This window comes from Rousettus aegyptiacus, unplaced genomic scaffold (genome assembly GCF_014176215.1).
Source record: "Rousettus aegyptiacus isolate mRouAeg1 unplaced genomic scaffold, mRouAeg1.p scaffold_m13_p_13, whole genome shotgun sequence".
NCBI lineage: Eukaryota > Metazoa > Chordata > Mammalia > Chiroptera > Pteropodidae > Rousettus > Rousettus aegyptiacus.
In genome coordinates this window covers 40,499,167-40,628,073 of record NW_023416288.1, presented here as the reverse complement: position 1 = coordinate 40,628,073, position 128,907 = coordinate 40,499,167, and the positions used below count along the sequence as shown (strand labels likewise).

Below are 128,907 nucleotides of genomic sequence, written 5' to 3'. Positions count from 1 at the left end.
TTTTCAGAGCAAGTAGCTTCTAAGTGTGGCCAGTTAAAATGATGTGTGGAGGGGGTGGGAAGCTGGACTGCCTTGCTCCTGGGACCTCCTTAGCCAGGTGCCAGGGGTCTGTGTCGGGAGGCGTTGCTGAGCAGGTGGCCCAGTGGACACTGCGTTGCTTGCCGAGATGCCCTCAGCCCCTCACACCCCTTCTGTGAGCCCCCTCTGCCCCCGAGCTTGGCTCCTGGGGCTCGTCCCTCTGATGCTGTTCAGAGAACTGGCCCTGGGCTCTCACTGTTGGCTGGGCAGCAGGTGCAGAGGCTGGGAGTACCTGAGTGTGGGAGTGTGGATGCTCAGCTCCCTTGCTTTAAGGACAATTCTAAGAGGCAACTCATGTTCTAGAGTGTCTTGTGGAGTCAGGATCAAGTTGGGGATGGGCCTTTGCCTGCTGTCCAGCCCCCACTGGCTTCCCCATCCTGTCTGCTCTCACCCCGCCCCCCCCCAACGTCTTCCTCATTGACACTCCCTTGACAAATAGGGATCTGCTTCTGGAGGGGCCTTTCTGTGCCTCAGATTCCTAATTTGTAAAATAGAAATTAGGAGAGCACTATTTTTATTGTGAGGATTAAATCAAACAATCCTTATTGCAGCATTACTACTAATAGCCAAGATACGGAAGCAACCTAGATGTCCGCCGATAGATGAATGGATAAAGAAGGTGCGGTATAAAGACACACACACAAACACACAATGGATATACAGCAATAAAAAAGGAATGAAATCTTGCCATATGCAACGACATGGATGGACCTAGAGGGTATTAAGCTAAGTGAAATAAGTCAGATAGAAAAAGACAAATACTGGATGATTTTGCTTATATGTGGACTATAAAAGGAAAAAATAGAAATAAACATATAGATATAGAGAACGAGCCGATGGCCGCCAAAGGGGAGGAGGATGGGGAAATGGGAATAAAAAAAATGATGGAGGGACCAAAAAATAAAAAATATTCAACGGAAAAAAATAAAACAGGCAAATTTAAAGTGTTTAAAAAAATCACAGAGGTGCACAAAACAAGGCGAAATCAAGTGTCTGTATAAAACCCAGCACAGAGCACAGCACAGGGCGAGTATTGAGACTCTCACACTGACCTCGGCCTCCTAGAATAAAGGCTGCATTTTCTGGTCCCCAACCCTGCAGCTCCGTGTAGCCAGGAGACTACGTTCTGACCAATCGGATTTGAGCGGAAGTGACGTGAGCAGCTTGCAGGTAACGTCCCGTAAAGGCGAGGGGAAGGTTGGAATCCCGCCAGCTGGAATGCGGGTGTAACAGCGGAGAACGATGCCGCCAGCCTTGACTCTGAGGTCGAAGCTGCTGGCGAAGCCAAGGGGCCGGGCCTCGGACACCACTCAGCCGACCCACCAGCCTGACAGCGCCTACCCGGGCGGTTATGCAAGAGAGAAACTTCCAGGCCACTCAAGGCAATGTGTAGGGGGTGCGGATCTCTTTATAACAGCAGCCAGAACTGTATCTTAACTTCTACAGTCTCCAAGTGGCCTGATTACTTTAGACGAGAACCCCCAAAATATCTCCCGCAGCAGCCAGCTCCAGCTCTGATGGAAAAGGAACCCTGCCCTTGGAGCTGGATTACTTTCCCGTCTTTCCCTTGCTGGTCTCTGTCTCTTATTTTGCATGGAAATGAGAGAAAAATAGGAAAAGTACATTACAGGAGAGAAAACTAAGAAATGACAGCTCTCATGACGGTAACTCGAAGTTCATCACTTGAAGCCCGGTGGAAATAAAGCGGGAGTGGACGTGTGTGAGCGGACCTTGAGCCAGATCAGATGGTTGACAGGCCTTAGTTTTAGCACGCTTCCACACTGCCCTTTCGCTCACTTCCAGAGCGGACCGGCAGACGTGGAATGCCTCGGTCACAGTCCCCCCACAGAGCCAGTCTCTGAAGCAATGGCAACTCCAGACGCTCTCGCCGATGCTGCAATGCTTCGCAATTTTGTACAAAAGTCATGCCCCGATTGCTGCAATTTTTCCAAAGGTGAAAACAGACTCAGAGATGGGTTTATTTAGTCAGTGAATCGACAGTTACTTCGGCCTTCTCGGGTGACGTTTACCTGGTCACTGTTACCGCTTAGGGGCAAGTTACGGTCCTTGGAGGGAGGCGTCGAGCATGGACATTCTTCTTATTTTTAGGGGTCTGGGGCAAAAGCAAGACAGCATTAAGAAAAGGAGGACTTTCTAGCCTGGTCCTATCCGCTGGGGCCAAGTTTCTCAACCATGGCGCTGTGACATTTTGTTCTGGATATTTCTTGGTTGCGGATGGGGGGCTGTCCTGTAGGATGTTTAGCAACAGCCCTGGCCTCTGCCCATGAGGTGCCAGTAGCACTGCCATCTCCCCGGCTGTGACAACCAAACATGTCTGCAGACATTTCAGAACGTCCACTGGGGTGTTTGTGCGGCATTCCTCCTGGTTTAAGGACCGCTGCTCTTGGGTCTGGCTCTAGGGAGAGAGAGCGGAAGCGGCACCTTAAGATGGTTTTCTGTTTCTGTTTTTCCCTAAAAATATCAGCAAACAGTAGCACTAGGGAACACACGATCTGTTTGGGGCCCGACTGATAGAGTGATGCTCTTTACCAGAAACCCAAAGACTAGAGTGTCGTCAAGAGACCACCCTGCAAACAAGGGCAGTGGTCACGCCGAGCAAGGACAAGAGCAGAGGAAGAAGAAAAGAGCAGACGCCCAGAAGCCCCCGATTTAAGTCAGTCACGGCTGTCCTCATCTGTTTCTGTCAGTGCTCGGGCTGTGGGTGGCATACGATCCTGGGAAAGGAGTTCTTTCCTGACAATACCGAGGTAGCTGGAAAGAAGGATCCCTTTTGGCTTTCTTCTTCCCTTCTCTTCCTATGCCAGGATGAAATGTTTGGAGCGGCAGCAGCCGTTTTGCACCCATGAAGCAAACACCAGAAGTCAAAGTCTATAGAAACGAACGGAAGGAGTCTGGGTTCCTGACGATGCGACTGAGCCAACAAGCAAACGTTCGGGCCTTTAGACTTCCTGTTAAGAGAATAGTTCGTATCGCTATGACTGAAGCCAGGGTTGGCTGCACTTTCTGCCATTTACAACCAAAGACATTAGTAATCAATAGGAAGTCCTGTAGCAGGTATTTCCAAGGTCAGTTTGATGGCTGTGCAGTGTCAGAGCTCTGGGCTGACTTGTGTGTGATTCTCCTGGACTTTCCCTCATGGTCACATTCCTGTTTCCAGAGTACCAAATGCCTCGTCCACACTTACACTGCGTTTAAGACAAGAAAGAAAGAGGCACGTTTTCCTTGCCTACGCCTCTCTTTCTGTCAAGAGAAAAACAATTTCCCCTCAAGTTCCTAGTAAACGATCTCGTGGTCTCATTCCCAAAACTGGGCCCCATGCCAACACACTGAGAGAGCGAGGACTCGGAATTTTAAGTCTGTCATGGAAGTTGATTCTTCCAGAAAGGGCTCTTCCAAAGGGCTTGTGGGGTTGGCAGAGAGCTATTTCTGCCACACACACAAAAGAATTGCTCATACCATATACCCTATTATCGGAAAATCAGTATTTCCTTATTAAAGAATTTCTTCCATCCCTAATTGTCCTTATCTCGCCCAAAGCGTCCTTCCACACACCAATGGGAGAGCCAATCAGTTTAGTGCTGGTGGTCTTTCTCCTTGACACACGGTGCCGCTGCTGGATACAGGTCCCCGGACAGCGACAATGTACACCGCACGCTGAGAAGACGCCCTGCTCAAAGGCAGCCTGCCCGGGATGCAGTGGTTCTTGCAGGGAAGATGCTCACGCACCGTCAGCACTAAGCCAATCAAGGGTACTCCAGTCTCTGCTCCCGACATGTCTGCTCCAAGCACTTGACCTCTTGCCAGGGCTCCAGCCGGTCCCAAGGGATTGGGACCCAGAGCCACTGGTCCCCTTTCTCTAGGTGAGCTCTCCTTTCATCCAGGATAGCCTGACTGCTACAGGAGGCCATATGTGTGGCTTCCGGGGCCTCCCGAACAGCCTTCCCAGAGGCCACTCTCATCCCCCCAAGATTACTCTCAGCGTTCACTGCACTGTGACATGGCCCATAATGTATTTTTCTGAAGAAGAGAAAATAATAAAACAAATTCAGTCTCTAGCAGGACTTCCTCCTCTAATGTAACCCACTCACACATAAACACATAAGGCCTCAAAACTTGATCCTAGGGAGAGACGCCCCCGGGGCCACACACAGCCCTTGCTACATCAGATCGCAAGCCCTGGAAGATTTTCTGGAAGTCTGCCCACACCCCCAGTGTGGTTCTCTCCTCTGCGCTGCCCTGGAGGCCAGCACAGCGTTCAGACCTATCGGAGACTGGCCCTTAGGAAAGCCGAGGCCCAGCGCCCTCGCTCCCTGCTGGGACCCTTGCAAGCTGTGTTTGTTTTCAGAAACTGCTGCCTGATGGCTTTTTCATTGACAATAGAGAACAATTTGGCATCTGCCATAATCCTGGATTACTGACTTGGTTAATATTTCATCAGGTCTATTAGTCATTTGTATTTATAGAAACATGGGTCATGAAAAATTAAAGCTTTAATTGCTTTGGGTTTCCTTTTCTTTATGTTAATTTTTTATGGTTGGGACATTTTCTCTCAGCTGAGCTGTCTTCTAAGTCTTGGGAGCAAAGTTACTCAAAAGAATCAGGGAATTTGGAGAAGGAGTTCGAGGACAGACTGACAGCTGCAGAGACAAAGAGGTGTGCGCAACCGTGAGGCTCTGCAGAAAAGGAATGACCCAGCAGATTGCTTTTTCAACTCAGCAAGAACCACCTTTCACCAGGAATCAAAGCTGCAATCGATAATTGCAGAATTTCAGGCGTGAGGACAGCTCAACAAAAGAGATCACCAGGAACAATACTTGGGTAGCCTGGCCAGGCGCACTGGTTTCTGTGGCAATGGCACTTTGGGTTCCTTTGCATTCATTAGGCATTTTAGTGTAGGCCACAGGCGTCGCATGGACAGGATGCGGAAGTAGCTGCATAGTAGCCATACAGGTTGACCGGGCTCCTGAGAGTCGCATGGGAGCTAACCTTTGCAGCTGGGCTTCCCAGGCCAGCAAACCCAGGGCTTGCTTAATGCTGCTGCTGTTCTAAGAAATAATGTCTTGTCTTTGCTCTTCTGTCCGTCCATCATGTAACTGCTCCTCTTTATTTAGGGGTCGGGTACGTCTGTTCGACTTGGCCATTTCTAACAAATGTTTGTCTTAAGTCTCTTGGCTCAGGCTCCCTGGGGGTGGACTGTCATGTGGGACCGGCACTTGTGAGGATTCACGAAGTGGAGCCTTCGATTTCATTTTCTCAAGACATGGACTTGGGGGTAGGGGTGGGGGATGAGGTGCTGGTGTTCAGGGAAGAGGAAGCCCCTCTGCCCTGGTGGAAAGGCCTGGAAATCTGCCTCTAAGAGTCAGGGACACAGGAAGCAAAGGTGTGGGAGGCGGAAGACGTGCGTTTGGATCTGCGTACATAGCAGACAGACACGTGAAAAGTGACCTTCTACCCTGAATATTAGAACAAATTGCCCAGGGAAATCATTAAATCTCTAAAGTAATTGCTAACTAGACAAAAGCATAGCACTTTCTAGAGCTTCCTTGAATTACAGCTGTAATGTAATACACATTTAGATGAAAATAATTGTTTTATGTTGCTTCAATTTCGACCATTTCACTATGGAAATCACTTAATTGGAAAGTGAACATGGCTTTTTGACCTCTAAATTAAGCAAAGCTTTAGCAAACCCAATTGACAGCAATGAAATCATGTTAACCGTGTAATGTATAAGACTCGTCGCGGGTTGTCACAGGTTTATGACGCCAGCTACCCAGTGTCGTGAGAGTTTCTGTGAGGATAGTACAGTACACACAGACATTTGTCTCAAGGATTAATTTCTTTTTATGTCCCATCAAATTTATACAAATATGTTCAAATTAAACTGATTTTTTGTGATATTAGTTTTCAGTATTCCAGAATGTAAGCGATACCTATTACGGGCATCTTATTTTAGCACGTCACCATAAGAAATGCTATTATTTACTTTAATTTTTTCTTGACTATATTTTCATAATATCGTGCTGTGTTTAAACAAGAGGGGAAAGCAGACCCTCAGACCATGAGCATTTTATTTCTTGATTAGTTCAAATTATTTCGTCGGTTGCATTCCTTGAGATATGTAAAGCAAGTTAATCCTTTCAGTGGGCTCTGGGCAGGAACTTGCTGGAATTGTGGTGAAATGAACATGACAAAGAAATTCATTGTGAACATCAAGACAAGTATATAGTAAACACATTTTAGATTTTTAAAGAACTGAATTTCGTTACTATTAGGCAGATGAGGCTCTGAAACATTTTTCTATGGAACATTGCCAGACGGCCTCTTTGCCATACAATGGCGAATTACAGCTGCTAGTCGCTCTGTCCTCCTCAAAGACCCCATGTGTGTGAATGATGCACTCGTTATTCACTTCAATTCTGCGTTCTGCCAATAAAGGCAAACAGTCTTATACAACCCCTGGGTCCCAGTCATTGTGGCACAGGAGAGTTACCAGAAAAAATGAAGAAACACAAGACAGCACTTGCAAAACAGAACCAAGACGACTGTCCTCCAGACATACACTCGGATGCGGCTGTGAACACAGCCCTGTGAGGGGCTGGGTGGATGTGGCCCCTCAGCCATGAGGAGGGCTGTCCCATGCCACCGTAACTCATGAATGCCAACAGACAAACATAGTGCTTTGTCAGAAAATGCAAAGCCCTCAAATCCAGGATAAAACAGTACAAAATAAATAAATAAATAAAGTTAAAAAAATAATAATAATAACAATGGCGACAACAACAAAAACAGGCCATAGCATCAAGTTTCAGCACATCCACACAAGCAAAGGACCTTGATATGACCAGGTTACTTCCTGTCTGCTTTTCTCTCGATGCTCACAGTGTGTGAGCGCGAACCGACAAGAGGGCCCCTGGGCCCTAACGCACCTCGTCTGGTGAATCTTCTGCCCCGATAGGGTTCCTAGGACATCTCTAGTGCTTAAAATGCGAGCAAGCAGGTCAGAAGAGCAACTCCATCTCCAGTGTATTTTGAAAACATTATGACAAGGATTAAGGCGAAAAACACACAAACACATGCTCACACCCAAGTCCGCACAGGGGAGACAAAAGCGAACTAGAACTAGTCCGTCTAAAAGCGCCCGTTAGCAGACTGCCAAGAACCATACAATGGAAAAAAGATGTTATTACGTGAGATGGAGCAGCGTCCTTATGGTTTTAGTGGCCAACACACAGGCTCATGAAAGCGGTCGTTTTTCCATACCATTACCGAAACGTACAGGAGACGTCTCGTGAGTTCTTTTCTTCAGTATCAGTGTTTGTACTGTCAGGTTATTCACTTGCCAGATCATGAAATATCACAGGAACCCGCAGAGGTTCACTCGGAAAGACATTTATGGTGTCTCCATAGTGCAAACAGCAAAGTAACCTCAGTGTCTGCCAAACACAAAACAGCAGCTTGCTTCGCACGAATCCTCTTGGACACGGCGTTCCATGGCATTCAAAGAGTAAAGCCCGAAGCACAAACACCATTTCTGCAAAGGAGCTGAAGAAAGGGGCTGGTTCGTGTGACTGAGCGAAGCCATAGGAAGGGCTGAGGAGCCCACCCACCACTCCGATGAGCGGAAACCACGCTGTGAGGGCCCTTCAGCTGTGCTGACTGAAAATATCACCCTATGTAGCCATACGCAGCTGGCCCAAGGCCACAGCAAGATGAAGACCCCCTTAAAAACATTGACTGTGGTGGGGTAGAAGAATCAGGGCTCAGCTCAACAGCGGCACCTGAGGTCCTGACTATTCAAGCCTGTTCCCCAGGCCAAGCACGTCAGGTCCACCCAAGCTGACCTCGACTCGCATCCACTTCCATATCTTGAAAAATGGTAAATTGGAGGTTCCAGTCAAGATGGCGGAGTGGTTAATGCTATGCTTGCCTCCTTCCAAGACCACGTTAAAATTACAATGAAATTATACAACAATCAACCTGGAGAACCATTTGAAGACTAGCTGAACAGAAGTCCTATAGCTAAGGATCTAAAGAAGAAGCCACATCAAGACTGGTAGGAGGGGTGGAGACTCAAAACAGGCTGGTCTCACACCCAAAGTGGGAGGGGTATCTCCACTGTGAAAGTCTCCCCTGAAGAATAAGGGCCCCCAGCCTCACACTAGGCTTCCCAGCCCAGGGCTCCAGCACCAGGAAGAGGAGCCCCTATTACATTTGGCTGTGAAAATCAATGGGGATTCTGTCCCCGTGAGACAGAGGGCTGCTGTAGACCCAGGCGTCCCCTTAAAGGGGCCATGCATATACTCACTCACTCACAAACACTCACCCTGGGCTCCAGCGAAGGGACAGCATCTCAAAAGGTGCCAGAGACGTCCAGGGAGAAACTGAGTTGTGTGGCTTCAGAACTAGGGCTGGAGGGACGGCTGCTGTCTTTCCTGGGTTGAGCCCTTTCCCCACGCAGCCTCAGGTAGGCGCCGTTTTGCCTGTGTTGAGCCCTCCCCCACACAGCCTGCAGGTGCAGGCCCTCCACCCTTGTTGCAGACTTTCTTAAAAACTTTCCACAGTCTGCAAGCCCCAGGCAGCGGTGGCTGGCCATGGCATGCCCTGAGCCCCTTGCTGAGCAGCGCCAGGCCCAGCGCTGGTGGTAGCCAGCCTCAGGTTATGACATGGCCAATCCCATGCACCTCTGGGCCTAGCACAGGAGCTACCAACCTCAGGTCGCTTTGTGTTCCTACCAGGTAGCCTCAGGCCGGGCACAGACAGCAGCTGACCTTGGCCTGCACCTGAGCCCCTCCTAAGAGCCTGAGAACTAGCACCCCTGGTGGCCAGCTTCAGACTACAACAGAGCATCCACCGATGAGCTCCACAAACTGCACATATAAAGGGAGGTGCTGGCGGGCACCAGAGCTGGTTGGGGAAAATCCTGCTCTGTGGGGTCAGCCCCCACACAGCAGCTAGTACACTGTGGGCATAGCCGACCTTCTCAGCCAGTCAGCCTAAGGGTCAACCCCACCCACTGATGTGTCAACAGCAATTAAGGCTCAACTACAACAGGAGGGCACACTCAACTCACACAAGGGATGCTCCCGAAGCACCTGGCTCGGGTGACCAGGAAGATGGTGCCACTGGGGCCAAAGGAGAGCTACTATGTAAGACCACCCTGCCCAGCCTGGGAGACACAGCAGATCTACCTAACACATAGAAACAAACACAGAGAGGGAGCCACAACGGGGAGACAAAGAAACATGCCCCAAATGAAAGACCAGGACGAAACTCCAGAAAATAACTAAACGAAATGGAGATAAGCGGTCTACCAGATAGAGCTCAAAACGCTGGTTATAAGGATGTTCAATGAACTTCGGGAAGGAATAGATGAACTCAGTGAGCACTTTGATGAAGAGATAGAAAACAGAAAAAAGGATGAAGAACCCATAAAAAAGAACCAGTCATAAATAAAAAGTACAATAACTGAAATGAAGAACACACCGGAAGGAATCGACAGCGGATTAGATGAAGCAGAGGATCGAATCAGTAATTTGAAAGACAAGATAGCAGAAAACGCCCAATTGGAACAGAAAAAAAAAATCGAGAAGCGTTTAAGGGACCTCTGGAACAATATCGGTGTACCAACATTTGCATCATAGGGGTACCAGAAGGAGAAGAGAGAGAGCGGGGAATTGAAAATCTATTTTAAGAAATAATGACTGAAAACATCCCTAGTCTGGTGAAGAAAACAGGCACATAAGCCCAGGAAGCAGAGAGAGTCCCAAACAAGATGAACCCAAAGAGGCCCACACAGGGACACATTACCATGAAAGTGCCAAAGGTTAAAGACAAAAAGAGAATCTTAAAAGCAGCAAGAGAAAAGCAATTAGTTACCTACAAAGGAACTCCTACAAGACTCTCCACTGAGTTCTCAACAGAAACACTGCAGAGCAGAAAGGGACTGGCATGAAATATTCAAACTTATGAAAAGCAAGGACCTACAACCAAGATTCCTCTACCCAGCAAAGCCCTCGTTTAGAATCAAAGGACAGATAAAGACCTTCCCAGACAAGAGAAAGCTAAAGGAGTTCAACATCACCAAACCAGTATTACAGGAAAAATGGTAAATAAAGGAAAGAATGAAGCACTTATCTTGCCTTCCTGTCTGAAGGAAACCAATGGGCAACCAAATTATAAGTGAGAGAAATACTTCCTAGAGTATTTCAACAATTAAATTTAAAAATTACAGCGTTACAATTTCACCGTTTTCCAGTCCCTAACGAATGAATAGAGTCTAGACGTGAACCGTCAATGTCGACAGTGGGCAACGTCATGAAAGAGAGGGAGGGAGGGAGACGTAAGAGAGAGGGAGAGGGAGAGAAGGGGAGGAGGGAGGGAAGGGAGAGGAGGGAGAAAGCCGGACATTATGTGTGCCCTGGAGAAACAGCATGCCACCGGCTACGGCCTTGCCAAAGGGATCGGAAATGAGACTGATGAGACCTCTGCTTTCAGCCGCCAACTTTCAGGAACCACGGAGCACAGAGGAACACGCCGATCTGCACCAGGAGCATGTAATCAACAGAATCCAGGCTGTGAGAAACCCTACGGGCCAAACGCCCTTCCTCGTAGTGGGGGGACCTGTAACTCGGAGACTCAAAACATGTAACATGTATTTTTAAATGGCAAGATTGAACTATGGAGACTATAGGAAGGTAGGACCAGGCGATAGAACTATAAAGAACCACCAGGAAATGATGGTTCTAGAAGTCGGGAGAGTGTTTACTTTTAGGGGAAGGAGCTGAGAAGATGTGGAGGGGCTTCTGAGGTGACTGGCGGAGCTCTTTCATGACGTGAGCCGTGATTAAGGGATGTTCACCTTCTAATTCATGAAGCCATCCATTTATTTCACATAATCCTCTTTGTGTCTTTTGTTTTAGAATTTTTTAAAGGGGAAGAGAGCATAGAGAAAGAACGAATAGCTTCCCCCGCACAGAACTTCCATTCACTGCAACAATGGTTGTAGGCGTTTAGGGTTCCCGAATGGCATCCAGAATCCTCTAAGAACGTTTTAACATTTCTGAGATATTGTCAACACGGGGTGCACTGTACCGCATTCCTGCTGGGTTAAAGACCGGTGATCCAGGCATGGCGAGTCACAGGGGAACCGGCAGCCGAGGTCTCCACTCCACCTCTACGTCGGGCATTGCCTGGTGGCGTGGGAGGAGCGTATGTTCTGAGAAGTCGACGCTTTTTCTCAGCTCTTTTCATCTTCCTCATGCCCGGATCTGAGGAACTGTCTCCTAACTGAATGAATTACAAATTTTCATAAGCAGAAAGGACCTCGGAGTCCAGCCCGGTGTTTATTAACACGCGCCCCTGCCCAGACCCACCTGCACCACCGTCTCCGGGGGCCTCGCTTAGAGGCCAGACCTGCAGAAGCTGGGCTCCACATTGCACCAGCTCCCTAAGCCTCTCTGACGCTTCCTGGGGTTTGACGCTGTGGTCTAATCGAGCCCCATCTTTTACCAGGTGAGGAAATCGCATCTCAGCGAGGAGGAGGAGGCGCTCACCAAATGGTCGTGCAGCCGATTGGCACAAAACCAGGACTAGGGCCCAGTTCTCCAGTTCTGCCCCTCCGGTTGCCCCGGCTTGCCCACTCGTCCCCTCCCTCCCTCCATCCCTCCCTCAGACACAGAAAGCCCGGGAGGTACCACTGGGAGTAAAACATACCTCGTCCTCACATTTACGATGCTTCCTATCTAACAAATGGGACCGACATGCGTTTTTAAAATGCGCACGATTTGTAATTGCAGACCGTGATGTGTTCTGAGAGGGGAGGGCAGGGGCATGTCACCCTGTCCAGGTGGGCCCGGTGGACAGGGCCGACTTCCACGAGGAGATGACATTTGAGCTGAGGCGCGAGGGAGAGCAGGGGGTCGGAGGAAGTCCCGCGAGCAGGCGAGAAAGCTCTGAGTTCAGAGGGAATTTGCCTTAGTGAAGGCACTGGGAGAGTTCCGAGGCTGCGGAGGTCACTTACGGCCCAGGGCAGAAGAATGCGGAAGTGGCATTTCCTGGAATCACCCTGTCCTCATCTATATCTGGCCAGCAGTTCTCAAACTGAGCTGTGTATCCAAATCATCTTGGGGACTTAAAAAAATATATATTTCGGCCCCTGCCCAACCACCGTGATTCAGCAGGACTGGGATAAATCCCAAGAATGTGCATTTTTTAAAAAAACGTCTTCATTTATTCTGATGCGCAGGAAAGTTTGCGACCTTCTGGCCTAGGAAATTTGAGGAAAATGGAAATTATGGAGGTCGAATGACGTGTAGGCTTTGAATTCCTTCCCAGATCTTCGATGTGCTCACTCGTCAAGTGAGAAATATCTCCTTCGAGGGGCCAGATCAGGGTTATAGCAGATACCATCAGCAAAGCACCGGCGTGGGCCTTGGTACCTTGGTGCACGCTCAATACCGTGTGTCTGTAATTAAACCCAGGCCTCTGGCTTCTAGGAGGGCTATTTTTAGAAGGAAAGATTATTTATATCGCTCTGCAAAATACCCGGTGGTTTTTGGAAAACTGCATCGCACCCCTCTCATACCCAAACGATTCCTGTCCCTTCTGCCTCCCGTCCCCCACTGAGAGCAGGAGGTTTAGGGTCAAGGCTGTTTTAAATGTCTACCCCACCCCCGCCCACCCCCAGCGGTGCTCTATTCCCAGCTGGCCATATGGGTGAATAATCTTTTCCCTAAAAATAGGCAGCGTGCACGGGCTCCATCCAGGCTGGATTTCACCTCTTGTTTGTAAGGCTGTCAGTTTGGCAACCAGTCCGGAGGCTAAATTATCTTCTTGACAATCTTCGATGGTGAAAAGAAGGCCTCAGGGATATGAATTCTTGCCATTAGAACAGTTATGTGGCAAAATGTCCAGCTATGAAAAATCGAACACGAGACTTATTTGAACCACAACTATTTATGCTTGCAAAACCGGCATGCACTCTTGGCCTGCTGCAGCAGGGAGGCGGCCCCGAGCGAATACCGGAGAGGACACGGGGCCCCGAGTCCGCTCCTAGGATATCGTCAAAGCGACTTTCGGGTCTAACGTCCAGCGTCGTTGTTCCGAAAGGAGAGAACAGAACAGAATGTAAATTAGAAGGGAGACATGGGGACCGTAAGTGACAGCGAGAGGGTGTGAAAAGCCGACGGGGAAAATGGGAATGACCGAGGTCGCCGTTCGAGTGCCGCCTCTCTGTCTCTGTCTCTCTGTCTCTGTCTCTCTGTGTCTCTCTGTCTCTGTCTCTGTCTCTCTCTGTCTCTGTCTCTCTGTCTCTGTCTCTCTGTCTCTGTCTCTCTGTGTCTCTCTGTCTCTGTCTCTGTCTCTCTCTGTCTCTGTCTCTCTGTCTCTGTCTCTCTGTCTCTGTCTCTCTGTGTCTCTCTGTCTCTGTCTCTGTCTCTGTCTCTCTGTCTCTCTCTCTCTCCTATTGCTCCAGGTTCCCCCTGACTCGTCAGGCTCCTCCGTTGAGGATTCAGGTGTTTCTGTGCTGCACCCCTCTTCCAGGTCAGCGTCACCCCAAAGTGCGGGCCGAAGCCCCTTCCTTCATTCTCTCGAATGCAGCTGACACGAGACAGTTGTGTTCAGCAGACCCTACTGAAGCTTTAGAGTGACATAAGAAGATTCCGGTGCGGAACAGAAGTTAAAAACTCGGCTGTCAGATCCCACCGCGTGTCCCTCGAGACGGGCAGTCTTGTCCACCCCGCTCGCTGTTCCTCTTCTCGGCCGCCACAGTGCGTTGCTTCCGCCCCAGGAGCACGAGCCCCTCAAACGCCAACGTCTTCCATGTCCGGCCTCAGGAAGATGCTACCGATACTTAAATACGAGCTTGCCCTCCACCGTCATATGCTTGGGCTGGAGCCTTGCTTCGCTTTCTGCTCTTTGGAAATCGGCAGGATTTCCTTCCTTTCTGGGTCCGCAGAACTCCAGATGGTCACGTCTGGTCTGCAAAGGAATGTGCCTCCTCCCCGAGCCAACTCACCTCCGCCCCAGGTCCTGGGGCCCCGGTAGGTCTGACTTTCAAAGTAGGAAGCATTGACATTGGTCTCTGCGGTATAACTGGAGACCCCAGGTACCGTTAGAAACAGGTGTCAGACATGAGTCTCTCTTGTCAGCCACCCACGTCTTACATGCTGGAAGGATCTGGGGGAGCTGGAGAATGATCAAAAAAGAAGGCTCATGGTGGGGGCAGTGAAGCCAGCACAGGGATTTAAGACATGTCAGAAAAAAGAAGGAATAATCGATGTGTATGCATACTAAATAAATAACACTTCAGAAATACATACATATGTTTTTCTAAGCCATATGCCAGGCAGGACCAAGTAGGAAACAGGAAAGAGAAAACAGCTAAGTGCCGTCTGAGCACCAGAGTGAGGGGCAGTTTTCCTTCCAACTGTGTCACCGGAGCCTAATCTGACCTCTGACCGAATCGGCGGCCCTATATTTGAATGTCCTGTTCACGCTACGGGAACGACGCTGTGCGGTCTATGAGGAGACGGAGGAGGCCGGGCCCCTCCACCCAACGCTTTAGGCTTGCGGCTGCGGGTCCCCGTGTTTGCATCCGTCATCTCGCTATCAGTCAACAACCACTTCCGGCCGTCACCCCGAGCGGGCGTCTGCCCGCCGCTCGGCGCCCCCTCTTCACGCGCAGCCCCCCGCCTCCTCCCACGCGCCTTTTCATGACTTGCTTCTTCTGAACGGGGTGCCCCTTCTTCTTAGGGTTACAGAGGGCGATTCCGAGACCAGGGAGCTGACACATGTTCCTGAAGTTGGGGTGTGCTGAGCAGGGATTCATAAAAAAGTGGGGTTGGATGTGAGGTGAGCCCAGGGCCTCAGAGTTCCCCCAGCACAGGGAAGAAGAATGCAAACACCTGAGTAGGAGAAAATACCGCGCCGTGAGCAGCGTGTTAGGGAGATGTGAACGCGGTTACATACGGACAGTTCGGGGCAGTTACGAAGAAGAATCTTTCTGTGCAACAAATACTTTTATTTAGATAAACTTCTAAATAGTTTGGTTCATGCTCAATCGCCTTGTTGTATGAGTAGTAGGTTGCAATCAGCTAATTTAATTATGTAATGAGTTAGTCATGGTTTGAGATTCTTCAAACTTCCAAGAAACATCATTTCTTAAGGACACTGAACATTTCCACACTTTATCATGCTTATTTTATCAAGTACAGGTGGTAATGGGCATCGTTTTCATTTTCGGTTGAGAAAATTAGTATAGGTGCAAAGTGGTCAAGCAACTCGCCGAAACCCGTAAACAGCGAAGCGGCCGAGGTGGGGCTCCACCTCCTCGCTGTCGGTAACCGATGCGAGGTTGTGGGTAGCTGGCACGCGGAGGTGGGGTACGCCTTGTGTCGGGGTCATGGGAAGGCATGGCCAGCGAACGTTTGATGGGGTATTTGATGTCCTCAGAAGAAAGGTCATAGTATATACCTCACTGAATCAAATATTCCAGCTCCAGTCCAAACCCGCACAGCTCGGCTCAGGCTTTAAATGCTCTAGGAAGAGGAAGCATGACTCACAGCAGACAGGGCCCCGAGCAGCCCCGGGGCCTGGGGAAGTGCGAAGTCCCGTTTGATAATAGCGGGTGATAATCTTAAGGGCACCACAGCTGGTTCCGGGTGGCCTAACCAAGTTCGCTGCTGGAGGCGGGTGACGTTGGGAATCCCAGCTCCACTGGCCTGGCCTTCGCTGCTTCACACACGAAACCGGCTGTCAAACCCGGCTCCACCGCTCGAGACGGTACAATGCACGCAGAGGCCCGGGACGGCGAGGCCAGCCAGGTCCAGCTTTCAGGCCCCTGGTTCTCAGCGTAAATGAAACTGTTTCTCCTTACAAATCATTAAGGAACTGATGATAACAATCTGTTGTCAAGAGAGCTATTCTTGCAAGACAGTCAAACAGAAATTACCCGGATAGTCGATAGTGATGGAATTCTGAACCCGGAGGACACCTGGCGTCGAGTCAGGAAACACAGCCAAAAGCCCAGGCACATTTTTTTTTTTTTTCCTGTGTTGCGATTTTCCTAACAGCCAGGCCTGGGAAACTTGTCCGCAGCCCTGGCCCTCACAGCCAGAGGGAGCAGCGGTATTTGTCATCACGCCTGGGAAAGAGAAGAGGTCCTTTGTGGAACAAGTCGAGAAGGCTCCCGTGCCAAAGGCTGCCTCTTCCAGCTCTTGTCCTTGCAGAGGGGACCCCGGAGAACAGCCTGTCAGCTCTTTTCGGGTCTGAGAAAGTCAGGCTTTCTGCCGCCTTGGCTGGGCTGAGGGACGTGGGTCACCGGTCGCTGGCCCGGGGTTTACACAGAGAGGAGCAAAGAGGGATGGGAAATGTCAGACCTTTCCCCGATTGAGAACCGGGGCCTCAGAGCTGGAAGGAACCCTCACAGCCACCCCACGCCCTCCGGGGATGAGAAACGTCGCCCAGTGAGAGTCACACAGCTCTGCGCCCAGGCCTCCTGACTGCCCCGGGTCAGGGGTCTCCGCGAACCGGGCGTCCAGCGGGCGTCTCTGTCCGCTGGACCGTCAGCGTCACCAGCCCATCATCGTCGCCAGGCTCCTCGGGGCGGCACTGTGATGCTCCCGACTCTGCCGTCTGCCCTCCGGTAAAGGGTTCGTTTCCGAAAACGTGGCTTCGTTTCCCAGCTCCTCGTCCACCTCCCTCCTGCGGCCCGGGCGGCCACGCCAGCCAGGCCTTTCCGCTCCGGCGTTCGCCGGGCCCCAGGCTCCGGGAAGAGCAGCGCCGAGCTCATCAGGACGTTGTCGAAGAGCCTGTGATGGTGGGGACAGAACAGCCGGACGGGGGCTCAGAATCGGACTCGGCCACCTGCTCGCACCTGACGTGGGTCAAGTACTTAATGTTTCGGAGCTTCGGTGACCTCATTGGCAAAATGGAGACAATAATTCATACCAAAAAAGGTTTTAAGAATTCAGTGAGAATGTATGGTGCACGTGCGGCATCGCGTCTGGGACGAATCCCACCCAGTCACTGGCGGCCTCTTCTCTTTGGGTTCTTCCAAGTTCTCCAGGCGGCCCCTCTCCCGGTGGGTCCCTGCAGGACCCTTCCCTTTGGCCATTTACTGACTGCTTTCTTTGGTGATCTTGGCTGTAACTGCTTTCCTTCCAGGTAAATGCAGTTCCTCATGTACCCTGGACACCTGCTGCATGGGGTCAGGGCCTGAATCTTGCTCATCCCAGTCTCAGTGCTGAGCTGGGGTGGTGTCCAGAAATATCCCCTCGCAAAAGAGTAAATAAGTAAATGAACGCCCACCCCGTACATAAATATCGTCATCATGTCCTCTGGCCAGAAGGAGGGTCTGCTTCCGCTGACCTCATGCAGACCTGGGTTCCTCTATGACGATCTATGTGGCGGAGACTCGGCCTCACTCACATGCGCCCTTGAGGGTCAAGACCACACCTTCTCCTAGTTCAGATCCATCTTACATCACCGTGGAGTGTTTCTAGCTTTCAGTTTCGTAGATGCAGTATTTTAAAACCCCTAAAACCCAAATCCAAGAAGTGCGAGAAGAGCTGTGGAATGCGTTAGATTTCATCCATGGGTCAGGGGATGGATTTCCATCCAGGTCTGAGCACATGCCAACGTGCACAATAACCACATTTCTAACATAATAACCGAATCGATGGCCTAGGAGAAGAGAAGGGCACTATCTCTCCCTTCCCTCTGTCCGTTCTCCATCTCTGAGCAGGTTTCAGGAGGTGAATTTATTCAAGATTCAACAAATATTTACAGAGCACGTAGCGGCATCCCTGCCCCCGGGCAGCTGGCCCGTGTCCAGGCGGCGCGTTGGTGGGGAACCGGGCTCTGCTCTCATTCAGAGCTGGAGGCTGAGCAGTCTCCGCTGCGGCCCTGACAGGCGAGCTGCCAAGTGGTTAATCGGAAAACCTGAGAATCCAAAAGGATCATGAATAAACATGGGAATGGATGGATGGCCTTTTGACAGCTCCACCTCAAATGCGGTCTGCCTTACTTTTTCTCCGCTTACCGGAACACACTTCTCCCAGAAGCAGTCTGGAATCCTCAGCAGCTTGGTTCCGAGAAGGGCTCTCTCCCGCCAATAGCACAGGGTGAGTTCTGCAAACTGCCGCTGGGCAGAGCGGCTCCCGGGCAGCGAGACAGGGTCCTTCCCGTGAGGAGAGAGCTGGGCTTCCTGGTCAAGGCATTGTAAATCTCTTTCGAATTCCAGTTTAGTTCCTTACGAAAGACAGACAGACAGACAGACAGACAGCTCAGCTATCTTGTCATTTCCGGATGTGCGAGATGGAAAACAACAATGTACTGAATTTAGAGTCCAGCCATTTTCCACCATGATCGTTGCGAGGTCCAATAGGTTCTGTGATCTGAGACCCATGTGGACGTAGATGGTAAAATTTGGAGAAAGTGATTTTTCAGTTAAGAGCAGCAGTGCGGTTCAGTGGTTAAAAACGTGGTCTTTCAACTCAGACGGAGGATTCTAGAGTCGTCATAGTTGGGCCATGTAATGCAGTCTACCCCTCGTGAGACTCCTGTTCTTCTTGACATACCCTTCGAACACCTGTGTGGCTTCCCCTGATGCACCCCCCAGTCCCAAGAAAGGCCATACTGGCTTTCGATCTGTGTCCCTGTCAGGCTCTTTTGCCAAGCAGGGTAAAAGCCTGGTCCCATCCCTCTCTCCGTGATGGAGATATGTCGTCTCTCTTCTTCCACTCCCAACCTGCTCAAGATAATTTTGTCCTTACAATGGGCAAGATATGGAAACAACTTGAGTGCCCATCGACAGACGATTAGATAAAGAAAATGTACATATACACAATGGAATATTACTTGGCCATAAAAAAGGAATGAAATCTTACCATTTGTGATGACATGGATGGACCTAGAAGGTATCGTGCTAAGTGAAATAAGACAGGGAAAGAAAAATACCATATGATCTCACTTATATGTGCAATCTAAAGAACAAAATAAACAAACTAACAAAGCAGAAATATGCTCATTGATACAGAGAACAAACTGATGCTTGCCGTATGGGAGGGAGATTGGGGTAATGGATGAAAAAGGGGGAGGGATTAAAAGTGCAAATTGGCAGTTACGAAATAGTCATGGGGATGTGAAGTACAGCATGGGGAATGTAGTCAATTATACTGTAATGACTGTGTTTAGTGCCAGATGAGTACTAGATTTATCAGGGTGATGGCTTCATAAATTATGTAAATATCTAACCACTATGCTGTACACCTGAAACTAATAGAAAATAATATTGAGTGTCAACTGCAACTGAAAAACGATATAATTTTGTTTTTATCTATTCAAATTTTCCCTTTCACCACCCTCTAAAAAAGAGTTTAGGCTTTATCGGCCAAATTATAAAATGTTTGTGCCACTGGGAACATGGGCACGAGGAGCTGAGCGAGGCAACTGAGCACCGGGAAGCGTTCAGAGCAAATCTCTGGCAAGCGAGATGTTTTGAGACATCTACTATCTGCCGGAAAAGAGACAAAGAGAATCCGGAAGGGTTTGGGGAGTTAGGAATTTGTTCCCCACTAACATTCCTTAACTCTTTTTGCAAACAAAAATTATAATTGGGTTTTAACCAAGTCGACTTAATTTTGGACTGTGTCTTTTTAAATGTGTCTCAGTACATAAACTGAGCCTCCTGAGCCTCAAGTTGTCTATGGGCTGCACCCAAATCTTCAGTGCCTAGGGTGGCATCAGACACTTCTCAGGTATTTCGGCGGGTGATTGGAATGACCGCGGAGCCCTGGTGGCCAGTGGGGGGAATTCTTTTATTCTGTTTCTTGTTGTCTGAGCCGTTTCCATCGTGACAGCCACAGCGATGCCAGGACAAAGGGAGCTGTTGTAGAAAGGTGCAGAAATGTGGAGGGACATGCTCAGTTCGATGACAGATAACCTAAGGGTCTAGTTTCAGCCCTCAGTCATCCCCTGGGAGCTGTCTTTCTATTACATGACAGATGTTTTCATCATGATCGTATTCGTTGTGGTGATCAGTGACCTTCGATGATACTGTCGTAATTGTCCCTGTCCCCTGAGACGCAGCAACATTAAAAGCGGACGGATTAATAACCCTACAGTGGCCTCTAAGTGGTCAAGGGAAATGAGAAGTCGCATGCCTCTCACTGTACATTAGACTTGTAGCAACAGAACCCCTTTCGAGTTAAAATCTTAGACCAGCTCTACTATGTAACGACAGATACAGAGCACGCTGGATGAGATGTGGAGCCTCTGAGAAGCCTGAGCTGATGGAGATTATCATGCCGCTGAAATGCCCCGCAGAGGGAGAGGGAGTGGCATCATTGCCCAAAGCCCGCAGTGGAAACAGAAACGGTCTCCTGGGTCTCCGAGTGGACGGGAACGGACACGAGGCGGGGCGGGCGTGCCCGGGCCGCCACGGGTCACCGTCCACGAACTTCTGGCTTATGGACACCCCGAGGCCACACAAGAGAAGGGCATAAATAACTAGACAGAACCTCATCTTTTTCTTCTTTCAACAGTTTCATGGAATAATAATTGTAAAAATATACCTTGCATGACAATTTTTCCATCTTCTTTTAAGAACTTCGCATTTGGTCCTTCCATGAGTAGATAGATATATGTTAACTTGGTAGAAATTGTCTTTAAAAGTCAACGTCGTTTCAAAAACTGTGCGTAGAAAAAGTGACCGACCGTCTGGCATCGGAGTGGGGAACACCCTGAGCCAGGTGTCACCCGCGGGGCTCGGTCTGGAGCCGAAAAGGGAACGGGAGCAGCCGCAGAGAGAAAGCAGAGCTTTCCAGGAACGCAGAGCGTGGGGCTGCCAAGTGCTCGCAGGCTGTCCCCACGCGGGGCACGCAAAGGCCTTCGGGACTCGTGGCAGCGAGCGCGCCCCCTGCCTCAGCTGGGTCAGCCACCTCCCTGTCCTCCCTGCTGTCCCCCGAGAGCCAGGGGGCAGGGCAGGTCTTCCAGGCTCGGGTGGCCGGTTGCCAGTCACAGAACTGGACGCAGCAGAAACGTGGTCTGGCTGCCCGGCGCGAACAGGACCAGTGTGAGGGTGGGTGGTGGGTGGGGCGAGATGGCACTCTGTTTACTGGGGACGATGACATGCCGGGCTGAGTTTAAAAGCAATCAGGCTATGAGACAAGCTCGGTCGGCAAAGCACAGGTAGGTAATGTTTCTCTCCCCAACCTTCCGGAGGGGACAGGAAGCAGTGATACGACCTTGGTGAGGTCATTGGACCAAGGGGAAGCTTTGGCACTGCCGGCCAGTCCCCTGTGTCTAAATAAGCAGAGAGCAGAGAGGTTCGGTTTCCCCGCAGTCACCCAGAAACTCAGAGCAAGGGGTCTGGCAAAATGCAGCAGTTTCCGCTGGATTCCGTCTCATAGTGCTGTCGAGTCATTGTTTCCTTCACTTCACACATTCGTCCTTAAAACCAACGTTTATCGAGCACCTATTACGTATGAGATGAAAAGTACCCTCCTCGGGCAAGACGAGGAAGGGAGGGAGAGCGGCCGGGCCGTGGAGCTCTGGGAGAGGCGATGCTCTGAGCGGCGTGACGGCACGGAGCGCGCTTCGCCCGCGGCTTGGGGAGGGGCCGGGGCCGGGGCCAACCGGCAGCGTCACGGGTGACGTGATGCGGCCTCGGACTTCCCGGGTTGGTCAGCGAGGAGGAGGGGGAGGAGGGGGAGGAGGGGGAGGAGGGGAAGGAGGAGGGGGAGGGGAGGAGGGGGAGAGGAGGGGGAGGGGGAGGAGGAGGAGGAGGAGGGGGTGGAGGGGGAGGAGGAGGGGGAGGAGGGGAGGAGGGGGAGGGGGAGGGGGAGGAGGGGGAGGGGGAGGGGGAGGGGGAGGAGGGGGAGGAGGAGGGGAAGGAGGAGGGGGAGGAGGAGGGGAGAGGGGGAGGAGGCGGGGGAGGAGGAGAAGAAGGAGGAGGAGGAGGAGGGGGAGGGGGAGGGGAGGAGAAGAAAAACTGTAGCACAAGAAGAGCTCTTTTCGGAGTCACAGGGGAAATTCGGGTGACCTCGCCGTCGTTTCGGGAGACTTCTCTAGTGGTGTGCAATCATGGCCGAAGGGCAACATCGAAGGAGAGAAGCTTGTGTGACTATAATGACGAGGACGTGTCCAAGAGGATCTCAGGCAAGCGGAGGGGCACTCCGGAGACCCGGCATGGTCTTCTCCCTTCCCAAAGCCCCAGTTTCCTCCTCCGCACATGGGGCCGCTGTAGGATCGAAGCGGAGGGTACCCACGACGCGCCCAGCGCCCGCCTGGCATGTGTGAGCGCTCGCAAACGCTAGGCGTCAGCTTAATGCGAAGCACTCACGTTCACATTGCTACGTTCTATCACATAAACTACACGTAACTTCACCAAACGAAAGTATGACCGTGTTCCAGGAGTGAAGGAATTCTCGCCTCATTAAAACTACGTAAGTTATTAAAACACTTCCTTGGATGTTTAAAAATTCTTACTCACTTAAGCAGTTGTGTGTGTGTTTACAGCCAGCTGACAAGCAGGATCAGCCACCAAAGGTGTATTAGAACTGGTTGGGGAAGAAGATGAACTTGAGTCCGTTCTATCCACGGACTCGCAATTCCCTGGTGACATGGGACAGGCCACTGGATTCTCACAGCCAGGGACTGGGGGATGGGGGCACCGTCCTCCTTTGCCAGACTTCACTGGCTTCCTTCAGGCCCCGGTAGACATATGCTGCAAAGGAATGCATTTGGAGACAGAAGTCGCCTGATCACCATGGTGATGAAGATGTGCTACTTGCACAGTACAGGACGTCCTATATATTTAGTGATAGCAATCGGAAAGGCAGAAGTCGCGTTCAGCTGGGTGGTGTGAGCATCCTGAAGATGGCGAAGTTGGAATAATAATACCTAATAACAAAGATGTAAATAACCAGAGGTTACTAAGATCCTGCTACTGCCCCACGGGCACCTCCGTGCAATGCTGGGAGACTGGGCGTTCTCCCTTAAAGTAGAAAGAAGCTTTTGGGGATCATATCATTGTCAGTTCAGAATAGCAAACAATTATCAATTAAGACATTTAAAAAAATGCAATACTGCAAGCAATTATGTCATTTATTTTAAAACAATGAAACTAAATGTTCGAAACTGAGATTTTCCTCTGCTGAATTGTCTGGAACTCAACAAACAAACGTTCATTAACTGGGTTGTTCTTCAGCACTTAGTCAAGCTTTTCTTTCCGTCAGGCAAGTCCCACCTCCCAAACTGCAGTCAATCAGCTGGCTTGAAGCAAAGCGATGGTCAATCAAGGTCTGAGCCAGAACTTGAGATGCAGACATGACCATCTGCTGGGGTCCCAGACACTGAACAAGACACAGTGGGTATGACGGTCCAAAGAGGGGGTGCCAATCCGAGAGGCAAATATGCAAAGGGAACACCCAAACTCTGGCTCTCTGACCCTTAAACTCCTTATCAACATCAAGTGTAAAGGGCCAGCTGGGTGGCAATGGATGGGAAGGAGGTTTAGAGAGAACGGTCCGCAGATCTCTCAGCATGCTGCATCCCGCCCTCTGCTCCTGGGCGCCCAGAGTCCACCCCCATCTCCAGCTGCAGGAGCTGGGCTTTCACGGGGCAACTCAGAGCTCATTGTTTCCCCTGTGGTCAGCGGCACTCGGGAGACTGGTACCTGCTGCCCGCTGCAGCAGCAAAGGCAAGGTGGCTGCATGTGGATCGGCCACAACCGGCCTGAGTCTAACCACCGAACTGCAAGGGCTTCACTGTGGCCTGAGCTCAGGGCGCTGTGGGCGGTGGGAGAGGGCGGGCTGGGGCGGAGGCAGGGAGTGGGCCATGCTAGGAATTCAGACATCATCGTGTGGGGCGTGGAGCTCGTGAGGTATTTTAAATACATCCTTCCCTCCTTCCTTCCTTCCTTTCTTCCTTCCTTCCTTCCTTCCTTCCTTCCTTCCTTCCTTCCTTCCTTCTTTTCTTCCTTCCTTCCTTCCTTTTCCTTCTTTCCTTCCTTCCTGGACATTTTTTTTATATGTTATACTTATTTAATATTCCCTTATAAGAATCTTCAAAGACTTGAAAAACTCTTAAATATCAACTTATCCCCTGTAGCACAGGACAGCCACTACTGACAGGACCCACCCTAACAGAACAAGACAGAATGTGACCTGTTGAAATGTTCCGATTGCATTCATTCTTGAGTACCTGAAAGTCAGGAGAAGGCGACTTGCTAGACGGATGCTGTTTCTGTCCTCGTCTGTATCTCTTCCCCCGATGGTTTGGTATAAAACACCCCACGCCACTAGTAGGATCAGAGCTTGGCCTTCGGGCTTCCGAGTTCGTAGCGGGAGCTTAACTTAGCAGCACCTTGAACCTGCTTGGCATGTAGAACTGAACGTTTCCAAAATGGGAAAAACTCAGAGCTCACTATTTATTTCATTTCACGCTCTGGTCTGATCCTTGCATCATCCCTGTAAAGCAGGCGGATCTGGTACTATCATGCACCCTCTACAGAGGAGGTTACTAAGCTTATAAAAGTTATAGCCGTCAGTTCAAATTCACAGGCTAAAGTCAAAACCATGATTTAAATCCAAGTCCTGTAACTGCAAGGCCAATGTTATTCTCATGGTCCTTCTCCGTCATTTGCCATTGTCCCAAAGGGGAGCTTTACACGGCCCTCTGTCAGATACTGTCCCCATTTTTTGTTTCCTGCTGCCCTGACCCTTTTGCTAACTACGAATTCCTCTATGAGTCTTTTTTAAACTGTGTTTGATCTTCCCCGAGTTCGTGAGGATGGCTGGGCAGGCTGATCTTCCCCATTTTACAGAGACTAAGAATTCAGGTCACCTGACTCCTCTTAAGTGCAGAAAACATGATGTGGAGGGACTTGTCGTGGCTGCCTTAATCTGGGGCTCAGAATTTCATCTACTCTCTAAAATGTAATTCTGAATTTCTCAGTGCCCGCCCTGTGAGTGGGAAATGACAGATAGGTGTGCTCTATGTGAATATATAAAACAGTCCTGTGAAGTGGCATCTGCCAACAAGCCAGGATTAAAGAAGAGATTTAAAGTTAAATTTAAAGACAAATAAAAAATTTTGCTTCTTTTTCTAAAAATACAAACAAACAAGCAAAGCGCACTCAGGTCCTACAGACGGGACTAGAAGTCTCCCTGTTGGAAAGACGTGTCCTTTGACCCCTGTCATTTGGAACTAAAACTACATCTGTGCTGGGCCCTGTGGTCCAGAGCCGATGAGCTGATAAACAGGGATCGGGGATTACTTCCAGGTCTGAATGGCTTGCCCCCCACCTCGCTGCTCTGGACGGTCATGCAGACTATCGGATCCATTTCCTCTTTACAAAGACGCTGCTGTGCCGTGAGTCGATAGCGTCGGCCTCGCACGCCTGCCCTGTGGCTCACCTTTGCCTGCCTCCCTGTGCAAAAGTGCTCCATTCCTCGTTTACTTAGACTTGGCAACTCGAAGTCGAAGTCTCAGGGGAGGCTTCAGGGCCCGGGAGCGGCAGGAATGCTCAGGAAACCCTCAGGCCAGGTCCTTTGTCTGATGCCACTTGTCCCCAGGCTTGGGGTCTCGGCCCACCCTCTGTGGCCTGCTCGAGGCTCAGCAGCAAGGGACGGCGCTCCAAGAAAGTGGGTCCAGCTTGAGGAGCCACATTGAAAAGGTCACTAGAAATGATTTCTTTACACACACGGTGAGCCCTGGGGTTCTGTTCTTAGAGGATGTGACGTCTTCCTGGGGAGCTGGCATTCATGAAAGGGTGCCCACGACTACACCGTTTCTGTTCTGTTTTCATGTGTGAGAGTTGACTGAATTCAAGAACTGAGACCTTTCTCACAGGTGCTCTGGCTAGCAGATGGGTGCATGCAGTGCGTACACACCCCACGCTCACACCTTCGATGTGCGTGAGTTGAGCTATGTTTTAGAGTGCATCCAACGGGTTTGCTAGTTAAAGGAATTCTGCTGTGAATTACTTTTAAAGTACGGATCCATTTTAAAATAATTATCCCTTGAGATTTTTTTTTTTTGTAATGACTTTATCGAGATAACAATTCACATACCTTACAATTCACCCATTTAAATTAGAACTCAGTGGTTTTTAGAATAGCCACGAAGTTGTGCCACCATCACTACGATTAATTGTAGAACATTTTCTGCACTTCAGAAGGAAAGCTGCACCTGTTAGCTGTCACACCGTCCTCACCCGCCACCTCCTGTCCCCCTCCCTTGACCTCCCAGTCCTAGGTAACCACTGATCTATTTTCTGTCTCTGTAGAGTTGCCTCTTCTGGACATTATATGTGATACATTCCTACAATATGTGGTCTTTTTGTGACTGGCTTCTTCTGTTTAGTGTGTTTTTGTGGTTCATCCATGTTGTAGCATGTATCAGTACATCAATCCTTTTTATAACAAATAAAATATTCCATCGTACGGATACAGTATTTTCCTACCCGTCAATTGATGGACATTGGGTTCCTTCCTTTTGCCTTTGACTATTAAAAATAGTGCTGCTACGAACGACCGTGGACAAGTTTTCGTGTAGGTACATGCCGACAGTTCTCTTGGATTAATACCTCGGAGCGGAATCGCGGGGTCAAATGGTAACTCTGTGTTTAACTCTTGGAGGAACTGCCAGTCCGTTTTCCAAAGTGGGCGCATCGTTTTACATTCCTTCCAGCAGTGCGCGAGGTTTTTCTTTTTTGAAATCCTCACGGACGCTTGTTACGATCTGGCTCTCAGCAGCCATCCTGCTGGGTGTGAAACGGCACCTGACCGCGGTTTCGATTTGCACTTCCTGGTGTCCAGTGATGCTGAACGTCGTCCTCTCTTTTGCTTATATATTTGTACATCTTTTTTGGTCCGATGTCTGTTAAAGTCTTTTGCCCATTTTTAATTGAGTTATTTGTCTTTTTATTAAATCGTAAGAATTTTTTTTTTTACATACTCTAGATACAAATCCCTTCTCAGATACATGATTTGCAAATATTTTCTCCTGTTTTCTGGGTTGCCTTCTCGCTTTCTGGATAGTGTCCTTCAAAGCACAAAAGTGTTTCATTTTGATAAAGTCTCATTTGTTTTTTTCTTTTGTGGCCTTTGCTTTTGGTGTAACATCTGAGAAACCACTGCCAGATCCGACGGAGGTCACGAAGATTGATCCCTGTTGTCTTTTAAGCATTTTCTAATTTTAGCCCTCCTGCTTGGCTCTTTGATCCATTTTGAGTTAATTAGAGGTCCAAGTTCATTCTTTCACATGTGGATGTCCAGTTCTTCCAGCACCATTTGTTGAAAAGGCTATTCATTCCCCATTGTTTTGTCGCTCTCGCTGAAATTCAATCGACTGTAAATGTGAGGGTTTATTTCTGGGTTCTCAGTTCTGTCTCACTGATCTGGGCGGCCACCCTTAGGCCAGGATCTCCCCCTCTTTTCTCCTTTCATCACCAAGTTCCTTTATATTTCCAGAGGACACCTGGTGTCGGCAAAGACCCGAGAGAGATTCTTCCCTCCACTTACTCGGCGATGTCAACGGCAGCTCCTCCTTGGGGGCCCTGTAGCGATACCTCTGTCGCTGACATCTAACTGCGCTCAGAGAGCAGAGGCACCTGGAGGCTAAGGACGCCTATGGGGACCAGGCCCCTCGCTCTGCGCTTGCCCACACCTTTCCTCGGGGATGGAAGTGGGGGTTCCTGGAGCTGAGCTGCCTGGATTTCTTGGATTTCTTGAGCTCTTTCGAATATTAAATACTTCAAATACCCAGTTTTCCCGGCGCTCTCGAACGCACAGGTGAGCTTCCGGAGCCGGCTTCGGGCATGGGCTTAGGACTGGGGTGTGGGGCAGTGGGAAGGCACGACTCCCAGACAGCCCGCCAAAGATGGGGACCCCAGATCCCAGGGCCCGCGATCGCCAGCGGTTTGCGTGGGGGGTCGTGCCCTCCCACTGCCTCCAAAACACAACACGTTTATTCTGCCTCTTTGAGCCGTGATAGAGCACCAGCCTTAAAATCATGACGGAATTTCCAGATGTAAGGTGCTTGCAAGTATTAAAGTCTGGCTCTTTTCCTGGAAGGAGAAAGGCACCTTTTATTTTTCCCTCATCACTCTGCCCCTGCCCCACAAGGATGAACAGTTACTTAAGTTTATAAAACTAAACGACCAAAACTTCTCGACCTCTCGGCCAGCATCTGGCTATGCTGGTATTTATCGAGCACTCACTGTGTCCTAGATGCTCTGCTAGGCCCTGGACAGAAGCAGTCTTATTTTATCTTCACAAGGAGGCTGTGAGGTGGAGGTCATAGTCTCCATTCTCCTAATGAGGAAAGTGAGACCTAAAGAAAGTCAGGGAACGAGCTCAGGACCAAGGCACAGAGCCAGAATTGGCACCAACCTGATGCGTGTGGTCGAGACCCACGTAGATCCCCGAGGGTGAATAAACTTTTATAACCCGATGCCTTTTAGAAAACCGTGGGCCATCAACACCCTCCTCTGGCTAAAGCTAAGGACGAGTCAGTAAGTGAGCTTGGCCTTATTGCATTATTCTAGCACATTCTGCCTGCTCTTCCTAGGGGATGTGTTCAAAGCTTGGCTCTGTCAAGGCTCCCCAGATCCATTCTGTCATGTCTTATGCTGCACAGGCCGCCCTGGGGATGAGCAGGGCTGTGCTGTCAAAAAAAGGTCGACTGGGGAGTTCAGCTACGAGGAACCCGGTCGCCTAATCCTTCCCTCCCTTTGCTTTCAGGGGATCGTTTCCCTTTAGCATCGGAACTGGCACAGGGAAGGCCCCAAGCTGCCCCCCTCGCCGCACCCTAAAGAGATGCCCAGATGCGGCGAGGTCTCCCTCTGGCCAGATTCGACTTTGGCTCTGCGGGTTCTCGCTTCTCTTGAGGCCAAACCGGTTTGGTGCTCTGCTGGCCCAGCCTTGCAGAAGCAGGAATCATCATCACTCGCTTCCATCCACGGAAAATCAGCTCCGAAGCGGGGACGTAGGAGCCGATGGGCGGCGGCGCGGCGCTGGCCCACTTGTGCGCCCGGACAATGCCGAGGACGGCGGGGCGGCCGCGGGGAGCGCGCGGGGAACCGTCCGCACCCAGCTCTTGAAGCCGCGGGGGGCAGCGCGGTTGTTCCAGCCCGACAGGGGGAGAAGCTGAGCGACGAGGAGATGAGAACCCTGCTTGTCATCAGAGCTGGAGAGCACGACCCGGCCTCACGCCCCGTCCCCAGACCTGGCGCTTCCACCTGCTGCCGTAAGGGCCGGCGCCGAGTTCGTGGCCCTGCAAATGCCTTTCACGTCTTAAAGCCCAGAAAGGCCGATTCGGGCCCGGCAGCCCCTGAAGTCAGAAGGGGCCCCGGGCTGAGGGGCCCGGCGCCGGGGCCGTGCTGCCCCCTGGCGTCCACCGGGAGCCGCGTCCCGGGCTCCCCCCGGCGGGGGTGGGGGGGTCCTGGCCCACCCCCCCACCCCCCGCCGCTCCTCCTCACCCTCCTCAGAGCGGTGGGCGGGGCGCGAGCGGGGTGGGGGCGTCACGTGCCCACGCCCATATCCCGGCCCCCTGCCGGGCCCGCCGCCAGGTTTCCCCAGCGGCCCGAGTCACCCCACGAGAGCCTGGCGTGCGGGGTCGCAGCTCCGGAAGGGGCACGTCGGGGTCTGTCAAACCTGTTTCTCGAGGGAGGTCCCCCACGCACGGGGGACACAGCGAAGTCGCCGGGGACTCCTCGCCCCCGTGCCCCGCTTCCCCCCGGCCAGGCCGATGCCCCGAGGACAGGGTGCCGGCTCCACTAGGCCCTGACCGCTGCCCCTAGCGGGCACCGCCGGGCGCCTGTTGGACCGCGGCGAGGGCGGGCGCCCGAAGCCGCCCCAGCTTCTCCCCGCCCCAGGCTGTTCCCCCCGGAGCACGCGGGGCCCGCGGCTGCCCCGCGAACCCCCCTGCTGCGGCCGCGGGGCCCTCCGCCCGCGCCGGCCCCGCTGGACCCGAGCGCCACCTGCTGCCGGGATCGGGCCCCGCCGGCCCCGGGCGCCACCTGCTGCCGGGATCGGGCCCCGCCGGCCCCGCTGGACCCGAGCGCCACCTGCTGCCGGGATCGGCCCCGCCAGGGCGAGGGACAAGCGCCGGGCTGGCCGGACTGGCCGGACCCAAACGCCGCGGGGCCGTGACGCCTCCAAGCCGGGCGCCCCCACCGCGCGTCCGTCCACGTGGCCACGAAACAGGGGAACGAAATCCAGGATTCCAGCACAGTCCTGGGCTCCCATGATACGCCATATGATGTCTTTTTAAAAAAAACAAAAAATCTAAAATAAAAAGAAAACACAGCTCCCTCTCACTTTCCCAAAGTTCCTGTTATGTCACGTCGCTTTTATGAAACGACCTACGTAAGTACCTGATTTTGCTAAATGAAAATCAGATCCTAAAAAGAATTTCGCTTTTACCAAAAAAAAAAAAAGGTGACGCTCGCTTCGCGGCGGTTCCAGCGGGAACGGCGCGTCGCGGCCTCGGCCTGTCCGCAGCCCCGCGCGTCGCCTCCGTGGATTTTGGGCGCCCGCCCGCGGGGCGCGCCCTAAGGTGGTTGCTCTCATGAAAGGTTGCATAGGAATGCACTGCTTGTGGACAGCGGGGGAGCCTGTATCAAACTGCAGACTTTCCCCCTCCCCGGTTTTCGTTAAGGGAAGCAGAATCGTGATGGCCCCGTCGGGCGGTGCCCGCTCACGGGGCGGGGGAGGTGCGGGGCGAGGCAGAAAGGGGGAGCCCAGAGGCCCCGGGCCTCCACGGTGTCCGGGAGATGGAGATGGGTGGACAGAGGTTTCAGAGGGGCAAGGCGCAGAGGGGATGGGGGGGGAGACAGGTCCTGGAGCCCAGCTGGCCATGGTGGCCTCGCCATACCCCTGGGAAACCACTGGAGCCCCGCTCCCACTGTGCTGGCCGGGCTTTGAACTGGCCGCCCTGGGTTCTAGAACAGTCGCCTCACTCTGTCTTGCGGGAAGCTTGGGGCCAGCGTACCAAAGCCCTGACCAGGCTCAGGCCACGGCCAGCCAGATCCCACAGCAGAGCAAAGGGGGAAGACGGGAGAAGAGACGGCTTACCCGACGGGGCGCCCGGGGAGACGCCAGCGTGTGTGGGGGAGGCTCTTCGCTGTGGCTTCGGGCCGCCCGCGGCGATCCCGCATCGGTTCGCAGTCCCACGCAAATCCTACCGCGGCAGTGACACAACTCCACGCGCCAGGCAAGTCACTCGACTGCCCCTGGCCTCGGGGAGGTAGCGTGGTAGATAGAGATGTAAACGCAAAGTTGTTTCCCCTTTTCTCGCTATCTAAAAAAATGATGGTAATATGTGTAATACCATTGAATTTGCCATTTTAACCATTTTTAAGCATACAATTCGGTGATACTACGTTCACAAAGTTGTGCAGCCATCAACACTATTTTCCAAACAGAAACTGTACCCATCGAGCAGTAACCCCGCCCCTTCCCCTCCTCCAGGGTCTGGTAACCTCTGGTCTGCCTTCTGACCCTATGTGTTTGCCTGTTCTAGAGATTTCATGTAAGTGGAATCAGACAACATTTGTCCTTTCATGTCCCGTGTCTGGCTTTTTCCACTTAACCATAATGTCCTCAAATTTCTGCCGTGGCAGCACTGGTCAGAGTTTCCTTCCTTTTAAAGGCTGCGCAATATTCCACTGTGTGTATGGACCACATGTAGTTTATCCGCGTCTATGTCCTTGGACCTGGGGTGGCTTCCACCTTCTGGGGCTTGTGAAGAATGCTGCTGCGAACGGGGATGTGCAAACGTCCATGCTCTCAGGTCCCTGCTGTCACTCCTTTTGGGTAAATGCCCAGAAGTGGAATTACTGGGTCATATGGTAATTCTGTGTTCAACCTTTCGGGGAACAGTGGGACTGTTAATGTTTTCTGTATGTTTGATCGCAATTGTTCTGTTTCCAAAGAGACTGTTACTTTTGTAGCATTTTTAAAATTCTTCGCTGAATAAATGAAAATAATAGAAGGTCTTGAAGTTATTTCTGAAGCAAAATAAAATCCGACTTTTGAGCGGCGTGGAATCCGGGGGTGGCTGGCTCTCGGAAAGTCCCTAGGAAAGCCACCTCCCAGCGTGGTGGGGGCGCAGCCTGTGCGGCCGTAAGGTCACCTTCTGTCCCAACGGCCACCGCCAGCTGCTGACGCTCGAATGGCGGCCCGTGGGAATAAGGTAGGGGCAGTCTCCACAGATTACAGACCTCGCTGGACCCCAAGAGATGGGAGGCCCGAGGGAAGGGGCTTACGCGGGCCGCTCGCGCGTGGAGCCTGCTGCGCAGGCGGCCCTGGCCGCCAGGGGGCGCGAGGGAGCGCGCTTTCAGCAGCCCGCGGGGGCCGTCGCCGTTGGCTTCGTCATCGGAAAGTGGGACACGGCCGGCCGTCTCATCTGGCTGCAGAGAGAAGCCAAATCCTGCACCAGGGGGACACGGGGGAGTGGAGCCTGAGGGTCTCGGCCACTGGGACACTCCTAGGGGAACAAATGTTGACGCCACCGTTTTCTTGACTGTGGCCCTGCGCCGCCCTGCACTGAGCGTCCCCCCAGGGTGCTTCCTGCCCATTTTATTTTTCAGAGGCTCTGGGCTCCTGGAGGGCACGGGCATCAGGCACCAGTGTGTCTCACGTAGAGCGGACACATGTACCCAAGCCCGAGGCGATCCAGAGCTCAGAGCAGGTTGGATGGCCTGAACGAGTGAATGGTTGAATGAATGAGTGGAAGAAGGGGAGGGAGGGAGAGAGGAAGAGGGTGTCAGTCTGCTTCACCTCGTGTAGAGAGAAGTGAAAGGGAGGAAGCCTGGGCCCTAGACGCTGGTGTCAACCCCGTCACCGAGTCCCTCCCATCAACCCAGGGTTTATTGGCACCAAAAGGGGCCAGGCCCCCGGCGTGAGGCGACGATCTAAATTTACTTGGAGCGTGAAAGCACAACAGTGAGAATCGGGGGCTTTGAATCACAATGCAAAACACAACATGTATTCGGAGATAAAGTTGCAAAGAGGAGCTATAAATGGTGTTTTATTAAAAGCTCATTAAATTTCATTTTGATTATGGCATTGCTATTACGAGAATTTCCATTTCTATGAAATACACACCTAAATATTTAATATAAAGGGCATGGGGCTGCGAATGACTCAAAAATTGCTCAGAAAAACGTACTTTTGGTTGGCCAAAACTGAAAATTAGAAGAAAAATCTTTAGGACATCAACTGTAACTGGGCCAATCCCACCTGAATGGAGTAGTCGCAGGAGGTGAGCCTGCCTCAGTGGCCTCCACTCTACGCTTGAAGCCCCTTCGAGGGATGGAACCTAATCGCGCACAAATGACGTAGAGAGGAGACGCCAGCCGGAGTCCCGACAGCTGTGCTCGGCAACAAGAAGGTCTGAGGAGGATCTCATTTTGGTGTCTGACTGACAGAACTATGTTCCTGAAATGCTAATTACAAGATTTGTTTTTTTGTGTTTTTAAAGTAAATCACACTAAGCCACAGATTTGTATAATCTCATGAGATATATCCCTAGGGAAAAGAATCAACAGCTTTCCTGACTCCCAACCAAGATATATCTTCCCTGACTCCTGAGAAGGGGGCAAAGCTTGCATTAACGCCAGGGTCTGTGCCAGGGCACCCAGCACTTTACCCAACATTTGCCAAGTTGCTTAAATTACTGGCTTAACCAAGACACAGGGAACTGTTCTGCCCCTGCAGTCAAGTGGAGCATGTATTTAAATATGAAAGAGACCAGTGAAATTCGAAGACAGCAGAATAAACAGGATGGGAAAAGTCCCTGCTATACCAAGTCAGTTGGGGGGGGGGAGGGGGGCGGCGGGGGGGGGGGGGGAAGCCAAGGCCTCGCCCATGGAGATTCCGTGCTCTGCTGTTTCCTTGTAAACATCCAGGGGGAAACTGCTGCTTCTGCAACACACCTGGAAGCTAAGCAGGCCCTGCTCCCTCTCAAGAGGGAGAGAAGATGTTTTTGGCAGTGTCTCACCCACCCCTCCATCGGCCCCATCTTCACGGATCGCCGTTCTCAGGGTGGTCAGCCACCCCCTCCCACCACGAAGGATTTCCAAAAGCCTGAGTGGCATGAGGTTTCGGCAGGTCCACAAACACTGCATCTCAAACAGGGGCTCTGTGTGGCCAAAGGGCTTTCAGGCTACCCTCTGAGCGCCTGGCACAGAACAAGGTCTCTTTTCACTTGACCCTGCTTTGCTAATCAAGGCTGTTTGGCTGGGCCCAGCGCCCCATGGGGCAAATGTTCAGGCCAAGAATAGTCTTCATTCTTCTTGTGAAGCTTTAAAAGGCTTCTAAAGAACACAGGAAATCGTCGGCCCCTATTTTCTGCTGAAAACAGTCGAATTTTCTATTGAACATTCCATGGATTAATCCCAAATCATGGGAACTAAATTTGCTTGAAAAGCAGCAATGTCTTCATCAGAGAAGAAATACTCTGATAAACCATCTCAACATTATTTGCAAAGAATAACATAGTTTGTAACTCCCATTAATAGCACCATAAAAAACAAAACAAAACATCTGTTCTTCACCAAATTTACCTTATTTCCATGGTGTGCCCTAATGTTGAGACATACTTCATTTTGTAACTTCACCAGGCTCTCTGTGTACCAAGAAGCAGGGCTAGAGACCTATCACAGCACCGTGCCAACTTGCTGAAAATGAACCACTACCTAAAACTGGGGGAAAACAACTCTTGATATGTAATGGCCTCAGCGTCCCCGCTTCATAAACATTCAAGGATAATTTCGAGTCCAGACACTGTCCAGGATGTAGTCAGAAGGTAATCTTCATCTCCAACCAGCAACGGAGATGGGGCCTGAGGTTTACGGCTGAAGAAACAATGTTCAGAGGAAAAGTCCCACGCCCAATTCGCACACAGCTGGGATTCGAACCGACATGACCAGTGTTCAGTATCTTCTAGCACACACCAGGCGATCGCACAGCTAAGACTGAGGCACACATGCCCTGAACTAAGCCTGGTTCAAACTGCAGCTCTGCCAGTTACCACCTGCCTACTGGACAAGTCACTAAACATCTCCAAAACTGTTTCCACTTGGTCCACAGATGACACTGGCATCTACTGAGGATGAAATGAAGATAATGAACGTAAACTGGAACAGAGCAAGTGTCCGATACGTGGATAGTTACCATCGCTACAGAAGGAGCAGGGCAAGCATCCCGAATGAAGCGCACCAACTTTGGCATACTCTGCGAGCTTCATATTGGAAAGGATTTCTGTTTACTAGAGTGGCAGGCCATCATTTTTCCTTTCACGCCAAGCAGGATACCACAGCAGTCTTCACTAGGACCTCCTTAGGGATTCAACAATAATTGAATATTAACAAATCTACATGCCACTAGATCGATGGCTTCCCAAGTGGGACGTGCTAGATAATTCACTGAGGCTTGAGAAGAGGGGTAAAGCTTTTTTCTGCTCTTTAAAATGTTGTTTTCTGTTCAAATCAACCCAGTAGTACACATGCACATCACCGCACGGTCATCATCATGCACACAGGCGTAACATGTTTTAACAGGGAAACAGGTTCAGGTTTGGAGATGGCGATCGAGTCTAAATGACCCGCTAGGTCGGCACTATGCCCCTGCTGCATCCTCAGGCCCCCCTTACCCTTTCTGTTTTCTCACCCGCTTTAGATACCCTGACTGGCACATTCTAGGTCGGTTTCTCCAAGTGGATAAGGAATGAGAAGAGCAGGGAGTCACACAGTGAAGATCGTAATGTGACCCACGCTAATGAGTCCGAAGCAGGAGTCTCCTCAGCTTCCAAGATTACAGACCGAGCGACACAGAAACATGCCAAATGTCCAGTTCGTTACCAACTCCATGACTTGTGAATGTGATAAGGAAACAAGTAGATCTCACCCCACTAGGTGGCAGTAAAACTCTACCCCACAACGCCCAAATTGTTCACTGGGATTAGTGCTTTATTTGATCGATCTCGTTTAATTAGTAAGACAGTGGCTAACAAGTTAGTTCAATTATATAATGCCTAGCTAGACACTGCCCATTTTGCTGTTTACAAACTTATGTCTTCCTGAATGTTACACGTGTCATGAACAATTTTTTAGCAGTTCTCAGAAATCCAAAGGCCTCGGAGCAAAAACAGGCCTCGATATGCTTGAAAAAGGTCAATCGAATGACCCAGGGGAGCTGCATGGGTCCTATAACAGATTCGGGTAAAACCTCAGGCACGACATGGATGAAGACTTCATGAATTTTCCCTAAAGTGGCATAAGTGTCACAATACACAGCATTTTAAAATGGTTAACTATAGGAACCTGTATCTAGAAGCAGTAGTACGTCTCCAGTTAGGCCGGCGGTCTATATACACTTTTTCATTTTGCATTCTCCAAATTCAATAGGCTATTCTTAATTCCCTAAAACCAAATCTTTCCAGTTAGAGGTATTAACCCGATCTCTCCTAACACGAGAATGCAAACAAACAAAAAGCCCTGCGTGTTTAACTTAGTTATTCCTGAACATTTGACTCTTGTCTTAGAATAAGAGCCCACTTATTTTCAAAAAGCCATTTTGTACCATGTTATGCTGCCCAATGGGAGAAGACACTTTAGGATTAGCGACACTTTTCCAAGACAATTTTTAACTAGTGATGCCCATCAAGTAAGGATAAATGTTTACTACAGTATTCCTAAATCATGTTTTTCAATGCCTCATGAGATCTGCTTTAAAAATTGTACTCTGGGGGTGAGTTTACATGTAAGGTCAAGATTCTATAATGTGAATAACTTTCTTAATATATATTTCACACTTTAGATCTTTGAAAAGCAGTAAGGTTTTTTCAAGCACACTGATTTACTTAAATCATGCAGCCTCTGAAGTAAACAAAGATTATGGCAAAACAGAATAATCAGTTACTTCCATCTGCTTGGATCATTAATTCAAAAAGTAAAAACTTTTAATAGGGAAACAGGTTCCCTTTTAATAGGGAAATGGATAATAAACTAGGATGCAAAAATTATACTTAAAATACCACAAAGCATTGTTAAAATCTACATAATCTGACCTTAGTAAAAATTATACCACACTCTATCCAGTTAAAAAATTTCAGTTTCCAGGGACCTGAGTTTCCCTAATGTGAATGAGTTGGGATTTGTTCTCAGAGAAAAAACATTAAAGGGGTAATAATGAGTAGACAGACTCACTGTATCTCCTAAATTAGAAAATCAACACATACACATTCTAAATGAAACAAAATACAAGAGAAAAGATAAGAGAATGACGATCGTGGAGCTGGCAAATTTAAGATTCAAGTTTCTTTCCAAAGACAGTCTGGTCTTGTCGACCAGCTGTAGAATATTTAAGACCCACACTCTATTACATCACAACATTGTTTATTATGTGAATTTTTTACAATACAAACAAAAAAATACAGAAATGCAATATATGAATACAGCTAAATGCAGAATGGTGACTTTTTTTTTTCTTCTTTTCAGGAGGCCATGATTCTCATTTCTAATAAAATAAAGAGACTGGACATAGGTAGAAATAGGTTGGTTGGTCGTTAGCTTCACAATTTTGCCTAGAAATGATCTATAAATGCATTTTCCCCCCTGCTACTTACCATAAAGTGTAAAAAGGGAATTAAAGGAAAGTTTCCTTGTTGGTTCCTACCATATGAAAGATGCTATATTCTATTTTAGCAGGGCCAATATATGGAAAATATCTAAATTAAATGTTATTACAAAAATGAAGCAGTAATGAGATTCTGGCTAAAGAGGGCACTAAATGAGAATAATATATATTTAAAGAATCCAAAACAAACAAACAAACAAAAAAAGGCTGTTATAAAAAAGCTCTAGGTGCATTGTAAGCATATAGGTTTTTTTTCCATGTGTATTTTTAAACAATGGAAGTGTCAAAAATAGGGTCAACTGTGTTAGACTAAATTACATTATTGTATACGCTGCATTGAATGGAACCTTTGTATTATAATTATCATAGAGAAGCACAGTTTGCATCATATTATGGCAATTTATCCTCAATGAAAACCTTTCAGAGTCCTTTTATTTTGGAATATCCTGTAAACAATCAAACCACCAGAACATGATTGTACAACAGTAAAATGTTTTCTTGCATTAAATTGAAGACATCTTTAACAAAAAAAGAAAATGTAGGAAAGGTACTTAGAGCTGTTAGTTTCTAAGTACACAACACCCTAGACAATTCAAGGCATCTTAATCTCCACCGAGAACAAAATAATAATAATAATTTTTGTCATGCTGTTAAATCCATCATTAAGGATAAAACTGGTGCAAATTGGTCAAACGGATCCAACAAACACTGATGTCCAAGCTGGCATATTGGCAACTAATATGTAACTGGTGGTCAACAGAGGGTTTAAAAGATCTTCCCTTTCTTCTTGTTCTTTTCCAAGGTTCTAAATGATTAAAGGAAAATAATCAAAATGACTATATTATAAACATTATAATCAACATATGGTAGCAATAGCTACCCCAGCTACAACTGTGTTGGATTTTCAAACACAACTTTTTCATTTGAAAAATTAAAAATGTTTAGAAATGAACAATGAGGCGAGTGTTAGTCTGTAGTATTTTCACAATCAAGTACGTGATAAAATTCCAGGATAAACACAGTAAATTTATGACAAAAACCCATTTTTAAATATATGAGAACAATTCTTCTCAAATGAAATAGTGCAAATTTAAAAAGATCAACTGAAATCAAATTGGGTATTCTTTCTCCTACTGCCACTTGCATTCTGAAATGCATTTGTTTTTACAAATGTATTTTCCTCTTCCTTGGAGAAAAAGTTAATGAGAGGATAGTGTGAGAGAACAAATGTCTAATCTTGAAAACATATTGCAGTGAGGGTAAACTGTAGAATCACTTACAGTGATGCAACTTTTACAGTTTTAAATGGGACTGAGGAAAATTTTAAAAACCAAGGTACAAGTATTACTGAGTTTTGTATAAATTAAGAGTAACTTATGAACTGTGTTAGGAATGAGATATCCAAATTTTTATCTTAAGGATATTTTCCTAAAGAAATAGCACAAACATACCCCTACATACATAAAAGATCTTTGTAGCACTGTTCTCTATGATCACCAAAAATAAACACACCATCATGTCCAACGATTGAAGGGAGGAGGTAAGAAATTGATTATAATGAGGCAACTGGGGAGAATGTTACAAAGCTACCAAATTATAATTATGAAGATACTTAAGTCATGGAAAATATCTGTAGTGAAAAAAATACTGTTATAATAGAGAGATCATACCCATCTGTATAAAAATATTCATCGATGAAAATAATTGTGCTTAGGATGCATGATAATGGATGTGAAGTCTTTTAAAACGTTATCCTGATTTTGCAATAGGAAAATAATTCTTTAAAACAGTAATACAAACATTTTTGGGCATCAGATATTAGTTACCTTGAAGAGTTCTGTTGTTCTAAAATACGTTGTTGGGCTTCCCAGTTTGCTTTCTCATCTTCAAACTGACGACGTTTTTCCTCTAATTCTTTGTGCTGTGCTTCCAAATTCTTTTTCATTTGCTCATGGCGCCTCTGGAGCTAAATCACGGCACGATATACAAAATAAAACTGTTTAAGAACTCAGGAGCAGAAGTACATCTCATCCAGGCAGCCTAATGTTAAAATATGAACACTGAGTCCTGTACTATAAATTCAGAGTACCATCTGGAAAGTACTGTGTAAGATTCCTCCTCTTGTAGAACTTGCCACCCAAAAGGTCATTGACCCAAGAGAATAATTTTGAGGAAACAAGGGGAAAAAGTGCAACAAGCTTACAGTTGCACAGCAATTTATAATAGACACATCTCATCTCATTTTTCATCACAAATAAGCCCGTAGGAGGCTCAGCAGGGCAGACACCACTGCTCCCACAGTACAGATGAGCAAACAGGTACAGACTTTTAAGCCACTTGCCAAGATCATTAGCCAGAAAGTGGCAGAACTAGAACTTGAACCCGTCTCCTAATTCCAAGTTCAGAAAGCTGAGGCAAGTGGAAAGAAAGTAGGTAGAGAAGGACCTAAAAGGTCCAAAGTCACAGCAAGGTCTCGATTCTTATATAACAGTGGTTCTCAAATGTCAGTCTTCATACAAATCGCCTGGAGTGTTTGTTAAAAAACAGAGAATCCTGGACCTTACCTAGACTTATTGAATTAGACTGTCTGGATGCTAAGTCTAGAAATCTGTATTTTCAATAAGCCCCAGTGTTGTCATGCAGGTGGTCCTTTCTACATTGAGAATTAACGGTACAGAGAATACTGGCTGACGGGTGGGAAACACTTATGCAAAGGAACTGCAGAAACAAAGCTCATCTAATGGTTCATTAAATAATTTCATTTAGGCCCTAGTCAACCTACTTCTGAAGAAAACAGTCATACGAAAATAAATGAATAAATAAATGAAGATTAAATTTAGCTACAATGAATATGTAAGAATTATCAAAATCTTTGGATGTCCAGTAATTATGTTCTATTAAAGACTGTCTTATATCAGTGAGTTAATAGAGTTTGGATTATAATTTTGTGTACAATTTGTCTTCTTAATTATTTTGTAAACCCACAAAGTGACTTCATGTTCATTCCTATTGCAAATATTTCATGCGATTCCTATAAAACAAAACATTCTAAGATAAATCTGAACAAATGGGGGTAACTGCTTCCTGATGATATAGCAAACAAGTTACGCTAAGAAGACATCAGAAAACAGGAGCATAGGAAAATGTCTCTAGTTATCAAAAAAAATACAAGGAAATCACATACACACCATTCAAAGCAGTTACCTCTGAGAACGAGAGGTGGATACAACGGGGAGAGGCAGAATGAACTGACGATGTCTTATTTTAAGCTGGGCAGGAGGTTCACAGGCATGCGTCAGTCTTTACCTGTACATTTCAGTTACATAAAGTACCCTTTTCTGTTAACTGCATGTTTTAAAAAAGTGCAGGTCATAATCCCTCAATCACAAGAAACCCTTGGGGTTAGAGGTATTTCCAAGTTCAAAATTTTTCAGATTTTAGAAAGGCAACACTGCTGACACAGGTATGTACACCATCTTTATGAAACACTTCCTGGGCTGTCCAGCGCAGCACCTATAATCAAATAAATTACTATTTCTTTTTTTGCAGTAAAACATGTAAATATTTACATCGAGTGAAATAAAACTATTAGTTCCATGTCTGGCTTTATAGTGCTCAGAGCTTTTTAGGATTTGAAATGGTGGATACTTGACTGTGGACTTGTCTAGTGATTAAGAGCAAACAAAGAATTAACAAATATGCAGCACTGACCAAGGAAATTTACCCTTCATCTCGTGTAAAGAAAAGGGAGATGCACAGTAACATCTACCGCGCAGAGCTGTGGTGTGGATTACATGACTTAACATATGAAAGATGCCGAGTGCTTGATGCACTGTGCTGTGGGTATTAGCAGCTGTACTCCATGTATTTCTAGCACAGATAAACTTGAGAAAAAAAAACTGTATTAAACAAGGTTAAACAGGTTTTCTTCAACACCATATTTATAATCTTATATGGCTACAGTGTTAGGGCACACTTGGCCCAGATCTCTTTACAGGCCCTTTCAGTGTCAAGAAAGGTTCCATCCTTCAAAAAGTTAAGTTTCTCAAATCTCTTTTTCCCCATTTGCAGCAATAATAAAAACTCTTAAAAAGGATTCTTTGGCTACAGTTTCATAATTATTTGTTTACAATATTTACTCTTAGGAACAAGTCTGAAAATACGTCTATACCAAATATAAATTCAACTACTTTTAGATTTTCAATGGAATCTATGTGTGGAGATAATACAGATTCTTGATTACTGTTTTTATTCTTCTGATATAGATTAATTATTAATTAGTAAAGGGTAGAGTCAAATGGATAGATGTAATAACAGGCTGATAAGTAAATAAAAATGACTGAATTTAATTTCCTAAATTTCACCTTTGTAACAGGCGCCAGGATGCCAGCTAGTACTGCAGCCCTGCAAACCAGGAGGAATTATTCCACATCCCCACTGAATTAAGTATATGACAAATAAAACAATAGTGAAAGCTCCTTTTTTTAAAAAATGAGATTAACTTAAGACATTTAATGCAGAACAGAAATAATTCCTCAAAACCACTGAAGATCTGAATCTCCTTGTAATATATTTAGAAACAAATATCATTATGTTAGTGGAGCCATATACATATATAGTTTATCATTAAAGGTTATTTAAAAAATATTTCTTATTAATGTCACCTCATATATTTAAAAATACTTTTGAGTACAATGCTAACAAATCCATGCTGTAATTTACCCTGGCATGTCCTTAGTTCAATTAAGGTTCGTTCTTTCTCATGCATATGCAAATAAGCTCAGTCTATTATGATTATTAACATTTTTATTCTTGCATTGACTCAAAACTTTGATCTTCATTACTTTTCTGAATATATGGAATGGCTTATAATATCATTTCTCATAACTTGCTCAAGATAATAATTCATTATAAGTATACTGACTATTATATCTTCCAAGTATATTTGTGTCCACTTACCTAATATATATTTTATTATAAACACAGTATTTACTTTTATTTTTCCATTTTATTACACTAGGGTATTACATTAAATTTGAAAAAAAAAGTATAGAAAGGTTATATTACCTGTGAATTTTATTAAAAGATATTATTCTGAAAAGGCATATTGTATCCATAAAAAAAGAAGATATTAGCTGATTACCTCGGCTTCAGAGTCCTTTAGTTTTTGAACTTTTTCTTTGACCTTCATCTCAAACACCTGCTCCATCTCCATCTCCATCTTTTTCATCTTAGCTACATGCTCTCTTCTTTCTTCTTCCATTTGTGCCAGAGGGCTCCTGTATTGAACATTGAGAACCATTAAATGCCTAAAAAGTTAACACAAAACTCTTTGAGTAATGAGAACAAATGAAATGCTATATGATATTACTAAAATCTCTGCTTCGTTTCTTGAAAATGTTTCAAAATGCCCTTTCAATTATTCTGACACCAGCTTAACACAGAACACAGACTTGAAGATTTATGTATAAATGTGTTAAAAATTTATTTACTTTAAAATGTACGAATATTTATAATTTAGATGTCCTTCCATAAAATTTCATATCTAAAAATAGATCTCTAGTGAATTATCATGAAAATATATCTAAGTAACAAAGGCAACTTTTAGCGAGATGTTTCTCTAAACATAGTGCATATCAGATCTAAAGATGACCCATAATATAAAGTGTAGAAGGAAAACAAAAAGGAAATATTCCCCAAATACATTCACAGAATTGAAAACCAGAAGAAAATAATTTCATTTTGTACTTTCTTTAAATAAAATTTTGAATTGAAAAAAGGAGCGAGTTAATCAAGTTAATATATGCAGAATATTGTTAGTTCTACAAATATCCAAGTGTTAAAATCTCTTCTTCTAAAATGACTGACATCACATTAATTATACAGTTATTTAACAATAATTCAAACTTATTTTGGTAACTGAAACGATATTCTGGAAATGACTACCAAACTCAATACCGAGAACACTCTTCACTCTTCATTTAGGTTATGTAGAGTATTGCTAGACCACTTACGGTAAATCTGATGCTCTTGAAAACTGATTCCATCTAACTCAAATATTTCATTTCTTAATTTTTAAAGATGTTCAATGATAACATACACACACGCGCAGAATCAGAAACAAATAAATATAATTATTTTTGATATGTCCAAAAACAGACACAAGCTTAATTAAATAAAAGTAGTATACTACTCCATTGACATTAAAGTTCACAGTTTCAAATAAATCTCTTTGCACAATTTTGTGCAAAATTTTCATGTTGAAAAATGCAAATGAGCTTCATGTTCACTCTAGTATACTTACAGACCCAAGAGAATACCATCGGTAACCTATTCCTGCCCCAGGGAGGAGAAAAGGGGGCTCCTGTGGCTTTGAGGATCTCTGAAACACTATTCAAAACACAGGGACAACTTAAAAGCAGGCCCTGTTGACTGTTGATAAAACATGTTTATTCGGCCTACACAAAAACAGGCTTTGACCACTGAACTTCACATTTTAAATAGGTGGATTTTATCTCAATGAAGTGGTAAAACAATCAAATCATGGCTGAAAAACAAAATCAGGCCTTGGAGTCACTTTAATCCTGATTTGACACACTCTGAACATACTGACGTCTTTAAGAGGCTGAATCTTTCTGGCCCTCAAAGAGGAGGACAAGGGAGCTAGACAGAAAGTATTAAACAAGAGCACTGAGAATCTGGGTATCGTGGGAGGTGTTGGAACTAATCCCCTGCAGATACTGAGGGACGACTTAAGTTTTTGGAGAGTCGAGAGTTATACGTAGATTTTCGAGTCCAGGGAGGGTTGGCACCTCTAGCCTCTGTGTTGTTCAAGGGCCAACTGTATACCTATATACATTGTATAGGGCAATGAAAAAACAGAGATGATTCAGTAATTAGATATTGAAGAAGTTCCTCAAATAAGCACGTTACCAGGATAAGAAAAAATTCAAAGTTAAGACCCAGTTAGGGATTTATGACCCAAACATGATCAGAAAAATATGGAAGAAAATAAACATAGAGTTAGGTCTAAGATCAGTTTTAAACGAGAACTGCCTGTGACTTTGCCAATAACTGTTAATGCTTTGTGTGCTCTCTTCTGGTATGTAGGGCCACTGCGGAGACATAACTAAAAAAGAAAACAAGAACTTTTTTTTTTCCGTGGTAAGGGATGCGGTCACTGTAAAACACAGCACAGACGCTGCTACCAAGACTGCGCCAGCCAGCTCACCAGTCTCCTCCTCACATCTCTTTCCTATCTCATCGTAAAACCAGCGCAGCCTGAGATCCTAACTCGGTAAGGTGAAGGTACACACTCGGCAGTCACGCGCACCACTCCAAAACGCAACAGAAGAAATCCAAACACACTCCAGCTAATTTAGTCCCTGGAAATGCACAGTAGGAACAGAGATGATAACGAAAATTACACTCACCTACATATTCCTTTTGTTTAGTCCTGTCCTTTGTTTCTACATAATGTTAGTGAAAACTCTGCTATCAAAAAGGTTTATTTTAAAAAGACATAATAAAAGGTAGAAGCTCTATGTTTATTCACCTTAGAGAGACTATGGGATGTTTATCTTACAAGTAAAACGGGTTTAAGAGATCTTGGTAGTAACTTTTCTCCTCCCTTAAAAAAAAGTATGTGCCAAAGGAACTGTTTGATTTCTAAATGGGAATCTATTAAATGTGTGGTGTACAATAAAGATGGCGGCAAATGACCAGAAGAAAATACAAGGCTTTTTCACTTAAGGAACAAGGTAATAAAACAACACTTCTTCCAATAATTAAAATATATAACTGCCAAACAGAGCTTAACAATATAAACTTATACTATGGTGCACAAAAAGCACCATCCCAATTTTCTACTGAGTAAAAAAACGAAATCTGATGAAAATGAAACAATATGATTATTTAATACATAAATTATACCTTTTCTGGAGGAAACGATGTATACTCACTTTGTGAGCTGCCCTTTATTCTTGTTATTATCAACTCCATTGTAAGTCACGGCTGCCAGTTTCCTGCTCCGATAGTTCTCATAGTGTACGTTATTAGTGACATCTTTCAAGTCCTGCATGTGTGTTCTGTTGTGAATAAATAACAGGATCATGAGTTTGCTTCTATTAAAAAAGTTCTGATAGAAATTAGAAATTTTACCAAAACAAAAATTTCAGATTTAAAATAAGTAAGACTATCCTTAAGGACGATGGCATTCACCTGTTTTCATTAACATTCGAGGCAGAGCAAGATACATACAATGCACTAACTTAACATTAATGTTAATTTAGGTTCCGAATGAGAATTTAAGAGCCATAAAACCCCTCACAGCAGTTACTAAATATGATATTTCTACAAAAGAGTATTTGCCTTTATCAATCATTTAACATTGATAGGTTCTGCAACTTTAAGTGTAACAAAATATAACAAAACTATTTTTACCACAGGCTAGTGGATAAAAAAAGGGGGTTAAATTCCTATAGTATCTCAACATTATAACAAAGCAACACTGAGCAAAATGACATTATTTGAGAACCTGTTGTATATATGTTATTTTACTAGAGAAGGAGAAGTAGATTAGCTTCTATTGAAGCTTATATACCTAGAAGAAACTGCTTTACTTTTGGCAATATTATCAATATCTGAGTTTTCACTAAGGTAACGAACACACAGATCACAGATCAAGTTAGATCCAAACTGGAGAATTCTGATTTAGAGTAAACTTCTGTTTATTCAAACTGTCCAGTGAATGTGGCATCTTGGTTAAATGAATGTTTGCTCACAGCATTTCTACGATAATACAAAAACAACACATATGAGATAAACTGTACATGAGACAATTTCATAATCCCTTGAGGAACACAGGTTCTAGAGCGCGCGTGGTGTGGCAGGGCCCTGTCATCTGATCCTCCCTTTCCTCGCCATCCGTTCCTGCGTCTGCCATCCTCCATCCCTACCGCTTTTCCAGAACCTCCTTCTGAGGGGCAAATGTAAAAATGTGCTCTGTTTTCATTCTTCCTGATATTTATAAAACAGTTACTATTACTCTCCCTTTTGTGAACAGAATGTAATGTTCAATTACTCTGATTTCTCTCCTACTATCTGACACTTCCATGCAGTTCTCTGATAGTTTACTCTCCCTAGTTCTAAGTCTGAGTTTTCCACAAATCTCCTCTCCTTTAATTTACACTCTGTCCCCCAGCGAATGTATCCTCTCTATGGCCACTACAGCTACACCTACTGCTCGACCCCTCCCTCTCCACTTCAGTCAAGTCACACAGCTCCTTATTCCAGGCATACAGCCAGTGGTAGAAACTGAATAGTTCGTGCTAATTTGTCACCAACGCTCCAAAATTTTCCAGCCTTTGAGTCAAGCCACTTTAAACCTAGACAATTTTCTCCTTGGCTGTCACTCATTTTTTTGGTACAGGTATATGTTATAGGTGACACCATATAACCTCTTCAACTATATTATAGGCTTCCCTTTACAAGAAACATGTCATCCAAACCTAGCCTTCCCTTCCACTTTTCCCAAGCTTTTCACCTTAAAGAGCAAAAGCCTTTTCCGTTCTACTTTCCATACCTCTTTCAGTGTTAAAACCTCGACACCAAGTATACTGCTAAACAGACTTACTTTCCTATCTATCCCTAGCCACACAGCTTATTTTGTATTTTTACCATTGATTTTAAAACTCTGGAGAAATAATCCACATTTTCTCCATGTGCTCTTACTTTAGTGCTAGAATGAAGATACCAATTTAAATTAGCTAAATTTATAAAAGGCAAAAAACAAATCTGTCCAACTCTAACTTTATTTAGGAGAAAAAAACACTTGTCATGTTCATTATTGCTCTCACTTACCTTATCAACATATTTCTTAAAATTGTGAAATCACAATGTTCGCCATTCTCAACTGAAAAACAAACAAAAGACCACATACATTATTTCCACTAACCCTAATCTTTTCAAAGGAAATTTCACAAGAAAGTGGGGTAACAAAAGAGAATATGCAAAATAGCTTAATTTTTCATTAAGGTTAAACACTAACAGAGTACTTAAGAGTATGATAAAATACATAACCCTAACTGAGCTCTTCAGAGCAAACGATTTTGAGATTTTGAAAGAGGACACTGTATCTTTTTTTCTTTATTGGTAGAGAATACATTTAGTAGATAATAGAATGCATTTTAAAAATTTAGTGTTGGGGTAAGGGGGAATCACTTTAGACAAACCTTAAAGTAATGAAAATGTGAGCCAAGAACTTTAAGGTTCTTTATTTTTTTTAAAAAATGTATCAGTTATAAGAACACTCTTGGGGATGGGGTTCTAAAACTAGAGATACAAAACAATTTCTTCGGCTCATATCCCAAGGCTTATACACGTTCTAAAGCCTTGACTCAGCAACTGAAGGTTACCCGGGGTTGACAGAGCTGGGAATGAGCACAGTGTTATTGGTGAGAACAGTCACTGATAGGGACAATGATTTGGCAAAATATCCCCCAAATTACAGAATCTTTCAGAGCAATAACAACGAATAGATGAAATAATCATGACTCAATCTTGGTTCCAAGGTACTATATAATACAGAAGATTTTAACTTTTTTATTAGGTTACATCAATATAAAAACACAAACTTGGGGAAACAAGTCTATATTGCCAATGGACTTCTGAGATTTGATGCTATAGCTAAGATTTTACTGGTGTTTAAAACTCCTTACAATATCAGTAAAGGAGGTCTTAGTAAAGATTTCCTTTCTCTAAAGATACCAACAAAGCAATTTTTGTCCTGAGGAAAGGAAGTTATGAATGTTTTAATTAACTTATGAAAGTTGTTCTCAATCATTCCTGAGGGTTCCAGACTCATAGGGACTCTAGATAAAAGTAAGAGAAGTCTTTTCTCCCAGATTGTTTTCGATACAAGGTTTTTTAGGTCCCTTGGAAGCAAACTTTGGGTCCCAGGTAAAGTATGTTTTCAAATAAGAAAACAGAAATAGACTCCATGACGGAGCAGAGGTGGGAGGACGGGGGCGCTAAAAAGCGACTTCTAAAGCACTGCAGCGACAGGATTTAACACAAACTTGCCTGCCTTGGCAGGACATGAGATCTGAGAAACTGGAATGCACTTATGAGGAAGTGAGACTAAATGACACCGAATTCACAACTACCTTTGAAAATCTAGAACATATCAATGTAGTGGGTATATCATACTACTTACTATATAAAATATTTTATCGCATTTGTGAGCTCTTATAGAAAACATTCACCGAAGAAAACCTTACCTTCAGCAACACCCCAAGGATACTGCCTTCCTCTGACCCTTTTGCCATTAACTTCAATGATAGTATTACTACCTACCACAGCAAGAGGTAAACGGTCCTATAAAACAAAGAATTCTTGTTCAAATACATCTCTGTAGTCCTCACGAATTCAAGAACAAAAGTTACATTACTCAACGGATTAGCAAAAAATCACCTTCACAGTGTCTACATTCACACGTACAGGCCACTCAATTACTATTTGGTAAACTGCCATTACACAGTACTGTCACCAATGTAAACATAATATTTTCTCTGAAGATTTAAGAATGATCAAATTATTTCTTTAAAAAAAAAATCATTCTAAAAAGATGCTGTCCCATACTGGAAAAATTAAAGAGGGTAAAAAGTATATTGGCAGTTAGAGGGAAAAAATGAGTCTTGTGACTAACCCGCCTACTTGATCACAAAGCAACCCCAACAGGCCTGGAAGCAGACTATCCTACTTGCTACACTCTACCTTTGGAAGTCCAAATCTGGGAAACTGGATTTGTTTTCAACCAAACTCAAAGTACTGTCTTTCAAAATTCTTGTGGCTCCCAGAAATAAATAAGAATATATAAAATTGATGGTTATTTTATAAAACCTCAGAAATTCTTTATTGGTATAAGTATTTCAGTATTCCAAGATATTATTAGCTTACATAATGCCATTAATCAATATTTCATTTTTAGGTCCAGGGTACTTAGGAAACTACCAAAAATTAAAAGTGCAGAAAATTATGTCGGTATAGATTTTTGTTGGTTTTTATAAAAGGACAAAAGAAAACATATTTTAGTCTGCCTCAAAAAACAAAGAGTAAGCATAACAGTATTGAAGAACAAATCCCCTCCCTCCTCATTATGTCTTTTTAAGGGAGGAAATTATATAATATGAAACCAGTTAACTGAAAACCATAAGAAAGGAACATATTCATCTCTACTCCATATGATGCTTGATTACATATAATAACCTCTCAACAAAGTAAACTGCAAAGTTTTTTGCAGATTCAATACTGAATAATCTCTATTCATTCTGTAAGCCAACTACTTAAAAACGCTGATATTTTTAGTCATTTCAGTGGAAACTGTGGTGTGTTTAAAAATTCTCAAAACATTTTAGTATATGTATGGGAATTAACTTACCTTTATCTTTTTAACAAGCTTATTTTCTTCTTCATCATCTGTCTCTGGAAATTCATATATTTTAATTTTATGTTCTTGGATTTCTTTCATTATCTAAAATAAGGAAATAACCAAAAAAGCATTACACATAATTAGTAATATTAACTTTATTTTTATTATACCCTTAAATTCATATGAGTCCTCTGCTCCAGGTCCTTTACTAATTTTCAATGATGCAAAACGTTAATCTAAAAACAAGGCACGATAATAAAAATAATAAAAATAAAAACAAGGTACTATTCTGGTTTTAAAACAAAACAAAAAAGATAAAATTGAAATAAGTACTATTGCTGAAATACAATTAATTCAGAAATGTTAAAATCATGTGGTTATAATACTAAAAGAGTTCTAAAAATGATGTAAGATTCCAGAAAAGCCTTTCTCTAGTTCAGGGGTTCCTAACCCCTGGACTGCAGACCAGGTACCAGCCTGCGGCCTGCTGGGAACTGGGCTGCACAGCAGGAGGTGAGCAGTGGGGGCCAATGAGTGAAGCTTCATCTGTATTTGCAGCCGCTCCCCAGCACTAGCATCACCTCAGCTCGGCCTCAAATCACCGAGATCATCAGGCATTAGATTCTCACAGGCGCACCTGTCTCTGGTGCCAAAAAGGTTGGGCACCGCTGCTCTAGTTGATTTCTACTATAATGGCTTTAGGCATTTATTTACAATGACTGCGATTCTTTCTGTAGATATAGCTCTCTCCAACTGTTTTAATCATCTGAATCAAAGCTTAAACTGACCTAAAATTTTTAGTAGAATGTGGCAAAGGTAAGTAAAACTAAATACAGCATTGGCTCCAGGAGAAAAGTTTCCGTACTGTCAGAAAATATCCTAGCATGTGCATGTGCATACACACAAATCAAGGAGCAACAGATAAAGATTGGGGAAACACACAGAGAAAATAAGCCTCACCCTGGAAAGTATGAAGCTAAGGAGTTAATAAGGAAAAGGCAGGAAAAAAGACAACTTAATGATAACATCAGAAATAAATGAGTTCTATTCAAATTACCGTGTCCAAAATTATTCCAAATTCTTAACAGAATATAGATATCCAAATAACGTTCAACTTACCTCCCCTACTCCAGTAGCTAACATACCTAGAACTAGCTCCCTGTCTGTACTGGTATTTCAGTGCGACTCTGATGAGTCCCCAGCGGCAGTAAAGAGACCTTAAACAAAATGTGTTATGATTACAATACTAGGTAGAAGTAAAATTGCCAGGGGGGAAAAAAAAGGACCACACACCTTTTACAATTGATATATACATATATCATCTTTATAGGAAAAAAATCGTGAGAATAAATAATGAGGTGTCAAATGCATGACTAGATGGAAAAAATGAAACAGGAAAAGCTAGCTCTAAGAGCCATAGCTCTTAGTCAGAGGTTGCATATTAGAAAGGCCTGAGTGAGCACCTTCAGAATAACGAGTGCCCCAAACCTACCTTAATCTACAGAACCAATTGGTAGGGAGGGATATGTATGATTCAATAACTTATTCTGAAAAGGTTCTCTAGATGAATCTGAGTGGCGCCCCTGGTTAAGAATCTTATTTTCAAGCATATGAAAAAGAAAACTGCACAATGTAACCGATTTGGAAGTAGAGAGCACTGCTTGCTGATATTTTTTTCTAAGTTCTTAGTACCACTATAAAGCGTGATACATACTAATCGAGCATGAGGGGAGAAATGTATTACGTGATTAATATCTAAAGTTAGAAAAAGCACATTACAAAATAAAAATGGGAGTAAATGTAAAATAAGGAAACATACCCCTGGTATACATGTTAAATATACTAAAATAATGTGCTAAAACATTCTCAAAACAAACAGATTTAACACTATTTCGAAGCAAATTTCAATGGATTTTTTTTTTTGTAACAAGTTTGAGGTATTCTAAAATTCATACTGAAAAAGGTAAGAAAAAAGTATCTTGTTACAAAGGGGACTACAAGGACAATAAGAGATAATTAACTCTAAGAATTATTTTTAAATATTATACAAAGTATCTACAGTTTACAAAATACAACATTGGCCTAAAATAAAAAATAGGCTCTTGTAATAGAAGGGTAATCAAGAAACTGATCCTACATTTCATAAAATATAATATATAACAAAGTAAACACAACAATGAGGAAAAATATACTGCTTTAAAAAGTGTTCAGCCTTATGGAAAATTAAAAGTTAAAGAAATGATTAGGTACCACTTCAAAATTTAACAAATTTTTAAAAATAAAAATGACAAATGGTGCTATTAGCAAGGCACTGGAAGAAATATACCCATTATAAAAGGAATTTGATTGTTTTAGTGGGAAAACACTATGACAATTTGGAGGGAAATCATAAAATAATCAAACACTTTCAAAAAGTAATTCTCTTGCTGGAAATTCAGTCTAAGAAAATAATTCTAAAGGGTGTGGGGTACTGGTGACAGCTGTACAGAAACATCTAAAAGAGCCTTATTTAAGTGACGAATGATAAGGGCACCATAATAATGGCTATATAAGGGCTTTGAAGAGAAAACTAAGGCAGAGAATCATTTTCAAGAGTTGCTTGTAATACAGTATAAACGACCACATAGAAAAGTAGCAAGAGAAATAAATATACCGTTAACACATTATACACTGAAAACATAAAAACTGCAAATTACGTGAGCGGCATGAGACACCAAAGACCGCGAGCTTACTCGGCCCACCTGTTTTTTAAACTGCTGGCACTCCTCTGGTGTGAGTGTGTCTGCTTTGGCGATAAGCGGGATGATGTTCACTTTTTCATGCAAACGCTTCATAAACTCAATATCCAATGGTTTAAGTCTGAAACACACAATATTGAATATAACTAGATTGATAAGGGAACAAGTCTTCACATCAATGCTAAGTGAAATACACTGGAACTACTTTACTTAGTTATCAGAAACACTCTCTGAAGATGTACGGGGCTAGCAACAGTTCAGTAGAACAGGACTTTGAGAAGCGCCAGAGTGGCTAAGAAGGCTCTAAACTCCCTTGAAGACCCTGGTCATAGGGTTTTGGCCCTAAAGAGAAATCAGAAAAACCAGAAAGGATCTTTGTAAGCTTTCCCAGAACAGCTTCTATATTTATTAGTCAAAACTTGAAAAAACTTTGTTCTTAAGTGAAAAATGGTAGTTCTCTCTGAACCCCATATTCAGTTCTTGCTACCAACTCTATTTCTCAGAAAAGAGTCTCAAAAGAGAATCTTCTTCATCACCTTTACCCATTATAATCTGACTGCTGCCTCCACAACACTATATTCTCAAGGTCACCAAATACTTCCATGCTGCTAATATAATATAATTAGCAGTAGCTACCTCATAAATTGCCATGGTGTTTACCATTACCTTTTAATATGCCTATTATGCAGCGTTTGGCATTACTTCTTCACAAGCTGTTCCCTTAGGGTACTTTTCAGGATCTTCTTAGTATGCTAGTCTCCTAAGAGGTATGCTCATCAAAATTCCCCACTAGGCCTTCTTCTCATCTTACTCTACAATGTGTATGCTCGTCATCAACTACAATGATTTCTATTACGCTGTATGGGTTAATGACTTCCAAATCTTCACACTGAGCCCAGATTTCACCCTTATATTCCAGACCTGTGCTCATCCAATGGAAATACTACCTGGACATCCCACTTTGGCTTCTTGAAAAGCTCATCTGAACCCCCAAACTACCCTGCTTCTGTGTTTCTCTTTCAGTGACTCGCACTATAATCCACTCAATTACTCAAAGCTGAAACCCAAGATTCTTCCCTTCTTTCTCACTTGCAAAGATTCACCACGACTTGCTGAACCAATAAATGTATTTTTATATTTATCTCCATTTCAATTTCTTTGGTTCAGGCCACCATAACCTTTGGCATGTATAATTACAAGAATCTATCTGGTTTCCCTCCAAACCATGCACACTGGTCAGAATGGTATTTCTAAAATCCAAATCTGACTGAGTCATTCCCTGACTAAAAACCTTACTAAAGGCCAGAGTCCTCAGCTAGTGTCGACCACAGGCCTGGAAAGATATAACCTCTCCAGCTGTCCTCATCTCTCAGCATTCCTCAGTATATTTTGCTACCTCCTACTTCCAATATGCCAGCCATTCTGAACTTCTCACAATTCCCTGAAAGCATCATAGTTTGACCTCTAGCCACAGAGTAGGGCCTCTGTCTGGAGCACACACCACTGCCACCCCTCTTTTTGAACTACCGAATTCCTATATGACTTTAGGAGACTTGGCTTACAATTCTCATTTCAACCCTTACTTTGCCATATAATCATTGCTTACTTATATATTTGTTTTTCCTATTTTCTCACTAGAAAATCCTCAAGAGCAAGGGCTTTGTCTTGCTCATCTGTATCTCCAACACACAGTACTGTGTCAACACTGGAGAAGGTGCCCAAATATTTACTGACCAAGAAGTAAGCTGCTATGATTCCCTTATGTCCTTTAATAACTCTAAATGAAAACGAAAAAAAAAAATTCATCACATCTAGAATATATTTGAGACCAAAAATTAATATTCCACAAAATAAAACTAAATATAAAAGCTATGGGCCAATAAAGTTCAGATTTGCAAATTTTTATGGCTTACTGCCCAGGTTATACTCACGACAAATTTACTACCACCATCGCCTACTGAAAACAGTGACAAAAAAATTCAGTTAATCTAAAATTTTAATAAATCTTAAAAGCATTTATTATAAAATAGTAAAATCAAAATCTAAGTTATCAAGATTTTGTACTTAAGTAAAACAATACTTGCTGAATATTTATTATTATAATTTAAGAGAAAGACACTTAAAATTACATGATAAGGAAATAAGGAAAGCCAATATTTTAAATATAAAACAGGGAAGAAGAAATTAAATTTAAATCAGCTTAAAAATTACACTTCGGGAAAGAGGGTAACCCTTTTGTAAAAGCCCTGATAAAACCCTTTTACCATTTTAAATTAGAATACATATTTCGGAAGCTTACAAAATGTCAACGGCAGAAAACATTTAGTTCACATGCACATTATATATATTCTGGTTGCAATCTTTCCTCTGTCCATTTAGTTTTATTTTGGGTCATCTTTTCCAATAAATTTAGTTTCTAAATGTTGTTTTTAAACAACGGAAAGTCCTTTATAAAATTTCTAGACGGTAAACCCGTATTAGAGGGGAAAAACTAACCTCAAAGCCCACAGCAAAATACAAAAATAACTACAGGGCAAATAAGAGATATAATACACACACACACGGGAAAACATTCTATATAAAACCCAGTGAATGACATCGATTTTTTTTCAGTGGCAATCAATTTTCAAAAAAAAGGTAAAAACATTTTAAAATTCAAGTTCCAAGTCAGTTGTTTATTTTAATAGCAATTACCAACCGCTGAACAAAGAAAATGAGACAAACGTGAAATCATAAATGAGCCCTGTGTGCTGACACCGGGTGGGGCGAGGTGCAGGCACTGAAAACACACTGCTGAGACGATTTATAACAACTCCAAAATCAGGACCCTTCTAAAAGGGGAATCCAGCGACTGCCCAGGTAAGACAGAAAGGCCCTGATTCATCTATCACACTGCCGGAATTTCACTCTGCAGTGGGCCAGGGATTTGGAACTCTCGCTATAAAATTCAGTGTCATATTCTTTCATTTAAATGCAAAGTAGCACTTACAAATGAGCAAAACTTTGTTCCACTTCCTAAACTATTTAAGCCAAAAAACTACTCAAAAGCACATTTTTATACATAGGAAATAAAAATTTTGAACTCTCATTCCCTTGTGACAAGCAAAAAATGGCCTAAAGCCACTACACATTATTTGAATCATATCAAATATTTTTTCTTAAAAAAAAATAATCTATTTCCCATGCAATTTTAAGAAATGTATTTTCCCCTAGAGGATAAAAAAAAAGTGATTTCATGAGAATTACTAAATCTTGGAGATAGTCCAAAAGATCTAATATAATAAAACTGTTTATAAACTGACAAATTTCTATTGACTTAACTGCAGATAAGATTTTACTCTGTTGGTGTCCAGGAAAAAGCCCTAATAAGTTAAACTACAATGATTTAAAAAATATAAATTCAGGAAGAAGCTAACGAGTACTCATAAAAAGTCGTATTTGTGAGATTACCTTTTCTTTGAGCCTTTTAAGTGGATGAGTTAATTTTGTGCTTCATTATCACAGATGTATATATTAGAAATAAAGAAACTTTTGCACCATTACAATCTGACAGTGTAAAATTGGTAAACTATATAATTAAGGCTTTATGTAGTGATAATGCTCAACCAAGATGGTGTTAATGGGCACTAGCCTATCTTGGAAAAAAGTGGAGAAAGAAGCAGAAGAAAATAGAAGAAAAAGGTACTCTTATGAAGGAACTGGTTTACACTGCTATAATCTGGGTGTTGTAGCTGAGTTATGCTGAGTCATTTACCCAAAGAAAAATATTAAAGAAGAGTAATTACAAATATCTGCAGCTGACAATAACACGTGTCTACTCAAAATGACAGAAGGAGGTACAAACAACAAAAAAGGGAGGGAGTACGTGCTGACTGTACTAACACGGAACAATCACACCGGATGAATGTCTAGATATTTACATCTTACCTCCTGGTAAGCAGAAGTTTTGTACTGATGACATACTTAAACAATGTGACTGTGATGCTAAGGTGAAACAGAAGCCAAATAGATTTACTGAAGAAAGAAACAGTGCATAAGAACTTTGGCACTTAGGTTTTCTGGTAACCTTCTCTATCAGATCTATAGTAAATAACATCTTTGGAGTACCTCAGAATATGTCTAAGCTAATTGTTATGGCGGTTTCTCCTTATGGGGTGGTTCAATTAGTGGGAGAGTGATCAGAAAGAAAGCTCATTTAGCCACACTGAGACATCAAACCATGATGGAAACACTGTTCTTTTCTAGGAAGCAGGTAAAAAGCCTCACACATGAGAAACTAAGGGGTAAAATCACTGTAAGCTCACATAGCACTTAAAAAGTTTCTTTATAAGCAATTTTTTATGTGGAACTTGGGACTTTACAACTGGTATAGTTAAACACACAGCACAGAGACGAGGATTACTAAAATGTGCACCCAAAGCTGAGTAATAAACAACAACAACAAAGAGGGTTATCAGAAGCATCAAGGTACTGACCCGTGTCCCGAAGGAGCAATGAAGTATAAACAACACTGCACCCTGTTATCAGGCATCTGCCGTCTGTTCACGCGAGATTCTGCATTTAGGTAGTCCTCAAATTTACTATCGATATAGTCGATAACAGGCTGCCAGCTATAGAACGCAGATAAATAAAATAATTAAGTTGCAATTCTATATATAAATGTACAACTGATGACTGTCAAAGGGCAATAATCTATATTTTTAAATAAACGAAACCAATCTAACCATTAGAAGACATCTCAGATTATTCTACACATATATTGATTTAAAACACCTATTAATTATGTTGACTAAGTCTTGATTCATTATTTCTAAACTTTCCATATGAAAGAAAATTGTTTTAGAGTCAAAACACAACAAAATTATTATATTATTTCCCTTGATGCTAAAATACTTTATAGTATGAGAAATTACGTCCAAATAAGATTTCATTTTAAATAAGATTAAATATGAAACCCTCATGATGAACTTATTTGGGTGTTTTAAAAGTTGACACAATTTTACTTCAAAAACAACATGGAACTCAAAGAAAAATTAAAATGTTTATAAAATACTAAAATATTACTTCCAACTAAAATGCCATGGATGTTTTCTTCATTTATGACGTATGGGAAAACTGAAGATCTAAAATAAGATTTAAATTAGTATGCGACAGAAAATAATGTTTAAAATTATAGAAGAGAATTAAAAGTTTAAATTTCCTATAATAATAAAAATTCTCATATATATGTTTTAGAACTTGTCTTCAAAATAATTCTAGGAAAAGTATTATCTTCATTTTATAGACAAAAAATCAGTGCAAAAAAATTAAGTAACATTGTTAAGTACGTGGTAAAGTTGGTACATAAACCCAAGTCACAGCAAATGAAGTTTAGTGGCCTCTGATGAGATGAGACATTTTTAAATGTTAAGCAGAAAAAGTCTAATCACCTCATATCCAAATGCAATGGAAAGAGTGATGACAAACCCTTCTTACCAATTACTATTATCCACCGCGTCTCCAAATCCCGGGGTATCAACTATCGTGAGCAGCAACTGAACACCGCCTTCTTTGATTAACACTTTGGACTGTTCTACCTGTAAGAGTCATTGGTGCAGATATTAACACCATACATTACACCTGTGGTTTTCTATAAGGTAAGACATAGGGACATGAGCGTTAATCAAAAAACCAACCAACGGACAAGCTTTTTGCAAACTAAATTTACCCAACCTCACGTTTTCTTTAGAACCAATTATTATGGAGATTAGAAGTCCTAATTGTTGGGGCAGGAGGAGCAAATATGTAAATAGTGGGTTTATGGTTCATAGTTGATATAAAGAAGGAAAAAACAGGAACTGATAAAATATTAATAATCACTAAAGACATCTAATACTTATATAACCTAAATGCACATCTAATAATACAAATAAACAGTGTACTGGAATGATTCAATAATTCAGAGATCAAAAGTGATTATCAGACAATTACATCTAATCTAGCACTCAGAGTAAATGTTTTCCTGGACTATCTCCATCTAGTTTGGTTCAAACCAATTACTCAAGTGAACTTATTACCATTCCCAAATCTTTCTCTACATGTCTGTAATTGTTTACACTTGTGTTTATGTTATGGCTAAGATCCAGTTCTCTTCTCAAACGTGATATTGCACATTTAGGCCGAAGCAATCAGCAAACATCCAGGTGTTGAAAAAAATGTATTCTGGTAGGGTAAAACCCTATTAACTCTGATTAAGATCTTCGGTTCTTTTTAGAATTTATAAAAATACTCCACTTGAGAAAACATACGGGACTTAAACAATAACAGTTCCTCCAATAATTGAAAATTTTCTGTGACCACAATTATGTATCAGAATGTATAAATTATTCATCTTACGCTTATGCTGCTGCAAGATAAAGTGAACACTGACTGATGATTTAATAAGAAAAGAATAATAATTCCCACAGAAAAAGAAAAGCTTCCATTTACTGTACATTTGTATCAAGCCCTTACTAAGACTAGAGGCTCCAGGCATGCTTAAAGGTTAACTTAAGAGGCAATAATTATATTAAAACTTTGAGCATTAAGTGCAATAATATGATATAAATTAGTACTACCAAACTTAAAGAGAAAATGTAATCACAGATGTGTGAAAAGGAACGTCAACTATTTATGCTATTTAACAGAGTTTGGAAAGGAAAAATGACTAATTTCTGGGTAGAAGTTTGGTACCCTTTTAGAGATTACAGAAATGATGTCTTTCCATTTTCTTTTGGCATTGTCTTACAGATGCCAGCTGATGCATTGAGAGACTGAGAAGATGAAAGTAAGATTGCTGTTCAAAAAGTTTACATCAGCACTGTCTAATATAACTTTCCGAAATGACAGACATGTTCTTTATCTGAACTGTCCAATATGGTATCCCCATGTGGCTACTTAACCCTTGAAATGTGTCAAAAATAACTAAGGAAGAGACATTTAATTTAATTTAAATCAACTTAAATTCAAACAGCCACATGGATTAGTGACTTAGACTGCTGAATTGGACAGTACAGGTCTAATGGAATCAGAAGTTATTTTGTTAAAAAAGAACATTATCAAAAAAGAAACCTGTTAAAACTGAAGACACTGCCTGAGATTTGGACATGCACGTCCAAAGTGGAGCTTCTCATCTTCTATCAGACAAATAGGAGGCAAAATTCTCATATTTTAGGCCAATGGTTTTCAGACTGCTTTGATTCTGGTGTAAATTCTCAGTGAAAAATTCGAACACCCCAAACAGAAGTATATTTATAATCTACCAAATATTGACAATTGGCAATCTGAACACTAAATATTAATAAGTATTCATTTCTCTGTAGATTAAAAAAATAAACATTAAAAAATATGGGTTCTAATATTTTCTGGTCATCTTCAAAATCAATGATAGATGCACATGACTTGAGAGACCAGTGTTTCACATCACATAGCCAAGATAATACAGCTTGTCTGATGCCAGGTTACTCTAATAATATGAGAGAGGCAAAATAACTGAGAAAATAATCAGATTCATCGGTGTTAGATTATCAAAACTAAAACAAAAATGTACGTGATATTATCTCAAGTGGCTCAGGAAGCTCATATTTTATATACCTGGTGGCCCTCTAGCCAAAAGATCAACTAGGTTATATGTCAATAATATATCATTTTTTTTCAAAGGACAATCTGGTCAAATCTAATACTTCAATATTTCTCAAATTCACCTCCACATCCTTTATAAAAACAGATCATTCACTTATGGTAACTGTTACTGAAACAGAAAAATCTAAAGTAACTATACCACCCTTTTACCTAAAAATTTTTCTAAATGACATAGTACTGTTATTAAAAACTGATGCAAAAATGTAATTGTGCTATACGAATCATTTCTCCACTTTACTTCAAACCATTTCTGGTTCTCTTATTTTTACCTTCAGTAATAAACCGTATACTAATCACTCAACATAATAGCTTAAAATTTAAGATCTTTGTCTTTTGTTTTTATTTTTAAAAATCAGCTCAACAACTTGTTTACTGACACAATAAAAAAAAGGAAGATCTGTATTTTATATACTTTAGTCTGTTTATAAAGCGTCCTTTCTTCTCTGGCCTATGAAATTCTGTGTATCCATACATGGTCAAATACAAAAAACACAGCAACATATGGAAAAAAATCCAGAAAACATAACTGTAAACTAGTGCCATGCACAGGATCCAACTGTATCCTATCATCTGATCTTGCAAGGATCCTCATGGGATCCATGGAAAACAAATTAGTTCAAGTACAGGAATTTCAAACTTTTCTTAACAAATCCATTCCAAATGGCCACTTTCCCATGCACTTTCTTTAAGCAGGTCACATCAGCATATTTTATGGCATCACTCAGAGTTCTCTAAGATTAAATACATAATACTGAAAAAATAAATCAAGGGCATGTTCAACTCTTTCTCTCTGAAAAATAAGACTAAAGCCCATTATATTGTTTATGTCTAATTAACTTATTAAGGCCTCTTCGGATTTCTAGATTCCAGAAATCCAAGGCACTCTTTTTTTCTAGCAATAGTTTTTTCACTCTGAGAAAAAATAAAGTCAAACTCTCAATGCTTATACTGCTTCATTTCTTTCATTTTCAAGATTGCTAAATACACAAAATTTTTCTAACCTGATGTTTAAAAACCATTTGTTATGGTAAATAAAAAGTTCCAATTAACTATATTAAATTTTGAGGAGAGGGTTAAAATTTTCTGTCAAGAGCTACTGCTACCTACACTTGCTCAGCATTAAAGCCAAAGCTTTACAGACTTGAACAGCCTGAGATATTCCGCTTAGCTCAAACACAAACGCTACCTACTTTAACTATTTAATGGCTCCAAAGACAAACATTCATCTAAAATGCTTCATTATGTCCCACGAAACTAAAAGAAACAGGGACCCACAGAAGTTATGCCTAAAGACTACTTCCTCTCGTCGACCTCCAGAACTAGTTTAAGAAAGTTGATCTAAAGGTTCTAATTCTGCCTTCTGCTCTCTGAACCACTATATCTCATTCTCATCTCCCTACATTGATATCTTAAGTCCCTTGTCCCCTTCATTTTTTATTAGCAATCCCTTTCCCAAATCTTTTATTTCTTTTCCTTTCCAGCTCAGATACCTTTCTATTTTATAAAATTCATGAACTTCAACCTCAAAAAGAACTTCTCGGCTATCTGATAATCCTTCCACGTGCTGCTTAGTCTCACGCCTCTCTCATTTTCCAGTAAGGCTCTTCCCCAGCGCTGTCATTGCTCCCATGCTCTGAAAATTACCTTATCTCTGCTTGAAGACAAGAGCATCACCGATTTGTCTTAAGCCATCACTTATTTCCTCCTGTTTATTGGAACAGATCTTTCTCCCTAAGGCTAATTTCTCAATCTATGTTGAGTATTTGGTCACTTTCCATTTTAGAGTCATCTTGACACTAGTTAGACTATTTCTCCTATATCTTCAACCTCTCATCTCTTAGAGACTGATTCTCCATAGGATATAAATATTCCCAGGAAATAAAAACCATATGGCTCTCTCGGTCCCCTATACCCAACCTCTAGGTACCCCCCTCTCACCCCTTCCTTCCTGCTGTCCGAATTGCACTGCCTCACTTACCGTTTACTTCTCACTGCTATCTTGCCCTCCATTCCTACTTCACTAAAATCTACCTTGCCAAAGTCACCTTTGTAGTACCTTGCAGCAGCAGCATCTTTCTCACTAAATCGTAATTGTCTGCTATATCCTTCACTCGATTGTGAGATCCTTGAGCATTCTGTGTCCATCATCACTGTAGCCCCCAAACCTAGTATGAAACAAGCATTCCAGTGTCTGTTCTGTGAACGCCTGGTTCAAAAAACTACCAACACTGGAGCAGCATGGACAGGAGAATTTCCTAACTGGACTCTATAAAAATGTTTCAAATAGTCTATAACACGTTATCTCTAGGATAGAATTCATTGTTTTCACCTTTCTTCACCTCTAAAATCTTTGTATCCATTTAACCTAGGACAGTGATTTACATGACTTTACAAATCAAGGAAAAAAAAGTTTTAAAGAGGCCCAAATAAGGTTCTCAACTAAGAACTTAAAAAAAAAAAACCTAACACTCATTTCACAAAAGAAATTGAAATGGATTTTAGGCTCAGAACAAAGGACAGTCTTTTCCTAGAAGACAGCTGGCAAACTTTCACTGACATGAAATATGATTTAAACAATTTTAAATACAGTGAAGTAATAAGAGTTGGTACCATACAGAAAATACTGCATGTAATATTGCTCTTAATAATACTGTTAATCTGAGACTGGAACATGAAGTAGAGCTCAAGTGTTCAATTGTTTCTATCACTTCATTTTAATCAGTCTATTGAAAAGATATATATGAATGAAAATAGAAGTAACATGATGCTACTTCATTCAATTTGAAAAATTCTGAAAGAATGAAGGAAAAACAGTTCCCTCTCTCACTTTCTTCCCTTAGAGATAGGATGAAACCAGTTTGAGGCCAGAAACAGCACGGAGCACTGGTTCTCAAAGTGTGGTACTGAGACTGGCAGCTGTGTAGCCTGGGAACTTATTAGACATGTAAATTTCTTTGGACCCTGCCTCAAACCTACTAAACAGCAAACTCCAGCGTGGGGTCTCAGCAATCTGTTTTAGCAAGTCTTTCTGGTGACTGTGATGCACACTCAAGGTGGAGAACCACTACAGTATAAAAAATTCCAGGACTAGAATGTCAGCTCACATTTGAAACTGCACAGTTTAGGGTCATGAGGCCCAACACAGGAGGTCAGGAATTAATCTTAGAGGGCTTCTACCTAATATTGAAAACTTCGCTCAAATCAGAACCACTTATATGTAACAAGAAGCTCAGAATCATTTCTATTCAGTGTAGACAGCCTCTCGTTCCTTCCAAGACTGTGAAGGAATTCCTTTTTAAAATACAAATCTCTTGTAAATAAACGATGCTCAGAGAGATTATGAAATCATGGTCTTTATTAAAATTTCACTCCCTATTTGGCCATAACACAGGATTTTTCTCTCCTCTTTCTTTTTTCTTTTCTTTTTTTTTTTTTTTTTTTTGACAGTTGGAAGTGTTCCAGAAAGCCTTCAGTTCAGGGAAACTGTAGACATATGCCTTTTGAAATTCAGGATTGTATGTTTCTCCTGGTCTAATATGACTGGGCAGAGATACAATACTTCTGACCCTCTCTACTGAGAGAATTTACAAGCTTCCAAGAGCAGATCAGATAGATTACAGGCATCGTGAAGAGCCAGTCAACTGAAAAAGAAAATTCTATTCTCTAACATGTTGTGTTCTCTCCCAGATAAGTGGGAAAAGAATTTAGATTATCCATGGTACAGTTAAGGAAAGAGGACTTCTCTGGTACTCTAAGGATCAATCCAGTTCTCAGTTCTCAGGATGTAGTCTTACTTCTGGTTAAAAAGAAAAGAAAAGGTACGGGATTTAAAAGTGGTACAGAGGTCTTTGTCTTAAAAATCTTGCTAGAGATACTCTCGCAGCCCTAATTACTCCTTTGCTTTCAAAAAAGTCAGGAAGATATTTACAACAAAAGAGGGCACTTTTGAAGTGTTACCTTAAAGGAAGATAAATTGTGAGTTTAGACTTGATTATTTTGGAGACAGGCCAAAGCAAAAAGAATTCTAATAAATTGAGAACCTTTCCCAATGTCTTTAACAGACGCTAGCCTGGGAAAAATTGTCTGCAATTTCTGAAATGTAATGCACCATTAGATAAGCCTTGTCCAGATCAAGAAGGAAAACAAAGGAAATATTAAGATGGTCAAACCACTTCGATAAGATTTGAACAGCTAATGAGTATAAAAGACATGTTCAATTTTATAAAAAATCAAAGAAAATAAACTTAATGAAATACCTTAATAACTTTATGTACACACACACATACATAATAAAAATGAGTGCCTACGTCCACCAAAAGACTTGTATAAGAATATTCACATTGGTCAAAAACTAAAAATCTATAGAAACGATAGCTGTGATACAGTCTTACGATGGAATACTATACAGCAATAAAACAGAACCACAACTAATACAATGTGAACAAATACCACAGACAAAATCTTCAGTGAAAGAAATCAAACACAAGAAATATATTTAAATAAAATTCAAGAACAGGCAAAATTAATCCATAGAAACAGAAGTCAGAAAGGTGTTTATATTCAGGGGTGGGTATAATACTGAGTGAGGGGAGGCACAGGAAACCTTCTGGAATACTAGAAATGTATATCTTAATCTGGGTGCTAGTTACCTGGATCTAGAAATACATATATAAAAACTCATCAAGCTCTATGCTTAAATTTCTGTCCATTTAGCATACAAGCTGCACAATTTAAAATTAAATTTTAAAAAATGTTGCTCAAGATATAATTCAAATAATCAATACGACTTTGAAAAAGATCCTCATATTTAAAACTATTCCATTTAATCTACAATGGTGAGTCAAAGGACTTTACAGATCAAGAAACATAGATCAACAAAACTTCAAAGGTCCTCAAATTTTAAAATATTCCAACTAAACGCTTATAAATTTTTAAATCGTTTGTTTGATCATTCAACAAATATTGGATGCTAACACATAACAGATGCAGTTCTAGGAACTGAGCTTACAGCAGTGAAAAAATGAAGTCCCTACTCTCATGGAGCTTATACCTTTGGAGCTGGGGGTAGGGACTGGAGGGAGTTTATTGGGCGGCCTCACTGCAAAAACAACTTTTAAGCAGAGAACTGACAAAAATTAGGGAGCAAGCCATGAGGCTATCTCAGGGAAGGGCACTGTAGGCAGAGATATAGGAAGTGAAAGGACCCTGGGGTAGAAGCAGCTTTAGCCTGTTCAAAGAACAAAATGGAAGGCTAGCCTGGCCAGCGCAGAATGAGCCAAAGGTGAGGAAGTGTAGGAAACAAGTTGAAGAGGTAGGTGAGGACAAATCCTACGGGGTCTCCTAAATATTGTTAAGGACTCTGGCCTTGCTCTGAGTGAGACAGGAAGCCACTGAAGGGTTTAGGGCAAAAGGTGCCAGGTGATCTGAATTATACTATAAAAGAAAACTCTCACTGCTTTATTAAAAAGATCAGGGTGGTGGCCAAGGATCAAACCAGAGAGGTGAGTGAAGAGGCTACTGTAATAACCCAGGAAGACAGATGAGGATGGAATCATGGATATGAGTGGTACTAGGGATGGGGGAAAGCGGTAGGATTGGAGTATGTTGTGAAGGAGGTAACAGGATTTACTGATGGGACTACATGTGGAGTTAAGAGAAGAATGGAGTTAAAGATGGCACCAAATTATTTGGTCTGAGCAGCTGGAAAGGCAGAATTGTCACTGGGTGAGAAGAAAAATTCTGCAGAAAGAGCAGCTGGTTTAGGGTAGAAAGTACCATACTGTCAGTCAATATTTTTGATAAATTTGTTGATTTGTCTGGCAAATTCAATTTTGGCATTAGGAATATTAAAAAGGACAGGCCTTGTTGAACTTACTTAGAACCAATTTTTAATATGAATTTTACTCCACCTATGGCTACTTTTTATCTTTTGGTATATTTCCTTTTCTGAAAGTTTTTTTTTTTAATTATAAAAGTATGTTCGCTATATAAAATTGAGAAGATATAACAAAAACAAAAAATATTCAGTTTCACAATGTGGGGAATCACTGATGACAAGTGAATATAAATCCTATTTAATATACATTTTTGTAATATGTGGACCATGACAGAGTAAGCACATTACAAGCACTCTCATTGTTTGAGCAAATACTTTGTTCCAGAGTACATCAAACTAGATTTCTATGTGCTGGAGACTGTGTGAGACCATACTCTCATCTGTTCAGAAACTAGCAGAAATCACTGCATGGATGAATCAAGAGAGCTAGAAATATTGTTCTTTTGTGTTTATTAAACAAAGTGAAATAAAACATGGTAAGGTACAAAACTTTCATGAGTTAACTGGCTTCCATCATCCACCCAGCAGTAATTTACTGGAATGTTAAGCCTAATACTTTAAGGAAAGTCAATATCCTCCTGAGTTCATCTTGCAAATTCAAACCTAATAAGTGACAGAAAACATCATGTGTGCGTTATTATAAAAAAACACTTCTCCTACATATCCTTCTAGCTAGCATCGGACAGATCAGACGTTATAAGCTATAGAGGCATTTGCCATGTTAGTTGAACTATTCCCATATTACAAAACTATGGTAAAGAAATGACTTCACGGATCAAACTATTTTGTCTTCATTTTGTCTAAATTGCCTAAAATAGGAAAATATGTACCTTTGCCATGTTTGTAAAGGAAAGGTAAAATAAGGCAAAAGAAAACCATTTGTTGAACCAAATATTATTAAAATTGGGGAGCAGAGATAAAGAAAAGAAATCCATTTATTAAGAATTGGTTAATCTATTAAACTAGTATTTATTATCTACAATATAGAGATAGTACAGTTTGATAGAATGAACTAAACCAGACTGTTTAGACTTGCATCTGAAGTTCTGTCACTCTAACTACATTGATCTCAGGCATATTACCATCTCTGTGCCTCAATTTCCACATCTGTAAAATGGGGATAAAAACACCACTTACCTCATAAAGTTCTTAAAAGAATTAAATAAGTCAATGCATCTAAAAGTGTTTTGAACAACACCTGGAAGATGTTAATGACTCACCCTGGTTTATTATTAATGAAGGCCTGGCACAATGCTAGGTGCTAGAAATACAAAGAAGACTCAGAAAATGTCCTCACCAGCAATAATGACCAAGAATGCTATTGGTAGGTACATGACCATTAAGATCTAACAGATATTTTATATTAAATATTCCCCAAATTAGGAATTTACACTGGGGTTCCTATAACATTTTCTACATACCTAGTTTGCTGATCTCGAATTGAAATACCTACATTAAGGAGTCAAAAGTCTAACTTCTTGCTTAGGGTTAAAATATCCAATATGATCGCAAAATAAATAAAAACATGTAGTAGCAAGTTTTTAGTTTTGCAGGTAATTTGAAATCTCAAGCTTTATGTGGGATACGAAAAAATTCCTAAAATAAAAAAGGTTTTAAAAAAGGGGAAATAAATTAATCTAATTACTAAATTGCACCTTGCTGTTTGATATATATGCTTCTGCCCAGAATTTCCAGAATGCCCTTCTCGTGCGCCAGGATAATCACTACCAATCCTTCAAATCCAGCTCCAGCATCACTACCTTAATAAAGCCTGCTCCAGCCAGAACTGTTCACTTCCTCCTCCTGTTTATGTGCTGTGTCATTCCACCAACAATTCTTTCAATCAATAGTTTAGAGCAGTGCTGCTCAACAAAAATGTAATGTGAGCCACGAAGGTAATGTGAAAAATTTCAGCAGCCACTTTAAAAATAACAAATAGGTGAAATTAATGTATTTTATTTAACCCAAAATAACCAAAATATTATCACTGCAAAATGTAATCAATATTTTAAAAATTGTTAAAGAAATACTTCTTTTTTATATACTAGGTGTTCAAAATCAGAGGTGTATTTAATACTTGCATAACATCTCAATTTGGATTACCTGTATTTTAAGAGCTCAACAGCCACATGTGGCTACGGGCTGCTGTACTGAAAAAAGTGAACAGTGTAATCTAGAGTCCAGAACTTTGCTATATAAAATGTGGTCTGTGGGCCAGCAGCACTGCCATCATCTGGGATTTTGTTAGAAATGCAGATTCTCAGCTCACCTCAGACCTACTAGAAAGAAACTAAACTTACAGGCTCCCCAGGTGACCTGAATCCACATAAAAGATTGAAAAGTACTAAATTAGACCACACATAGCTTGGAAGCCTTAATGAATTGCTACTGCCATTCAACCGTCAATGTGGTATTATTCTACTGACTAATATAGAACCCTGTATTTAAATAATGACTTTTCCTTGAGTCATGTTTTCTCTGTACTGTCTAAGAGAACGTTCTGCAATGGTGAAAATACATCTGCACTGTACAAATTATAGCCATTTGCCACATATGGCTATTGAGCACTTGAATTGTGACTACTGCAAATGAGAAACTGAATTCTGAATTTTATTTACTTTTAGCTCGTTCAAACTTAAACAGCCATACGTGGCAAGCAGCTGCCGTATCAGACATCATAACTCCAGAAGTATTATTTTCTACATCACAGTGTAATCTCTAGGAGGGTCCCTCAGGATAAATTTAGAAGGTTTTAATCAAAATAATTCCTCTAATTAGCTGTACTTCTTTCCCTCTCTTTTATCGATAATCATGTTTACCACTTTATATTGGTTGAGGCCAAATCTGAAACCTACCTCTAGTGAAACGTAATAAAAGTTACAGGCTCTATTTTTTGTGTGTAAACATTACTACAGCTTATCATCAATTAACAACACTAACATACATACCTGTACAGTCTTTTTTATTCTATGGGAAGGGCCTGGATACTCTGGAGAATACAGATCTGTGAGGAATAATGAGTTGATTAACGTTGACTTTCCCAGTCCAGATTCACCTAAAAGAAATAGGGAGAAAAAAAAAATCTGTTAAACTCAATCATGTTATTGACTTTAATATTAAACCAATGCTATAATCAAACTTGCTTTATGCAAGTATTTCTTGGTGGGACAAAGAAGTGACATTAAAAAATGTACTATAAAGGTTTCCTATTCGAGTAAGTTTTTTGTATTCATTTTCTTATCAAATTACTCATGTTTCCAAGGATTCTTTTAGGTTTATAATTTTACAATCTGTGTTCTTTAAAAGTAATGTAACTAATAAAGTAGCCTCCATTTTAACAGTAATGTTTCCTTAAGGTCAAAGTTAGTCATGAAAGAAACACTGGATTATATATTGCTGCTTTAGTGAAATAAAACATAAAAGAAGTGAACTATAAACGCTTAATACAGATGATAATTAATGACCAAAGAAATCATGAAAAGTAGGAATCTTCTCATAAAGGAAAATTAATCACAATGCATATCACTATAAAAGTGAACCACAAAAAAATACTTCCAATTTATCCATCCATATACCACACAGCCTAAGTAAAAAAGATAAGTAATTACTTTTTATAGTGCTTGTGACTGAGGCGGGAGGTGGGAATAAAGGAAGGTAGGACATCATTTCCTCTAATATCACTCTTCCTTGACCATTCATGTCAAGTCTAATATACCATACCGAATACACAATTTTTATCAAAATACAAATAGTTTCAGAATATACATAATACAGCTAAAATAAATTACAATCATATTGTAATTATCAATTAATATGGCACAGTGCTAAAGAATTGTTATTGATAGTTTAATAAACACCTTTAGCCTAAATAACTGATGTCACAATATTAACCTTACTATTTCTATGCCTAGTTTGAGTCCTTTTCATACTGACTCTCAAGAAAGGTAAGATCCACTCTAGGCGGTCTGGGGCTTACTCCCTTTGAAAGAGGGGATACCATTATTTCTAGACGTGAAAATTCCAGATAGTTCTAAGTCACAGAAAATAAGTTACAGTTCTTCAAACCTGGTTTGTTCTTAACTCTTACACCTTAAACAAAGGAGAAAAGATTTAATAAAACTCAAACATTTGAGGATAATCAAAAATATCTACAATATTTTCACTTAAAAGCATAAATGAAAATTTTGGATAGTAATAAAAATATTTTTGGATATTAAATGTAAAAGTACATTATGTTCAAAAATTCACACATATAGGAGAAAATGAGGAAGCCACACACAGGCCAAAGCAATATACATGTTCAGAGAGGTTTTGAGATGACCTAAACTTTCACTTCAGGCTGATCGTTAGGCTCAGAGCATGGCCAGCTAACCATCAGTTTCCCCTGATACACAGCCAACCTGCAAAGACTTGAAAGGGCGACTTTTTAAAAATGTGTGTGTTTTCAACGACAACAACAAATCAAAAGGCATGCAAAGAAACAGGACAACGGAGTCCATACAAAGCAATAAAACAAATTCCCAGAAACCATTTCTAGCAGCACAGATACTGGTACTTACTAGATGAGAACTTTAAAACAGCTGTCTTAAACATATCCAAAGAGCTAAAGGAAAATAGGTACAAAGAACTAATGGAAATAGCGGGGTGGGGGGAAAGTAAGAACAAAACAAAAATATCAACAAAGAGACAGAAATTGTAAAAAGAAACCAAACAAAAATTCTGGAACTAAAAAATACAGTAACTGAATTTAAAAATTCACTAGAGAGGTTCCACAGCACAACTGGGCTGGCTGAAGAAAGAATCAGCAAACCGGAAAATAAGACGATTAAAATGATCAAGTCTAAGGAGCAGAAAGAAAAAAAGAATGAAGAATTTGTGAACACCATCAACTGGATTAATGTATGTGCAATGAGAATTTCAGAAGAAAAAATAAAAGGGTCAAAGAGATTATATGAAGAAAAAAAAATGACCAAAAATTCTTCCAAATTTGATGAAAGACATAAAGCTATAAACCCAAGAATCTCAAGGAATTCTTAGTAGGATAAACCCATGGTGACCACACTGGAACACATCACGATCCACCTGATAAACGCCATAGACAAAGAGACTCTTGAAAGCACCAAGAAAGAAGCAATATATCACAAAGAAGGAATCCTAAGCAAGATTATCTGCCAATTTCTTAGATGAAACCTTGGAGGCCAAAAGCATTGTGATGATACAACCGTCAAATGAGATTTCTGTATCTGGCAAAACTGTGCTTAAAAAACTGAGGTAGAAATTAAGCCAGGCCCGGATACACAAAAACTGAGGGAATTCGTTATCACTACATTATCACTTCAGTTCTGTATGCTGAAGAGTCCTTCAGGTTGAAAGAAACAACCCTAGACAGTAATTCAAAGCCATATGGAGATACGAAGATCTCCAGTAAAGGTAAATAAAATGCATGGACACATATAAAAACCAGTAGTACTGTAACTCCATTTCATATTTTCTGTAAAATTTAAAAGAAATAAATTAAAAATAATTCTAAATCTACATTAATGCATATACAATGTTTAATGATACAATCTATAACATTAACAACAAAGTATATGGAGGGCTGTATATGGCTAGGTGGATACAATTAAAGTTAAAATGGTAAAAATTCAAATTAGATTTTTATAATTTAGGATGTTTTATAATTTAGGATGTCCTCTCTATGACAACACAAAGAAAATATCTACAGAATATACAAAATATGAGAAAGGGAATCAAAATGTGATGCTACCAAAAAAATTTAACTAAACACAAAATTTAAAGTTCTCATACAGTTTACATTAGGATAAATTTCAAAACACTATAAAAACACACAGGTTTAAAAATCCTAGCTTTTCCACTCAATAGATGTGCCACCTTTTCCATCATGCAACCTCTTCACTTCTGTTTCCTTAGCACCAAATGAAGAGAATGCTAATTATTGAGTAGTGAGGGTTAAAAGAAATGAAAATCAGCATCTAGTACACAGTATTTCATATAGTGGGTATTGGGGTTTTTAATTCAGAAAACTTCCTACTTAGTCCAAATCAAGGAAGTTTTACCTCTCCTCCTTATAAAAATGATTTGTTAGTAAAACTGACTCCCTCGAAAATGGTTATTTTTTAAATATGACCATGCACTAAAAAAAAACCCCCACAAAATTTGAAACTGTTTCATAAACGTCAACTAAAACCAGCTTTTAAGCTCCTAGAATTGTTAGCTTTTCTATTTTAGGTTGCTTACGTCCCTTGATCTTTATTGCCTCCTTGAAAAGGAATGTGATCAATTTCCTCAGCTAAGTTTAAAAAGGAGGTAGGTATAAATTTCATATTTAGGAATTATATTGTCATAGATGATTAAAAACTATTAAGTGTCTTTCCTCCTTTACTATCACAAGGGAAAAATAGAATGATATAGTAATTACTTGTATATCTCCTATGTTTATAGACTTGCTTTCAACACTTCAACAATTGCTCACAGGAATTTAAACAAGCTATTTTACAGTTGGTAAGTAAACTATACAATAAAGTTTAGTATACATTTGGCTATGGAGAGCTTTTCCAATTTAAAGGAAAATTTAAAAATCAGAAAATACTCAACCATATTTTCACTTATGATTTTTTTCCCCATTGAATTTTTTCTCTATCTTTAAACCCTTGACATTGACTACATGAAATAGAAGCCTATATACTCTGAACTAGAACTTAAGCTATGGCCAATTTTTGACATGTCAGGAGGTATTTAAATAAACCTCCATCTATTCCTAGACAACCCACACTGAAATTACGGGTCAAGGCTTTAAGATTTCATTCTCCCATGGTATCCCTGAAGGTTGGTTACAGCAACAAGAGATAGCTTATCTTGCTTAAAATCAAGACAAAAAATTTCAAGACACCAACATTTATGAACGTTAAAAACATGTCAGAGTAAATTAATAGTGAGTGTTGGAAAGCAGCAGCTAACCTGAAGAAAAATAAGTTTCCTATTTTACCAGCTTATTCTCCATATTTTATAGACTCTTATCCTAATTTACAATTTGAATCATGACTAACTAACCGAGTGATCTCTATCAAACACTACAGAAAATACAGGGTATCACTCAGCCAATGAAAAAACTGTTTCACAATCCAATTCAACATTGTTCATGCATTTAACAGGTGTTTCTCTAGTTCTCATCTCCGCATTTATGCTTGTAGTCATTTTGAGGTTATTTCTAAGATGATTCTAGGAAAACGAAAACTTTTTTTTTTAGAACTGTTTAATTTCCTTAATTCTACGATATCCATTTCTCCCCATCAACATTTCTTAAAAAGAACATCTCTTATAATCAAAATGTGCATTTACTGTACAATTTCTTATTTCTCCCAAATCAGATTTTATGTTTCACTGTAGATTCTTAGAATTAAAGAAACAAAACACTTCTTCCTTCAGACTCAAACTCAATTAGAAGAGCTAAATCAAAGACAAGAGACCTTAATTACTTTTTCCTATGGTTTAGAATTTGACATTTAATTTTTAGGTCTAAACTAAGATGATTTCTATTTCTTTCTAACTTGCAGGGCCCCAGTGTAACAGGAGGTTTTAATAATAAGGATATAACCAAAGTCATCTCCCTCCTGCCTTGGCTCATGAGGTGAGAAAACAAAGCTCACCCTTGACAAAGTTGCAAGCTATAGGAGAAATGGTCCTCCAAGGACCAAGTTTCACTCTGGACAAGGGGGTAGAAGGAAAGTACTAGGAAGCAGTTAAAAATTCCGTATAAGGTAAAGGCAATGTGCTGAACACAGGATGGGAGATCCAATATTTAAAGATGGTCAGTGGAAAAGGATCCTAAACAAACAAGCAGTATCACAAAAAAGTGAGAAAAAATTATAAAGAAAAGTGGTCGGTAATAACAACAACAAAAAAAGATTAAAGTGACCATAGAAGGTCTTTACTGACCTTTAATAAAAGCAGTTTTATTAAGAGAAGTGAAATAGTGAGGAGTTTGTCATGAATAGAAAATTTAAATATAGATTTATTTAGTAAAATGAAGAGAAGATACCACCCATGAAGTAGATAAAAATGTTATTATCCAGAGAAGTTACTATTCTTTGTTTTGCTTTTTAATATGCTTATTCCTGAAGCTTACTCTAACAACAACATCTAGCCTACATTAGATACTGATAATTTCTAAGGTATTTCATACATGTGTGACCTGGGATTTGCTATAAAAATATTTCATCTCCTGAAAATCCATTAAGAGCATCTTTCAACATACAGACTGATATACATGCTAATCCTAAAGTTCAAGCTAAACGAGTTTCCTATGACCTGGCTCTGCAATTAACTAAATGAGGTTTACTTATTCTAATTACAGCAGTAAGAGCTAAGTAATAATTCTGCTACGTAACTAGTAGCAAACATTCCAACCAGCCACTCAATAATTATTTCATTTACCAAGTCAGAAAGTTTTCACTTGCTATACATCAAAAGCTGGGAGGCCTTAAAAAGGATGTTTATGATATTTCTTGCTATCACTTTGCAGAGACAAAAGTATTCCTTTGAGGGCCACGTTCAAGTAGATAACTACCTTTTTATTTTGTTAATCCTCATTTTACCAGAAAAATCCAAATGCCTACTTGGAAAATCTTTTCTCATGATTAATTATTCCAGAAATGAATTACCACAATTTTGTGGTTAAAATATACTGTCTTACTTAGGCTAGGGTTTGCAACCTTTTCTATGTTGTAAATCAAGTTTCTGTAAGTTCTACTAAACTGAAAAAGAGCTGAAATCAGCAGATACTGTTTATGAGGTCTCCCCACCACGTTCCTCTAAATTTACCCCATTATTGCCTGACATTTGAACTAATCATTCGATAAATATTCCCTCTTAAAAATCAAGTGTTCTTTTTCATATCTTGAGGGGGGAAATCAGACTTTTTATAGCTGTGAATAGTATTCACTAAGAAAGTAAGTTTTAATCTCAGGGAAACAGGATTAGTTTTAAAATATAAGAATCAGACAAAGTAAATATTCTGTGGAAATATCAGAGTGGAGGGCTCTATGAAACTCAGAGGGCAGCTGAAGGCCAATGGCCACACTGGAGGGTCATTTAAAAAAGAGCTATCAGGAAAGGAAATAGGAGCATAATGAAGAAATGAGTTTACTTGGATAGCTAGTGGATAGAAGGAAGGAAGCGAGGAACTGAGTTATTCTTGAGCAGGTCAACAAAGCGATGCTAAAGGAGTGTCCTTCAAGGCGAAGTAGGCTGACTTTAATCATTTGAACTAGACGACTCAGATTCTTTCATAAATCTCATACACCAAAATGCATACAACGTAAGGACCAGTGGTGGATTGTGTGAATCACACTAGTAATTGTGTGAATCTATCTCACCAATATGTCTTTAAAAAAAAAATACATGAGTATGCATAGTCATAACAATAAAGGAATTGTTGTTAGTGGTGTAGTAAATATACTTAATAAAAACCTAGACTGAAAAAAATTCAGATCAAAGGCATGTGAATTAAATGAGGAGCCTGTCACTAATACTAAATTAACCATATCATTTTCCTTTATTTGGCATTAAAAAAAATTTTTCTACTCAGTATTGGCAAGGATGAGATAAATAAGAACATCTACACATCTGTGGTAATTGTTTAAGCTGGCGTAACATTTCACGTTCAGTTCACGTCCTTTATCATGCCATACTCTGGGAATCAAGAATGTAGGGGGAAAGACTGCAATAATATTTTTAACAGTAAAGCAAAGGGGGGGGGGGGGCTTTCAAGTACCATGATATAGGCCAAAAATACTGATATTCCTATAAAACTAATATTAATCAACCACTGAAAATTATTTTTTGAAACCTCATTTGACATGAGAAAATGTTTGCCATAGCATTAGGTGAAAAGTTTTTAAAAAGGAATATTACAGTTATGCATTACAGACACGGAAAATAAAATTAACAGTAGTGATGAGCTCTCCCTCTTTTTAAAAATTCCATCTACTCCTTTATTACATTTCTAATGGAAAACCATTTTGCAACATTTTAAAACTACATAAATCTCAATAACTTTGTTATATCAAAAACATCTGAGTTATCAAAAAATACAACTATATTTCCAAGAAATATATAATTTGATTCCTTTCTGTAAACATTAAAGAACATTTTGGGCAGTGCTCTTTAAACTCTAGAACAAAGAGTAAAGGGCAATTCTCGTCACAATGCAAATCCTCACATACGTGGAACGAACATCTTGCATAGCAGCCCAGATGATTTTGATTAAAGGGGTCAGAGAAACACAGACTTGGAACAATCAAAATGTAGTTCATTTGATTTCTTCACTTACTTGTCCTTTTAGACAGCTAAACTTTTATAAAGTTTCTTCCTTAGAGTAAAATTATCTATAATGATCGCCTGAACCAAGAAATATTACTATTAACTGCAAAATGGCATTAAATCTCATTTTACTGAAACATAATTCAACAAAAGCAAAAACCAACCTATATGAAAAATTTAATTTTGAACCTCAAAATTAAAATCTTATACTGTCAACCTTTAATAAAAACAAGCCCTAAGATTCTTTATATAACTGAAATACTCAAGGGAAAATAAGATTCAACAGGTTTGCAAGAGAGAGCACTAATATTTCAGCAACTATAAAGCCAAGTGCAACCTTAAGACTAATTAGTGATGTCACATAAGTAATTTGGGCAAAATACTTAATATATTTATTGAAATGCACAGAGTAGTCAAGTGCGAAATTATATTTTAAGAAGAATGCAAGCCACCCAGTTAAGCTTTGTTTATAATGGGAGACAAAAAGAATAAATTCTCAGCAATCTTTCGAATTAGTTAAATCTGACTCTCACCAGAAAAGAGTTATGCTCAACAACCTATACTGAATTGCAAAGTAAGAGCACAATATATGTGCCCTAAATGTTTATAATCGAAAGAGGTCAATGAAGCAGGAGTTCAAAAGAGAGATTAAGCAAGTATTTAACATATTAGCTGCCTTATCATTCTCAACCATTCCTGATCTTTGTATTCACTTCATCCCTGGTATTTGGATTTTTCAACTACATCATACACATGCACTAATATATTGTTTTATGCTTCCAATTAAGATTTTTAGTTTACATATTTACTAGACACATTATACATGCAGTATATAGGCAAGGTACATTCATATACACAGTTATTTCAAGCCCTCTGTGAGGTAAGTGTAGCTAGACAGCAGACAGCATCATTTCCTAGGCGTCTCCACTCCACCACCATCTCCCACATTCTCAGGTTCTCAGGGGCGTGGCTCTCTTTTTTTTAAATTTCAGTGCAGTGCGCTGGCTTAGAAAGACTAGGCAAATGTTTGTTGTGATAAGGAAACTGAGATTCAAAGTGATCTGTCCAAGATCAGAAAACCCCTTTGTGGCAGAAATTGGGAGTTTAGAACTAGGCTCGGTACGATATTCTCTTTTGTATAACACCTGCTGTACTTAGTATTATAAAAATGATTTGTTAGTTTAAATATAGAAGGCTGATTTTCATGATATGATAAAAACATAAATAATAAGCATAACTAGTTCTTTTATAAAACTGCCAAAATATGCATTTGAAATTAAAGCACAATGGTTACTGGTTTCAGGACTCTATCCTATCAGGCAAATAAGATGTTAACCCCAATAAGCCCAAATAATAACTCCCCTGGATGTTTACACCTGAAATGAACAATACTAAAACAATTATTAAATTAAATTGTAATTAGTAGTGTGCACTTCCCTGGAAATTCCTTTGAGGATTGAAATGGTCATTTCCATTTTTATATCATCAGCTTAGTTCATAATTCCTAGCACTTTAATGCTCATCAGTGTATGTCATCTGAATTATTAATCATTCAATTAAAATCTATACTCAGAACCCTGACATGAATGCTATGGAAATATCATCATGTTATTACTGTAATTATTACTGCCTGTAACTTAATAAACAATTTATAATCTTTATCATAGGAACGTAAGTTAAGAATGAATCACAATCTTCACAACCAATTACTTGATATGAACAATTAGCTTGTGTTTATCATGTTTATTTGAGGGTTCTAGGCAGTGCAAGAACAAAGACCCAAAGTGTTCTTCCTTCTAAATATTAACCTTTGTCTCAATTGTTAATAAATCTGGAGAACATTCAAAGTTCTCCAAACTCAACTTATCAAAATACATGTAAATGTAACCTCTACAACACTACACATACTTGCAAATAACTTTCATTTCCAAGCTAAATTTTTCCAAAGTTTTCTCTCCATTAGTCATTTTTGTCCTATGGCAGCCCAAAATTACAATTTTACTAATTTTTCTACCCCTCCTTTTTTTGTACCTAAGCATTTAAAAAAAACCCCCACATTTCTTCTATTCGGCAGTTAATTCTATAATACAGATAAATATTTGTTTTTAAAACCTTCAAAATTATTTCAGTTCTTTCTCTCCACTTTTCCTTCCTGAAAATTCAGTCCAAAAATCATTATCTAGAGCTTAAAAAAGGCAGGTGAACATGCTGGAAGGAGAGCCACAGTGGTCCAGAGCAGGGTTTCCGAGCCTACAAGACAAAGGCTTACGAGGGGGTCTGCTAGAAGACCTGAACCCAAACAGGGTTGTGAGAGTGACCTGGCATCGGTGTCATAGCACTTGAAAGGGGTGAGCAAGGCCACTGTACAGGGGAAAGGAGAGGAGTGTGGAGATATAGCAGGTTAGTTACACATGGGGCATTGATCAAATCAGTAAACATATTAAGATACTGGTTTCTGACCATCAAAAGGACATCTATAGAAAAGATAAAAAGAATGACCCCTGCGGTGATTAACTGTAATTAGAGATATCAATGTGAACTTAAGGTTTTTCAATATACAGCTGGATAAAAATGTAATACAGATATAAATGTATACATATATGTATGTCTCTATATGTATGTATACAAACATACATGTTTGTTATTTTTTATTTTGATGGCATATTATGGTTATGTAGGAGAATATCCTTGAGGAAGAGAAACACAAATGTTTAGGGGGTAATGGGGAATCATACATCTCAATGTTTCAGGGGGAAAAAAGCTGTGTTCTCTATATGTAAATGGTTTAGAATGGCTTCAAATTAAAACATTTCAGCATAAGAATAACTAAAAACTATTGCCAATGTTTCCAATTATATAACTTCTATTATAGTATATTGTTATAATAACTGTTCTATTTTTAGTTATTAATTTCTCACTGTGCCTAATTTATAAACTAAACTTTATCATAGGTATGTATGTATAGGAAAAAACAGTATATATAGTTTGGTACTATCCACAGCTTCAGGCGTCCCCTGTGGATGAGAGGACTACTCTTTATATTTTTTAAATCACACTGAATGAACTTTTATAAAGTCTACTAAATGAAACTGGGATATTACCTAGCTTACATTTCCCCTATATGTCAATTCAGGTATTGCCTCTATTATAGCAAGTCTTCCCTGGTTGACTACACAGATCCTATAATATTTACTTCCTTCCTAGAAAATAACACAATCTGTAATTATTTTACATATTATCTTCTTGTTTGCCTATCTCCCTAAATTAACATAAACCCCAATAATCTTCCTACACAAGTAACAACATAATTACTATATAACTGTAATAATGTAGTATTTACATAGGAAGAACTACAGAATGAATTAAACCAAAGGTTGAGAAAGTAAACCAACCGAGCACATATATCTTTTAAGATCGAGCTTGTAATAATGGTTTTGGGAGGTCTATTTAATCATTTAAAAATAAAATGAAACATCAGATTCCTCAATCGCATCTCACGTCGAAAAAACCCACATGGATTTAAGATTGCAAAATAAAAAACTAAAACTTTAGCCTGTCTATCTTAAAACAGTGGAGTCCCTAAGAACCTTGAATCGAGCAGAAGGACATCAAGGGACAAAAGGCATAACGGTCAAAAGATCGCACAGACAGTATAAAGGTCAAGTTAATGCACAAACAGTATAAAGGTCAAGTTAATGCACGGACAGTATAAAGGTCAAGTTACTCCAAAACACACACGGAAAAAATTCTGTAAAAAGATGTCAATACCTAATGACAACAAAATAATAATGTCCTTAAGAGTATCTCTGTATCATTAAACTAGAATATACCATTTACAAAATAAACAATACCAAAGATATATAAACATAAAAAAAAAAAAAAAAGCTGACTAGCAATAATAAAATACAGATGAAAATAAGACGCCCATTTTTAGGCTTTAAATTGACAAAACGTTGGCAACGTGCAGAGAAAAGGGTGCTGTCAATACGTGGTGAGTGTGCAAAATGGTATGCAACCTATTTTAGGGCAATGCATAAGCCTTAAAAAATACAGCAATTCAAATGTATACCTTTATTATAAGGAAATCATTAAATGTGCAAGCGGATATATCTACGACCATATTTATTTGTAACTATTTATGGCACTATATCCAACCTACCAACCCATTTTTGTTTTCCTGCATTTCCTAATTTTGAAAAATGAAACATTAACTTTATTACAAAAGCACTTTGTAAAATATACAGATTTAAAACCTAGAAGGGATACAAAACTTAAAATAATAAATATGTAGAATTGTGTGATTTTTCTCCCCCCTAAACATTCTCTGCTTTGGTTAAATTATTTCCTTTTTATGTAAGATAAAATTTACATAACATAAACTTCACCATTTTAAAATGTACAGTTCGGTGCTTTTTCTATATCTGCAATGCTGCACAATCATCATTGCTTAAATTACTTTTATTACTAAAAGTAAAAATACAGAGTTCAAGAAATTTTTCAAATATTACTGGAAGCATGTCAAATATCCAACATATCTTACATTCAGAATTAAATATAATACCAGTAAATACCCAAAAGCCTGGATACAAAGTGAGCCAAAATTACCTTTCGATTTCTTCAGATAACTCTGGATGCTATCACATGAGTTCAAACACCAACAAGAGGGTTGGGGGGATATGACAGTTACTATACATATATTCTGTCACTGACTACCTCCCAAACTTTTGCTAATAAATCATATACAAAAACATATTAAGATAAACTTTGAATCTCCAAAATGACTAAAGCAGTATGTTCTAAGCTCCCTCCCACTGAAAAGAATGGAAATGTCACTGTTACTAAAGACATTTGATATGTCAAATACATCATGACAAATCACTAAATCTAAAACAAAACAACCAAAACAAACAAGCAAAAAAACCCCTACTACAAAATTTTGTAAAGCTAATAAAGAAATGATCGAATGATCACAGAAATGATTAAGTTATGGATTTTATCTTCAAAGAATTCAAAATAACAGATTTAATATCACTTGTTTTTCAAAATAAGTTTGAGTCAAATAAAGCAGTCTACAATCTTTCTGAGTTCCAAGCACGAACAGGTTTGACACTTTGCAAAGTGGAACTTGACAATCCTTTGTGCGCTCTTTAATTAGACTTGACTGTGTTCTAAGAGTAAAACGTTACTTGTAAAATCCTGATTTTACCAGAATCCTTCAAGGAGGTACTCACTGAACTCTGCACTGCATCTAGTACTCTATCTAGATGGACCTCTGCATAGTGCTTAAGAACACACCACACTAATTGAGAAGCAGACTGGGTTTGGTTCTGCTGTCTGCTAGCAATGTGACCAAGGCAAGCAACCTAATCTCTCCATGCCTCAGTTTCTCCATCTCTAAAATGGAGATAACAACAATACTCACTGCACAGGTTGTTGTTAAACACTTTTTGAGTTAAATACATAAAGTACCCACAGGAGCAATTTGCAAGCTAAGTACACCATGCTTCTACACAACCAGAGACAGGCAGGTTAATCAATGAAAAAAACTCTGGTCAGTTGATAAAATATTCTGCCCGTCAATAAAGGAGTATTTTATAGCTAATTAATTAGTCTAATTCAACATCAAAATAAAAATACCAGGAGTTGACTGTATTAGCAAAAACTGATGCACACTACATAAAGGCATAGGATCAACTCGGTTTTCTTTGACAAGGATAGTCAATCCACTATCCTGTGTTTCACCTTCTTAAAAATTAGAGAAATACAATAAAGTTGCATCATACTTAGTATTTAGGTTCTCAAGTTAGCCTATATAAGGTAAAACTATTACACAGACATTTAAGATTGTCATTTAAGATGTAGTCTTATACATGGTAACATGTTTCTTCATGTATAATGAATGATGTTACCAATCTACAGTCAAAATAACCCTTGACAATCTCTTAAAATGTACTATAGGCAGGGTAAGGTGTTCATAAGATGAAACACTTAAGAAAAATGAGACTGAATTAAAGAGCAAGGAGAGTCATATTTCACTCATTCCACGGCTTATATTGGGTGAATGAATTCCCAGGGTAATCACTTACATGATTATGATCCTCTATCCCATCCTTTTTTTTTTTTCAAATTGAGAGCACATATGTTTAAGTGAAGTGTTCATGTGCTATGACTCTACTGTAGTATGGAAGCCACAAAATAAAATTAACCTGAAGAAATAAGTAACCGACCACCAGATGCTGTTTCTTTTTCTAGCAATGCCAGAGAACTTCTCTCGTTTTTATTCCTCCACCGACCTCACTGCTTAACTTTTACTCACTTCCAAAATTGTGTCACCTTAAAAAAGGAGCCAAGAAAATATATACATCCTATTATGCCACCAAGCTAAATTTAAAAGGTAGTCTCATAATGAGAGATAATATAATGCATGATCCCTGCAGTGATTTGGGCTATTGTTTTCTTGAATTTATTCAATTAATTAACAGTTTAAAATTTAGATCAAAGTTCGATTTTCGTGAGAAATCATATCTTACCCACAACCATGAGTGTGAATTCAAACCCTCTCTTCACTGATTTTCTGTAAACTTGATTTGGGAGATTTGCAAATCCCACATAGCCTTCAAGGTTCTTCTGTTGCTGAGAAAAGCGAAAAGGGCCAAGTTATCCATACGTCAACAAAACTTCTGCACACATTTCAACTTCTCTTCATTAACCTATTTCAGAAAACTATACAAACGACTATTCATGGCAAATCAGAGTCTATAATGTTATCAATAAGAGTATCAGTTAACTGCAGCAATGGATAAATTGAATTAAGCATGAGTTGACAATATAATAATCAATTACAAAATATACAAGGAGATAAAATAAAAATTAAAGAAACCAGCCTCAGAACAAAGATTTCAATTTACAGTAAGTTAGCAACAGTAAGATTCTGCCCAACCATCTAAAAAAACAAGGATTTTTCACAATAAAAAAATTCAAAACCCCTTAAAATTATATTAAGAACTCTTCTAACTACCCCATTTACTCATACTGACCAATTACCACAGGTATGAGTTTCTTAAAATTTGTCTTATACATGAAATCAAAACGTTGAGTTTAAATTTTTTTAAAATAAATTCTTAAAGGCTCTCATGCTCAGTATCAATCAATAAACAGTATCTTTCATGCTGTTACAGCAGATTCAATTAAGTCACTTCAAGGTTTCACACAATCCTGCTGCCTCCATTATCAGGGATATCAGATTTAACCAAATTATGGTTAAAATTCAGTTTTCTGTGTGGTTTTTGATTCTCTGATAACCTCAAGAATAGTTTCCTGAGTAACCCAAAGAAGCCCACTTCTAAACTGGTGCACTAAGTCAGTCTGATTTTCAACTTACCCGTTGGTGAGAAAACCTGTCCATAGTTCGGACCGTCTGAGGGGAGTCTTACTGGTTAAGTTTACTCAGAGGTGGGTCTAATTCATCATTAAAATGTAATGGTAAAACAGTCCTAAGAGGTACATGTTTCTCTTAAAAGTTTTTGCCACATTTAAATTCTCATTAAAAAAAAAAAAACCTCATGAGATCAAAGCATTAACTCAACATATTTGGATTTAACAAAGAATAGTCTACATTCCTTACTAGTATCACATCTGAAGCTAAATATTCCATCCATAACATTTTACCCTTTTTTTCATTCATATAAACTAATTTTAAGCCAAATGTTGAGAAGATAAGCATGCCAATTAAATTGAAAAGCTAATTTTCAATATAATAATTAGGATATTGATCAGAATATAGTATTTTAAATTCAAATATCTGAAGCCCTACAATGTGTAGTATTAAAAGTGTATTAAACTTAAGGCTTCCTTAGTTCATATTCCATCTAACTGTAAGTTAAATTTAAGACAACTTAGACTGAAAAAAAGTCTCTGTATAAATTATCAAGTATACTCACAGCTACTTTGTAAAGAATACATTTCCATCATTCCAGCATTCCAGATTCCAACAGAACAGGTCCACAGCGGAACAGTAAACAAGGAATTCCAAGAATTGTACATGGCGCATTCAGTCCAAACAGGAAGGGCAATCCATTGGAACACAGCAAAAGACAAAGGAAAAAATTAAAGTTACTTACATGTAACTCAACAAATTAGAGGGAAATTACTCATAAACTGATAGCAGACTTGTTTCTATATATGTCAAATACTACTTTTTTGTGGGTTATAAGGCCCAATAAGTTTAATCCTTTTTCAGCAGCTCTCTGGATAAAATAGAGAACAAAAGACCTCTTTATCTTTTTATAAATGCCAATTACTATACCTTGCACCTGAAGTCTTAACAAGAAATGGTAGAAAAGCTGTAAAGTATATGAAGTTTCAGGAAATGTCACCTTCACAGAGAGGCCTACCCTGCCCACCCTATCTAAAATTACAACCCTACTCATCACCTCAGTACTTTGCTGCTTTATGACTTTCTCCTTAGCATACATTTCACTTATCTGATTTATTGCGATCTTCACCCTAACCTGCCTTCAACTAGAATGTAAGCTGCATCAAAGCAGAGTTTAAATGAATTATATAAATTGTGGCATCAAAAAAGAAAGAGCTATCTGGGAGAGCTGAAGAAGGAAATATTACAGGCTGCATATTCAAGGAACCGACCAGACAAAAGGCATAAGAAAAATGCCTCAGAGCCTGACCCTGTGTCTCGTTCACTGCTTTATTCTCAACTCTTAGAACCATCTTTGGCATACAGGATGATCTGAGGATTGAATTAAGGGGGCAAGTATTCTAGAAAAAGTGGGGGGCTCTCAAAGTGAGGATGAATGTGCTACTTCCAGGAACAAAAAGAAGGTACACAAACTACAATGACATGAAGTAGTGGGCCAGGGGACAAGTGATAGAAAATGAGGTCAGGAAGGCAGGCAGAGGCCAGACCACGCGGGATCCAGACAAAAGAAATCTGGATGTTATTTTAGGTATGATGGGAAGCCACTGGAGGGTTTCACACATTCAAGTGACCTGACCTGATTTATGCTTTAAAGATAGCTCTCTCTGCTAAGAAAACATGTGAAAATAAGGAACCTAGTAAGGAGCCTACTGCAACAATCCAAGAAAGAAAGTATGCACTGACTTTGGATGGTGTAGAAGCATGGAGAGAGAAGGAGGACTCCGAATGTTTTGAGGGTAGAACTGTCAGAACATTGCTGATGGACTGGATTTGACTGGCGAAGGGAAGAGAGACCAAAATAACTCCCAGGGTTTTGGCTTGAACAACTCCATGGCTAGTGATATCTCTTAGGGAAATGGGGAACAACAGAGAAGGAACAGACTGGAGGTGAGGACCAAAGATGCCAAAATCAAAAACAGCTTTGAATGTGTTATGTGTCAGGTATTTATTATATATTCAAGAAAAGATGTCCAGTAGGCAGTTTAAGAAATTCCAAGATTGGTTGGTGCTGAAAATATAGATTTTGAAATCATAAGCATACAGATAGTATTAGGAGAGGATCAAATTCCCAAGGAGTGACTATAGATAAAAGGAGGTCTAGACAGAGTCCTGGAGCACTCCACCCCTGAAATGTTAGGCAGACGAAGAGTAAGAAAGGTCAGTCAGTGTGGAGGAACCCGCACTGGCTCGAGGGCACTCAATTACGTTAAATGTTACCAAAAGGTCAAATGAAATACCAAAGACAGGACCATAAAATTTGGAAATAAGGAGATTACTGGTAACTTTGGATAAGAGCAGTCTCAATAACATAATAAGGAAGAAGAGTATGTTGAGAGTAAGCAATTTTTTTGCAAATAACCATTATGACCTTTTAAATAATTTTACATTTTAAATTATTTTAAAATTAAGCATGTTACTTCTGCATGCCCCCACATGACTGACTTTTCAGAGGGACAGAACCATGTCAACGTCGTCTCTATTATTCCTAGCAAAGTGCTGATATACAGGAGATATTTTTAAAATCTGAATGACTAAAATACACTTTCAGGAAATTTTCTTCTGAGGAAGAAACTGTGTCCAAAGACTAAAGACAAGCTTAGGAAATACACCAATAATATAGCACTGGTTGACGAAAACATATCGACCTTTCACATGGCATAAGAATCTTACCCAGATGCTAAAATCAACCACACTCTGTAATTCAGAAGACCTAACCGCCCACTGATTCTTTTCCTGTACAAATAAAATGTTCACAGTGCCAGTGTGAAATATAATCTCTGGAAAAAGAAACATTATTTATAGGTGTGAGTGATATAACTGTGACATTTATAAGCATGTGAATATAGATAAAAGTATATTTACCAAAATACTTTTAGGTCTTAAACATATTATTTGATTTCAAAAACTGGTTACATAACAAGAAGAGTTCCAAATCATCTTTTCTAAAAGCATACATTTACAAAATCTTTTAGTTACATAGAGATGCCAAATCTCTATGTCAAAATTCATTTTTAAGACGGCCAAACAATTCCATTGCTGCTTGTTTCACTGCTTGTAGAAAAGTCAACATAAATACAATATCCAGTAATTTCAGCTTAACTTAGTTAAACTTATTCCTAGAAACCAATTATATTAGCAGAACAAGATGCTTCGAACAGGTTCCAATGGACAGATTATTGGCACCCTTAAAAATTCTTTCTATTCTCTTGCCACTTGTTCCTATTCTAAAGATTAAAGTTACCAAAATCTTGGCATCTGAAATCTCATTATCATTTTTGAAGGTCTGAATATAAATACTTGCTCTAATAAATTTCCCAAAGTAGAAAAGCAGCAACGTATCTTGAAAACTGCTAAAGATGCTTTTCAGTAACAAAATTGATCAAGGGGAGTTGTAACAGATTGGAAGCATGAAAAAAATCAGAATTTGAGGAAAATTAAGATATAGTTTTGGTAAGATCTACTAAAAAACCTTCAACTCCCCCATTCTTCACAAAAAGAGGTCAGCTCAAATTACCTTAATGACCAAAATTTTATTTCTCCCTTTAGTAACTGCAATTAAAAAAAAAACAAAACAACAAAAAAAAGCAGGCTACAAAAATCCAAGGTTTACATCAATAGCTTTAAATTTCAAAGATATATTTTAGGTCTTTCCTAAAGAGCTTCAAGTTCAATCTGCATCCCTTTGGGTTTTAAAACATAGATATATTATATGTTATTTTATACACTGACAAAAATTAAATTTCTCCTAAAATTGACGTTATTCCAAATACAAAATATATATATATATATATACACACATAAAGGAAAGATATTCACGAAATTACTTGTCTACTTCTTAGCATTCTTAACAAAAGCCTTACATCATATACATGGATATAAGTGTCTAGCATTTGCTTAAATTCCTACCATCTCTTACATAACCCAAGAAAAAAATTAAAAACATCATTAAATGTTTTAAATATACTAAATATAACTGATGTAAAAATTCCTAGATTCTAGATTTAATATAACAAGAACACTTAAGATGTTGCAAGATTACGCAGGCATGTCCTAAATGTTGGCTTTGACGTCCAACATCAACTTTTTTTTAAAGGTTCATGTCTTACTTTGAATGCCTCCTACTCCTCCCTTTTTACTGAAATGAGTAACTGTGTACTGAGGAAACAACTTTTATTTTCTTAATTCTATTTGAGAGTCTTGGTTAATCTGTTCAAAAGATTTTCATATTTAATTCTTGAACACATGTAAGGATAAGATACCTTAAAATTTAAATAGATTTTTTTTCTTTGCTCTGAACTTGGCATTTAGGTCTCTACTTATAGAATTACTGACCACACCCTTTCATTCACTCAAGATAGTTATCAGATCCTTACGAGGTATGTACTAGCAACTAGGAATGTGAAGTGAATAAAACAAGGTCCCTGCTTATGAAACTAAGAATCTAAGGTCGGGTAAGTTAGAAGGCAATTATAATAACACAGTGATAATTACTATGGCATAGGCAAGCACAAAAGGATGGCTATGAGAACAAAAAAGGAAGGGTGCTTCGTCCGATCCAGGGGTCAGAATTTTCAGATGCTGAAGGACTAGCAGGCCTGGGTCTAATGAGAAATGTGGGTAGGTGCTGGAGAATTGGGTCTCAGGTAGGCTAGGTGGTAACTGCAAAGGCCCCCCAAAAAAGAGAAAAGCATGGCTCTTTATGGGAACTACGAACAGCTCAACACAACTCAAGTTCAGAGCCCAGGAGCTAAAGTGCAAGAAAATTAAGCAAAAGCCAGATCATGAAGGAATTTGTTAGCCATGCTAAGGAACTTAGATTAGATTTCATCTTGAAAGCTTATGGAGAGCATTAAAGGATTTGAAGAAGAAGAATGCACAATTACATTAATTAATATGCAGTCACATTCATATTTTAGAAAATTACCACTAACGAAATATTGAAGATGAACTGGAGCAATCCCAAGAGCTGCTGTGGTAGCGCAGGGAAGAAATGAGGACTTGAACTAAGACAGACGCAGTGGGGATGAAGAGAAATGTAAGTTAGAACTCTCCTGTCCAATAAGGCAGTCACTGACTACATGTGGCTGCTGAGCACTTAAAACGACCTAAACTGAGATGCGCTTAAGTATAAAGTACGTGTCAGAATTTGAAAATTTACTTTAAAAAATGAAAAAGAATCTTAATTTTTATGTTGATTTCATGTTAAAATTTTAGATATGTTGGGTTATATAAAATATAATACTAAAATTAATATCACCCACTTCTTTTTATTTTTTAAATGTGGCTACTAAAAAAGCTTAAATCGTATATGCAGCTTACATTAGTTTCTATTGTGACAGTGGGGGTTAGATATTAACGAGATGAACTGACAGATCTTTGTAACTAACTTGGGTCAGGGGAAGATTCAGGTTTCTGAATTTAGGTTTCAACAACTGGATTAATGATGGCACCAATCATTAAAGGCAGGAATCTTTTGAGTTTAAGGTGCTAACTGGACTTTGGACGTAGGTCTATTAGGCAGCTATGTGTATAAAAGACAGAAGTTCTAAAGATATCAAGGTTAGATAAATACTAACATTGTAAGTCATCAACATTTAAATGGTACTAGGCCATAGGTAAGAATCCAAATACACTACACGAAACAGGAAGCAGGCCAGAACGAACACCTACATCCGACACCACCCCCCCCCCCCCCATCACCTATACGAATCCAGGAGAAAGTGAGAGAGAACAAAGAAAGTAGTTCACAGGAGAAGTTCAAAGAGGTCAACAGTAGTGGCCTCCTTCTTCAAGATGTGATCAACTCTACCAAATGCTCTAGAGTGGTCAATATAAAGATACAGAAGAATCCCTATCCTGTCAGAGCAGTGTAAAGATAGGGGAAACACAAGGGAAGAAGGCGGCCAGAAGTAAATAAGCAGTGAATAACTGTAGATAACAAATGTAAGCCACCTTTCCGAATGCTTATCTATGAAGAGATGGGCAAGAGAAGCTAGAAGGTAACACAGGGTCAAGGCAGGGTTTTAAGGATATTTTTTTAAAAAGGATAGTTGCATTTGTTTAAATGTTAATAGAAAAGATCAAGTAGACAAGTGGCTGAAAAAAGGAAGGTAAGTTAGGATTCAGGCAATGTTCTAAAGTGAGGACAGGATTTTCTATAAGCACCAGAGATAAAATGACCTGCTAAGCCTGAATGGGGAGGAGAGGACCAGAGAATTTTCAGAGGTAAAGATTTGAATTAGCGACCACAAGAACAGGGAGAAATGCTCGGAATACAGAAGACAGTGAAGCAATTCTGTCCATTAGTTAAGGCTGAAGACCACCTATCTGTGGGATCTTCTTCTCCGGTAGCAATTTGTCACTAAAGCAGAAGCCAACAATCTGTTGGATGCGCTTGAAACCTATTTTGCAGAAAGGGTGCACAGAAGTACAAAGGATCAAGGGAGCTGACAAGTGCAGTTGAAGCATTTCAGTGAACAAAAATGAAGAGGGCCAAGGATGAAAGGCAGGAAGTAAGGAAGTGAGATAACTAAAAATACGAAATTGTGGTCAGAATGGGCCACAAAATTAAGATTTTATAGGTGAAGAAACAGAAGTTCCAGATGATAACAAAATGGAGCCATTAAAATGATGGCTCAAGCAGAGTCCAGAAACTGTGAGGCTAAATTATTAAACAAGTTTTACATATGGACACTAAAAAGGTCCCAGAATGATGATAAATAAGTTTGAGGCGGAAAGGAAAACTCGGTGTTCAGTGCCATCTTTAATGAATAAGAAGAAAACAAAAATGTGGTGACTGATCAATTTAAGAAGCATGAGAAAATGCTGTTGTTAAATAGGCTTTAAAGAAATTGAGCTTTTTAAAGGGAGAATGGTCTGGAGTCTACGCCAGTGCTGTCTGACAGAAACATAAGTGAATCATATGTGTAATTGTAAATATTCTAGTAGGCACACAGCAAGGCAGTAAGAGTAAAAAGGTGAAATTAACTTTAATAATATGAATTATTTGACTCAATGCATATACGATATTATTTTAACATGCAATCAGTATAAAAATTATGATTTATTTTACATTATTCATTATTCTAAATTTTTTTCTCCTGTAATAATCTTTAAAATAATAGCACACATCATTCAGAACTAGTCACATTTCAAGTACTCAAGAAACACGTGGTTAGTGGCTACCATACTAGCTATAAAATATTTCATAGATATAGAACATTTTCATCATTGCCAAAAGATCTACTAGAGAGTGTAAACTGAGATGAATAATTACTAGTACCCTGTACTGGGTGAGGATGTGAAAAAGCAGGTGCTCTCCACATGACTGGTGCGATATAAATTTAAAACACTTCTCTGAAGAACAAGCTGACCAAAAGCTTAACATTTTCTTGCCCTCAGACTCAACAAATTCCGCTTCCACAAATTTATAATCTGAGGCATATATAAGATTTAGATGGAAAAACGTTCAACGAGGCACTGTTAATAGTGAAAAACTGCAAAAACCACGTTCCGAAAACGAGTGAAACAAATAATGTATGTGGTGCACCCATATGTTAAAATATCATGCAGCTATTAAAGGTTTAGAAGACTAGGTAGGACAATTAAGGATACATTAAATGAAAAAAACATTACAGGCATCCACCATTTCTCCAAAGTTCACGTTACGCCACTTGGCTTTTACAAAAGACCTACATTAATATCAGTTTTCACTAAGGAAAATAACGTTCGTCCAGTATGTTTTACAGCAAACCTTTATACAGGCCGTTCACACTCCAAGCTGCAAGTGGCACCACCATGCTCCTTCCCCAGAAACTTCACTCACCACCCTCAACATTAAGGCGCCATGCGCTGAACTGTCTCTCAGCAAATGTGCTTTATCTCAATTTATTTTATGCATCTGTTGGCAAGATGTCTCCTAAGGTATCAGAAAAACCTAAGAGAGCTCGTAAGGGTGTATGCTTAGTGTAAAACTGGAAGTAATTAAGCATACTTGGTATGATTTGTTTGGTTATTTTTTGGATCTGGAAACACTCAAAAATTTTTCCATATAAATTAATAGTAACTGCTTCTTTGTCTTATGCTATTTTGGTTTATGAAAGGTTTACAGGAACGCTCTACTTTCAAATAGTGAAAAAAACCTGTATTACACAGTTGGCACAGTATTATGTACCTTTAAATGTTCTCTTGTGTGTGGACTGGAAAATCAAAAGGATATAGACTGGAATGGTATTAAAGAAACTGGCAGAGTAAAGATCACAGAAAATTTTCTCCATTAAACGCAATGAGAAACTGGCAAAATTAGCAAAATCGACTTCTTCAGAACTCTGGAAAATAAGAAAAGGCTTGCAGCAATCCAGAGTGCTTATTTAATAAAATGGGCTGAATCTCAGGAAAAACAGCAGCACTTGCTGCATTTTAACTTGCGCATTCTCATCTCCCTTCCACAGCTCTACAAGAGTCTTAAAAACCAACATGCAATGGCAAAATCTGGCAGTCTGTCAGCCACTGGAGGAGGCAGAACGGGCTCCTTCAAAACCCCATTCCCAAAGAACTACCTACCATTATTATTTGACCGTCTGGTGGTTCACTGGAGGATCTCCCATAAGATAACCAAACCACTAAGAATTTATCAAGATGGTATAAATAAATATGCCCCTAGTGACAGAGTTCCAAAATATACAAAGACTAACAAAATGGAAGGGAGAAACAAGACAATTCAAATAATAATTGGATTTCAATACTTCGTTTTCAAAAATGGATTAAACAACTAGACATTAGATGAAGAAACAGAAGATCTACACCCTACCTTTCACATATATTATTCATATCTCTTTACTTACATGTTTCTTTTCATTTGTGCAAAAATGTAGGAAGAAACTAAAAACTAAACCAGACACCAATGAGATTGGCTATCCATATGTATGGGTGAGACTGTGGTAGAAAAGAGGAATGAGACTAGGGTAAGAGATGTCACACTTCTGGACATACTGTTTTACAAAGCTGACTATTAACACCACAGTCATGTTTTTCATGCTTCAATAATTTTTTTCAAAAAAAAAAAAAAAGAAAGAAAAGATCAGCCAGGATGTAAGAACAATTCGAAATGGACTAGAACAGTAACAAATGAAGCTAACTGTATTTCAAATGAGTAACATAACCACTGGGGAAGAAAACATAAGTTAACTTTGAAAAATAGATTTTAATCATACAAAACTAAATACAAAACGTAAATGCAAACACTATCTCCTAGTAAGTAAATGTATTTATACAGCAATTCTAAAACTACATTTATATATATACCAGAATTGAACAAACATGCAAATAAATTGTGGATGAGAGCCTGGTCTTTCACAGTTGGAGAAAGGAGTTACAAATGAGGAAAAGAGAAAGACTAGACTGAACCTTGTTAGTAGACTAGACAGTGTATCAGTATGAATCCATGGTTTTTAATATATATTTATACACTCTTAGATATATATAGAAATATAGATGTGGGAATGTATATAATTAATTTCCTAGATCTATCTGCTAAAGATACCTAGAAGCAATGATACCCCAACAGCAATAAGCACTTCCAGTATTCAGATCTAGGTTTCTAAATATTATTCTCAAAAAAAAAAAAGAAAAGAAAAAAAAAGAAAAAAGAACCTGAACTCCTTGGAGAAATGATTCCAAGGATAAGGAAGAAAAAATACAAGATAAACTAGAAAGTAAGGAAGTGCTCCAAAAATTGAAGGGACACCATGAAACAATGAATACGAGCAAACCTGAAAGAGCTCTTAATAGTCGAACCTGAGACAATCTGAACAACAAAATGATTAAATTAATATTCACATGCTTATACCAATATTAACAAATAATTGAATGAATGAATACATAAAAACAGCTTTTACAAAAACAATCCAATTTTAAAAATGTAGAATAGAAACAGAAATTCACTGTTAAGGCAAACAGCGCAGTAATAATTGTGACAGGCAAGAATTAGTGACAGATAGTGGAAAAAGTATGATGAGAAGTTATTTGCATAGTTCAACCAAGGACTATCTAAAACGCATAACTCAAAAAGACAAATAACCCAACTTAAAAATGGACCAAAGATTTCAACAGACCACCAAAGACACGGATGGCAAATAAGCACACGATGAAGATCCTCAACATCATTAGCAATTAGGAAAATACAAATTAAAATCAGTGAGGTATCTACAATTCTACTAGAATGGCTAAAATTAATGAGTGAACATTCCAAGTGTTGGTGAGTGTGTGAAGCAACTAAAATTCTTATATACAGTTGACAAGATTGTAAAATGTTACAACTATGTTGGAAAATAGTTTGGCAATTTCTGAAAAAGTGAAACATACACCTGTCGATAACTTAGCTTAAGTACCGGAGGAAAACGTAATCATATGCCGCCATCGATTACAGCTTTTTAAAAGGTGTATCAAAAAAAGCCAAAAAGAAAATATATCCAAATTTTAACATTGGTTGTATTTTGCTAACTGGACTTGGAAGTAATTAGTTATACTAGTTTTTGTTTTCCGAGTTATTATTAAGAAGCTTGAATCATTTGCATTTTAAAAAAAGAATCACATAGAAAATGAAGTAGTGTTCACCACAAGTCAGTATGGTTTTTTTACTAGGTAAGTCAGATGCTCTTTATTTTCTATTTCTGACAAGTTCATTAGACTTCGAAGGAAGCAATTAAAGAAGGTAATTCTGACGAGATTTCAATCCTGATGTGAATATGGGTAAGACAAAGAAACAAAGGCTAAAAAAAAAAACTAATAAAATAAGATGGATTAATAGCTGGTAAGCTGCATGTCAAATTAGGTAGAATTATACACAAGGATCCATCCTTAATTAAACCTAAATAACATCATTCAATACTTTGATAAAAAAATGAAAGATATGCTTGTCAAACCTGTAGATGATAAATGCTGAGAAAGGTAACAAAAACTTTATTTATATGACACACTAAGAATCCAAATAAAATTTAACATGGAAATATGTGAATCTAAACCATGTCCTTTTTCCCACTCCCAAACAAGAGTCTGAAAGACAAACTTTCAGTTAAGATCAGAACTATAAAATAGGACTACAAAAAATAAGGAGGTGGTAGAATACATTTCATCCATCTGATCAATAAGGTTCCTCTAATTTAAAAAAAAAATGCGTTGTAGAGTAAAATAAAATAGCATAAGAGGAAAAGGTAGAGACATCTTAGTTGATGTTATGCTCCGAAAATCAATAAAGTTACCCTAAAAGGTAATTTACCTGTAGGTCTCATTAAAAGACATATAGCATGTAGAACAAGACAAAAGATAGATGTAACCTGATCTGTAATTTTAAGATGACAAGATATTCAGTTCTTGGTGTCAGCAGGGATATGTACCACATCAAGTTTAGAGGGCCATAACAATGATAGCTGGAAGGATGTAACCCCCTGCCATATAAACGTTGTTACAGGAAATGGAAAGACTAAAATCTCTACGAAAGAGTTGTTTTCGAACTATTAAATAATAATATTAAAAGTGAAGCTAGACTTACTTTTTGGTCTCAAGGAGTAAATGAGAACTTCTGAATACAAATACCAAAGACAAACTTGATACATACAAAAATAGGAAGAAAAAAATTAACAATGACAGCTACTCAAAGATGAAATGTGCTTCCTCAGAAGGTAGCAAGTTTCTAACACAGGCTAGATCCACTCTGTCCATTAGAAATATAACACAAGCCACACATGCAACTTAAAAATTTTCTAGTAGTCACTTTTAAAAAAGCAAAAACAAGTAAAATTAATTGTAATGTTTTCTTTAACTCACTATACCCAAAACATTATTTCGACATGCATCAATTTAAAAAATAGTAAGATATTTTATATATTTTTTCTAAGTAAAGTTGTTAAAATCCTGTGTATTTTACTCATACCAAATCTGAATTCAAACTAGCCACATTTCAAGTGTTCAATGACCATACATGCTTGTGGCTACACACTGGACATTAGATTAAATGACTTACGTCTTCCAATCCCGAGGTTTTGTGAAATATCAAAATAATAAGAGTATCAAGAATGTACTCAAAAATTTTAAGGGATTAACTTTGTTCCGTTTTAATCAGTCCCTACTGTGCCTCGTGCGCTCATGACACACGCACATACACTCTCTGTATTTTGCGGTAGCATTCATTATGAACACAACAGTTTTGTGAAAGAATTCAAATTATTTATGTACTATATCTTTCAAACTAGCTTTTTAAAGACATCAAAGCCATTTCTTGTCAGAATGCTGAATCCCATGACTCTTAAAAATGTTTTACTGATAGTTCTCTTAGCATTGCTCTAATGAAAAGAAATATAAGTATTCATCGTTACTTGTTTTAATTTTCTTTAACTTACCTACATTACACCATACAGAAACATAGAAATTCAAGTCCTGTTATAGACTGAATGTTTCCCCCACAAAATTCCTATATTATGACTGTATTGAAAGACAGGGCCGTTAAAGAGGTAATTAAGGTTAAAGGCGACCATAACAGTGGGACCCCAATCCCCTGGGGCTGGTATCTTCAAAAGAGGAAAAGACACTAGACAGATCTCTCACCCTTTCTCCAACGTGCACAGAGAAAAGGCCGTATGAGGACGCACTGCGAAGGAGACCACAGGCAAGCCAGGAAGAGACCTCACCAGAAACCAAAGCTGCTGGCACCTTGATCTTGAATTTCCAACCTCCAGGACGATGAGAAAATAAATGTCTGTTGTTTAAGCCACCCAATCTGTGGTATTCTGTTATGGTAGCCTTAGCAGACTAATGTAGCTCCTACAAAAAGTACTTTCAAAACACTGTACTGCAAACCAAATTATATTATTGTTGAAATTATTAATAAGTTACGATAAATGTAAATGTTCGTTTATAAATTTACAACCAAAGACTTGAAAAGCTACTGAAGTAAACAAAATATTTCGATACCTCAAAACTGCAAATGATAATTTTACCCAAAACCAAGGTCAACTTATATTTCATTATAAAAGCAACATTCAACTGAAGATCGATACTATATACAATAAAGCCAGAGATCAGTGGGCAGCTCAAAAAAGCATGCCAACCATTGCAAAACTGCAGTACTAGCCCACAAACAATACTTGAAATCTTAAACATAAACAAGAACTGATAATACATTAAAAACTGACAGTGCTTACCTACTAAAAGCGTAGTCTTAAAGAAGTTCAGGATAAGGGAAGGATCATCAAAGACTTAGATACTTGGGAAAATTCCCCAGAATGAGTTTTGATTTGAACCTTCCTTAATGATGGAACTTCAAGGTAGATAAGAATAGCATAAGTCAGAAAAAAAAAAAGCATAAGCAGAGGAAAGAATACAAAACATGATTTGATCTCAGTAGAAGAAAACAGCCAAACCAAGAAGGACCTGAAATGATTGCCTAAGTTTTAACGAAGCAACACAGAATCATAAGGCAGTAAAGCTAGAGCTAGAAATATGAATTCCAGTTATCTGCTGTAACTCAGAGCTATGCTCTGTCGGGTAGGTTACATAACCCTTCTGAGCCTTAGATTGCTAGGATATTTTTATGAGGTTATTGTAATGTATGTATGAAACATTTGGCACTTCACATACAATAAGTACAATCTGCAATAGGTAACAGCTATTATTAAAGCCTCTGAGCTTTTTATCTTACGCATAAGTGATTCTCAATCCTGACTATAAGCAGAAGCATCTGAGGAGCTTGATAAATCAGATACCTGGGCCCCAGACAAGAATAGGGAATCAGATTCTCGTTTGTAGGGCCCAGGAAACAGTATTTTAAATGAAAACCTTAGAAGCCTATATTGTAAATAATAGATATTTAAAGTTCTACAATAGGCCAATTATGAAAGTAGAGTTTTGGGTACAATAATCTTACATACATTTATTGAATGAAGTGGAAAGAAACTGGAAGCAATAAGACCAATGAGGAAGCCACTCAACAGGAAAGAAAGTCCTTTGTTCATCTTGGTTAGATTCTAATTTGTTAAATGAAATCAACTAGTGAATCAGAACACTCATCCTTCAGTTAAAAATCAGTAGAATCTCCCAACGCTAACCAAAAACTTCCAACATGGATTCAAATAAATTTCCATCAAGCATAAAACTCCTCCCTTATTCCCTTGCTCTAGGCCAGTACTAATGGTGACAGTGCATTTCTCATATGGCATGACGTGTTTGTATGTTTCTGGTATTACTTCTGCATTCTCTCCATGTTGACCAAATACTTAACTTTCAAAAAGATAGGGGCTGCAACTTTTCAGCAAGTCTAAAATTACTCCAAGATTTCAAAAAAGGAAGAAAAAAAAAAAAAAGAGGAACTACCCCTACGTAATTATCTAACAGCACGACACCACAAACGCTAAACTACTTTTGGTGAGTCCAACTGCCAATCAACTCATTCTAGTCAACTTTTCGGCTCACAACTGAATGAATCCTCTCATAAAGTAACTCCTAGTTGTTCTGTATTAGACCAACTTTTATATTCTAATAGAAAACCCAAGATAAGAATGACTACAGTTCTAAGATCACTAATTTCATCCTTTCATCCCCAGTTCTCATGTTTCCAAACTTAAACTAGAGAGAGAAATGTCAGCTCCTTGATTCACTCTTCTCAGCAACGAGAAAACTAAAAAAGTTGTCCTCTGAGCACATATAGTCTTTGCAAATTATACAATGACTACATATTTTGGTTTCTAAAGTTCTCTTCTACTTGAACATTTATTTTATACATCTATAAAACATTAATTATTTATACTTGATTTCCTTTTCACTCAGCATATCAATTATACAGAACACAACAGGAAAACAGAAATGGCAATCTAACTCAACGCTTAACACGTAGCAGACTTTCAATACAGATATGAACCAGGAAATAAAAACTGAGCAACTGAAACACAAAGATTTGTAACAGCAAACTGAATAGCTACAAACTTCAAGGACAGAAGAAAGCAGGTACGTTCAAGAACAGAAAAATGTGAAAAGCTATGTACAATTAAAAAACAAAAGAATTCTCATACTGCATTTCTTAATAGCCCCCATATAAGTCACAACACAAAACCAAATATTCCTAATGATTTTTAATAAGTTCAGTATATTTTACCTGAAAATAGGGAAGCTTAACACTTTATATATAAGAAATGTGTCTCCAGTGATATAAAAAAATGTAAACTAAAACAAGTTTAAGGTACTAAACTAACAAATACCCTTGGGAAATAACTGGGGAAAGCAGATGCTTAAAGATACTCTTGAAAGCAACACTTAAAATTCAAAAATACTGAAACTATAAAATGTCTCAAAATTAAAAAACGGTCGGCAAATTAGGATATCAACAAGGGAACACCATATACGTAGTCAAAATAATTTTCACATAGGTTAATAAATGAAAAACTATAACATTAAGTGAATAATACCTTGGTTTTGTATAAAATTTAAGAGTATACAGAGTACTTTCACATATATTACTTCATAATATATAATTCATGCCAGAGGTTATCAACTCTAAAGGTTCATCAGAATTACCTAACTACGTAAAATGCAAATTTTGCAACCCAACCTCACACCTTAGTGAATTAATGCGCCTGCATGAGTGTTAACACTGGAAGTGTTTCCAATGCCTGACCAGGGTTAACAACCACTAACCACTAACACACCACTAATTACAACCATGAAAAAAACACATATATGCAATTAAAAAAGAATACAAATTAACTTTCAGTGATTGAAACAACTTAATGGCTTTTTTCCCTCCTAGTTAATTTGTTTAAATTAATCATAAGAGAAACTAAGTATGTCTATGAAACTTTAAAAAGTTTCAAATGTTGATGCTTGAAGGTATATTACTTACTGAAAAAATTTTCCTTGTTTAGATCACCTTACATCCCAGATTGCTACATGTAACAAATGGTTATTTTAATAACAGTATAAAAAGAAAGCACTAAGATAGAATTACTATGAAGATTTTGCCTCTTCTTACACAAATGATGATCTCACTCAAAATATTTACAGTATTCACTAAAACTGACAATCTATACCAAAATCATCCTCAAAAAGAACCCTTGATTACAATCTCAATGGACATTTTGAATATATAAAGATACAAAATGTCTTTGTATAAAGAAACATTAGCAGACCCTTAGTTTGAAACAACTACAGCTGCGAAATATACCAGCGGAAATTATTCATAAGTAAACATTTTAGTACTACTCAAGAAATTGGTGACCTCAGTCTAACTTTGAAGAAAGCAGAAGTTTTGCACAAATCACTTTACTCCTATTTCCTTCAACTCTGTTCATCAAACCACAAATACCACGTCTTAAAGAAAAAAAAAAAAACAGTACCATCAAATTTATTGACCAAACTACAGTCTAGCTTTTTTTTTTCAATATGGCAGATTCAATTGCTAAACACAAAAACTCAAAGCACAAATGAAAACATTTACACTAATCACAAAATGTTTATTTTCCATCCAAGATGTCTGTCCTGATATTATTGAGACTCTACTAGACACGCCCACTAAGATATCCTCCATGCCTCTCCATTTCATGTTTTACCTATTTCAAGAAATGGTACCTATTCATCACCCATACACTCCTGAAAGATGAGATATTCTAGGTTTATCATTCACTCACCACATACCTCACAACCATCCCCTATACTTCACGTCCTTTATCAATGCCCTACTTATGCCTTTTATCTTTTGGTCCTAGGACAGCTACATTAACCCTCCTCAATTCACTAGCTCCACCTTGGTGCTATATCTATCCCTACTGAAATGATCAAAATGCTCATGGTTACCCCTCTTCTTTTAAAATCCTTTAATAATGACTGTTTTAAATCCTCAGCATAGTACACCAGATCTCTGCTTACCTGTTGAGCCTCATAATCTATACCACGATGATTTCTCATCTTAGATTAAGCATCCTTCCTCCTCTGCCTAATCACTCCTACCCATCTTTAAAGATTCACCTTTTCCAGTTTGGAAAAAGGTATCCTGCTCTGTACTCTTCCCACTGTATATATACCTTTAAATCATATCAAATGATTTACTAAGTAAATGCAAGGCGGAGAATACAAAAGTGAACAAAATACAGTCCTTGACCTTAAGAAACAACGCAGGCAGAAAAGTAGTCAATTACCATACAGTCTGATAACTTTCTTTTAGGTTAAGATCTGAGTGTTACATGCCAGGCTAAGGACTTGCCATACATGATCTCATTTCATTTTCATATAATTCTCCAATAACTCTAAAATTCTCATTTTACAGAGAAGAAAACAGAAAAAGTTATTTACTCAAGGTTCAGTTAAGCTTTAGAAATGTGAATGGAGGTCTGACTCCAAAATCTTAAGCTCTTAATCACCATGCCTTCTACTTTTACTATCACAGAATGTAACTCAGTTTCTCTAGTGCCCAGCTTACAGCAGACACAAGACATATATTTGTTAATTGAATGAACTTGAGTGTTAAAACTTCTAAACTAGTAATGGCTTAACATCAATGCTACTGCTTTAACAAAATTTAGCTCCTCCCCATATTATACTAAGTGCGCTCTACTGCTATTTTCTATTTCTTTTCCTACTTTTTAAAACGCATAAGTAGAAATACACAAAATTTATTTCAAAATCAACTAATAGGTCTCAACTTGTAGTATATAAAACACTGCTGTAGAGACCAATAGTCTACATTTAAGACTATGCTCTCATCAGACAGGACTAACCTATAATCATACTACCTTAAAATTCTACTCTGCAAAAACACATTTTTTCTACATCAGTTTCATTGTACAATAAATCTTACATCATTTACAGTCCAAACTTAGATTAAAAAAAGATACAAAAAGTTCTGTCTTAAAATTTAGTAAAATGCATAAACGTTAAGGTTATAATAAAAAATTTCAACCTCTAATCAAAAACTGAATTTAGCTTATTAGCTCAAAATGTGAAACATGGTTCTCAACTGATAATTTAGTCTGGTAAGAATGCTCTTATTGGCAAAACCCAGAGCAGAGTATGTAGTGAACATGCAAACCACCAAATTATAAGAAGTTTGAAACCAAACTGCTCTACCACTATCTTCACTCTGACTGGTCTAGTCATCTGACTAGTCTCATGAATGGGGATTCATGAGATCTTGGAAACCACAGATCTAACTCTTCCTCCTCCCCAAGATTTTTTTGGGTGTGTGTCTGTGTTGCTGTTGACTCGTTAACTCTCTGCAACTGCGCTCAGGTCTATCAGGAATCCTACCTTGTCTCAGACTAGCTCAGAAGTTCTGGCATGATTTATTCAAGATTATCTCTATGAGAAAATGCACAAATCCAACAATCAATTTTATAACAAACTTCTGACACAATATACTGATCACACTACTTTTCACGTAGTTATATATCAAATACCTTTTCTTCAAATCAAAACCAGAAACCAAAAATTCGGAACTACATTACAACAATACATCCTGTCTGTAAATAAGGTCTACTTGATGTAAACACAAAATAAATTTCCAGTATCAGTCATGAACTTCAATTCTGTAAGCCTAAGAATGGATGTGATACTTTTAATAACTGTATTAGAAGGACCTGGCTCCATCTTGTCCCATCACAGACTGACGCCGTGCCACCGTACAAACCGTCCATGTAGCCTCCACATTTATTTCATAGCTCCACTCAATCCCATCTCCTCTAGCCCCACCCGCTGAACAGCTGGGTGGGATGAAAGATTGTTTCCTGCCCTCCCCCTTTGCTCCTTCCCTTGCTATTTGAAGGAATAAGGGATCCGGGCAGCAGGAACCAGCTTTGTTTATATCCTAAGGTACCATCTTTCAGTCTGTAAGGATTCCATAAACTTCTTTTCTTGCGTACCCGTACACTTAATGCCTAAAAAGCTTTTCCGCCTCCACTTGCTTAAAAGTTGAGGGGGTGGGGGGTGGATTGACTATGTTCATCACCTGCGTGTATATAAATATGTAAACCGAGCAAAATGCTCTGAACATAAATTATCTGTTCATTTAGAGTCTCAAGGGCATTTGGGAAGATAGTCTTCCCTTTTATCAAAATAAAGCCAAAAGAAACTTTAAAGTTGAACTACAATAATAAACTCGCAAGAATAAGTTATTTCAGTAACTAAGCAAGCACCTGGACGTCACATATTCTTTCCTTACACTGTAAACAGCCCGATTTGAAACAGTGTACTCTCAAAATGCAACTCAGCAAGTAAAATGTGTTAGAAAAAAAACCTCGGTTGCTTATTTCCCACTATACACACAGTACGAAATGGAACTCAGGAGTGGAAAATGTGAATGAAACGGCCTTGCTCTTTTTCCAATACGTGGGGGAGGAGAGGAAATGAAAGGGCTTCTTAAGAGAATAACAGAGACTACTGAAATGCTTTCAAAAATTAATTTCCTTAAACGCCGCCAGTCCGTGTCTCCAAGAGGGTCCCCCCTTTCCCCGCGACCCTCCCCAGCCTTCCCACTCCTCGGGAGGGCGCCCTTCCCAGACGTTCTCTTTCCCCTTTTGCCTAAAAAATTCAGCCCGAGCCAGGCTCCTTCTCGTCCGGACTCGAGCCTCGCCCGCCCTCCACCGGCCCCGGGGCGGCGTCTGGGGAAGGAAACCCCGAGGGGCGGGGAGGGGGCCGCGAGCCGGCGGCGCGGCGCGGGAGCGCGGCCGCCTTCGCCGCAGCTGCAGCCTGGTGCATCGCTCTCGCTCCCGCCGCCGCCCTCGCCGGGCGCGCACGGCCCCCGCGGCCCCCGCGCCAGCCCCGCTCGCCCACGAGGGGGACGCCGGCGGGGCCGCGGGGCCGCGCGAGCCGGCGGGCCGGGCCGCGGCGACCCCGCTCGGGCTGCTCCGCCCGCGGCGCCGGAGGCCGCGGCTCGCGTCCCCCCGGCTCCCCCGGGCCGCCCGCCGCGGCGCAGGAAACGCCGCCGCCTCGGCTCCGCTCGCGTTCAATTCAAACTGTCACCGCCGCCGCCGCCTCCCCTCCCCCCGGCCGGCCGCCGCGCCCCGGGCCCGCCGTCGCCCCCACCCACCCCCGTCCGCGGCCGCCCCCGCCGCGCCGCGCCTCGGGCCGTCCCCGCGGCCCGGCCCGGCGGCCGCGCGGCCCCCGCCGCGTGCGGAGCCGCCGACCCGAGGCGCGGCGGCCCGAAGCTGAGACTCACCCATGGTGCTGCTGTTGACGCTCCTCTCCTCAGCAGCAGCGGATCTCGCACTGACCGACATCCCCTCCCCCTCCGCGACCAGCCCGGGAGCGGCGCAGCCCGCGGATTCTCCAAAGCCGCCTACGCCGATTCCGCGGCGTAGCCGCCCGGCGTCGCTGCCCCGCTTACGCAGGCGACAGCAGACCGACTCCTCCCCCGGCTCCCGCCCGTCTCCCGCTCTCTCCGCTGCCCCCGCCCCTTCTGAAGAGGCTTCCGGGCCGAGCGGGGTGGGGAGGGGGGGGGCGCTGGCTTCGATCTCGCGAGATTACTCCTTGCGCACCTCGCCGCCTTGCTCCATTGCGAGCATGACTTCATTGGCGTTAGCACGGCCGTGCTGCTCGCGTTTAGCCGCCATATTTAAATTGGTGGGATTTGGCACCTCTGGAGTCATGGGGAGTCAGGTGTCTGTACAGATTTCTTCAATATTGAGCTCAAGGTTAAACAGCCTTAGGTTTGTCAGGGAAAGGCCCGGGGAAGCGGAGAGGGAGTGGCTGGTGGGGCGCGAGGGTGGGGTTTTGCCCAAATTAAAGATGGCCGCCGCCAGTGCTGCCCCACGCAATCTCACGTCAGGTTTTGCAGCGGCGGGAGCCGCCCCGTTGGCTTTAGCGCCTGCTTACGGAGTTGGCGTAAGGCAAAGAGGCGCCTCTTGGAAGAGGCCAGACTGGGAAGCTGCGCTCGGGGCGGGGGCCGCGTCTACGCCTCGACTGCTAGCTACTGACCTGGCGGGCATTGTGAGTGAAAGGGAAGAGACACTTCGAGGCAAGTGTCTATGTGCCCATGTGCCCATCCATCCCCGTTTCCCCACCCTCCTTGCCTCGGGGTGGAAAGCGAGGTTAGGCCCTGGTTGCCCCAACATTCTCCTAGCGCTGTCACTTTGCTGTCCTGGCACAGCCAAGAGATCCACTACTGCAGCTTCCACTGCGAACTCGGGTTGGCTCACCTTGTTGGTACCCTGTGGGGGTCCTCCTAGAGTAGTGTCCTGGAGTGCACACTGTAGTCGAGGAAATGAATGGGAGCACGTGAAACTATCGGGTAACAGTTAAAGAGTAATCAAGGGCTACAATCGTGGGGTCTTGTACTGTAGCAGTGAATGTTGCTCAGTCATTGGCGCCAACTCCAAATGCCTTCTGATGAAAGCAGCTTCACTTTGCTCAGAACAGCCCACGGTCTTTTGCACCTTTCTTGAAAACTAATGGCTGTCTTCATTTTATAATTCGTGCACATGTATTATCCTTCCTATTAATCTGCACGTTAAGGAATTTTATATATATACACACGTGTGTGTATACATATATGTATATATATGTATGTGCGTGCGTGCGTGTGTGTGTATATATATATGTATATGTGTGTGTGTGTGTGTATATATATATATATATATACATATATGCCGGATCATGGCCAGCACAAGAATGTTCACAGCAGCATTGCTTATATTAGTGAAACCATTTAAATGTCCGCTTACAGGAAAATGAATAAGTTACATTGTCGGACAAATTCACACACACAAAATGCTAAACAATGGATGTTAATGAGCTACAGCTACTAGCGTTAATTTTGATAGCGTCCCTTCACATAATATTTGAGAGGGAAAAAAAGGTTGCAGAAAGATGTGTATGGTATACCATAAATAAATTTTTTAAAATAAGAAACTGAGATCACACTGGAAATCATATAAGGAGATGATAGATACCAAATTTAGAATAGGGTGAATTCCAGACAGGAAGAGAAAGGAATGTAATAGGGAGGGTTCACTTGTATCTACAATGTTTTATTTTCTACAAAAAGTAACCTGCAGAATATGTGGCAAAACCTTAAAGGTGGAGGATACATGGGAGTTAAATTGTTATTATTTTTATATTACTTTGTATACTTGAAATGTTTCCAAGTAATTTTTTTTTAATGAAGGAAATTTATCTAAGGAAACAGCTTGTTTTGTGTCTTGATGTCTACTGTTTCCTAAGTCTCCATTTGCTCCATTTAGTGTCAAGAAAAAGTAAACTCATCAGAGAGGAATTCCAACAACTTCTTGCTTCCACATAGGTAAGCCTACTACCTGCACCCACACCTATCCTTTCAAACATCACAATGGATCAGGTACCCACCCCCTCCCCCATCAGAGACACAGACTTCTGCATGTTCTCTATATTTTATCTCCTTGTGCCTGTCCTCTGGGTTCTGTCTTCCCAGGAACTCCACTCGATGGATTATTTATTCAGTAAGCTTCTGGACTCTGTCCTTAGCACTGCACTGAAACTCCCAACAAGGTTACTAACAACCCTTTGTTCAATCCAGTGGACCCTTTTTCTTATTTTACTCAACCCCTCTACAGCATTTGACACTAGTGATCATGGCCTGCTCCATTTACATCCCTTGATTTGTGAAACTACACTTCCCTAGTTTTCCTCCTGGCTTCTTTATAGTATTTTTAATTTCCAGGACCTCCATCTTCCACCTGTCACTTAAATGTCCATGTATCTCAAAATTGTGTCCTAGTCAGTTTATTCCTATCTAACTTTTCATACTCTCCTTTGGTGATCTCATTCACTTCCATGGCTTCAGTGACCATATATATATGCTAATGACTCCAGAAATATACATTTCTGGTTCAGTTCTCTTTCCTTCCTACAGATCTGCATATCTGACTGCCTTCAAAATATATGTCCTGATGTTTCAAGGTATCTCAAAACAATGTATCCCAAATTAAGCTCATTTTCATTATACTTGCTTCTGTGTTCCCAATCTCTAAATGGAATCATCATCAACCCAATTGCCTAAGCACAAAATATGGATTTTTACACTCAGCCCCTCCTTTTCTCTCACCTCCTACGGCCACCAGAATGTCCTCTTAGTTTTTCCTTCTCATATGTCTCTAACCTATTCCTTTCTCTCTCATCTCCACCACTGCTATTCTGTCAAGGCCAGTATTACCTCCTGCCTCACCTCTCTGCCATCTCTGCCACAGCCTTTCTGCCTGGTGCCTCGTTCTACTCCAGCTCATTCTTCACATTGTACAGAATGACCGTCTAACCTTTAACGATGTTAGTTCCCTGTTAAAGTCTTCAAACTTTCCCTCAGGAAACTTACATGATACATTTCCTCATTTCTGGCCAATCTTCCATGCATTGCTCTCTAAATTCTAGCAAGCCTTGCTGCTCTTTCTGTCTGGGATCCTTCACCCTCCTTTTTACACTTGCGTTTCTTACCTAGCTTTCTCTTTTAAGTCTCAGCTTGGCCATCATTTCCTCTAATAGGAAGTCTCAAGATGGGTCAAGGTACCCTCTTATCCCCCCGTAATACCTTATACTCCTGTGGTGGTGCCAACAGCAGTCTTGTACGTACTTGTCTCTTTCATTCCAGTTTAATTTCCTTAGAGCTGCGACTCTTGTCTTGGTCACCTGTGTGTCCCCAGCACCTAGCACAGGGTATGGTATCCATTATTTCATTCAGCAAATATTTCTTGAGTTGTAACTGCATAATAAGCGCCAGCACAGTGGTCGATGTGTGGAACGAGGAACCTTTGTGGGAGTTCTCTGAGATGTGAGGGAACCCATGAAGTCAGAATTATTTTAATTCTAATACTGAGAGTTTTTTTTTTTAACCTTTTTCATTCTCATTCTCTCACGAGTTTTCTAGAGACTACATGAAGTATGATAATTGTAACATATTGACTGCAAAAAGATAAATAATTCAGCTTTCTCATATTAAGGCTGACATTAAATGGATTTGCAAAAAATGTAAAACAATGGCACTCTTCAAACTAATTTCTGTTTGTTTTTGGAAGATATGATTATTTTTCATAAAAATATTTATGTTAACATGTAATGGATTTATTGTTATTTTAATGAATAAATATTTTTAAATTTTCTTGGTTTTAATTTCTAGTAAGTATCAATAGATATATTCCATATAAACAAAAACTCTTTGAAGTCCTCAATAATTTGTACGAATGTAAAAGGGTTCTGAGCCCAAACACATGAGAACTGCTGTCCTAGCATATACCATATGTGCTAATGTTGATGTGTTAAATAATTAATGATGTCACTTTGCCAAAACCCTGGCACATGGCTGCTTAATATTTCTTAATTAGAGTTTCCCCCAAAATTCCCAGAATAACTATCCAAATGGGCAAAAAAATACCCACACTTAATATCTGAATATACATAAGTGAAAGTATTCTTCAGGTGAACATGCTTTGTAAAGTATGGCATGTTATACAAATAGTGTTGTTTTGGTAATCGTCTGTGATAAATGAGGATCAGCGTTCTAGCTTTGGTGGTGGAATCAGGATTACGTGCGATCTCATAGTATCTCATAGGAGATACGAATGTTTATAGCCACCCATTTCACATACCAATTTAGTGGAATAGGTATTACTCTTCTAAATGAGAAACCAGTGTTTGGAGAAGAGAAGTGATTTATTCAAGGTCTCAGAATCAGAATCAGTAAGAGCCTGAGACAAGTTTCAGAGACCTCATGCTTTTCCAATACATGAGACCTCAGGTAAAGAGATTTGTTTCTCTCTTGTCCTGAATCCTGTCTTCATTTGCTAGACATTTGCTGTGGTGAAAGGGTAAGATGGTTTCTACAGTTTTCAAGTACTTTTACACTTAGGGCAGGCAGAAGGACGTGTGGATAATATTAAGTCTATATGAAGGTTTTCTTTGAGGGCCAATTCAGAAACAACAGTGTAAGTGAGATGGCACTTATAGAACAAGTCTGTCCTGTTTTCTACAATGTCAAAACTTAGCAGACATGATCAGGTTGGGTAGTAGGGGTGGAGCCTGCGATTTCAGGAGTGTATTTTATGAAATGATTTAGTCCACAATATTTCCCTGTTAACAGTAATATTCGAATGCCCAAAAAGTTAAAAAGCAGTAGTAGAGGATTGAGAAATGATGCAGAAAATAAGGAGACATTAACTAAATAAAACTTTTTTCTTATGAAAATGAAAGATATATAACTTATTTAAAAACAAGCTAGTTTCATATGAGTGAATATGGGAGTATATTTTGTTCACATCAGATTTAGACTATGAAACCTCATAATTCAAGATATTCCTCAAGAGAAATATTCTGCCATCCATAGTATCTTATGTGTCATGAAATACAAATACAGGGAATCAAGGTAAGTATGGTTTAAACATTTTCATATTTAACTTTTAGATATTTGAAAACAAATAGCACATTCCAGTGTTGAATTCATAATTAAATAGGATAGTTATCAGAGGCAAGTTCTGTTGAGGTCAGAGAATCTAACTGAAATAATTGACAGTGTTAACGTTCTGCAAATGAAAGGGAATATTGACCTGCCCTTTTATAGATTAAGAATCTATACAGTACAGAAAGTCAAGTGACATTCGCAAGGTTAAACAACTAATGAACAAAAATTAGAAAAAAGAAGCCTCACTTCCTCTTCCTTTACATAGATCAAACTTCACCCCACAGAGGAAGAGAAGCCAAAATAGTAGCAATAACAAAAGAAAATGAGAGAACCACGCGACTCGAATGCCAGAGATTTAAACAGACAGCAAAATAGCCGTTTAAGTAACAGCTCTCATTCTTAAATTCTCTACCTTGGAAGGAGGGATTTTTCTTTTTCCCACCAGCCAAGGAGTGAGTTGGAGAGAAAGCAGAGCAAAAATAGGATGTCTGAATCCTGACTGCCCCAGGAGGCCAGAGTTATCTCAACTTATCACTGGAAGCTCAAGGAATTTTCGAATTCCAGGATTCTCATGGAAACTAAGTTCTAATGCGGATGAGAGCCCCACTCTGTCAGGACTCCGGCCCCTGGGAATGGGCTGGCAGCACAGTTGCCTCTGGGACTGAGGGAAGAGAGGAAGTCGTTTACCTTGAGGTTTCATCGCCAATCACCACTTGTTGTAGAGCTACCAAACTGATTACACAGTCAAAATACCACTGAGCACAATCCTGGCGAAAAATCCAAAGTACATAAAATCTATTATAAGTGGAAAGCCCGTTGTTGCCAACTCCCTTTGGCATTTTGTACCACTGAATCATAAACTGACTGAAATAGGAAATAGAGACACATGGTTCTATGGGAAACCAGCTGCCTTCAACAACCAGACTTAATATTGACTTTGGCAATGATTGAATGCCTCCTGCTATATAAGAGGCTACTGAAAGCGAGTTGGATTGAACTTAAGGAAGTTTAGATGACACGCTTTAGGTTAGTACAAGGCTATCATTTAGCACGCTATTGGAAGCTGCCCTCTCCAAATCACTCTTCCTAGCAGACCTCTGAGTGAGCATTTCCTGAGGGCCCACCTCAGAGGACCTCATATCCAGGAAGACAGGAAGTCCATCCAGCAAGGAAGCAATTCCTGTGCCAGACGAATGGGCTTGCTTTATGTGAAGCTATTGCTTGGATTATCATGGAGACTGACTGGGAGAGAACAAATGCTTAATAATAATTAAAAGAGTGCGCCATTATTCCCTTCCTTTGTGAGGCTCCTGACAACTTGCAGGCTCTGCAAGAGATACCGTATCTCTCTAATCATTTGACATTATTGGATCCTATTTTAGGGAGATACTTAAGCACCTAATTAAAAAAATAAAAGAACAAATAATGGTGTATGTTAATTGTGATCCATTTCATGGAAGGAATCGTGTATGAGATTTATTTATGGTTTTTGATACTTTTTCCCCTGGATTTGCTTTCAGAAATTTGGCAGTAAATGATAACAACTTGCCAATCAACCACCAGATAAACAGATTTTATGAAACCAAAATAATGGCCATCTTTATCCAAAGCAGTGGGAGTACAGCATTAAACACTAGCGTTGAACTACAGATATTTCCCCCTGGAGCTCTTATTCCAAAAGCTACACTCTTAAGAATCTACCATCTCAAGAGTTGGAAGAGACCTTATAACTCTAAATCAGCCAACTACCAATTAAAAATCTTCTTCAAATACTTTTTGTCATGTAATATATAAGGCCACAATACCAACTATTAAAACTATAAATGTTAAAATTTGATTTTAAATGAAGCAGATGTAGTGCAGATGATATTACTTTATAGCCCTATAGTTCACACATGGCATGAGTGTGAACGATTTATGACACATAAGTGAGCAAACTCTTCTAAAATCTTTACTTCTGATAAAAGTGTTCATTCAATTGGTTATTGTTTCAGAATATCTTTTTGGCGTGCCCTAAAGATTGGTAACATGTAGATGCTGTCAATGAGCACTAGACAAAATGTGTTTTCTTGTCAGATTTAGCTGTTTTGCAAATTTCTGAGCAAGTATGACGATGAATTACCTTTACTATGAGACTACAGGCCCTGAGGATAGATTATATCTTAGCTATCTTTCCATCTTGTTCTAGCATAATGCCCTGCGCATAGTAGGCACTCAGATATTGTTTTGGAAATAATTGCATATACTTTTAGTGTTTGTGGTTTAGAAAACTGAATGAAGTAGAAAAAGGAACACTGATAAAGGGCAAAAAAGAAAAAAAAAACATGAAACGTGAGTATTGCAAATAGGAAGAGATTGTTATATTATCTTCATATTTGCTACTTAATTTATCCCCAATATCCAGTACATACACAAATCCAAACACGTCAAGAAAAAAGTCAGGAAAAAAACCCTTTCCTACACAATTTCCCTCAGATTTCAAATGGCAGAGATTTCTTTGTATTTTTAGCATCACCATGAGGCTTCTGTGCTTATGTGAGGTGTGGGGGTTGTTAACATCACCTTGACAGTCAAATAAAAGGCTCAGCTGATACTGCCATTGGCAAGACTGGAGGAAGAACAGGTCTACCTACGCTTCGGTTTCAGCCCAGTTGCTTCCTCCCCTTCTCCCTCCCTCTTGATCAGTTCTAGATAAGAGGCAGGCCTGACTCGTAGCTTCCTGAGGTATACTAACCTGTGGGGAAAAGTAAGCAAAATCCTTCCTACATCTATGGTACTTAAGCAATCAGAATGAGCTCCGAAACGGAAAGAGAAGGAAGAGATTCCAAAAGTAAAACCCTCTTTTCTCTCGCTGACTGATACTCTCCCTCTTCTTTTCGTTTTGACACCAACATGCGGCAGTCTCCAGCAAAACAATCCTCTGCTTTACAAGTAAAAGGAATTGCTGAAGGAAGAAAGAAATATTAGGAGACCTCGAGACCGATTATTTTAGCTTCTGTGGCTGTGTAATTCTGGGTGAGTCAGTCTTCTTCATGAAATTGAAAGCATGTCAAATATGTGAAGGTTACTGAGGATGGCTGAGTAGCAGAATGTAGATCCTCAAGTCATTTCAAGTTTCCTTCCTACCTCTTTCTTACAGAAGCACACAGGTCGGATGTACTGAAGGCTGAGTGACAAGGGGTGGTCCGGGAGAGAGAATGTGTTAAAACACAGCCTCAGGGGGGAGGGACATTAAGTCTAGCTAGCTGCTAGGTTGATCTAGGGTAATTTAATTATCTTAATCTAAAGATTTATCTAATACATTTAAAATAATCTACAAAGGTAAGCTACTTACTCCCATCAATCAGTGGAAGAAATGTGAAACTGTGGGAAAGATTTTTTTTTTCTCATTATCTCAAAGTTCATACAATGAAAATAGAAGCTATTTCAATGGGACAATCCCTTAATAACTTCTTCTCATTATCTAAATGCCATGCCAGAATGAGATACATCAAAGAACAAATTATTCACAAACATCCAAATCGCCTTAAAATTCCCCAGTGTTCATAATAAACATCTCTTATTAAATAAACTGTGATGAGGAAGAAGGGTGAGGACAATGAAGACAGGGGCAGAGAACGTGAGCTCAAGGAAACAGGGAGCAAGGGGCTGGGGCAGCTTGCTCGCGCTGCGTGGACCTCGGCTCTGAACAGGAGGGCCACCAAGGCCGTGAGGGTAAGCCCTCTGCATTAGCCTGCTGGGGCAGCCGAAAGGAAACGCCGAAAGCCTGGGTGGCTTAAGCAACGGACAATTTCTCATGGTTCTGAAGCTAGAAGTTCAAGATCAAAGTGTCAGCAGGTTTAGTTCCTCCTGAATCTCTCTCCTTGCAGATAGATGGCTGCCTTCTCTCTGTGTCCTCGTGTGGCCTTTTTCTCCCTGCAGGAACATCCCTGAGGTCTCTTTGTCCACATTTCCTCTTCTCATAAGGTCACCAGTCAGATTGTATTAGGGCCCACCCTCATGGCCTCATTTAAATTAAGCACCTCCCGCCCCCGCCTCCCCCCTCCCCCCCCCCCCCGCCCCCACACCGCTTTAAAAGCCCTATCTTTAAATGCAGTCCCATTCTGAGGTACTAGGGGTTAGGGCTTCAACATGAATTTTGAGGTAACACAATTCAGCCTATAACACTCTCCCTGTAAGTTAGCAGTGTCTAATTGTTATATGTACCCTTTGACTTGTCTAGTCTTCTTCTAAAAATGTATCCTAGAAAAATAACTAGCATATGTGCCAAGACAATATTTACATGAGGGTGTTCATTACAGCACTGGTTGAAAAAGCGAAAAACAGTAAATAACCTAGTTGTCCGGTAATAGATTTGTAGCATAAATTACAGTCTGATCACGTGAATAGAATAGTAGGCCTGGAAGGATGTCCAAGATGCTGTGTCAAAATCTTAAGCTACAAAGTACTGAGTACGGCACAAACTCGTGTTTGGAAATTATGTTTGTATAGGCCTAGCAAAAGGCCTGGAACGATATATATCGAACTCTTAACAGTGGTTACGTCTAAGGTATAGGCTTTGTAGCAGGGCCTTTCCCTTTTTATTTGTATACTTATGGAATTTGAAATTTTGCAACAGATGTGTTTGTTTTAAAGATTCAAAAGAAAACCATTATTTTTTAAATTATTCCCAGAGGAACATGGGGTAGACAGGTTTAAAGCCTATAAAGCTTAACAAACACTGTAATAAATAATAAAAACTACCTTTATTGAACATCTACGACTTAGTCATTCAACAAATGTTTTGAGCCCCTGTGTCTCAAGAGGCATCGTTAGGCACTTCACATATTTACACCCAATCCTCACAAAAACTTCTCAAGGCAAGTTTTACTCTTTTTATTTTATCATGCCAGAAAACAAGGCTCAGAGAAGTAAAGTAATTTGTAAAAGTTGCACAGTTAACAAGCAGCAAAGCCACATCTTTGGTCGACTGTATTATGCTGCCTCGTTAAATTACTTTCTTCCATTATGTATATAGGATACAGAAAATTGTCATCCAGCTTGACATTATCTTAGAGTCACATTTATAGGTCTCTCAGCAAGTAAACTATCACCTCCAAATCTAAGTCTAAATCTACCTACCTACCTACCTACCTACCTACTGTCTACTACCTACTTACCTATACATATTTCATAGCCACTAATCAGAAGTCTTTGCCAGAACAGCTTTGAACTGTGATAAGTGGAGGGTACTTCCATGATCTCGAGCTCTCACTGAACAATGGTTGGGGGCGGGAGAGCCTCTCTTGCTGACTGGGTTTGTGGTAGGGTAGGGCAGTGCTGTGTTTGGAATGCTAATGCAGCAGTGTCTGGGTCTATAACTTCAGTCATCGAAAGAAAGCAGCTTTCGTGGACTGTGCCCTCTGATGACTGTCTCTGTGAAAAGCACATGTGTGTGTGTGTGTTTCCTGTGCAAACGAGGACTCGGTATGGATAGGCTGGCACAGTGCCGTGAAAGGACTTCCGGGGAATCCCGGCAGCAGGACTCTTGCTCATCCATCTCCTGAAAGCTTACCATTTCTCTTTAGATAGCAGCAGGATCATTTGAATGTGCTACGTCTTATCTGCAAGTGTGACTTTGGAGAATTAGGCATATCTTCCAAATCCTCCCCAGCTCCTGCCTCTCTCAGTGTCGTTCCTCTAAGTGCCTGCTCTTTGTGGTCAAAAGCTGCACGTCCCCAAAGCACAGTGCTTTTGTCTGTCGTGGGACATGTATTACTTGGTGTGAATGGAGGTGAAGAGCGTGACAGTTGTAACCTCCTCAGGGACTGGGGAAGAAACAGGTAAAACTGAGAGGCTGGAGAAACGAAGACACACTTGCTAACTTTACTATGTTGCCTGAGGCGTGATGCGGGGAATGAGAACCCTGTCAGTCAGGAGTCGCTGTTTTTTTCCTTAACCCACCAGTTAATGGAGTGTGGAAATAGTCAGCCGCCCGGTGCCTAGTGTGAGCAGAGCCTCTTATACTCACATAAATGGTCTTCCCAGCTGCTACCTCTGGGCGAGCCTGACAGGCCTTTGCCCTGGTCCCTGTAGGTAGCGTGGGGGGCTGGGGGCAGAAAGAGTGCAGGCTTTGAAGTGGGAATAGAGTTAGCTTTAAACACAGCTCATCCGTTTACTGGCCGTCTGACCGTGGGCAAATCACCCTATCTCCCAGGGCTGTCGTGAGGATGAAATGAGATTATGTAAGAAAAGAGCTTGACACAGTGCCTGCTACACAAAAGGGGCCCGATATAGTACAATCGATCCTTTCTCAGTCCTTGCTGAGAACTCCACCAGGACCGAAGCCCAGCCTTGAACCTGAGCCCAGTCAGCAGCTCTGAGTTCTGAACACTTGCCCAAATCTTGCTGAATTCTTTCTCTTGGGCCCAGTTTTCATATTCTTTCCGCCACCAGGATGCAGCTTCAAACACGTATCCTGCCTGCCTTCCACCCACCAACTACTCCATGGATGACTGTGCCGGCTTCAGTCACGCTGGAGTGTGCTCTGGTCCCACTTAGGCTTAGCGATTAAACCAATCGTTCTCAGTCCTTCCTGGGACCACCCAGACCTAAATGGCCCTGTGTGCAGAGCCTGACCACCTGTACTTCTCGAAGCTCCCCTTTCCTCTCTGCAAGGGCCAGCTCAGTCGACTCTACCACTCTCGCTTCCAGACAGAAGTTCCCAGCATACTCTGTGCCAGAGCATCTACTTTGCAGAGAGCGGGTGCTTAATAAATGTTTATTGACCAAACGCAGGCTTTCTGTTGTTTCTTTTTTCTTACAAAACTATTTAGTCGCAGAATTTAAAAAATACCATTAAAATAATGGCACACGCTAGTTGTTCAATTAATGTTGGTTCACGAATGATTAAAAACAGTTTTGCTTTGGGATGGATTTTGGGGGAGGGGGCAGCTATTTGTTTGGGAGGATGCTTGGGGGTCCAGAAGTTCCACAGAAGTAAATGAAATGACAGTGCTTGAAAGAGTTTTATGAAGCATAAGGAATATGTAGGATAATGATGACATCATGCCATCCAAATACTAGCGTCAGTAAATTCTAGTTTGTTTTAGAGGAAAAGGAACCAGGGTTAGCGACTCCTTAAAGGTTCCTGTGAATGTCACTAGGAAAAAGAAAAGCAAGAAAATGTTATCATTACCCCCCAGCTATACAAACACAAGAAATAAACAGCTCTCTCTCTTTTTTCTTTTTCTTTTTATTATGGAAAATTTCAAACATATACACAGTAGAGAGAAGAGTATAATAAATCCTCACATCTATCACAAAACTTCAACAATAATCAACATTTTGTCTATATTGGACCAACTTATGTGATGCAAAATGGGGCTTCTGAGTTCACTTCAAAAACTGTTTGAAAATAATGTGTAAATAAATGCTTTAGGACTAGGTCCACATTCTTTGGGAAGATTTAGAGATAACATGTACTCCCAGAACCCATTTACATATATTTTCAACATCTGACCAACAATCCCTCTTTGAGTTGGACGATGACCACATCCCAAACACTGTACAATCTCCTGATGAGTGTGTATAATAGAGTCACTGTACTTGTCTCTAGAAAAACAAATTATTTATTTTTAGAACTTTAGAAAATTGTCACTGTGTCTCCATCTGGGGTACAAAGGACCAGTGAGTCCAGTTTGCTCTGGTCCCTGCATTCAGTGGCTCCAGATGTGCCACCAGCCCCCCCCCCCAGCTAGTGTTGTGACAACCCAGAGGGACACTCAGTGAGACGGGCTGCACATCCGGGTTCATCGTCTGTAGAGTCTGTGAGTGTGAAAATTTACACTCGAAAGCAAAACATTAGGGAGCGAGTCGTAGTTTTATGTTGAATATGAGCCATTTCTGGGGAACCACTCTTATTTACTTGGTTCGACCATTTCTTGAAGCATGAGGTGATGTTCCTGGGTATAGCTTTCCTACAAATTTTTTTTTTCTTCCAAGTAACAAGTTTGTATTTTTTACTTTTAGCCCAAGGTCATCAGGTGCTAAGAGCAGAAAATGCTAATGGACCCTCTGACAGTGGGAAGTGAAGTATTAGTATGTATTAAACTGTTATTTGAGAGGAATCCACCACATCGTGCTTCTTGAACACAGTTTCACATTAAGCACATGGCTCAATATGTCTGTTGAATGAATGAAGTTGAGTGTCTTCCTTTAAAGTATTTTTTTTTAGCTATTCATATGTTTTAATACCACAGTAATGTAAATTTTGTCACATAAAATCTCAGTCTACGGCCATGCCACCCTGAACATGCCGGATCCCATCTGATCTCGGAAGCTAAGCAGAGTTGGGCCTGGTTAGTACTTGGATGGGAGACCACCTAGGAAGACAGGTGCTGTAGGCGTACAACAACAACAACAACAAAAACCAGCTATAACCAGTGTATTCTTTGGAATTCAAAATCCGTATTAATAATCTTTTTTACTCCCTGGCCAACCAGGTGCTTACCTGCGCTCGGGGGCTCCATCTCATTCTGCCGCAGGTCCAGCTAGCCGCGGGCACAGGTAAGCCTTCACGCCAGCCACAATGTCTTCACAGCTGAGACTCTCAAACCTGAAGTTTCCTCTGACTACTACCTTTCTGTTTTCCCTTTCTTTTCCCTCCAGTTAGCGGAATAATAGCAAATCAACCTTGCTATTCATATAAGTGATTTTGTATTTTAAAAAAACTCTCATTTAATTCTCTTCCCCACATCCACTCCCAGATACCTTAAATATCGACTTTTCTGAACATTACTGCTGGAGTCATCTTCCATAGGTTCAGATCCGGGCATGTTCCTTCGAGCTCACTTTCCTTTTCTGTCTCTTGCCTTCTATAGTCAAAACCCTCCATGATTTGATCCAAATCCATCATTCTAGCCTTATCTCCCACTCAATCAACTCTGGTAGCCTGGTCTGTGACAAGCCCTACCAAACAGTCCCTGTTCTCAGTTGCCTTTCCTTAAACTATTGCCTCTGTCAGGTGCTCTTGCTTCCAGATCAGCTTTTGCAAGTTTAACTAGTCTTTAAAGGCTGATTCAAATCATTTGCCTTCAAAATGTTCTTTTCCCATCACCAAAGTTTGAACAAGAGCCTCCGCACATTATTGAATACTTGGTTGATGTCTGGAACACGGAGTTGACCACAATCTGTCTTGGCATCCAATTGTTTCTCTTCTCCATCAGACTATACACTAAGAAGACAGAGACAGTCTAAATCATTTTTGTATCCAACCCAATGAATGTGAAATTCCCATCGCAGGTGCTTTATTGTTTATTGAATTGTCGAATTCTATATCAAGATTTGCTTTGATCTAATTGATAGCGTTAAGAATAAAATTTAGCTTATTTTGAGGAGCAAGATCTTTATGTTGTTTTTCTTAATAATCTGCTCTTTATTGCAATAGAAAATGTCCATTCATAATAGAACTTCTACAGTAGGAATTGTTCAGTGGATAAAAATTCATGGTATTTATCAAACTAGTCATCAGCTAATGTAACAAGTAATGACATGGTAAGAGGAAGGCACAGTACAGGTGAAAGAATCTATGTAAATATCACAGGAGTTTCTGATTACAGTTAAAAGAGAGAAACTATATAAAGTGCTTCCTCATCATCTGGTACAGACTAAGCACTCGGTAAATGTTACCTAATATTATACGGCAAGCAAAGTGGCTGGAAAACACTTTCTTTCTCCTATGTATCCTACTTAGTTTTGCGTGACAGCTGATGTTAACTTGGAACCGTGTTCAGTTTTAAGTCAGTCAGACGTGTCTTTTTGTGATATTTTTAAGCACAAGTAACAAAGACTGAGACATGTGAGGAGATAGTGTGATGTAATTGGCCACGTGCACTATTGACGAGGACTTGGCTTCCCTCCGTACCGCTCGATATTCAGTGAAATAAATAATGGCGATAATTGTCACATTCCTAACGGAGACATCTGCTGAACCAGGCAACTCAGGCAAAGCTGTTTGCTACTGACAGCTTGTTTCTAATGTGAATATTGCCATTAAGAAAAAATAGGATTTCTGTATTTATCGTGTTACCTAATATGTTGTTTTGGCAATGCTTCATCTGGGGACCAAAAGACCTAGGCCTGATAATTAAATTCAACATGTAAACTCCTATATTTGCTTAAAGGACTGTAAGAAGATCTCTACCTGTAAATGCAGTATATATACACAATGAAAATAAAAAACCCAACAGTTAAGAATGGTACTTACCGAAGAGTAAAAGTCACCTCCATGGTCCCCACCACCATTCCTCCTCTCCAGAGATTATCTTTTGAATCACACACTGTGTAAAAATCACACACACACACACACACACACACACACACACACACACACACAAATGATAAAAATCAACCAATTCCGTTTATATATGGCCTCGAATTTCAGAAAATCCCAATGTTGCAGGATGCCCACGACGAATCACTACATCTTTTGATTTTTCTCTATTTGTCAATATCATCATTTAAAAAGTCTCTATTTCAAAGTGCTATTCCAAAGGACCCAGAAAAGTGAAAGCTCTCTATTCCTTCCTTTGATGATCGCTAAGTAGCTGAAGCAGTTTCACCCTTAGACCATATGAGAAAGGTCCTTCCCCCTGGGCTTGAAACTTTTGAGGGTCCTACTCCCGCCTGCCCTTGGCCCTGCTCATGGATGAGGCGTCTGTGTGGCGGAGAAGACAGGCCCACTCAGAGCTCTTGTGCCCTCTACCACATTTGGGGGAACCTGGTTAGAGAAAGTCTCAGCTTACAAGGTCTCTGTAACTCTCAAGGCTCCTTCCCCATCTCTTTCTTCCTTCCTACTATTTAATGGTCTGGAACTCTAAAGAGTCTGAGAAATCTAAATTCAAATCTAATCTTTTAGGTCATTATGAAGATGTTAAGGTCGAAGGATTTAAGTATTTAACAATTTGTTAGCTTGATTTACAACTTTAAAATATTTAGATATATGGCATATTGGCTTCATTACGTACTTTTGACTTGGGCTGCCTCAAATGTTAAGAGGTTGACCTGATTTGAAGATGTCATCGTGAAGTTCATATACTTAAATGCCTTTCCATCTGAATTGTGTTTCTGATAGTTCCTTGAAACAAAGGCAAAATGAATCTGACTCTTTAAATCACTAGTTATATATATATATATATATATATATATATATATATATATATACACACACACACACACATATATATGTATATATATATGTATGTATGTTCTGGTTTCAAATTATTCTGTCCCTCTTATATGTTTATATGTATATACCTACTGTTGATATAGTCAGCGAAGGTATATCCTACTAGAGGTAGAACAAAACTTGGCTTTGTTAATCTCTTTTGGAAATGCTAAGCTTTCATAGCTTGTTCTTCATTTCAAACAGTTTTTTATGGATCTGTCATTCTGCTCTCACCTCTTTTTCCTGTTGATAAATTATCTCTCTTTCAATAAATAGTAAGAACTCTTCAAAACAAAATTTTATTTAGGCATACTTTCACTTTACAGAAAAAGGGACAAGGGTAGCATGATCTTTTAGGCAAAGTCTAGGAGTTTTGGTCCATACAAGTTTGGCAGGCTTAAATCAGTTCCGTTTTCATTTTGTACTTATTTTTTAAACAAATTTATAGAGATGATGCAGGAGGTAGAAAGAGTCATGGTTTGGGGAAGGGGGTTGTTTTTCAACAATAATTACATTTTACCCAGGGTTCCATCTCGTTCCTTATTCATAGAGGGTCCTCCAGGCAGGAGTTAACAAAATTAAATAGGCATTCATTTACACGGCTGATATGTGTGTTTTGCGTGTGTGTGTTTTGCGTGTGTGTGTGTGTTTGCGTGTGTGTGGGTGTGTATTTTTTCTTTCCGCCATGTTCTTCATCACTCGTTTTTCCCACGCTCCCCTGACGGATGACCGCTGTTAACTAGGTACTTGTGTGTGCAAGCGGGTTTCTTTAGACAGATACCAGTTCTTATATGACTGCTTTTTTCACTTAATAGCATTGCAGATCTTTTTCTTATCAGTTCAGAGAAAGCTCCTTATTCTTTCTTGAACATTGCATAGAATCATTCCATTATATAGCTGTCCTATAATTTAATTTATAATTTTTATTTCTTAAGAACAATTTTATATTTACAAAAAAATTGTGAATATAGTATAGAGAATGCCTATATATCTGTTTTACTTTAGCATTTACTTTAGCATTTTACATTTTACTTTAGCATGGTACACTTGTTAAAATTATTGAACCTATATGAATACGTCATTATTAGCTAAAGTCTATACTTTGTCCAGATTTCTTTGGTTTTACTGTTTTCTTACATAGGAGATCACATTATATTTAGTCATCATATCTCTTTAGGCTCCTTTTGGCGGTGACAGTATCTTAGACTTTCCTTGGTTTTACTTATTTTCACAGTTTGGAGGAGTACTGGTCAAGTATTTTGCAAAATGTCCCTCAATCGAGATTTATTTAATTTATTTTTGTACAAATATATTTGTTCTAAAAAAGTTTTTTGATGAATGCTTGATTTCTTTCCTAATTGCTTGCTGTTATAAATAGTGGTTCAGTGAGTAACAGCGTAGCACACACGTTGCCTCTTCAATGTTACTTTCAGCCACTTCACATGTTACCTGTATAAAAGATAAATTCCCAGAAGTAGCATCAATAGGTTAAAGAGTAAATGCATTTTTAAACTTTGACGTGATTGCCAAATTTCCTTCCATAAAAACTCTATCAGTTTATACTATATGTCCGAGAGTGCCCATTTCCTGACAGCTTCGCCAACAGAGTATGTTGCCGCACTTTTGGGTTTTTACCTGTCTGATAGAGAAAATTGGTATCTCAATGTGGTTTTAATAACATTTGCTATGAGTGAGGATGAGGTATTTATATGTACTATTGCTTATTATAAATGTTTTCTTCCATTGTATTTCCTAAGTATTTTTCATGTATATAAAACTATTGATGTCTGTATAATAATTTCATAAAGTAGAGATCTTTTCAGCTCAGTGTCTCGGGGATGCTTGCCATGTACCTCCATGTTCGATCTTGTACTCATATACTGAATCCTGTCCTCGAATGCAATAGTAGGTAACAGGATATTTCTAACTACACATAATTACGTATTCCTGAGAAACTGCTGTTAACCATCTCGAGAGATGTCCGAGGAATGTTACATTTCTGGCTTCTAGTAAGAACGTTGTTCTGTTGTGTGTCTTCTTTGCCATCCTGCTGTCAGCCAGGAGCTGTATCAGTCCATCATTCTTTGTGTGGAGAGCAGAGATCATCACCCAGGTAGAGAAAAGTGACCTTAGCACTACCCCCCCCCCCTTTATCAGCAAGCCACAAAAATGTGGCATTAATGTTTACAAAGAAGGCATCCATCCAGGTTTTAGCCTTGATTATGAAAAAGAAGAGTGATATATTATAATTACTCTTGAAAGCAAGTTAATTCTGAGAAATTTTGAAGGGAGGGACGGCTATCTTCTTTTTCTTCTTCATGGAGAGCCCTCATGTGTGTTTGAGAAGATCTAATGAACGATCTCAAGAATAAGCTTTTCAAACACAGGTGATGACAAAATCATGGCTTAAAGAAGGGGAAAAAAAACCCACACAATTCTTTCTTTTCCTCTAACTTCTGTAATTACCTTAATTTAACAATTTATTATGGGCCTAACATCTGGTAAGATGCTGATATGAGTGCTGGAGGTATAAACGAACTATGACATACTCCACTCCCTGATCTCCCACATAATTATAATTTAAGCAAAGGAGAGAGGCCTAGAAAAAATAATTATGAATTGATGTTTTAAGTGCTATTGAAAAGGTATGTACAAGGGAGTGTTACAGAGTCTGCCAATAATTCTGTAGGGGATTAGGGATAGGGATGAGAGGTAAGCAAGAGGAGGGAGGAGATTACAGGGAAGAGATGACATGTAAGGAGTGAGGAAGATTGACGGAGACTAAGCTGTTGACTCTTACATGATCCCTGATTCAGTTGATCCCTTTAGAATAAGGTCATATTCCCCCCCAAGAATGGCACCTTATGTTAGTCATTTGTGTGATGATTTGAGATGGCATACTGATCCAACTCAAAATGAAATTGATTTACTTGGAAAATTATTCTCTGTCACTTTGGTTGACTCTTTTTGATTAAATCAAGGAGAATCTGTCTGTAATCGATATCCTTTTTTACATCTCTAACATTTTCATTACTTTTAAAATATAAAGATATTGAGACTCAGAGCATTCAGGAACAACTGTGTGTAATAATACTGTGTTATTTTATTTTTATTTATTATTTTTAAAATTAATTTTTTATGACGACATTGTTTAACAAAATCCAATGCTGTATTATTTTAATTGTATTTATTTTGAAGAGTATTTTCTATTTCCTGCAAATGATACTAGCCTTCCATTTACAACTGCAATGTAAAATTTTGAATTCATTCCTTCATTCATTCAATAAACATTTATTTTATTGAGTACTTTCTCGGTGCCAGGCACTATTCAAAGAACTTGCGGTAGGTTAGTGGATATGACAAAAGATCCCTTTGTCTTATCTACTTTGGTCGAGGACTTTATAACAGCTTATTCTTAGTTTAATTTTAAAACAAATGGAGTCAATTGTAAAGAAACTAGTAAGTCAATAATAATAGAGGTGATAGTGGTATTGGGTACCAGAGGGAGTTATATGAAGTTAAGATAGACGCTGCATCAAACTGCCTGGGGGCAAATCCTGGTTCAGTCACCTGTTACTTCTGCGACCTTGAGTTAGTTACTTCATTGTGCTTGAATTTCCTTCCTTCCCTTCTAAAATAGTATGAGAAATCAGTAAATGTTGACTAGATAGGCAAAAGTCCTGAAATTGATATTCAAATGTCTGAGTTAGCAGAAATGTTAGAATAGACCATTTAAACAATTGTTTAAAACAATGCGGGATCAGGGCTTTTTGGCTTTCTGTTTGTTTGTTTTAAACTTTTTATTGTGAAATAATTTTAGAATCATAGAAAATCACAAAAATAGAACAGGGAGTGCTCGACCCAGCTTCCCCTAACATTAACATCTCGTGCGACCATATGTCAGGACCAAAACTGAGGCGCTAACGCCAGTGTGACAAAGACTTCGCTGGGATGGCCCCGCCTCCCCGGTCTCCTCCTCCGTGATCCCGAGCCCGGCATCTCGCGTCGCATGTAGTTGTCAGGTCCTCTTCGTCTCTGACAGCGTGGACTGTGCCTTCGGTCTCTCCGTGTGTCTCACGACTTTGACACTTTTAAAGAGGACGAGCCAGGTTTTTGTAGAATTTGCTTCAGTTTTGCTATGCCCACTGTTTTCTCACGTTTAAATTCAGTTTGTGCATTTTGATCAGACTACTTGGAAGTGGCGTGTCCTTCTCAGGACATCATAATCCAGGAGTGCACAGTATTGATATCTCGTTACTAGTGATATTAACTCCCATCACTTGGCTAAGGTGCTATTTCCAGGTTTCTCCACTATAAAGTTACTATTTTTACCTTTATAATTAATAAATATTTGGGGAAGACACTGAGATTATGACAATATCCTGTTCCTATTCCACTGATTTTAGCATCCATTGATAGATTTTGCCTACAACAAACATTACTGTGGTTCATTTTTGGTTTTTTACTTCTTCATTTGTTTCACGTTTATGAATTAGACTTTTTATGTAAGAACCGTCTCTTCTCCCCCATTTATTTTTAAATTCAATTACATAGTTGTTGATATCAGTATGATTCATTGATGTTTATTTTATTCAATGTGTTATAAACCCATTGTTAGTTGTTATTTATTTCTTAGTATCGGTATTTGTTTCTTCCTCAAATTATTCTACCTTTGGCCATTGGGAGCTCTTTCTGGGTAGCCTTTATGTCTTTTTGACACGCCGCAATTGTTTTTCAAGCACTTTTTTGCTATCACGAGCTGTTCCAGACTCACTTTATCCTTATATTTTCCCTGCCCCTGTCTAGGAGTTAACCACTTCATTGTAGAAAGACTTAAATAAAATAAAATAAAATTTTACAGTATAAATAATAAACATAGAAAAATTTTAAGAAACACAAAATTTTAATTTAAAAATAAAACTTTAAATGAATTTAAAATAAGACAAGGTCGAATGTAGATGAAGGCAGTATGATTTTTTTTTCTTGGAATTTGGCTGCTACAGGAATTATAGTTTTCCTCTCAGTGCTAGGTTGATAGTATGTATTGATCAGGTGATTATGACATTGAAACATGGAGCGATGGAGGGGTGTTAAATCTGAAGAGAGTAACAATACAATACAGCATAAAGATTAAGAGCATACATTCTAGAATCGGATTAGATACATTCAATTTCTAGCTCAGACTTACTAGCTGTATGACATTAGGCAAGTTACTTTTCTGTGTCACACTTTCTTCGTGTGTAAAAACTTATTTAGATGAGTTCTTGGCACCTAATAAGGAAAAATAGCACCACCAATTTAGTGGTCTTTAAATTTTACAAAGAACTTTCAATTATATTGGGTCACTTTTATCACCAATAGCACATTGCTTATTACTGTTTCAAATTTTTCATCGTCCCTAACGTGGACCATAAAATTACATGGTGCGATACTGTCGCGTATCCATTGTTGAGAGCCATATTGCTCTAACTTATACTTTGCCTAAAATACGAATCTGGGAACACATAAACCATCGGTTCCTTCCTTGAAAATAAAGGGACTCTCAAGGGCATTTGGTCACATTTCTATTTGTCATTGGTAGAATTATGAATAATTATTGATACTGTAGAGTGTTCTTAAAAAATATGATCCGCAGTGAATTCGACTTTAAGCTTTTGTAGAGACGGAGATTCTTTTGTCAAGGGGTACCCCTCGATTAGCACTGATTTCCCTGGGGAGCAGTTGCCCTGGGATAGCACAGGCTTGAGATGCATAGCTCACTTAATTCACCTTCCTCCGGAAGTTACTTCCAATTAAAATTTTTCTAACAAAAATACTTCTTTCTTGTTTGTATCTATGCTGCACATTTCCTCACTTTATCATTCAGTTCAATAGCAATTCCAAAAACAATCTTCAAAGACCAATAGTTTGATCTTTGGGTTAAAGATAAACATATAGGCTTTTCTTCTTTCTGACTAGGCCAAGCTCTCCAGCCAAGAAGTGGAGCATATGTCTTACATTAGAGAATCTTATCAGGCTCAGAAGATGTACTCCCATTTCCTGTTCATACCACGCTTACGTGCTGTGGAGCTAAATTATAATCATAGCTGCTATGCTATTTTTAAAATGCAGCTACAGTTTGAGTTCCTGGCTCCCTTTTAAAACCATGACCATGCTGCCACTTGCTCCTCACAGGCGCTATTTTCCAGTGTTTTTGAGCCGAAATAAGAAACATTGTTATGCGAACATCCAATAAACCTTGCTACCTTGCTGGGAAGTTCATTTGGTAAAGGAGATGGATAAGACGTTTCTCTGAAAACGAAATAAAGTGCTTCCTTGTCTACGTTTCATTCATTTGCTTAACCGAGAGATGGGGGTGGGATGGGGCATGGGAAGTTAATCTGACAAGCTAATGAAAAAGAAAAAAGACAACTTTGTTTTAAATGAAGCAACGACCTTGATATATCCTTTAAACCAAGTAAAGCTAAGATTTGACGTCTATCAGATACCTATTTAATTTGGAAGAAAAGTAGCTGCAAAGTCGAGTTTGCCTATCTATTGTTGGTAGGAGTGTGTGTTGGCTGGTTTTTGTTTGCTTGCTTGAAGTATGTGTCTCGCTGCTTATAACTATTAAATTAGCTAGATAATTCTGTGCTGTGTAGGTTCAACCATAACCTATTATTAGTTTCCATATGTAAGAATTTGGGGATAAATCATGTCCAAAGGGTCTTCCTCCTGGCTTCATAATTCAGTTTAGAGATAGAGTGCTCAAAGGGGAGGGAAAGGAGATTGAATTCAGACATAGAAAAGAGACTCACATTTCAGTTATTAATATTTCCATTTGACAGAAATTTTTATCACTTAGAATATAAATGGACACAGATAAAAGGGTAGGTCAGCAAGCCACAGAATAAATCTCTTTCAACTCTTTGCCTGGAGAAGAGTTACTGAAGTTCTTCATATGTTACAACTCTGAAGTTCCTCTTTAGAGCACTAATTTTGGCATCAAAAGTTGGATCATTCGGGTTCAAACATCTGTTATTTCTGGATGGCTTTAAAATTCCATTGCAAGCTCAAAAATGCTTGAATCGCAAAGCATGTCCTCATGAGAAGTGTCTACTTGGTGTGTGTTTGCCCTTCTCTCTCACGAATCTTCCACGAACACTTCATCCCGGCCTACAATATCTGCTCTGTTTCTCTACATGGAGTGGTAACATCGAGTGTCTCTTTCACTCAGATCCTCGTTTCAGAGATTCAGTTTTGGGCATGGAATGCGTCTCCTTGCTAAGTTTATTCTTTATGCGTTATGGAATGCACTGGAATGTATGTAAATACTTTTCAAAGTCAAGACTCGCTGTTTTCCTCCGCTAGCACTTGCCATTACCTGACTGCTCCATACCAATTTTTCTTAGAACTTTGCAAGTTCTGGCAAGATTTTTTGGAGAAAGATAAACGCAGTCAAATAACCCTTAAGGGGCAAAGGTAGGGCAAACAAATTTCTTTTCCTGAGAAATAGTTGCACTATAACTTTTCCCCCGATTCCATGCAGCACCTCAACTAAGAGGTATGATTGCAAGCAGATTTATTAGCAGAATAAATGTCCTCATATTGAAAAACCAGCGTCTATGATGAGCACATATCAAAGAGAGTCAAGTTCTTACCACTGTCACACCAAGCTACTGAACTCTGTAGCTCCGCATTTTTCCAAACTTTTGAATGCTTTTTAAAGGCGAAACGGATAGACATTTAGGAAATGTAGAATTTTGGTGGGGGCCACACCATTGCCAATTTGACTAGGTTCTGAAGTCATTTAAAAACGGTTGAGGTTTAGACGAACTTTCCAAAGCGAGTCTTGGCTTCGATTTGCCACGTGTGGCCATGTATCTAAAGAAAACAACTTGGGAGATTTTTTTTTTTCTTTTGTATACACACTTTGTGTTTTCTCTCTCGACCCCATAACGGTCATAAATTAATACAGCATGTACTGTCCTAAGAATGGCAGTTTATGAAGTAAATGATTTATAGCAAAACTGAATAGACCAACGGAGGGTCTCGGCCTTTGGCCCTCCAGTGTCAGTGGTGAATTTTTGAATTCTCAGTTCCTGGGCTATTCTGATGGCAGCAACTGTCCCTCCAGTA

The 128,907-nt window shown here is 40.3% G+C and overlaps 2 protein-coding genes and 1 pseudogene across 9 annotated transcripts; 2 read left to right on the top strand and 1 right to left on the bottom strand.

The window, feature by feature from the left end:
- Positions 1-37,493: 37,493 nt before the first annotated feature.
- SEPTIN7 (septin 7) lies at positions 37,494-104,643 on the bottom strand. Of its 6 annotated transcripts, none has more exons than XM_016159878.2 (14): positions 104,382-104,643; positions 102,926-102,927; positions 83,286-83,388; positions 69,363-69,469; positions 58,395-58,495; positions 57,395-57,529; positions 52,923-53,040; positions 50,191-50,283; positions 49,031-49,127; positions 47,613-47,664; positions 45,713-45,838; positions 42,895-43,030; positions 39,578-39,717; positions 37,494-38,556 (listed from the first exon to the last, which is right to left on the bottom strand). In XM_016159878.2, exons 1-14 carry the CDS (start codon positions 104,440-104,442, stop codon positions 38,517-38,519), a joined length of 1,311 nt encoding a protein of 436 aa, XP_016015364.1. In that variant the 5' UTR covers positions 104,443-104,643; the 3' UTR covers positions 37,494-38,516. The 6 variants fall into 6 exon arrangements, with proteins under 6 accessions (XP_016015364.1, XP_016015357.1, XP_016015378.1 ...); XM_016159871.2 differs by lacking the exon at positions 102,926-102,927 and adding an exon at positions 95,835-95,839 and having other exon boundaries at positions 104,382-104,588; XM_016159892.2 differs by having other exon boundaries at positions 83,286-83,382; positions 104,382-104,540.
- A 62-nt stretch (positions 104,644-104,705) lies between these two features.
- LOC107518344 lies at positions 104,706-118,220 on the top strand. Of its 3 annotated transcripts, none has more exons than XM_036230473.1 (3): positions 104,706-105,179; positions 106,405-106,463; positions 118,067-118,220. In XM_036230473.1, the coding sequence occupies exons 1-2, from the start codon at positions 104,726-104,728 to the stop codon at positions 106,461-106,463; spliced, it is 513 nt and encodes a 170-aa protein (XP_036086366.1). In that variant the 5' UTR covers positions 104,706-104,725; the 3' UTR covers positions 118,067-118,220. The 3 variants fall into 3 exon arrangements, with proteins under 3 accessions (XP_036086366.1, XP_016015408.2, XP_036086367.1); XM_016159922.2 differs by lacking the exon at positions 118,067-118,220 and adding an exon at positions 112,485-113,330; XM_036230474.1 differs by lacking the exon at positions 118,067-118,220 and adding an exon at positions 107,052-108,197.
- LOC118611040 lies at positions 117,853-117,970 on the top strand (annotated as a pseudogene).
- Positions 118,221-128,907: the final 10,687 nt, after the last annotated feature.

Excerpts from the sequence above, each read along its gene's own strand:
- SEPTIN7 (XM_016159871.2), bottom strand. The coding sequence starts at position 104,442 with ATGTCGGTCAGTGCGAGATCCGCTGCTGCTGAGGAGAGGAGCGTCAAC. Across the intron at positions 39,718-42,894 it reads TAAAGGACTCTGAAGCCGAG|CTCCAGAGGCGCCATGAGCA; the intron begins GTAATCAGCTAA and ends GCCGTGATTTAG. Across the intron at positions 38,557-39,577 it reads GAACAACAGAACTCTTCAAG|AACCTTGGAAAAGAACAAGA; the intron begins GTAACTAATATC and ends TTAATCATTTAG.
- LOC107518344 (XM_036230473.1), top strand. The coding sequence starts at position 104,726 with ATGACTTCATTGGCGTTAGCACGGCCGTGCTGCTCGCGTTTAGCCGCC. Across the intron at positions 105,180-106,404 it reads AAGGGAAGAGACACTTCGAG|TGTCAAGAAAAAGTAAACTC; the intron begins GCAAGTGTCTAT and ends TGCTCCATTTAG.